Genomic DNA, 136,246 nt, shown 5'->3' on the forward strand with positions numbered 1-136,246 from the left:
AAAACACACATTCACGGAGCACATCATAGAGACGGCAGGAGTCTCAGGAAAAGAAAGAAAAAGAAGAAGAAGAAGAAGAAAGAAGAAGCATATCAAACAGCCGGAGACGAAACAACTGTTAACAAAACTCTTTGCAGGGCAAGCGTGTTTTCTGCATCAGTGTCTCGACAAACTGACAGCAGGCTTAAAGCATCGGAGCGTCACAAATGAATTATATGCTTTATAAATTATTCAGCTAGAAAAAACAGATATGAAGAAAGAAAACGATGTGAGTAACTTAGAAGACAGTCTTCTCTCTTTAAGTAGAAAAATAAATTTAAAGGTAGTTGAGTAAATAAATAGAGCAAATAAATACATGAATGGCTGAATTATATTACACTGAACCTAAGTAGTCGGTGGCTTCTCTCTTCTTCTTTTTTTTGGCATGGTAAAACAAACGTCCCGTATTGATGTCGCTGCTCCTCTTTTGCTTTTTTTAAACATGGATTTCTTTAAATTGCATAGTCAGATGAATCCACACCTCGAAGCCAGGGCAGGGCCGGCGGTAACGCCACGCCTCTCACAGAGCATCTGTCTCGGAAATGGAGAACAAAAGATGGGCAGTGTGAGGGCCGCCATATAAAAAACGTTGCATTCTCTGTAAAAACTGCATGCATGTTATTTGTCGTGTGAGGCGAGCTCTGTCCCGCCCGGCGGCCCGTGGGACTGCAGGGCTGCTCTATTGTCTGTTGCGCCGTTGCAGATGTCAACAGTGTGTGTGTGTGTGTGTGTGCGTGTGTGCGTGTGTGTGTGTGTGTGTGAGTGTGTGTGTGTGTGTGAGGTCTGGATCTGCGGCAGACCGGCAGACAGTCCCTCTCCAGCCAGCAGCCAACCAGCCTGTCAGCAACACTTGCTGTTACTAAGAGCATAATGTTCAGCCTGCTGCGCCTCGCTCGGCGCCGTGGGGGGGTTCGTGGATCCTTCTCGCCGTCCTTTCTACCTTTGATTTTGTTTTTTTGTTTTTTTTTTCTCCTCCGTCCATCGTTTTGAGGCTCTCCTCGAGCCGAGTGGTGCCTTTCAGTCCGGGCAACATGCCAAAGCAAAGAGGGAAGGTTTTACCTATCGGAAAACCTCGGGTGAAACCCTGTTGCATTCTGGGTGAGAGGGGACGGTCGTGTTCGGGGGTCGGGTGAGCCGTAAACGGTGATGTCGCTTCCCAGTCTATACCACAGTGTTGTTGGCGCCCATGGCCTTCTTGTTGCGGATGCTCATGGCGTACTCCCCGCGGCTCGTGCCGTTCTCCTCCTTCCGGAGTGGTTTCCTGCGGAACAGAAAACATTTCCAGTCAGGGCGAAATTCCTGGACAGGAGCGGCGGGGCGCCGCGCTCGCCCTCGCCCTCGGCTAAAGGCCACGCCATTAAACAGAGTTTCTGAGCTGTTAACCTTCAAGCTGATTTGATTTCTGGAGCTGCTCTGGGTGGGCACGCCGCTCTCAGCCATCCTTTCTAATAAGCTCAATGTTCAAAGGTCAATTTTGCAAGGAGACGGGAGGGGAAGATGCATCGCAACACGGGGGGATAAGGCAATTACCTGCTCGGACTGGTAGATGCAATCTTCCCCTCCTAAGTAATGAGTATGTGTGGCTGTCAAAACGACTTGGGAACGGCATCAATGCATAACCTCCTGCGAAATTCCTCCCCAGCTGAAATGCTCGGTCCTTTCTGTGAGCACGGCAAAGAAAGCTGCAACCCCTGATCCCCTCGCTGCTACTTTCCCGTGAAGAGCGGTATCATTCAATGCGGCCCTTTTCATGCGCTCCTTGAAGCCTTTGTGGTTATTATATTTGTCCAGTGTACTGTGGCTTGCGCGCCGACCCCCTCAGCTGCTCTCCCCTGCTCGGGCTTATGTAAGCCGGAGACAGATCTGAATACAGTGAGTACAGTCATTGTCCCGCTCAACACTGTACAGTGCCTTCGCTGGCACACAGGAGCCTTGAGCGACATCTTAGTTCAGAGTCTCCTCGCTCTCGCGCTCTGAAAGCCGGGTCCGCCCGGACGGGCCGCCCTCCGCCCGGGCCGGGCACGGGGCCGGGCGGAGGCGCTGCGGACGGGAGGCCTTTACGGGGTGAAACGAGCCGGGCTGATCCGTCTGCACGGGCATTAATGTGAGAGGCGCCCTGCCTGGCTCCGCTTCGATTCCACCGGGTGGGTTTTGTCTGGGACAGATGGGAGTACGTTAATGACGCCAAGCAGTAAAAATAATTGAACAGTCAACTGCACCCTGGTTTCTCTCAACAATCCAAAACGCATAAAGTTTATTATCTCGGCCGTGTGAGGAACCACAAACAGCCCAGAGTCAACAAGCTGACATTCATAGAAGACAAAAAAAACCTCTTCGAGTTTCTAATTTTAAAGACTATCAATGAAATCTCTCTATATACGTGTGTGTTGCAGAGCGTCCAGGCAGTGTGTGGCTGACTGTAGTTGTGCTGCAGCTCTGAGGCTGTCGTGTGGGCGTGTGATAGTAATTAGAGATTATCGGAGAAGGAGAGGGATTAAACAAGTTCGTCCTACTCTTTCTCATACCCGGTTATATAATGTCTGTGCAGGTGTAATGCGGAGACACACACACACACACACACACACACTGCGGCTGCAGGGTTACTGTCATTTAACACCATTTGTGTAGAAATGTATTTGTAGCATATATTATTTTTTTCTGAATGAACAGTAAAAACACTCTTCTCACTCCCAAACAGCCAACTGGTGGACTTCTGCACGTCAACATTATAGATGTTTAAGAAACAGCAACAAAGAATAAGATATGTGTCTCTAAATTTATATTTTCAACATCAAAACAAACTTTATTAGACGTAATAAAAACCATTTACATTAGTTACCTGATAAAAATGCTCACAGAATGACCTCATCTGATCATTAATTACCTATAAATCTAATAATTGTATAAGTTTTAAGCTGCTCGTGTCCACGTCTGTATTATAAGACACAACAAAATAAGTGAGATAAATGTATTTTGTGCTGATGTACCTTAATATCTCCTGGAAGCCGCCTATAAGATATGTGAAAATATGCGCGGTGCATCGTTGTGCTGAGAAGATTAATTTTGGTCCATTTTTATGAGCAGACTCTTTATCGCGCACTTCATCTCCTGCAGTTTAATTACTGTGCAGAACGATAAGGGAATACCTAGAAAGCCAAACTAAAGCCAGCGAGCTCGCTTCAAAAAGAGACGCTTGAACGACGAAGGACGCCGAAATCACCCTGGAAAAACTCACAACGTCGTCACACATGTTCCAACTCAGGGATCAGGCGGATTTTAAGAGGGCAAAAAACAAAAAGACATAATAAACCAGGTAAGGAGGAAGTGACATTCAACCAGGGCTGGTTTAAGGAAAACATAAAACAACATTTTCAGGAAGGAATCTTCCAGGTTTAGGCTGTGATTTTGCTTTGAGGAGCAAAATGGAAGAAAACTGATTAAAAACATGACAGAGTTCAACAAGTTGTAGACGACGGGATGTGAGATAGTTGCTCGTTTTGTCTGCATGTTGTTTTTAATTGAGTTATTTCTGCTTAATAGCACTGAGCTGCAAACAATGATATATTCATTTTAAAGTGTTCATAAAGCTCCAGGTTTTCATTTCATGCAGATTCTGTTCTTCTTGTGGTTAAAAAGGAATAAAATGCACAAGGTCTACTTAACTTCCATCACAAGCGCGGCAGTTTTCTGTCACTTTATCCAGTTTATGTCACAGAAAATGCTTCCATCTGCTGAATGTTTTAGCTGCTGATCCGACTTTCATTGATTAAAGCAGAATGTAGTGCTTCAGGGTTTGGTCATGGGCGACTCGGTGGGCCAGTGGTTAGCACTGTCACCTCACGGTTCGATCCCGTGTGGAGATTGCATGTTCTTCCTGTCTGTGTGGGTGATCCCCGGGGCGCTCTGGTTTAATCACTGAGAGGAATGAGTGTGTATTAATGATGGTAAGAGGAATATGAGAGTCTGTGGCTGTACGCCGGCTCCATCATCCATCTTCTCTGCGGTTAATTAAAGTGCAGACAGGTGGATGGATGAATATATATTACATTAGTGAAACAATAATTGCGTGTTTTGTGCACCTGCTTCCTTTACTGCGCTATCAGAGCGAACAGAGTGGTTAAAAAAAACAAAGCAAGCAAATCAAAGCGGGACTGGATGATGTATTCATGATGGAGACGCTCACAGGCCGATCAGAGATGTTTGTTTTTCCGGAATCCTGGCAGCGTTTGTCGGAAACATCTCTTGACAGTGTGTCAGTCGAGTGAATTTACAATCAGGGCTTTTTCCTCGCGCCCTCTCTCAATATTAATTCATGAATGCGGAGCTGCCATCTCTATTTGTCAGCCGCCTCTTGCGGCGGCGGCGCCCACGCACTCGGGCCAATCAGACCTCGACACACCTGTTAGGCCGGCGTCTGGCTGCTGTCAGGCTGGAAAACGCTTCCTGTCTGGGCTGTTTGCGGCTGTCAGCCCAGCGCCCGCCACCCCTTCACCTCCTGCACTCATCAGCGCCCCGCCGGAGCCCCCGCCGGCCCCCGAGGGCCCCGGGAGCCCCCGCAGCGCCGCTTCAGCCGGACAGACACGCGCGGGACAAGTTTTGTCTGCCATCAAAATAACTCAAGCCGTCTTGGCGTGGCGGGAATCACAATCAGGACCCGAGAAACAGACACTTCTGTTCAGCCCGACACCGACTCAGCTCAGCCGCCGATCAGCAGACCATCAAAACATCATCACAGCAAAGAGTTATTGATCTATTAATATCTGTCACTGGATGACTCGTCACCATTTCTAAGTAACCCAAATCATGTATCAACACTAAAATATCAGATGTGAAAATCCAGTGTATTAGGAAGTAGATATAAAAAGAAGCAACATATTGAGAGATATTACAGGAAATCTGTATGGGGAAATGGGGAAAACAATGCATAGAGGCATACTGCTGTCTTCACATGTCTAGTATTATACTGAGCTATTCTGGCTGTATTTTCTTCTATAAGTTTAAAAAATTATAAAAATCCACAAAAAGTGGGACGCTGTGTTGAATGTATTTTTTTTTCTTTTAAAGCAAGGCATTGATTTGGAAATCTCATAAACCCTGCTGGAATATCAACATTATGTCTCACACTGCAACTGGAGCATTTCATTAAAGGGTTTTGCATCAATATGAGTTTGGTTATGGAGACACATCTCAGAAAAGTTGGGACGGAGCCACGTCTACCGTCATGTCTGACTCCTGCAGCGACCTCTCACGTCGTGGAGGATGTGAAAACCAAGAAGATTACTGAGGAAGAGTCCCTCTGAAATGCTTCTTATTTATATCCAGTCGTGTTATTGACCTGCTGCCAATCAGTCTGATCAGCTGTCAAACACTCCCTTCAGTTGTTTTTCTTTTAGGCCAATCACCTCTCCAGCATTGCACTGACTCTGTTCCAACAGTCTTGAGATATGTGGCTCTGTACATTTTCCATGAGATGGTAAAGTTTCCTAGTTTTGATGTCTGTTATCTGTAATTTGTGTTCTATTGGGAACAGATTAAGATTTAAAGACATTTGTAAATCCTTGTAGTCTGTTATTATTACTAATTTACGCGGTGTTTAAGAAAACACCAACATATACTCATGTCCAAAGTGGTGAATATTCCTTTGTTGCCACCTTAAATGTGAAGCTAATGGGTTTCGCTAAATCGTCTCCGTTTCCCCACTAACGATGTTTCCTGAAACAAACTGTAAATTTGATGGTAAAACCTTTAACTTTTAATCAAGCGCGGTGTTGAAGTCAGCGTTTCGCTCCAGTTCCAGCCTCTTCCCCCGGCTCTACTTCAAGTTTAGTACTAATGAGCTGATGCTCATGGTAAACATTAGCCTCACTTAGCATCAGCATGTTAGCGCTGCCGCTGTCAGCATGTTCGCTTGCTGAGATCTCTCTTTTACGGAGCTGCCGGTGCGGAAGCCGTTTCGTCATCCTGCAATAAAGCAGTAAAGTATGAACAAAAAGGCGCAATTAATCCCGCGTTTCACTTTTAATTGAATCCTAAGAGTCTGCTCGGGCCTTTACAGTCTCACAGCAGATTAACTGCCGCTGTGTTTTACGGCCAAGGTGTGACTGAGACGATTATTTCTGACTGCCGCATTAAACCGTGACAGGCTTCCAGGTGATAGCGGCGCAGTCTGCGTTTAATGGGGTTATGAGCTCATCGGGGGTCACGCAGGTCAACCCCACGGCTCCAGACAAACGCCATAAACAGCGCCGCCGGGCGATGACTAAGACTTCCAGAGGGACTGCGTCGGCTGGGAGGGGTGGTATGACTAAACACTCCGGGGACCGGCGCTGTCCAGGCAGGACAGATGCTGCTGGCTGCGTCCCCGTGGGAGGGGGCGCTGTCCGGCCTGGAGCTGGAAAACACAGAGCGCCGGGGGGGCTGGTGGCGCCGGGCGCACGCCGCACCGGCAGCAGCTCCAGCAGCAGCGGGGGGATTTGGGATAGACCAAAGTTGTCTCTGAGGGACGGCGGGATGGGAATTCTTCCACCCAGAATAGAAAGTCTGCGGGGAGCAGGCGATGGCGTGCGGTGAAGCTGGAGTTCACTGAATTCTTTATGGAGCTTCTGGAATATATTCCAGCCTTGCTCAGGAGAAGCGGCTCTAACTTCCAGCCATGATATCTGATCTTAGTGTGAGGCCACTGCCAAATCTCTCCATTTCAAGGTGAAAATTGTGCTTTTGATTTCTATTTCACATCTTTTATTCAATATAATTGCCGTTGTAGAAATTACTTTATGAGGTTCACACTTCCAGGTCTTCTGATGATTCCAACATGGCCGTTGGCGTTTCACTCGACCCACTCCTGCTGTCCTCCAGGGGAAAGTTTGCTTCGTGATGAAGCCACACAAAACAACAGCTCCGACCATCACGGATCAGCTGACCTTGTAAAGACGAGCTAATGGAGAAAATTGATACCCTCCCGAAGGAGGTCCGAGGAGGAGAGTCCCGGCAGACCAGCCGACCCAGATTCTGTAACACCCGGAGCCTCGGGCGCTTCCACAGCCCGTTTCAGAGAAACTATGATAACAGCTTAACAGACGACCAGTTAGTCTTTTTTAACTCCCTGCAGCTGGAGGCCGACGGTGGAGGAATTAACAAGAAGCGGTGCTAAACCTGTTGGCTATACTCAGCTTTTTGGGAGTTTCTAACAAATTAAAATATTAAAATATAAAATCAACATCTCCCAGATTTTCTTAATTGCCAACTTCTTCTCCAAGACGTTATTATAGTAGCAGGAGAGACTTCGAAGACTTGTGTGTCTAACTTGATGTTTGGATTAAAGGATTATTTTGTTCATTTTGGTGGTGAATATGATGCTACTTGCTCGGAGGGATGTGGAGGAATATATCTCCACTTCTGTTAAGTCCACGTATATCCCCTTTTATAGTGATTAAAGCTTCCTCACGATGAAACCACATCAATAATCCTATCAGCGGGTCTTTTAAAACCCAGGCGAAATGAGGCTTTACTTACATTTAGCAGAGCGATACACATAATGTTGCCTCGTCTCAAGTGGCAATTTCTGCTGAACGCTCTATTTTTTTTCTCAATAAAACATATTATTGAGATTTGTGGAGAATTTGTGGAGCCTGTAAAATGACAGCGTCACGTGAAGCACTGCAAAACTATTAAACACTAATGGATCTGTATTGGAAACAATACAAAGAAATTGAGATTAAAGTAAAAGAACTGATTTTATTTGAGGGTCAATTTAGCAAAGCTTCCAGTGTTTTGACTGGATTCAGAGGGAATATATATTGCGTCTGCCGCAGTGTTTCTGTCTCAGTCGTTCATACCTGCCACTAGAAGGGCAACAGGTACAAAAGCACCGATCCGTCCAGGTGATCGCTCGTCTGCTCTGCTGCGAAATCCGCCCTGACACGGGTGATCTACGGCCCGCTGGAAGCCGCTCCGGCCCTCATCATTCCTCCCGGGATGTAATCTGCAGTCAGACTGACCACGTCGCTCCGGGCCGCCGCTCGGGGCAGAGCGCCGGGGCCCCAAGCCGACCTCTGCCCGGGCCGTCAATAATAGATGCCCTGCTGTTGACACATGGCAGGTGGCAACACAACACTTCACAGGTTGGATGAATATTTCATATCAAAGCTGTGCAATCACAGCGCACGTTCCTTTTTGAAGTTTGGGGAATGGATCATGGCGAAAAATTGGGACATGTGTTGAGCTGTTTACAATTACTCCAGCCATCTGGAAACGAGAGTCACACACTATGGTTCAAAGAAGGAGTATTAAAAACAGACTGTGGATGTCTGTCGACAGTTTTGATGCTGCCAGTTTAGCAAATTTGAAAATAAAGAGGAGGAGATGAATAATGTGTCACTAAGTCTTGGATTTGAAATCTGTTTTTTTTTAGCATTTTGGATGTTTTGTATAACCCGCTGGACGGGACCAGCTGTGCTGCATTATCCGTCTTTAGACAAGCCTCCCGGAGCGGAGCGTGATTGGGAAAAGCATCTCGCTTCATTAGCGGGTTGCTGTGGGTTTTATTTGTTTTGGCTCCTTGGCCGGCTGACAGCCCGGACTGCAGCATCACGTCTTTTGCTCGGGATGGCACAGCAACACTGAAGCGCAGCGTGTGTCTGAATCCTCTCCTCGCTCCGCTCTGCTCTGCTTCGCACACACCAGCCTCCCCGACGCTCCGGACTCTGAATAGAACTGTATGGAAGTGTGTGTTTTGCTCCTCTTCCTCCTCTCTGCGGTCCCATGTGCTTCTGACAGATGACTGGCAGACAAAGATTATAAAAAAACAGCGAAAGGCCAGGAGGGCTGGGACCTGCAGAGCGAGCCGCTCCGCTGTCTGTGGAGCTCAGGCTCTGGCCCTCGGCCAGCTGATTTTCACTGGGAAAGCCCGGAGCACGGAGGGGCTGGAAGGGCTATATATAACTGTGTTTTTCTCACTGACAGATCCTCTCTCACATTGTTATTGACTAAGATGCTCAATTACTGCCTCTGCTTGCTTTGGTAGACAACACTTTATCTGCCCTTCACGTTGTGTTGTTTCCTCTGCCTTCCTCGCCGGAGCGATGGATCATTAGAGCGTCCGTGACAAATGTTAAAGGAGTCACTATTTCTTTCCTTTTTTTTTCTTTTCTTTTCTTTTCTTTTCTTGGACCGCTGCTCTCCTACTGGCTGGTGACTAATGAATGTCTAATGAGCCCAGTCTGGACCTGTGCATCTTCCTCCCCTCATTCGGAGTGGAGGGCAGCTCGCCGTGGCACTAAAGTCTGCAGTCTCCAGCCCACAGAGCTTCAGGACACGACCTGCTTGCATGTATAAAAGATGTGGCCTGCGACTGAATGACTGCGCAAATTAATTCATAAATAATGACTTGGGTTTGGGGCTAGAGCCTGTATTGCAACAACACTTTCTACCACTGCTGCATTAAAAAAGGTGCCCCTTGGCTACACAGGGGGCTGGAGAATTGCCATAATGAATTCCTGAGCCAACCACCCATTACTTCCGCTGCCTGACTTTGCCTATTTGTTGTTTAAAGAAAGGAGGAATAGAGTTCTGCTGAGGAAAGCCATATCTGGCATGCAGGCTTAATATAGCTCCATAAATATAACAAAGTGTGATACTAAATCTATTTAAATGCATATAAATAAGGCATCGAAGCAGCTGCCTAATTTGGCGCGCGGCGTGTAAATATGCCAACATGATGTATGTACGTATGTAAAGACGCGGCGTGCGCTAATGCGCTGCGCGGGCTCGGCACGCCGCAGACACGGGGTGCGTGCTCGCTAAATGTCTGCCAACATTTACGTGGATGTCAGAGTGCATGTGTGACACCACGCAGCCTGAATGTCACAAAGAGAATTGGGTCTGGTTGTGCTCCAGGCTACAGCCTCACGCAGCCTCTCCTCTAATAAGCCAAATGGGGGGAAATGCTGCAACAGCAGTGTCTTGGGATTCCTCTGCCTCCCTCCTGCTTTTACATTCATGAATCCAGCTGCCACTCTGGTGAGCCTCAGACACTTATGTAAATTAAAAATCAGCACAGTATTGTGAAGTCATGCTGCACTTCCAATAAATTAATTGATAGGTTGAGATGCATCTGCGTGACTCAGGGCACTGGATCCTCCGCCCTGACATTTACAACCCCTCCTATTACCTGACCCCTGACCTCGGCGTGACCCAGAAAGGTGGTGACAGGGTCATCTTAGCCTCCCGCATGACTCTAACACGAAAGAAATAGACTCCCGGCGGGTCGAATTACCTGTGATAAAGCGGCGCGGCGTGCCAGTGACAGATTTCTATTTCAATATGTCATTAGTTTAAAATATTTCAGGGCCACTTGAGAACCGGAATCTCACTTAAATATTATGAGAGCAGAATAAAAATGAGAGGAGCGACATCTGACCTCTTGATGGCCTTGTAGCAGATGATGACGGCTGAGAGGAGGAGGACGACCGAGGCGCAGCCCACCGTTCCCAGCACTATAATGTCCATCTCCATCCACCAGGGCCTCAACAAGGGCACCATGGGCTCCGCCACTGCGAGAGAGGGGGGGAGACAAACACAGCATGTCAACACGAAGCCAGGGGAGAAGTCCCGCCCGACGACTGGAGTCCTGTTCCTGGATGCTCAGTGAGCGGCTCCGCTCTTACACAACGCCACGGAGCGGCACGGAGGTGGTTTTCTTCCCGGCTCGGGGGAGTCGGGATGCGGCCGTGTCCTCGCCCGTTCTGTGGGTCTTAGGTTCAACGTTCAGAGATATCCAAGCCGACACCATGAATCATTTAAGGTCCCGTCAGCCCGTCCTCACACCAGCACTCGTGTCCACACCAATTACCGCTGCAGGAACCGTCCTGCTCGTCTCCACATCAGATCTGTGGAGCAGGACCACTCACCAGGAATGTTGTATAACATTATGTGCATCAGCAACTTCGTGTCTGTAATGCAGAACTTCTCTCCTCTCCCTCTTTTTTTTTTTTTTTTTTTGCAGCAAACTAGGCTCTTCCACCATCCACAAATCAGTTTAGTCATGTGCATATCTAAGCACGCGTCTATCCGCGGACGCACGTTTGTTCCAGCTTCATGCTCCGGAGAAAATACTCCGTCCTGTATATGCAGCGGCACACTCATAACTCCTGCATGTAGTGATGTGTTGTTATGAATGGGAGGAAGGCTCGGCGCCATAGCAACAAATACGCCTTAGTAATGCCGTGGACTATTTTCCAACACAGCACATTCCGACGGAGCAAATAAGAAGGCCCGGCTCTCCCCGGTGCAGCGCACCACCTCATAAGTCACTATGAATTTGAAAGCTCCTCTCAGCCAAACTTCCATTTTAATCCTGCGTTTTGTCACCGGCTGTGGGATTTAATTCAGTCAGTGGTAAGGATCTACTTTATTGTGATAAAGCAGGCTCCTCTAAAGGGGCCTCAGATTTCATTTTTAGCACACGGACGCCAACTTTAAAGTGCTGATTTTCTCATTTTTACAGACTTTTAGGAGCGAGATAAGATCTCAGCCATTGTCCCAGTTTCTCCATGTTATCATGCATATTCATTACGTGTTTAAAGACCACAGTTGAAAGCCACATTTTAGCTCGACGAGCCTTTTGCAAATTGGGCTACAGAAGGAAAATCAACATAATTATGCGTCTCCATAGATTCAATTGAGAACTGCAGGATTTAAATGGATTATTCATGGGAACTCCGCCCTCTGAAAACATTTCGGTGTAAAGTTAGGAAGGAGTAAAAACGAGCCCGCTTATCATATTTATCGAGGCGTGCTGCTGTGTCTGGAGGCGTCAGACCTTGTAGCTGCAGCGCAGAGACTTCTCATGGATTCTTGGTAGTAATTGGGCACTCGAGCCCTCCCTCCATTAGCTTACAGTCAGATGGTCCTGGCAGCATTCATGCAGTGACCTTGACAACCGCCCCAGAAGGGTCTATAACTCTGGCTTCACAGTTCACCCACACGGTGAGTCAGGGGAAAGAGGCAGGTCCATCTGCATTGACCACACTGGGACCGATTGATTAAAGCCCTCCCGCCGCTTGTTGATGGAGCACTTCTCTGTACTCACGGTAGTAGCGGCTCGGGGTGAGTGATTCTAAAGAGCGGCAGTAACAGCGGCGAATGGCTGCATCATCAGCAGAGCCTGTCCCATATTTCAGCGCCGCTGTTCATTAAGGTGCTCGAGACGACGTACAAATCATATCAACTTTCAGCAAGCAGGCCCCGTGATATACGTGTGCCTATCCGTCAGTGGAATCACCATCCGAGAGGAGAAAGTGTGTGTGTGTGTGTGTGTGTGTGTGTGTGTGTGTGTGTGTGTGTGTGTGTGTGTGTGAGGAGGGGAAGAGCTGCCACAACAGGCCGCAGATCAACACAGATATTCGCGCTTTGCTGTATGCAAGCATTAACACACTTCCACACTTACTGCCGCCAGCTCCACTTCAAAACCAAGCTGGAGCTGCGAGGCTGGTTCATTAGCCCATTATCTGGATCAAGTTAAAGCTAATTTAATTAACTCATCTGTGTTTTAATCAGGGGTCCTCCGGGGGGGAAACCCTGCCGCTGAACCACTGAGCCTGGCAGCCCAGCAGGCATGGATTTCACGAGCAGCTGGGTACTCCCCAAGGTCAGGCCCGGCATAAATTAGCCCTGTGTTCAGCTGTCAACATCCTGCTGGCTCCCATCACACGCACAGATGCGCACGTGCAAGACTGCATCCGCTGCACGGGGCGCTCGCACCCAAACCTCAGGGGGGTCCGCGGCGTCGCTTCCGTGGAAACACTTGACGTCAAAACGGTTTGGTCCAAACCGGCCGGCTGCTTGACACCTGCGTCTGGCTGGGACGGGGACTCGGGGGGTGGGGGGGGGGAGACGGGTGAGGGGGCCGGGGGCCTTACCTGTGGTGCCCAGTAGCCGCGGGGGAGGCGGGGGAGGCGGCGGTGGAGGCAGGGGGGGATATCTTCTACAGTGACATGCCAACTGGCACTGTTCACTAACTTTCTCCGCCACAGTCCGTGAGCATGACCTCTGGAGCTGTCCCTTATGGGGAGAGAGAGAGGCAGAGAGAGGGAGAGAGAGAGAGAGAGAGAGAGCGGTATTGAAATGACTGAGGCTCTGTCCTTCAGCGCATTACTCAGAAGTACCATCAGCACAACGCCGCCGCGCTGCACAAATGGAGATGCTTCAACACTCAGCGGCAGGCAGCCTCTTGGATCTCCTCTCAGCCTTCTCTTCACGCCGCCGCTCCGCTGCTGTTGTCACTGGGGCTGCTGTGTGTGTAGTAAATGCAGAATAGTATCACGTCGATGGCTGCAGCCCGCTCCCTGTAAGAAAACCACCCACCAGCAGAGTGGGCAGCAGGCTGCCCCGAGGAGTGTGCGTGGGTGGACTTGGAAACTCAAGCGGATCACATTACACATGAACCCTGGCAACGCTGCGTGCGTGTGAACAACAGCTCACCACTATCTGTAGGCAGCAGCGCGGGGCAGAGGTTAGAATACTCATCACTAACATATGCCTGCTGCAGGGATCCTGGTGGGATAACTCAATGTTGTGATCATAAAAACACAGTTGGCTTCTCCATGTTCCCACTACAAGGGAGCTGACAGTCTGTGCGAGTGTGTGTGTGTAAAAAAAAAAAAAAAAAAAAAAAAAAAAAAATCCTCATGCTTGACAGAAAACTCTGCACATGCATGTCTGCTGGCAGCTTTATTCATCCTGAACGCAGGTGCGTCCTGGAGTGGCACTGACCCAAAACATCTGCTGCAAACACACAGCAGCGAGGTGCGATGCGTGGATTCATGCACCTCAGCGAGCACTCAAGTTCCAGTTAGATCAAAAAAACACACACACACACACAACAACAATGCAATCAGTTCAGCAAAATCCCCTGTCAAGTTGCAGCGGCGCATGCATCGGAAAGTGTGTCTTACCTGGCATGAGAGTAAAAACAGTGAGAGAAGGCAGTGACCGAAGAAAAAAGGCCAGAAACTTAAAGTAAATGGCATTAGATCTTGGACCAGCATTCCTCTGGCGCTGTTCTCGAAGACACTAGGCAGCGTTTCCAACAAATGAATGCAGTATACATAGGCTTGAAGTGTTTGGGAGCGAACCATCCACCCTATCCAGTTCAGCGCCGACGTGTGTGACAGGCGTCTCCAGAAATAGTTTATGCCACAATCATTTTCCTCTTGAAATCCCCTTGTCGATCGCATAGGACAGGCGAGCCGGCGGGAGGAGCAGCGAATCTCGATCATTCACATCTCCAAAGTAGTTTTTTGTTTATCTCTTCCTCTCCTTCTTTCTTTCTTTCTTTCTTCCTCTCCCTCTCCCTCGCCTGGCGCTCGGATAAGCGACCTGAATCACGGCGCTGCTCCGCGCAGTGTGAGGGCGGCGATGGCCCGGACCTTACATCCCTCCCCGGCTGCGAGCAGGAGCGCAAATGGGCCACTCAAGCCATGGAAGTTGAAGGAGGAAAAAAAAAAAAAAAAAAAAAAAAAGAAAAAAGAAAGAAAGAAAGAAAAAAGAAAAAAGAAACCCAGCGCAGAGAGAGAGATCCTCAGGATAATCGCGTGGCAGGATTCCTCGCAATAGCATCACACATCCCTCAACTTATCTGGGCTGAATTACTGTATGGGCGAGTCCGGAGGGCAGATGCATCCCCCCCCCCACCTCCACCCCCACCTCCACCTCCACCTCCACCTCCCCGGAGCCAAAAACACAGCGGCTGTTTTAGCACTTGATGCAGCAGCAGCGGCGGCGGCAGCGGAGCTCACATCAGCTCATCCTGACAGCATCTCCAAAAGTCCCCCCAAAACAGCGAGGGGAGGGCGGGAGGAGGAGGAGAGGAGGAGGAGGAGGAGGAGGAGGAGGAGGAGGAGGAGGAGGGGGCGTCCGTAATGCCAGCCAGCGTTTGTTTGTTTATGTTTGTGCTGGATTTCTTTTTTTTTTTTTTATTCCTATCATCATCCTAGTGAGAGTAGCGTGGAGGCGAGGCTGTTAGAATGAGGCGAATTAAAGTCAAGTGGAGGGGGGGGGGGGGGGGGGGGGGGGGGGGGGGCAAGACGCCCACCGACTGAAAACACGGCCGTGCTCATGTTTGATGCGCTGCGCTGCCCGCGAGAAGAAGAAGAAGAAGAAGAAGAAGAAGAAGAAGAAGAAGAAGAAGAAGAAGAAGAAGAAGAAGAAGAAGAAGAGGCACTCTGCGCTCCTCCAGCGTCCCAAAGTAGGCTGGGATAAACACCACTGATGTAACCTGGCACTTTACCGCCGAGCCCCGCGCGCGCGACACCGCCGACAATTAGAACGTTTTGCTTTTCAACCTGAAACTCACTCGCGCGCGCGCCCCGCTCGTGACTGCGTGCGTGCGCGCCCAGACCGCGAGCCGAGGTACTCCGGGAGAGGTGCCGCTGTGGGGCAGAGAGCGCAGAGAGGAGCCAGACAACAATGAGGAGTTTTTAAGAGCGGAGTTGCATAATGTTGTTGGTGGTCTTCTTCAGCAGGCACAGTTATGAAATGACCCCAGAGCCCACTGTTGTGTGCGTGCGTGCGTGCTGCCAGAGAGCCAACGTGACATGCACGGTGATCGACAGCAGCGAGGAAACCTTTATGCTTGGTAACATAAAAAAAAAAAAAAAAAAGAAAGAAAGAAAACACACAGTCAAAGCAGGAGCCATATTTTTTGGGACTGTGATAAACTGACTAACTTGGCAGTTTACTTTCAGCTGCTCTGAACACTAACCGGTCTGAGCTGCTTTACACCTGCAGTTATCAGTCATAACTTCATTTTTCTAAAGTGTTAAAATGTGTTTCTGCTTTTTAAATGTTTAGAAAGTGGGTTTACTCAGAGTTATGGACACAACAACCACCTGGTCACACAGTGAAGTATCCTTCCATCCCGGAGAGTTGCTCCATCCATCCATCCATCTCAAGTTCTCCACTCTCATGTCTGTTTTTCCACTAAAAAACCCACACGTGCACAGGGAGAACATGCAAACTGTGCACAGATAGGCCCCAAAACTCTGCCCATGAGACGGGAGTCACACCTACAACCCTACTGTTCAGCCCCAGAGCAAGCTACGGTAGTTTAACGTTCACTCCCAGTCATCTGTGCCACTGTGTACACAGACATTTATCTTCCCAAAACCTCTTGAAGAGGTTTATGCTCGAACCCGGAGACGTCGGCTGTGTCTTCTCTGCCGCTGAGCCCCGCGTGTCTCTCTCATCGCTTATTCATGTTTCATAAATCTACAATCCTCCTTTGTATCCATGTGACTTGTCTTGTGTTTGAAAGAACTGCTCGTGGTTTAAATCACAGAAAGTGACAGCCGATTGTGTCGCAGCCTGCTTATTCCAAATAGCACAAATAACATCTAAGCTGACTATTCAAACAACTTTGGATAAAGATCAGTGGATTCAGCTTGGAGCCCTAGAGCTCTTTGTTGTGGCTGTGCGTTTATCACATGTCTTGCCTGTCAAAAAGCTCTTCCCAGGGAGTGATGGGGCGGGCTCGTACAAAGAGCCGAGGATGACTTCTGAAGCTGTGAAGCTGCATGTGCACATACAGTACAATACAGTGCAGCTTTTTTCTTTTTTTAAAGGTACAATGAACCTGGAATTGGCATACACAGTCTGCCCAGAGGTTCAGCCTGTCCATCCTCTGCTCCAGTCTGTCCCGGCATCGATTATCTGACAAGAGCAAAGCACTACATCCTGCTGTTTCCTTCCTGCTCGCTCACCTCATTCCAACAACCAGCAGTCGGCCACAACATACATCACGGCCTTTTAAACTCAGATAAGGAAACCTCTTAATGTAATTACTGTGGTCTTTCGGCAATATTATTCCTGCCAAGGTACTTAATCTGCATCTCTGTAAGGAAACACAACCCCAAAATACCATTTACTTCACTCCCAAAATAGCTCTTAAAACCCTCAGCCGCTGAGGGGATATTAATGTTCAGATTAGCTCAGTGCATTTGTCTTGACAATGTGTGTGTTTGTCCTTTATTGTGTCAGTGTGTTTGTGTATTAATGCACATGTATGCACGCTGGGCTCAGTGGAGGTAGATTGCCATCTAGTGGAGAAGGAGGGCAACACATGACTGTCAGGTGCACCTCAACACATGATGCTTTGTGTAGTGGTTTGCACGCCAGCCTCACAGGGAGGAAACCCCTGGTTTGAGTCCAGATTTAGGGTGTTTCTTCTTGTATGTGGACATTGATGCGAGCTACTATGTGAAACTATAAGTCAATGATTTTTGCATACAAACAGAATTGTCCACCAAAATGTCCCACATTAACATGAATCGGTATGTTTGAGCAGCATCACCTCAACATCCGCAGCAGATGAACGCGGATAAAAGCTCTGGAATAAACCCACATTGTGATACACTCATAAATAACATGAAGAGATGCCTTCTGCTCTGAACCAGCTGAGATTGTTGGGATAAGGTCACACCCACGAGCAGATAAACCCACTGGCTTCATTTCATTTGCAAATGACTGGGATCATCTGCAGCAGACCCTGAAACTTCCTACATTCATCCTCACAAATATCATACAACCAGTAATAAAGGCTCACCGCCCTCACCTTTAGCTGTTTCTTAATATTTATCACTGTAAATACTACTGTCTGCTGCACTATTGGATGAATGTATTGGTTTCTATGTTTTTCATTGTGTTCATCATGAGAACTGTTACATGGCCAAAGAAAATAAACATAAAGCTTGTTATCAAGCATCAGTTGTCTTGAATCATTTGCATGTGTTGTGTATCACATTTGATTTTCCCACTGGTCTCTTTAACTTTGGGAATCATTTGCTCCCATATCATGTGTGCTGGTCCTTCTCTGATATTTCCCCTGTTGTTCTAATTCTCATTTGGCTTTGTTCCATTACAGAGAGCCATTAATTTCTTGAATCTGCGAACTCCGGTGCTATCCTGTAGTTATATAGCTATCAACTTGATTTATGGTGTTGCCTTCTTCATTTTTTTTTTCATTTCCTTTCACCCTTTCTCTTTTTTTAATCTGTCAGTATCTGGTCTGTTGGTTGTATTGCTGTACAGCTTATCCCTCCACAACCCCAGGGATTTATAGGCTGGCAACATTCAGCAGAGGTGATCAAAAAAGTGTTCTTCCTGAAGCAATTCAAGAGAAAAGAAAGTGCTGTTTTTGTCAAACATGTGTGATTGATGGTTTTACTTTTGACAGTTTATGCAGAAGAAATACAAACACAGTGAGATTTCAGTTACGACGAGGCTCCACTGAACCAATTTCTGCCAGTAATGTCAAGAATAAAGTTTGTTTGAGCTGTTCTCATCACATTGCTGACCTGAGCCAACCTCTGCAGAGAGCAGTTTGCATGCAGAGCACTCCGCTGTACATTTTGGGTGCTAAAGGAGCAGTCAGTGTTTGTTTCTGTCTCCCTGTGATGGATTGTCGGTGCACACACACAGGCGGAAATCACCGAGGGGGCAGAGATTTCTGCCACATCCTCCCCATTCAGATAGATAAGTGCCCGTCCAATACATCATGAGCGAAGCCCACAGAACCTGAATCTTAATGAAATCTTCTGTTTATTGACGGCGGATTGTCCAATCCTCCTGCATGCTCAGATAAATTAAATATGTACATATTGAAATGAGTGGAATCTGCCATCCAGATGTCTAAAATGAGAGACAAACACGCCGTCTCCCGCCGCCTATCATTTATGAATGTGCTTCCTCTGTTTCCTTCTCATTCTGCCTCACTTCAAAAGCACAGGAGTGGGGTGACAGGCCCGGGGAGGGGGAGCCCCATTGTTAATTGGCCTTTTCAGATGAACAGAGAGGTGAAGGGAGGAAGAGGAGAGGAGGACAATGAGGTCCCATTGCCTCTCCACAACAAGAGGGCTGCGTCTCCTGAAAAGATGGACCAGCCCGAGCACACATAGACCTGCAGGGGTGTCCTCGCACAACCCCAAAGTCAGTGAATGAGGCAATCAATCATGGAGCCTCCACTTCCCTCAGAATAAATGGTCTGTGGCCTCCAAGTAGACTGCAGATCATTTAAAAAAAAAAAAAAAAAAAAAAAAAAAAAACTCTCTCCCGGTGTAATACTAGTTCAGGGTGTGAGGAATGAGGTATTACTTACCAGACAAACTGTTTCCTCACATCTCATTCCTCTGCTGCTGTGGTTCAGTGGGACGATAGGTGCTCTTTTTTTTTTTTTTTTCCACTTCAATAAGGGGATGAAGCTCAATTAGCATTTCACAAGTCCCATTTTCCTCCTCTATTGCAACCTTCCCCGCGGAGCCCATGCTTTCTCCGGGGGATTGTCCTGTTTTGGGCCCTTGTTGCCGTTGGCAGGGTGACAGTATTCGAGTGTGCAAACTTGTGCTATTGTCCGCAGGCCAGAGGGAGCCATGGAGACCCCATAATATGACACAGGAAAATGTTTGCTGATGGCAATTCTATGGGCTTTGTCCGACTCTTTCTCCTTCATGACGACTCGATTTAAGTCTCTAAATGTTTGACTACAAATGCAGGAGTGCTATCCAGCTCCTTTTCCTTTGTCCCGCGAGGTTTGAATGAGTAATTCAGCCTTTGTGTCGCTCGATTGAGGGGGCAAACAGAAAGACAAGATTCTTGAGCGTTCAAGCCCCTTTCCATGGTTATGCACTCTTTAGATCCCCCCTCACCAAATCCTACAGCTGACATCACTCTCCTGCGGGGAATTTGTGTTTTTTAAAAAAACTCCTCTTCCACCTCTCTGATATTAACATTTTCAAGAGAATTAATGCTCATTGGATGTATGCGCACCTGTTTTTCTCTTTTTTTTTAATGCATGTGGTCTGTGGGCAAAAAAAAATATGGTCGTCTCGGAGAAATATCGCATCCCCTCAGCGGCTTTTTCCAGATCTCCATGACAACAATTTGCAATGGTGAAGAATTTGATACCAGGGCGCTTGGAGGCTGATTGGGGTGCTTTGTGAGGGGCCTGGGGTCGCTGATTGGTTCAAGGGAAGCACCATAACTACAAGGAGTTTATATTCATTCAACTTGTTGAAGTGCTCGTACTGCAGCCTGGAGAGAAGTTTGCACTTGGACCGTGGCTGCAAGGAAACCGCGTTTCATCCAGCAAGTGGTGAGTAAAGGGTTATTCCCTAAAGCGCGCAATTACGCAAAAAGCTGAATGTCTTTTCTCGTTCTTCCCTCAGATCTTGGAGGTGGATTCTAACATGGACTGATTTTTTTTTTTTTTAATAAAAAGTTTTGGCAAAAAAAATGGCTAATGCAGACAGCGAAGTCAAAACTTTGCTCAACTTTGTAAATCTGGCTTCCAGCGACATCAAGGCGGCCCTGGACAAGTCCGCGCCGTGCAGACGCTCCGTGGATCACAGGAAATACCTGCAGAAACAGCTGAAGCGCTTTTCTCAGAAGTACTCCAGAGGTCCCCGGTGCCACACGCACAGGTCTGCGGAGTACAGGTGCTCCAAGCAGCCGGCGGGGGCCGCGCACCAGAGCGCGGACGTGTCGGAGCAGGCCGCCTCCGCCGCGCAGGACGCGCAGGGTGCGGGGGACGCGGTGGAGCAGGTGCCCATGAGAAAGCGCCAGCTCCCGGCCTCCTTCTGGGAGGAACCCAAGCTGATCCAAACCAAGAGGGATCACGCGTTCTTGGGACTGAAGAGGAGCCCCGCGGCTCCGTCCGCGGGCGCCGACAACGAGAAGAGCAGAAGGAGTCACGAGGACGACGCCAAGGCCGCGATGTGCGCGTCCGGTCGGCGCAGCTCTGCGGAGAAGGAGGCTCTGAAACTGGACCTGACCTCCCACCACTGCGTGAGCGTGTGTGGCTGCTGCCCCTTCCAGTTCCACGGACACCAGGTCTTCCACAGCCACATTGTGGTCCCGCACCCGCCCTGCGTGGGGCTGTGGAGCAAGGCAGCAGGGACCGAGACAGAGCGGCCCGAGCATCCCTATGGACCCAAAATTCACACGCACGTCGTGGTCAAACCCATCCCCACCAAGCCCACGGCCCAGTCCCCCATCTTCAGCGTGTTTGGATTCATTTAAACTAATGAACCCGCCACAGGAAGCTGTGAAAGAGGGGGCTCGTGACTTTCTCTTCCTCCTTCAGCGTTTAAAACCCGAGACACTTTCTCAAGCACTTAATGGGATGCTTCATCTATTTTTGTTCTTTAAAGCTAAGGGACTAAATTGCACTTGCTGAATAATTTCATCAGCCTCACTTTCATGCCAGTCTTGTGGCTCCTATCTGAGAATTAACAGTAAGTTTAAAAGCTTCTACTTTTAGTTGTCTACAGAGATTGACTGTTCTTTTTTTGAGTACAAAAAAAAAAAAATCCCCACAAATGAATCCAAACATGCTGTATTGGTTTCTTTTTTTTTTCACCAGTGAGAATCGCCTTTCTTTGTCAAAGTAATGTTTGATGGAGATATTTGAAACAATGACTTTATTTTTAAATAAATGATTCAACTTCTTCAAGGACGTCTTGTGGGGGCTGGATCATTTCACTGGAGGTTTATGTGGCGAAAACATTCAGATTAAAGCACCTCGCTGTCACATCACATATATTATAAACAGATATTTATAGAGGATTTCTTTGCGAGGATCATTTACAGATTGGAGAAGTTCAGATGCAGCTAAAAAAGGAAGCACGGAGAGATAAAATTAGTCACGTCTCAGAGGACTATGGAGCTCGGAGTTCATCCTAAAGTCAGTCAGCCAGACTCAGGTATGTGATCAGCCTCTGCGGCAGCGGCAGGCTGGGGATGGATCTCAGTCTGTCTCTTCCCATCTGGCTTCTGATCCTCAACCGACAGAGGTGCAGCAGCGGGCGTGGAGACACTGTAGAGGAAAAAACACCAAACAGAGGCAGAAGATAAAGTCACTTAAATATGTACTAAGCAAACTTGTGTCCTTTGCATATGTGAGGAAGTGAAAAGGGTTTTTTTTAAAAAGACAGAAGCTGCTGCTTACGTGACTTCCTCTTGACGGAGCGCCATTCGTCGCGCCTGTCCAGGAGCTCGCTGAGCTTGTGGCACAGCTGGACTTGGCCGACGTGCTCCAGCAGCAGGTCCACGGTCGGGCCTGCCCATTCACACATGGCCGCTGACGAGATCCACTCACAAAACTGGAGAAAAAACAAGAGGAAGTCTGCATTATCTGCCAGGAACACACACGCTCAGGCTGCTTTAGAGGGTCGACGCTGCCCTGCTGCACCTGTGTTGCTCTTTCTGCCGGTTCACTGCAGTTTAAATGAAGCATGCTGTCCCTCTGGGAGAGGAGAGTTTGGGCTCCTGCTGAAGCCGGGTGAGGGGCTCCGCCGTAAGTGCAGGTAAAGCAGCTCAGGGCGTCACAGCCGTTTGCCAAAAGGCACTTGAGCAGAGGCAGATTATTCACACAAAGCGCAACGACAGCTGGGAAGGTGGTGGCGATCGACGGGGCCGTGGCGTCGACGTCGGCTCCTTTCTCCAGCAGCAACGCCACGGTGCTGAGGCAGCCGCGGCGCACCGCCATGAGCAGAGGACTGACCGGGTCCAGGCCGGGACTGGCGCCGGCCCTCAGCAGCAGCTCTGCCGTCCTGGTGCCGCCGCTGGCCACGGAGAAGTAGAGGGCCGTGGCGCGTCCGTCGGCATACCCGGCGGAGCGGCTGCCGGCCAGGGTGGCGTTCACGTCTGCACCTGTCTTCAGAAGCACAGCTGCCGCCGCGTGTCTGTCGTGCTGGGCCGCCAGGTGCAGGGGGGTGACCGCGCTGTGCCGGAGCCGGGCCCGGCTCGTCACCGGCACCAGCAGGGACACGATCCTGGACACAGCGGACAGCCTTTAGAGCACGATATGTGTAGCTTCTACAAGAACCCGTGTAAACAAAGGTCTCACAGGACAAGAACAAGCAGTTTGTGAAATCAGCAGAAATAAAAAGCCACAGCTACTAAAACAACAGCAAAGAGTGTTTTATAAATTAACTGTAGAGAACAGTTTACGAGCCGTGTAATCCTCAGTTTGAGCGCTGGAAGCTTTGCGGCTCCAGAAAATGTAAAAAAAGTGGAACGTTTGGTCTTAAAGGAGTGCAGATTGTTGCTTCAGTGCCTTCACTCACTGGTGGTGTCCGTACTGCGCGGCAACGTGCAGAGGCAGCAGGCCCGAGTCCGTGGCTCTGTTGGCATCTGCGTTCTGAGCCAGCAGCAGAGCCACCACTTCCTGGTGACCTTCTTTGCTGGCCTCGTGCAGCGCCGTGACGCCGTCGCACGCCTGCATGTTCACATCTGCACCTGGAAGCAGGTTTTTAAAAGAGGTCAGAAACAGTCGATTCGTTACTATTTTAGGGGTTGTTTGGTGTGTTCAAAGTACCCTTCTCAATCAGGAACCGCAGCGCCCGGGCCCGTCCTCTCTGAGCGGCGACGATCAGAGGCGTGACGCTGTAGGTGTTGGGGGGGTTGATGGAGGCTCTGGCTCTCAGCAGCATGTCGCAGAGGTCGGTGTTGTCTCTGGACACGGCCTCGTGCAGAGCCGTCCAGCCCCGACCGCACCGCTGGTTCACCGTGGCCCCGTACGAGAGGACCAGGCTCGCCATGTCCACGCTCTCCAGCTCACATGCTGCAAACACGCAAACAGCACGCGCTCTCTTCTCCGCCACACCTGATGTTGCGTCTCCTCAATAGCTCCATTGTGTGCGTCTGGTTCCACGGCCCTACCTTTGTACAAAGGGGTGTCTTTGTTGTTGCTGCTGATGTCGGGGTCAGCGCCGGCTTCCAGAAGGCTCCGCACACACGACAAGTGGCGGCCGCACACAGCCAGCAGCAGCGCCGTCTGCTCCTGCAGCGTCCGCTTGTCCACCGAACCTGGATGAGCTGAAAAATCCACATGCAACACCAAGCGGGTGACTCATGTAACATTTAGAAAATCTGTGCATGCAACTCCTCGCTGAGTACATCTCTGAGAGCGGCTCTGTGTCTGGAGCCTCCGGGACTCCGTACCCCTCAGCAGGGCCTTCACACACTCCGCCTGCCCGCTGTAGGCAGCCTCATGCAGGGGCATCCAGCCGTCTTTGTTCTCCTTCAGCAGGCTGTGAGCGGAGGATGAGGCCAGATCGTTAACGGCGTCCAGGTCTCCTCTCCTGATGGCCAGGACCACCGGGTCAGCGTCCCTGGACAGGAGGGGGGGGGGGGGGGACATGTCAACTGACTTCCACCCTGAGCAGAGGCTGCTTCTGCTTGTTTCTAAACCATACTCTCCGTGCTCTTATTTATAGGAGTCATTTCTGCTTATTAAAAGCTCAATGTATGTTTTATATTCCCCTGTTCACACAGAAGACCCTCAGCTGGACCCCCACGCGCTCATACAAACACACACACACACACACGCGCGCGCGCAGCTTCCGCGTCACGGAGCCCCGCAAAACAACAAAGGACTCACTCCGGCTCTGACGTCCCGCCGCTCTCACGCGCTCCCTCTCCTCCGCGCGAGCCGTCCCGCAGCCGCGGCTGGACGCTCACGCGCTTCCGTCCGGCGTGGCGGAACTGGGATAAATAGTCGGAATATGTGAATTTGGTCATTTTGTCTGAGCGGTTTGCGAGCGGCCCGTGTTGTGGGCCCCCCTCGCGTGCGTGCGGTGCGTGCGCGCGGCGCGGCTCAGCTGTGCGCTCTCAGATTATTTCTGGAGCGGCTGTCAGGCGGAGGAGTGACGGTTTATCCTTATATGTCAGAGGAGCGCGGCGCGCAGAGATAAGCTGAGCGGCTGCAGATAAAGACAACCTGCAGCGCCTGATCGCACTGATTATTCACTGCTGTCATGTTTTAATTCTTACAGTAAACAGTTTGATCATTTGTGCTTTTCTGACTTCTTAACCTTATGTTCTGCTATATGTTCTCACTAAATGTTGTGAAAACACACCAATAAAAGACACTTTTCCGTTTCAGTTTTCTGAGAGATGAGCTTCAAATCACGGCTTTTGAAAATACTACAAATATATATATATATATATATATATATATATATATATATATATATATATATATATATATATATATATATATATATATATATATATATATATATATATAAATACTATCAGAACGCTTTAAAATGTCACTTTAATGTCACTTTAATTTGCACATTTTTTTTTTTAATAACTTGAATACAGTTCAAAGTTTCTGTACAGAAAAACAGATGAACACCTCTGTTGGCCTGTAGGCGGCAGTAGTGAGATTAGTTAGTGAGATTAGTTGTTTTTGGTAACTAAAAAAATTGCATGTATTGGTCGTTTTAATGGCTTAAAAAAACAAATTTCCACTGTCATTTCTATAAAAAAGATAGAATGGAAAACATGGCCTTGAAATCTATGTATGTTGAAAGAAAAATGTTCTTTTTACTGAAGTACAGACTTGAGGAATGTTAGAAACCCACAAACAAAACCCAATTCAAAATATTACTCTTCTTCCATTTTTTCACTTGAAAACCAGTAGTGCACTTATAAAACAAGAACAAATATCGCTCAGGGTCCGTAAGCTTGACTCTTGTCCATTTATAACTTCTGGAAAAAGCTCGATCTCATGGTACTGAGACATATTTTGTATTTGTGCATTATCAACACTTATCAGCTTACCTTACCTTAGTATTACCAACAAATGTGATAACAGAAATGATTAATTTACCATCCTTGAATTTGATCTATACTCTCTTCATTGGGACTAAATTTAAACGCATTCATATTTGACTTTTTTTTTCAACAAAAAAATCAAGAGACTGTGGCTCATGTTCTCGATAAAGGATGATAGCTTAACTGTTTCTGTTGCAAAAGTTTTCAGAGCGAGATCTCAAGAGCTAAATGACTGGAAAAAACAAATCAAGTGGCTGAAGTGAAATTGTCGGAGTTTTGTAGCTTTAGGATGCAGTGGTTACAGTTATGTAGCTTAAGGAGTTACTATTTGTAACTGCATGTAAACTGCTGATGGAGGAAGGTGCCGAGGTGCCACTTTGGGTGGGTTCGGCTCTGACTTCAGCAGCTTTTCAAAAAGTTGTGTTTTCCCCCGTTTGCACTGAGATGGAGACAATGTTGTCATCATGAAAGGTCATGAACTTTCACTGCAGTTGTTATTAGTTCATCACAGTGTTGTTTTATGTCTGATAGCCTCACCAAAACAGTGAAATTCAAAGTGCTGTAATTACTAAAAGCAGTCACTTTTCTTGAAATATTTGCAGCTAGCACCTCTTTTCCTCATATGGAGCATCCCGGAGGGCCCATTTTGGCCCGCGGGCCATATGTTTGATGCATAGCCGCTTCAATGTGATCTGGAAGACTTCACCTTTCTGATAAGATCATAAAAAAATGTCATTTTCATGACCATTTACATGCACTTCTGCTTGACATTCTGCCTGCAGTGTTTCCAACCTGTGTCAGAAGAAGCCGGTCTCTGCTGCGAGGAGAACAGAGAGCACACACTCACTCGGTTACTCATGCCCGTGACCTCTGAGTCGCCCTCATTAGCTTCATCTGTCTCACATTGTCGGATGAAAACCACCTCGCGTTGGCTTGTGACTCACTCATCGCATCTCGCCGGTTCACACTTAGCAAGCGGCAGCGTCTCCGCCAGAGGGAGGCGTGTTGTGATTGACAGACACTTCCAACGTGTGGCAGGCGGCCTGCAGACAGTGTATGGATCCGCTGCATGGATTCAAGCACCAGCTGCACTTCCTCTGCCTGCTTTCATGGGTTCCTTTATCACTTCAGCTGAAATAAGCAGCAGTTCCAATGGAAGTTTATTTATTTGAGTGTTTATCAAGCAGCAGGCTCAATAACTGAATGTTTTTGGGCGCTTGATCATCAGTTAAATGAGATTACGCTCTCCCTTTTTGGCTTAAAAGGTTATTCATATTGCACATATAGGCAAATAAAAACACTAAGAACAAAAACTCCCATTGATTTTGATTGTGAGAGATCCTGCCTCTCTGTGTTTGTCCGTCAGAGTCTGGCTTCACTGTGTAATGTTTCCACAACGCCACATCTTTTCACACAGGCGGTCTCGAGGGACTCCAATGTAAAGAAAAAACAAAGTTCAGGACTGCTGCTATATAGGCTCACATAGTAATTATTCTGTTCCTTCCTGTTGTGGGAAACATACACAACGCTGATTACGCCTGACGTTTTGTGATCCAGCTCAATTTTCCATGTTTGCTATACTGTAAAACCAGCAAGTCCTCTGCTTGGTGGTGATGCTGAGGGATTTCTCTTCCTTTCACATTTCATGAAAATATGCTAAACAGGTTAATATACTTTGAATTTATTGTCGTTTTTAGTATGAAAATCTTGTGAGGGGGAAAAAAGGAGAAAACGTTCAGAAGTCTGTTCAAGTTTGCTGAAACCAGACCAACATGTTGGATGCTCCAGTCATCCTAGACTGCAGAGGTGGTTTGCAGTGTTTGTCTCCAAGTTTGGGAGGTCAGGATGTGGCTTCACCTCAGGTGAGATTTCATCTCAATCCAAGACTTTCAGCTGAGAGGTTAAATTACCATTTAATACACTGTAACAACCACATCTTCCTTCTAAAGTAAATCATTTCCATGCAACTCCATCCAGTTTGTTGGCTGTGCTGCTGGACGGAGCGGTGTCGTGTTTTCTCACCTGAGCGAGCTCGCTGTGGCGGCGGCGGCCGGAGTGTGTGGAGCCGGCGAGAACGCAGACAGGCTGTGTTTGACGTCGCTGCTCAGTCTCTGGTAGAGAGACCTGGATCTGCTGGCTGCAGTCATCACACCGGGGGGGGGGGGTTTATCCAACAGCTGTCTGCATCATTATCCAGAGGAGAGGGAGGAAAGAAACACACAATTAACAGCAGCAGTTCAAAAACAGTTCTTTAAAGTACAACACACACACACACACACACACACACGCACCTCATAATACACTCATGAAAAGTGAAATGTGCAGCAGCAGATAGCAGAGTGCTTGAGCTCAGGCATTGAGGCTGGATGCCTTTTAAGGGCATGCTGAACTGTGTTTGGTTCCCCTTGGTTCTGCTGCTCCGAGGCCGATGCTGATGTGTGTAATGTTTCAGTTTGGATCTAATCACCGCTTCGCATCAGGCTGAAGCTACAGTCTGTTTTCAGAGAATGAAATCACTGCACTCCCGTCGGCAACGGCAACACAATCACACACGTGCAAACACAGATAAACAGTAGAGATCCGACTCACGTGCCACAGACTCACCACACGCCGGCCGTTCTCATCCTCACAGAGGCTTCTTTAACATAACAAACGTGCTGACCGCAGGACTCTGCTCTCCTGCTGCATCACTTCCTTCTGTCACATGGCGACGTGTGAAGATGTACTTGAAGATTGCAGCAGTGACAGCTGATTTCTCTTTCGCAATCGCTTCGTCAGACGTGTTTGTGAAATTCTTCCTAAATCTGGACTGGAAGTGGTCTCTGGGTTTTCTCAGAAGCAAACAGGCTGCTTCTGCGTGTCTATTTACAACCGGAGGAACTGGACTGCCGACCTCAGTGTTTCTGAGGAACGCTCCTGTCGAGCTCGAGCTATTTGACAAACAGAAACAAACATGGTTGTTGAAGATATTGCATTCCAGCTGATACTACAAAAGAGTCAGAAAGCATCAACAGATTCAGCTGCTGTATTTCTCTTCTGGTCAGGAGGCACCTTGAGGGCCCCATGCTGGAAATTCACTCCAGTAAATGCCATAACTTTATCTTCCCAGAGTAAAGACTTTCAAACAGCACATAGTAAAACCGGTGCAGTGATCCTCTCCTGGCACGTGTTTCACCTCAGAAAGGTTTTTTTATTCATCAGTTTTAAAGGCTGAAAACTGGACTTAGCAGGACTGTTAGGGATTTCTGCTGAGAGGAAGGTTGGGAAAACTTTTTGCAGTACTTATCAACACAAACTGAACAATCAAGAAAACCAACAAAACCAACAAAGCAAGCAGATTTTATATTTTGTGCGTCAAATATTTGCAGCAGTTTCCCAGAAAACGGCGTAACTGCCTCAACAGCTCTGATTAGATCTAAAATAAAGCTGAGAACCTTTCTGTTTGCTGCTTCCTCTCAGATAAGAATCACTCTTTTGCTCCAATCTTTTTACATTACATTACATTTAGATTTAAAGTCATTTTTTTATTGCCTTAACAGAAAACAATTCCATCGACCTTTTTGTTATTTGTCAAAGTAAAACACTCTGAATTGCATTATTCAGTTTAAAAAAAATTAAAGAAAAAGAAAGTCCTTTTGGGAGGTTCGGGGCATCTCCCATGGTGCATCTTTCCTCCTCCTCTAGTAACAAATGGAATTGCTAACTTTCTAAGCTATGCCATTGCAAATGTTTCTCTGCTTCATTCCGAAATCAAGCAACCGTGCCTACTAATGGCCCCACATAAAAACTACATTGTTTTCAATGTGCTTATGAGTAAAGGTGAAGCTTTTCTGAGATGAAAATGCAAAAAGGATGCAGTTTCACTGGAAGTGTTGTGCAAATGAGGCCTAAGAAACTCAAAAGTGAACCGAAGAGAACGACAATCCTCGTATGTGTATGCATTGTCTGCTTCGTCAGAGTGGGAAGTATCTCAAAGTAAATTCAGTTATATGTCTTGGAAGATATTTGGCTCTTTTTCTTCATGAGTTCATGAGCAATAGTGAAGAAACATTTGCCTTATAGAGATACCATCCAGCTAGTCATATTGGTAGAAATTCAGAATGAACTTTCTGTGTGTTAGAGATGTGTGGAATCATAGGTTAATAATAAGAGTAAAAATGTTTGTTCTGGGTCAGTCCAGTTGAAAACATGCACTTTGTTTCACACTTTGCTCTGGAGAATCGGGGCAGAGTGAGCGCTCTCACTTGCTCCTCATGTCGGGTCTCACACGATCTTTGTCCCTCCGCTTCTCATTCAAGTGGAGAGAATAACCCCGCCCCCTTTTCAGTCACCATGACAACAGGGAAACCATCCCGTCGCGTTCTCCGTTGCCGCGCTCGTGGTTGCTTGGCAACACTGACACAATTCCAGAGACACGTCCGGAGCAGGACGTTCGATCGAGGGAAGGAACTGAGCACCTGAACGCAACATGAGCGCGTCTTATCTTCCTCTCTTGAACAGCAGCCTTCCTCTTCCTCACAGCACAACAAGAAACGTTTTTGTGACACAGTCGGAGGACAGCAGGTAGGCCTGTGCCTTTAAAAAGTCTTTAGATACCGTTTAAAAGTTTGTATCATGTCTTATCGTCGTTGTTTTTCCTGTTTGAATCTAGAAAGGATGGGATCGTCAACCACATATCTCTCAAGGTAAGAGGAATACATTTCCTCTCCGACTGTCTGTGTCTCGTATCTTATATGTTTGTTTTGCATGATTGTCGTCTGTTGATTTTCCGTGGTGCGTTCAGGGCTGCTTTTGCATGCTGTCAAACTGGCAACTTTCCAGTGGGAGAGTGGGAAGTTTGGAGGAACTCAGCAAAACTGATGTAATGTAATCCACATGAGAGATAGTGTCTTCTAGCGATGAATAAACCTTCGTGCAGATACAGTAAACTGAAGTGACAAGACGTCTGCAACATTCTTATGAGATGTTTTTCCTCAGCTGCTCAAATGCACATTTTTATAGAAGGAACTCTGTAAGACTTTCAAAATAAGACAGATTTCCATATGTACTTCTCCAGCGTGTCCTAAACCCAAACTATGGTTTACATGGCATCCGTAAAATTAGACTAAAGAAAAGAGGAGAAAAGTTTCTGAGTCTTTCTTTAATCAATTTGTTTAATAGTGATGACAGTTTACTTGCTGTGTACGAAAACTAGAAATAAAAAAAAAATGTTTTTTTTTAAAGGCACAGAGGAGCTGAAGACCCACAAGACCTGGCCTTTGATTATTGATGCAAAAAACTGCAGCCTGTGTTAAGGAGGCATCTTTATCGATAATTTGGACTTTACAGATGATTAAAACCATGCGTTGATATGGGCGAACATGATCTTTAAAACCATTCAACCCAGATTCCGGAATTTCTTGAGTCAAGTCAACTTTATTTATATAGCACATTTAAAAACCACCAAGGTTGACCAAAGTGTTTAACAGTTCAATATTGGTAAAGTTAAGCCACTTTAGTGAGTTCCCAGCTTTATGAAAACTCCACCATCCTCTTCTCTTATTTTGAAGGACGGGTGTTCAGCAACAGTTCACCAGAAAACATCTTCTAAACTGAAAGAAAGAGGTTAGAATATTAGATGAACAGTCGACATGTCGACAGTTTTACATTATAAGAAGCAGGTATTGTTGTGGGCTGCACTACTTGGTTGATACAAGCAAACAACATCAGTTGGCTTCGACTCTGGCTGTATGGAAGAACCTGAATTAAAATGAGTTCAAACAAGTTTTACAGAACACCACTTATCTTTTCCATCCAGACTTCCAGCAGAGCCCTGGAAGGAGGAGTCAACACTCTACAAAAGACCCTGATTCTGAACAAGCAGGCGGATCTGGACGAGGTGGACAAGCGGCTGGCGCTCAAGCGACAGGAGTTCAAGAGCTGTGTGGAAATTCTCAATCACAGGAGGTCACAGCTGGAAGAAAAGCACAAGCAGGCGAGCTGAGTGATGAGGAAGTGTCTCTGTCTGCCACTGACCTTGGAGCGACACTGTCCTAATAAGGAAGTCCTGTGGTTTTGCATATTTCACCAGACGAAAGAGAGGGTCGCCAAGTTTGAGAAGTTTGTGGCCGAGAATGAGGCGAAGCGACGCCGGGCGCTGCAGAGGTGTGAAGCCACGCGGGAGGAGAACGCTGTGAAACAGAGAGAGATCGAGGACCTGACCGAGCGGCTCAAGCAGCTGGGAGCCAGGTGCAAACTACAAACTACAAACTCATCAGATGGACTGAATTCTTTGTGTTTTCCAACCTGACACCCATCATGTGTTCTTACAGAAAGCAGGTTTTAAAGAGGAGAATGGAAAAGTACAAAATCTATGAAGACTACTTTCTGAAAACTCTGGATTTCTTCCCTGGGAGTGAGTTTCAGTGTGACTGTTGTTTTTCTGAATGTACATCCTGAAGACGCCCCCCTGTCATGTGATGAACTTCGTTTCTCTCAGACTCCCTGGACAGTGGCTCTGAGTCGTTGGTCATGCCCGTCATCCGGCGCCACGAGAGCCTCTCCGTCACCCGGCAGGAGCTGCTGCAGCGTCTGCGGCGGATGGAGGAGCAGGTGGAGCACGGCTACACCCTCCTGCACAGCATGAAGCAGCAGCACAGCACCGAGAAACGGGTCGGCGCCGCATGGGTCCACTGGAACCCCCGTTTTTCCCTCTTCACAGCTCCGCACGTCCTTTTCTCCGTCGCTCAGTTAACAGTGTTTTTCTTCCTTCTTGAGCTGCAGGTGGCCAGAAAGGAGCTGTCCGAACTGCAGAGTGAGTTAGAAACCCTCCGAGAGAGGAACAAGCAGGCGGAGGTGAACCTGCAGAAGGAGCAGGGGCTGTCCAGAGAGAGGGTAAGCTCACTGGATCGAACGTCATCTCAAACATCGCTCAAACGCCGTCTCCCGTCTCAGGTGGAGGAGGAGGGCCGGCTGCTCCTGGCCGTCAGCAACCTGGCGGAGCAGTGCTTCCTGCCCGGATACGGACCGCTGGAGGACATGAGCGTGGTGACCATGATGGACATGGTGAAGGTAACATCCTGACCGATCGGTCGTCCATCCAGGTTCATCAGCGATTGACCAGCCGTGTGTTTCAGGAGTACATTCTGGACAAAGCGGACACGGAGAGGAGAGCCAGGAGGCTGATGGGGGCGGCGTCGGCCATGACGGAGAAGGCCACCAGGAAGGCGTCGGTGAAAAGCCCCGGAAGTAAAACACAAATGAAAAGCTCCAGTAAAGTGAGCAGAAAGAGTGAGACGCTGAGCTGAGGCTGTGGGTCTAACGATGTGTTCAGGGGTAACTGGGAAATGAGAGCGCTCCTTCATGCTTCTGTTGGTCCAGTCTGCCTACAGCAGAAAACAAATCTTTCATGAGGTGGAAAAAGTGCAAAGAAATATGAATCAACCTCACTTAAATCCTGCATGATTATAAGTAAAAGTATTCTGACAATAAGAGTATTCAAAAACTGTGGACCTTTGAGTATTGTTTTGCATCGAAAAAAGCAAGTATTTCAATTTCTGTTACCTGCAAATAAAGCACATTTATCAATAAAATAGATACAATCAAACCCATTTGTTCTTAAAGATTTGAAATTGTAAAAAGTTGTAGAGTCAAAACATTAAAATCAGATTACATATAAGATTAGTAAATGAAGTTATACAGATACCCATAGAAGTCCCTACATTCTGCCTAATTACAGTAACTTTAGTAATTCTAAATAATTCTTTCTGATTTCCCAACTCCTTGAACACACCGTTGGTTAAGTTTAACTAAAGTTGGCAGAAGAACATCCATAACTGATGTTGTCACATGTCAGTGGAGTCATTGTTTTTATGTGTCTGCCAAATGCTGCACTTGACAAAAAAATTTTTTTAGTCATCAGAAGTGTGTATAATGTTGAAATGTGGTCACAATGAAATGATGCTCATTTCCACTCAGTGCTCAGTGATATGTTTCCCGTTTCATTTTGTAAATGAGATTAAAAAAGTTTTTAACCTAAAGTCGAGACTCTTTGAAATGGTTCATTTATTCATTGTGAAATACTTAGTTGCTGCTGCTGGTCATGTGATGCACGTCATGAAATTCATTAAACTGGCTGCTTATTCTAATAAATCACTATATTTGGTCATATATTACTTGTTTGTCAGTAAAAGTAATGGTATAAATAGTTAGCACAGTTTCGGCACAGGAAATAAATAAATGTAAACAAAGAGATTAAGAATCTTAATCTTATAGGATTAAGATTACAAAATATATTAAAACAAATCAATTCAGAAAGACATAAAAAGTAGAATAAACACAATAAAAGCTTTGTTGAAATAAAGGTAAAAGTAATATGTTTTTTTAATCCTACCTATATTTTAGCTGTTATCTTATTTTGAATAAAATCTATGATTATTATATTATTATTATTATTATTATTGTTGTTGTCATTATTATTAATTTTATTATTATTATTGTTGTTGTTGTTAATAATCAATTAAATCGGAATTGATTTCAAGCTACAAACAACAGAAATACTTTGGTAATTCTATCATGGAAAAAAGGAAGGAAAAGAAAAACACACACTGGCCCTTTAACGCAACCACGTGGTTTTACCAAACATCCGGGTTACAAAAAACGGAAACAATGTTGCTCCAGTGTTTTGACGCAGGTGAGTTCGTGACGCCGAGGGTTTCATGTTGCGGTCGCGAGGAGGAAGGTTTGTGCGGGAGGGGGGGGCGAGAGGGGGGCTCCGGCCCGGTGTGGCCGTCATCTGACCGGAGGGGGTCCACAGCGGGGAGGGGGGGGGGGCACAGGGGGGAGGGGGTCCACAGGGGGGAGGAGGGGGGCCCCAGGGGGGCTCTCAGCTGCTCCTCAGCCTGTGTCTCTGTGGCAGATGGAGCCTGAAGGCGGCTGCTGTGTCCACAGCAGAGAGGACATCTCTTCTCTCTTCACGGAGGAAACCAGCAGCAAACACAAAGTATGATGGATCAAACCATTACTGACTCTTAACGTGTATTTTAAACGGCTGTTTTTATTGGGATCATCCAAAAGCAGGGGTGTCAAACGTTCTGGTTCATTTTTTTCTCTGTTGTGGTGAACAGTATATGTGATGAAAATGTGTATATTTTCATTAAAACCAACCAATTACCTATTATTATACTATTATTTTCTTACTTCATAACATAAATCATATTGTACACTTTTCTTGATTTTTTTTTTAAAATGGGAAAATCTGGTTTGAATGTTGGAAATTTAAGGTAAAAAGCAGCTAATATTTTAAACTTTGTTTAGGTAAACAGCAATGGAATAAGAAATAATACACATGTAAGCGGTGTAAAGTAGATTTCAAGCAGAAATGTAGATTTTTTGACAGCATAATAACCAGGCTGACTGGTTTGCAGGAGTTGAGCAGCCAGTTCTGCGCGGTGAGGAGAGTGCGCGGCGATGGGAACTGCTTCTACAGAGCTTTCTGCTTCGCTCACCTGGAGTCCGTCCTCCATAACGCCAGGGCTTTGCAGAGGTGGGTCAGCGCCAGGCTCCGCCGAAGGTCACGCAGCAGGAAACCCTGTCATCGCTTCTCACCGGTGTCATTTTCAGATTGAAGGACAAGATGATCCGGAGCAGCGAGGCTCTGCTCTCGGCTGGGTTTGAAGAAAACTCCTTCAGAGACCATCTGAACACAGTAAACCAGGAGTCTTCTCATTTCTTATCATTAAGGGAGAAAAACTCTATAGATTATGAGATAATATTGTATTTTTCACCAGAATCAGATCGGGTCTCAGTGTTGTGTTCACTGCTCTTCAGAAATTTGAACTTTCAAAATAAAAGCAGTGAGTTGTTGTGGTCCTGAAGGTGCTGAGCGTGGTGGAGCAGTGCCAGGCCCACGAGCAGGACGACGCCCTGCTGAGGCTCTTCAACCAGCAGCCCGCGTCGGACGGCGCGGTGCAGTACCTCAGGCTGCTGACCTCGGCGCACCTGCAGAGCCACGCCCACTTCTTCTGCCACTTCGTGGAGGCGCCGGACCTCCGGGCCTACTGCCGACAGGTCAGAGACGCCGCCGCCGCCGTCCGGTGAGAAGGCCGGAGGACGAAGACGCTCTGTGCTCTGTCCCCCCAGGAGGTGGAGGCCATGGCGATGGAGAGCGACCACGTGGACATCCTGGCGCTGGCGCAGGCGCTGGACGTGTGCGTCCACATCGTGTCCATGGAGGGGGACGAGCGGCAGCTGGCCCACCACGTCATCCCGGAGGGGGCCGAGCCGTCGCTCCACCTGCTCTACCAGACCTCACATTACAACATCCTGTACCCGCGGACGCCGCCGCCGCCGCTCTGACCGCCGGCCGGGAACATGAACTCACTGGGAGGCTTATGGGAACAGCTTTTTATAAAATCTTACAGTTTACAGCAACGAAACATGGAATCTAGAGGAATTAAAATGTTTTTATGAACTCTGCATCACTGCTGCTTGGCTTTCTTCTGCTTCCTCTGCTGAGCTTTAACGCCCTTGTTGAACTTGTGCTTCCTCCTGTCCGCCGACACGCTGGCCAGGGCGCTCTCCTTCTTGGCCAGAGGGACGCCGGGCAGCGGGAGCCTCCCCATCTGCGTGGGGTACCTGGTCTTTAGCATGTGCTTGAAGATGGGCTGAGAGAGCAAGTGCTTCAGATGCTTCTTCATCCCTTTGACCTTCTTCTGCTGCTGCCTGTCGGCGTCCTCGTCCTTTTCTCTTCCTGGACGCACAAAAAACCGTTCAGGTTAACACGATCGAGACGAAGCAGAGGAGGAGTTCCGTCGTCGTCCCCTCACCCAGTAGGAGCTCCTCGTCCAGGTCCACCTCCAGCGCCTCGGCCGCCTGCCTGAACCACGAGTTGTGCTGCTTCTCCCTGCAGTTGAAGTACTCGATCTTCTCGATGCTGCGGGCCAGATTCACCCGCTCCTGAAACGGCCGTCACACGTCAAGCCCCGCCCCCTCCCAGCAGGACCCGGCAGGGGGGGGGGGGGGGTGGGGGCTCCTCACCTCGATGGCCCGCATGCACCTGGTCTCCACGGGGAACGTGGGCAGCTCCTCGTCCTTCCCCAGCGTCTTGTAGATCTTCCTGATGTTGACCACGTCCTGCGGGCCGACCAGCAGCAGGCTGAGCCCCTCCCTGGCGGCTCGGGCTGTTCGGCCGCTGCGGTGGACGTACGTCTCCGACGTTCGAGGAACCTGTGCAAAGGTCATTTTAACGTCAGATTGAACAACGTCAATCTGGAACTTTGGCTTCATCGTCTCAGTTCGGGGTTGGTCTGACTCCAGGAGCCACACTGGGACGTGCAGGATCCAGAAGACGGCTCTCCGAGGGCTCACCTGGTAGTGGATGACGTGCTGGACGTTGGGGATATCCAGACCTCGAGCCGCCACGTCGGTGGTCAGAAGAACACAGCTGTGAACGAGACCAGAAGTCTGGAGAACAGTTCAAATGATTCCCTAAATTCTGCGTCGTTTGTATCTAAATCGAGCCCTGATGATGAGAATCAAGGCGAACTGAAGGACTGAGCAATTTTTCCCCCCCCAAAGTTGAAGCTTCAGACATGACAGGACGCAGTCCGCCAGCTGTGGAACTGCTGTGGTTTAAACTGAAGGAGCAGAGACACGCAAACTGAAGCTCATCTTCTCTCAGCTGCCGGCTGAACCCACCTCTCCATCTGGGCGAAGCGCTCCAGGTTTTTCAGGCGCTGCTTCTGGTGCATGTTGGCGTGCAGCGGCAGCGGCGTGCAGTCCAGGATCACCAGCAGGGAGCAGAGCCTCTTGATGCAGTCGATGCTGTTGGCGAACACCATGGTGCGGCCCGGGTACTGCAGCAGGAAGTAGTAGAGGTAGAAGTCCTTCTCCTCCTTCTGACACTGGATCTGCGTCTCCGTCAGCGTCTCCACCGTGGCCTCCTTCCGGGTCAGGTCGATGACTTTGGGCTTGGACTTGATGCCCACCTTCTCCATGAGCACCTCCAGCTTGCTCCTCTGGTCCACGTTCTTCTTCTGCAGCAGGCGGGACGGCAGGCTGTGGGTCATGGTCAGGGTGGCGGAGAACACGAACATCTGCCGGGCGGGGTTGAAGTGGGTGCTGTTCAGCATCTCCAGCAGACTGTCCAGCTCGGCGAAGTGTCCCCGCTCCACCATGCGGTCGGCTTCGTCGATAACCAGACACCTGGAACACAAACACACGGCAGCTTGGTGGTTTGAACCTGTTTGAAAATGGATTTTGACGTTTTGTTTTCATATCCACTCTGATGATATGAAAACCAGATTATGACCAGTGGGACATGATTTTTTTTTTCTTTTAACAAAAATTAGAAGCAAATCAAATTAGATGATGGAGTTCACGTCTTTGCTGCACTGATCTGGGTGCCTCACCTGAGCTGCTTGAGGCTGAGCAGGTGTGGATGCCTCTCTTTGATCAAATCCCACAGACGTCCCGGCGTGGCGATAACGATCTCCGGCCTGCGCTTCAGCAGCCTCCTCTGCTTCAGCTGAGACATCCCTCCCACCACGATGGCCGTTTTGATCCCTGCACGACAGAACACCGTCACGTCAGTGAGAGCGTTGAGAGATGGTCGGTTCATAACGGCTGACATGGACTCACCTGTGAACTTGGCGATGGCGTCGATGTGGTGCTTGACCTGAACGGCCAGCTCTCTGGTGGGAGTCAGAACCAGTCCGAGGAGAGGCTGACTCTGACCACCGGCGTTTTTCTCCTCAAACTCAAACTCTGCTTTTGTAGAATCCAGCTGCTCGTCCTCGTCGTCTTCCTGCATCTGATCTTTAGTGTCTCCATCCTCTTCCTCTGCAGCCTCCTCCTCCTCCTCTGTGTCTACTGTAGGTTTATTTACAGGTGGCAAATACAAACTCTCCACCTTTTCTGAAGATTCGCTGTCCTTATCAGCTGGTTTTTCTGAATTATTCTTCCACTCCAGGATGCTGTGGATCATGGGAATGCCGAAAGCCAGAGTCTTACCGCTGCCTGCGAAAAGAGGAAGACATGGTGACAAAATGTTGAGAAAATAAAACATGTGAGTGAAACTGAACGACATCTCACCTGTTTCTGCTGCACCCAGGATGTCCATGCGGTCTCTGATGGCGGGAGGCAGGGCCAGGGCTTGAATCGGGGTGGGTGAACCAAACCCCAGACTACTCAGTGCCTTCAGGACAGGAGAGGGGACGAACAGGTCCTTCCACGCACTCACGTCAGCATTCTTATCATCTGAGCCGCCCAGAGCTGCGCTCGTCCAGTTTTTCACTTGTTTTTTGGGAGGCTTTGGCGTTTGATCTGGATTTGATTTTTCATCTACTGGAGACGTCTCCACTGACAAAGGCTCCACAACCGGCTGCTCTTCTGGCTCTGCACTGGTTTCTGCAGGCTGATTTGATTTCTTTTTCTTCTTTTTGTTGTTTTTCTTTTTGGATTTGGCCTTCACATCAGACACTGGGGTTGGATCTGCTGGGGCATCACCATTTACCACCTCATCTTCTCCTCCCTCCTCCACTGGAGCTTCAACCTCCTGCTTTTCCTCTTCAGGTGGCACATTATCTGACTGCTCCCCAGCTACTTTCTTTTTCTTCTTCTTCTTCTTCTTTTTCTTCTTGGCTGGCTCAGCTGTGCTCTCAGTTCCAGCCTCGTCTCCTTCACTGGCTTTTCTTTTCTTTGCTTTCTTCTTTTCCTCCTGTTCCAGGGCTTTTTCGGCTTGGGCTTCAGCTTCTTCGGGGTCAATCAGACGGTAATTTGTCAGCTCTTCAAAACACACCAGCCCCTCCAGACCCTCCTCGGAGAAGAGGCTGGGATCGAGCTCCACTGTTTTCCACCGGCCTTTAATGCTGATGCCCCGTTTGTCTGGCTTCGGCTGCTTGGGGCACACGAAGCGCTTTTTCGCTTTGCCGTTCTTTGTTTTCATTTTTCTGCAGGAAGAAAAACAAAAGTAGCTTGATCAGGACACAATCCAACAGCCGCTAACGCAGAGACGAAGAGGCACGTGTGTTTAACGTGAAGTTAGACAAGAGTGAACTACAAACAACTTATACAAATACATATAAAAACTTATACAACCATAAAGCCACGAATAAAGTTAAAGAACCATAAAACGCCTGTATAAAGGCCAAAAAACAGACGCCTTACCGCGACAAAGTGTCTTAAAAGAATCAAAATAAGCTCCCGTCTAATGACAACCACGCATGAGCACAGGGCGCCGCCATGACAGTTCCGGTCACGTGATTTGAAAAACCAATCCGTTGGGAACGTCGTGACGTAGGCGCCTCCCGCCAGGCACACTTCCGGGTCCATTCGTCTGCAGCGGTTCATTCAAACCTGGTTTGTTTACCGTCAAGATGCCGCAGTGTTGTGTCCCTCAGTGTTTTAATAGATCGGAGACTAAAGGGATCACTCAACTCTCATTCTACCGTTTCCCCGCTGATGATCAAAAGAAGAAGAGATGGCTGAAATTAATCAGGTAAATTGCAATTTGAAGTATCGCCCAAGTTAGCGCATGCTAGCTAATCCAGTGCTAACATTGCAGATGTTGCGTACGAGACAAAGATTGAACTTTTTAGTTCAGTCATCCGGATGCAAACGTGCCATCTAACAACTCCTCAAGCATCGATGGTGTTTTATATTATTACTCATTCCGATCTTGATGAAGAGATGAGATTGAGAGTGTCCGTCTTAGCTTCTGAGTTAGCTTCATGTCAGCTACAGAAGCAGACGATCAACATTATCGTGTGCCTGCTATGATCGAAAACTAGCCTTTGGGACTCCAAGCAAAATCATCCTCTATGAGAATCCGAAGTTAATGCTAATATTCTAAGAGCCTTTTATTTGAAATTAGGGGTGGGACGAGACACAAATTCCACGAGATCGAGACGAGACGAGGCGCACAGACGACGCCATGACTGCATTTACACTTCCTGCCACTAGGTGTGCTGTTAGCATGTTCAACCTTATTTTACACAGACACCACAGAAGAAGGGCGCTGCAGGGACTCTCTGCATGTTGTTAGAAAAAGTGTTGGCCGGCAAGACGTGGTAATATGTTAGATTATGCGATGCACCGTTTTTTCAATAAAAGAGAACAACTGAACGATTGTTTCCGCACATTTTATTTACGTAGTAGCAAAAGCTGTATGACAAGTAGTTTGTGTACTCAAAAGACCAAGATTCCTTGCGGATAGAACATGCGCAGTACAGTATTTCATGTCCCTTTCGACCGGGTTTTTAAATCTGAATATGAGCATACTCGGGTTTTTGCACGTGTTTACATGGCTGTGCGCCATGTAATGTATTATTCCGTCAATATGCCGGTTAAGAAAGGGTTATTGCCTGCATGTAAACATACTCAATATCGTTCAACTCATGGACGAGAAATCTCGCGGCATTTCGATCTCGCGAGATTTCGTGACACGAGATCCCGTCCATCCCTATCAGAAATGCATCTCCTTGTACTAAAATGTGTAACGAACGATTCCTAAACTGTTGTTTCTTAGAACTGTATGTTGTTAAAATAATAGCACTGCAACCCTGTAAAGTATGTTGCAATATTTATGTTTTGCATTAGTTGTTCTGTCTCATACATATGACAGAAATTACTCATCTCAAACAAAGTATATAGTTGGAGGAAATCTGAAATTGAAGTCTTTCATTGCCAGTTATTTCCATGTATTTTTTGTACACATGACTAATACCAATTTTAAAATCTGTCCTCCTTCACAGGCGTGACAACTTCACTCCAAACCACAACGCAAGAGTGTGCAGCTGGCATTTCCCTCAGGGCAAAGCTGCTGGGCCGTCACGGTTTGCTTGGAATGAGGGGAAGCTCTTCCCAGCATGCTTCAGCCCAGAACCCAAACGTAAGAAGAAAGAAATGGTTCCGCTCCCTGCCAGTGGCGAAGATGAGGACTCAGATGACCTTAAACCACACAACACCGACAGTGCGAGCGCCCCGGAGATCCCTCGCACGTCCGCACACACCCTGAGAGCTAGTGTTGTGGTTCTGGAGATAGAAAATGAAATGTTGAGACACGAGAATGAGGCGCTGAAAAAACAATTGGAGAAACAAACACAAAGCTTTTCTTTTTCTCAAATTTCCTCCTGTCCTGAGAAAGTGCAACATTTCACCGGCTTACCCGACGCTGAAACTGTCCTGTTTTTGGAAGCACTCCTTTCAAGGTTTGAGCTAAAATATCATTGTGATTGGATCCCCAGTATGCCCCTAGTAGATCAGCTACTCCTGACCTTAATGAAGCTCAGAATTAATCCTGGCCGCATAGACCTTGCAACCCGATTCAACTGTAGCAAAGCCACAGTGACCAACGTCTTCATCACCGTTGTTTGTGCGCTTTATGACGTCTTGTATGTCGGCATGCTTGAGAATAACATCCCCTCTTTAACCAAAAACGAGACCTCACTACCAGACTGCTTCCGGAACTTTCCTAACTGTAGGATTGTGCTGGATTGCACAGAGGTTGCCACATATAAAACTCTCGTCGGTGTGGCTCCGAATGGAGTGATTACGTTTGTCAGTGACCTGTACGGCGGGAGCACCTCAGACAAGGCAATAACAGAAGACTGCAAAGTCCTCCAACATCTAGAACCCGGGGACATGGTGATGGCAGGCAAGGGCTTCACAGTTCAGGACATTCTGCCTGAAGGTGTTTCACTCATTACCCCGTCCTTCGTTGTTCATGGACAGTTCACAGAGGAAGAAATGAACAAAAACAGACTCATATCCTGTGCTCGGATTCGTGTGGAGCGTGCAATTCAGAGGCTGAAATCTTTTCGCATTCTGAATGTCATTTCGCATCAGTACAGAGAGAACAGGAACAAGATACTGAAAGTGTGTGTCTGTCTTACGAATCTGCAAACGCCAAGTCTGCTTGAAATGGCATGATAGGAATGATTCAGATGTGAAAAAGAAATAAATGCAACCGGAGCGTGAAAAGATCCAAACTGTCAAACTCTCGTGAATACACCATAAATGTGTCTTTTAAGTTGTGATTTTATTAAAAGTGACTGATCCTGTAATGCTGATCTCTCTGTCCAATGCTTTTTTTTTTTTAAATTTTGCTGTGAATTAGTTTTTCCAGTCAGATTGACCCAGAATTTCTCCATTAAATATCTTGGAGAATTAACAAATAAGTGAAATGGATATTTTCAACATCAAAGCAAACATTTTAAGATTAAATAAACAGCGTTGGTTACAGAGCTGTGTGTGTGTGTGTGTGTTTGTCTTTTGTCCTTCAGTCCTGATCCAGATATTGATCCAGTCAGCTGTGCAGATCTTGTTGTTTGTGGCTCCATCCTGATACTCTGCAGCCCAAATTGTCAAAAACTCCAAAGAATAATTGATTTTATAGAAAATGCTGGACGTTCATTTTTAAATACACTTATATAAAGATCTGACAGAAAAACTCCAAATTAAATCCAAATAAGTGTTTATTAAAATTACTTCGACCCTCACGGGCAGAGTTTCACAGAACAAACAAAAACAAAGCAAACAGCTGAAAAGCAGCCCGAGTCCCGTCCGTCTTGGGATCGGGGTCAGTATTTGGTGGGGTCGATCACTCGGCCCATGAACAGCAGGCAGCTCGTGTCCTCGTGGTAGATGAAGAAAAAGAAGGGCCTGTTGACGGTGAAGGTCCTGGGGAGGGAGTAGGGAATGATGCCGATTCTTGTGACGGCGGCCGCCATGGTGCCGGTCTCGTCCACCTCGATCACGGCTTTGTGCAGCACCTGAACGGCGGAGACCAGCCGGCTTCAGCGGGACACCGACGGACACGGTCGATGGATGAACTTACGGAATGAGAGCTGACCTTTGACACCTTCAGGCCGCCGTCCTGACTCAGCCTGCTCAGGTTGGCCGCGTTGGTGAAGACGCTGGAAATGCCCAAGTCTGGCAGGATTTTCTGCAGAGGGTAGGACTGCTCCATCTTGAATTTGGGCATGTTGACCTCCAGCTTTCTGCGGAGGAGAAAACATTTTGCCTCATTATTGAAACATTATTTATTCATTTATTTAAAAAAAAACTGAATGGATGCTTAAAAAATAATAGCTGGTGATGCACTGTTAAAACATCCACTTTTGAGATAATATAATTCAAACATAAATAGATTCTAACACATGAATTTAGATTAATAGGGAATATATGAGCTATGTTTCTTTTTATATTTTATGTTTATTCTCATGTATTACCTTGGATTGAGATCTCTCGCAACAATAAACTAAACTAAAATAAAATAAAATAAAATAAAATTTTCAAAACAAAATATTTTTGCAAAATCTATTTTCAGAAACTAATTGTCAGGTTAATAGAGAGCCAGAGTGAACAATAATATGTGTAGCAGCTGTGATCCTGTCTATAAATTCCATCCCACCCTATGATCCCTTTCATGCCTGCAATATCTTGTTTTTGTTTTTGACAAATCGCTGTCAGAGGATTTGATTTGGACGTTGTCCATTTACCCGTCTGGATGTGTGACTTTCGGCAGCTCTGCTTTACTGTCGCTTCATTACAGGTATTAGATGTGTTTTGTTTGGCGATTCTGATTCCTCACTGAATCGGTTCAGAGGGGATTTAAAGTGGGATCCTCTCTCGTCACACCTGGTAAAATGATGCTCGTTTATGTGAGAAACATGAGGAAATCTGGCGTTTCACCGAAGAGTTGTGTTGAGAGGTCTGACGCCTTCAGATGCGGCTGAGCTCCTACATTTTGCGCAGCTTCTGGATCCAGCTCTGGAACCTCTCGGCGCTGATCTCGTCGTCGATCTCGGTGTAGTCCCGGCCCTTGTTGGGCAGCAGGATGAGCATGGAGACGCCCTCCCGGTACGGCAGCTTCAGGACCTTGGCGCCCAGCGGGACGTCCTCCATGGTGTAGAACTCGTCGTCCAGGAACATCATGGGCACCTGCACTATGTTGTAGTTGTCGATGTGGAAGGGGGCGTTCTGGGTCAGGTTTGGGTCGAAGGGCATCTCCCAGTCTCCTGCAGGACCAGAGGGCACATCTCTCTGTCTCATGACCTTATAATCATACGTACCCGGGGCTACGGCGTCCATACTTACCCTGGAAGAAGATGGTGTTGACCAGCAGCAGCTGCGTGAATTCATCCAGGTCAGAAATCATGTCGGTGACTTTGTCCGCCGTCTGCCGCTTGACGTACTCGTTGATGAAGCTGACGCTGCCCTCCGTGTTGGAAAAGTCCAGGGTTTTGATCTCGGCGTTGAAAAACTTCCTCATGTTGTCCTGGAACTCCTTCTCGATGTTGAAGTGCTGGCGCACGAAGATGGCCGTGCTCTGCTCCAGCTTGAGCGAGCCGTTGCCGCTGATGTTGTGGTGGAGGAGCTGGAAGAGCTGGGGGATGGCCTCGGGCCGCTCGGCCTCCTCCAGCTGCTCCAGGTTCAGCCCCCTCAGGATCTCCTGGCGCGTGTCGCCGGCCGAGGCCATCAGCAGCGCGGTGAAGCCGGCGGAGACGCTCAGCGGCGACAGGAAGATGTTCTTGTCGTGGTAGCTGGCGATCCTCCTGTAAAGGTTCATGGCGAAGTCCATGTTTTTGAGGGAGAGGTCTGAGACGGTGGCGGCGTGAAGAGGAGTCAGGAGGCAGAAGACAGTCAGGAGGACAGAGGATCCCATCTTGGCGTTGAGCAGCAGCATCGCTCGACCCTGCGGAGCGGCGGACGGCGAACAACCTGAAACCCAGAAAACGGTCGGAAAGTCAGAAAAAGCAGCGACGCAGTTGGGATCGTTGTTCCTGAGCTACATTTTACCGCACGTACCTTTCAGCCTGAGCAACCTTGTGTTTGAAAACTCCATCTTTTATTTGGGGAAACAAAGTGCAAGTGTGCTCTGCTTGTTACAGATTAACAGAGAGCGTTAGTCATCAGTGCCCCCTCGTTTCCCCCCTCGGGAAATCCTGATTCAAAACACAAATCAGAGCACAGGATGCTTGCTTTGGAGGGCGAACGCTGTTTTCCAGCGTGGGTTATAATCAGCAGAATAACTTGACTGATGCAGAAAAAAAAGCTTCGGTTTCATATAACATATTTAAATCAACCTACAAATGTTGCTGAACTTCTCAAAACCACATCCAAAAGTCAACAGTCTCATTATAATCGATCAAATCAGCTTCACATCATCATAGAACAGCAGGAGTTTCAGGATTTCAGTTTGAAGGTCAGCAGGATGGACGTGGGGCTTTGCACTGTAACCTCAGTTTGCATGTTCTCCTCCTGCATGAATGAGTTTCAGCGTCAGTCACTGCTCCTCCTGCTGCTGGAAAAACTGAAACCATAAATCCATCCTTGATTTACTGGCTTGTCATGTTGAACTCTGACCTGCCTGCATCTCCAGGAGTAAAACCACGACAAGAAGAGTTTAGTTTCCTGAATATCTGAGGTCCACTCACTGAAATGAGCTTCACTCTAATACACTGTAATGTTTCACTGAAGCAAACGTTTGTAGCACGCCAGAGTTGATTCAAAATCACCTCCATATATTGTGATTTATTGTGCATAAAACTTCAGAATAAAGCTCACTTTGACTTGTACTTTCAAACACATAAAATGTTTCTTTAATAATCCAAAGGGTCTCATGTGTGGAGCAGTGGTTGGTACTCCCACCTGTTCGAGCCGTGTGTGTGTGTGTGTGTGTGTGTGTCTGTGTGTGTGTGTGTGTGTGTGTGTGTGTGCGCCAGCGTTGACAGGATTCAACAGGGCTGAAGACGACAGGAAGGAACGCGGAGGCTCCTTCAGTGTTAGATTTCCATAATATCAGAGATTTTTTAGAAAACTTTACAACAGAGGTAAAGTCACCAAGTTCTTAAAAAAAGAAATTAACATGTGGAGAGGAGAATGAAACAGTGTAATGACCAGTGACCGTCTCAGTTAAAGCAGGAGACAAGAAGCTCTGGGTGGAGGGTGAATTCACTTTAATCCTGAAACACAAATCAATATATTAAAAAGGTGTGTTGTGCTAACATGGAAAAAAAAAAGATGAATTAGTATTTATTGTAAGAATGCAGTCGATGTAAAGTATGTGATGATAAAAAAAAACTACCAACATTTCAAACTCATTTACAAGTGCATTTAAGATAAAAAACAAAAAACAACAGTTCATCCTGCAGAACGAATCAAACTGACGTTTAACGATGTTTGTGGAGGTCAAGTTAAATCTACGCAGAAAAAACTGTAAACAAACTGAGTGCGTTGATCTGGATCAACACGAAACAGCTGCTGTTCAGGAGTCAAACTTTATTTACATTAAACTCTTTCGTGGTGACTTTCAGTTCTAAAAAAATATCAGTTCATTCTCATTTTTCTCTTTAATCTGTTTGGAAGTCACCAATCATCAGATGACTGGCATGACTTCAGCGATCTCAGAGCAGATCAACAGAACGTCACACGGCGGCTCTGATCTTCATCAGAGGTGCAGTTCAACTGGAAGGGGGGATTCTCACTCATTTCAATAACCATTTTAAACCACTCCTGTTTGTTCTGTGACAAATACTGAATAAGAAATCAATAGTGGGCCGACTGGTTGAGTGTTTCAGATCGGGTTGGAATAGTTAACGTTGCACGGATGATGAGCCGTTTAGAAATTGTTCCCTGCTACCTGACAATGTCTTGTGGATGAGCGACGGAAATCTGCATGAGGAAGCGGCGCCCTAACGTCGGCGTGTGGCGGCGGGATTTGGATGCGAGCCGTTCTAACGCGATATGTCTTAATGCCTAACGAAGCGGAGCTCGGTCACACGCTTGAACACAGGAAGCCTTCGCTTGAGAAGATTCAAGTAAAAACCACTAACGCTAATAATCTGCCAGCAATAAATAGCCCAGGAGCGCGAGTGCTGCTGGGAGGAGGATGGGTCGGGGAGCGGGGCGGCGTTCTGGAAGAGCGGGCGTCTGGGTTTACACCACGGTCCACAAACCCATCCGGGGCAGGAGGCGGCTGTGACCGATAAAGCTTTCAGTGTGGTCTCATATGGCTTTCGTAGAACACCCATAACAGAGTGTGTGTGTGTGTGTGTGTGTTCCCTAAAAACAAGTAAACACACAAATTTTCTATGTTACTTCCTTCCAGCAAAAAAAAAAAAAAGAAAGAAAGAAAGAAAAAGAGAGAATAGAAAAAGAGTTTACAATAGAAATCGAAGGCGCCATGGTAAAAAGGCAATAGCAAACTTGGATTAACTGCGTCTTCCGTGCTGTGGTCGCCCTTTTCCCAGCCTGACAGCGTCACCGAGCGCCGCCGTCTCTTCCTCGCCGTTCTCTCCTCTGCAGCCCGTCAGCGAACTAACCGGGGGAAACGCGTCCGCCTTCCGACTGTCCTCGCATGTGCAAAAGGTTAGAAGAGGGAGCAGAAGCTGCCGCCGTCCGGGAGCCGTGGGTCCAGACCGCTGCGTCACAGCGGGAGGAAACCTCTCGCCGCCTCACTGGCTCGGCCGCTGCTGCTGGTTCTCCTTCGAGCTGGGGTTTCCTGGTCCTAAATGGGAAGAAGGTGTGTTCTTCTTAACACATTCAATCACATCCTCAGATTCATTTCGTAGTGCAAACTGTTGATTTCACTCACCTGAGCCGCCTGTTGATTGTGAGTCGTGTTGAGGAATGTTTGGCTGAGCTTGTTGTTGCTGCCTAAACAGAGCAGAATTAAATCTATCGTGTTGGTTTCCGTCTCAAAACAACTGAATATCCTATAAAAGCTTGATTGAGAAGGTGTTTGAGCTCTCTCTGGAGGAGGTGGAGTATTTCGTCCACTGTACAGCATCACAACAAAATCAGGCGCTTCGGTTTAAATTCACTGGGCTCAGCTCACCGGTCGAAGTAGGCTTGTCTCCTCTTCCTCAGCTCCTCGGCTGTCAGAGTCTCGTTCTGACCCTCCCTTTGTCCTCCGGCTGCCTGCCCCCCTGACCGGACATTTCTCACTTCACACTCTGAAGCTCTATTGCTCATCACGGCTCCTGAGACGCAGCAGAAACAAGAAGAAACTCAGTGTTTCTGCCGGATGTCACAGTAACTCTTTGTGAGCGGCTCCTCCTCCACCTTGCATGCTGAGCTGGATGGCCCGGCGGAGGTCGGCCTCCTCATCCTCCACGTCGATGTCCTGTCTGCTGAGTGCCAGCGCCTTCTTCAGCTCTTCATCTTCATCCACGACCTCGTCCTCCACCCCGAAGCCCACCTCGGTCTGACCCAGAGCTGCTGACCTGCTGCTCAGAGGAAACAACACCAGGAGCTCCGTTTAAGACGCGCAAAAGAAAACATATTGGGGTTTTTTCACAGCACAAGCAAACACACACCCTGCGCTCGTCTGAGCCTCCTCCTCTCCGATGAGCCTCGGCCGCTGCTGCTGCTGAACCCTCATGATGGCCAGAATCTGCTCGGCTTCACAGTCAGGGAGGTTTCCACGGATCACAAATATAGAATAACCTGCGGAACATTCAAGGTTGAGAGGCTTTTCTTCCCCTCAGAGAAACATCTCAACACACTGTGAGTAAAAATCCACTTTAAGATACCTTCTTGTTGTAACTGCGCTAGAAAGAGAGCTAGATAGGTGTCCGATATCAGTTCTGGCCCCGTCAGTAGAGAATTCAAGTTAAACCACTGCAGTAAGAACAAAGTGAATTCAGTCCAAGAAGAAGCATTCCGACTTTTCAAGAAGAGAGGGACTCATTTCATACCTGCTGTCCCAGCTTGCGTATAGTGAACCAGTGCTCTTTGTAGTTGCAGATGAAGGCTTTTTCATTTCTGAAACATGAATGTCAGAATCAGCCTCAACTGTCAGTCTGAATATAGATGAACTATCCTGGAAGAAAGGCTAAAAAGGAAAACCCACATTGGATTTATCATCAGGCTTTGGTACTCCCGACTGTTAAAGAGGATCAGCTCCAAGCCCCACACTCGCAGAGCATTGCTAATTACCTAGAAGGAGGAAAAAGAAGTGGAGTCTCATGATTTATAGCTGTTATTTCACAAAGAAGTAGGAAAATATATATCTTACTCACTTGTATTGAGAAGAAGCCGCTGTCGTCCATGTTCCCAGATGGTTGCTGTAAATACATTTAGATGAATTAACATGAACCATCGTTCAGGAACAGCAGCAGTCTTTAAAGAGTCCTCACCTGTAGAAAGGTCCTGTACTCCTCACTGGCCATGCCTCCCTCTGCCATCCTCATCCTTTCCTCTTCATCCAGCTGATGTGCAATGGAGGACAGGTCCACAGGGGTGAAGTACTCACCCTGCAGGAGGTTGTTGAGGCAGTGCTGAGCGCAGAGGGAGCCCTCTTGCTGCAACAAAACAAAACAAACCAAAAAAAAGATTGAATGACAGTTCTCCCAATCTTAGATTATAGGCTGGATTCAACGGTAAACTGATCAGACACACAAACTCACTGTTTTCACTTCATATACAAAACTCTTGTTGGGAAAACTCCACATCTAACGCTACAGTCCCTTTTCAATATTCACAAATCACAGTCTACATTGTAGTAGAGCTAATCATAGCTGCTTTATGCAGAAACAAGTTGTTTCTGTCTTTGGGGATGAAGGATTAACGTCCCACTTTAAGATTAAGATTAAAATGCATCTATGAACCTGTCTAAAGTGGTGACCCGTGCCCAGGTCTACACTGCAAATGAGAAGTGACTCAGCTGACGTACCTGGCATAACAGATTAAGGTGAGTCTCCTATTCCATAAAGTCAGTCAGTCATCAGTCAGGTATATAATAACGGTTCTGCCGTCTGAGTTTGTTGAGTCATGAAAGATAAACTGTGGGAAAACTTTTCAGTTGCTTGTTCTCTAAACGGTTAAAGCGACGAGCAGCGAGCCTCACTGCGCAAACAACACAAACTAGTTTCCTTTCTCCTCTTTGACAACACAAGAACCTGATCGTTAATAAAAAGCCTAAACTGCGCGTCTGCGGCTCTTGAAAACATTTTTGTACTCTCGCTCCGGTCGATAAATAAACTTTTCTCCATGTCTGCTTTAGCAGCTGAGTTAGCATGTTAGCTTTGAGAACAACAAAACAGACACACAGCACTGCGAGTCTGGGAGCAGGCGGCTCCGGCGGGGCGACGAACCGGGCGGCGAGGCGAGTCTAAAGCCGGGCCGGATAAACGCAGAAGCGGGGATAATCTACACGAAATGTTTTGACTCACTTTCTCGTGAAATATGGAATCCATCATGAGAGCTTCTGTCAAACACTGACCTCTGACCTCAAGCCCCGCCCCTTTCTTCTTCTGCTGCTTCTCAGCAGTCAAACAGCAGAAAACAGCTCATATTTTACTTGAGCGCCCCCTGTGGTTGTTATCGTCCAATGTTTTTCAAAGATGATCACAGATTACCATGAACAGAATAGAATAATAGACATTAGAAAATGTCACGCGCCTTATTTAATCCAACTCAGAGGCATTTTTATTTATTTTTTTATTTTTAAAAGAGTGAAGTCGCAGTTCTGTGGTCAGCGTTAGTGAAGTCTTAAAACACATGCAGCACTGATCTGCAATTGAAACATACTGATTAATTTATCTGAAAGATTGGCTTACTGCATTGCTCAAGAAAAGAGGAACACAAGAAGGACATTGTTTTGGAGGTCTCTTTCTCAGTGTTCCTCTCTGCTCTCTGAGTGTTGGCCCTCTTCTGTTGCTGGTGAAGGCCAGCTAATGCAGATGGATGGACTGTCAGTTGTGACCTGAATGTCTGGTTTGGCCCTTTTGTTCTGTTCCACCCATTTCCCCTCCTCTTCTGCGTCCCTGGACTGTTCAAGCAGTTCATTACGCTGATTGGTGTGCTCTCTTGGTTCACTGCGATAAGATAAGATAAGATAAGATAAGATAAGATAAGATAAGATAAGATAAGATAAGATAAGATAAGATAAGATAAGATAAGATAAGATAAGATAAGATAAGATAAGATTTTTTTTTTGGACTCCATCCAGCTAGTTTGCAGATATAAAAACAGAATAAGAAGAAGAACCTGACCTCCTGTTTCAGCTGGCCTGCCATGAGAGCTTGATATTTTTTCTGCCACTCAGCCTTTCTTTCTAGTACATTTGTCCCACGCCGCCTTGGGTTTTTTCACTCCCAGATGTCTCCAGGTTACCAATTTCCAACGCGTTCTCAGTAATTCCGTCTGAGTTTTGCAAAGAACTTCATTTTCTCCATTCAGCTCTCTTTTTCCATCTATCACACCAGAGGTTATTACTGTCCGCCATCATTTTCTCTGCAGTTGACGTCATCTGGGTGACTTTTCCATGCTCTTGGCCAACTGAAAGGTCTTTACAGTCACTTTCCTTGATCCGCAGACCTGAACTTCCACAACCATGTGAAGACAATAATGAAATCAGCTCACTGCCATCTGAGGAATTTTGCCATAGTTAAAGGATTTCTGACCAAAGCAGATTCATAGAAATGTATTTATGCATCTTGTCATGAGGCTGGAAGGGTCAAAACCATATCTATTTTAAGATGCATCTGAGGTCCTTCATTCTTCTGCAGTGTGCTGATAGTCGTCAGCCTGTGGTGGCAAGTTCTAGCTTCAGGCTGAGGGTGATCAACACCAAGAGGCTCAACAACCTCCGTTCTGAACAGTGTCTCTCAGTCCTGTGTGACGTCCTGGTCAGCAGCAGGAGCTCCAGTAAGCAATAAAACTGTTATTTTTTTTCTCCAGACTATTTGCATCACTGAATGTAACACTTTGACATCAGGAATAAAAGATTTACCGGGTGAATGGAATTGCTTTTTAGTGTTTAGCTAATAAATCAAGTTTGTTTAGACATTTAAAAAGCATCCACACACCAGAGGGGGTTGAACCAAACACTTTGGAGACATAATGCCTCATCACAGTATTGATCAACACGGCCACCATATTGGGTGAGGACCTGCTCTTTCTCCTGTGCCTTCAATTCAATTGAGTATATTGATGAAAATAATCATAATTATGTGGTTTGTTTGGTTACAAATGGCAAGAACGGTAGCTACTCTGCAAATATATCCATAACTTCCATGGGGCATGGAGAGGGTTTAGTCGTAAACAACAGCGCCCTCTGGCGGCCCGTGCGGCGTGCAGCGTCACGACAGCCGCGGACCTCCGCTTTAATTTGGCGGAGAGCCGTGTCCTAGCAACGGCTCCTCCTTTACGGCAAATGGAACATGGCGGAGAAAGAGAAATCCCCGGACGGTCTGGAGCTCAGCAAGGTAACGGTTTGCGCTATGTTCGCGGCTCTGCGGCCCCTGACAGCGGCGCGCGGGGGTCGGGGACAGGGCGGAGGAGCGGGGTTCGTCCGTTACTGCTCGCTTTGGCGCCGCGGATAGACGATATCTGACTTACTGTGCTAGCTCGGTTAGCAGGCTAGCCGCTAGCTGCACAACTGGCGTGAAAATGTTAAAATGTCCCTGAAGGAGTTCCGAGTTGCTTTCTTTCTCTCTACAGCCATGACAGGGACTGTCCGACCTCACGCCTGCTTTCATTACACGCTGCAGCGATAGAAAATACGGATTTATTTGTTGAATTATTGCTCTGGTGTCCTGATGATCGTCGCTGCTGAAGCGCTTCTCTCTGAGTTGTTCTGAGCTCAGATGAATCGAATCTTACATTTCAAACTTTTCTCTATAAACATCTGTTCATGGTGTTTACTATGTGAAAGTGGGAACTGTGCTGAGCTCCAAATTGGAATTGGCTCAGAGATGTGGCCTGTCAGGGTGTATGAATCTGAGAATGTCCTTATCTGCTGCTTGATCCCAGCAAACATTTTTATTGATTTGTTTTGACAACCTTTACCTGCTGCAGGTGTGTCTTTCATCTTTCACTTTCGCATTATTATGCTACTGCTGCACGATTCGTTTTTTAGCTTTTCTCCATTGGATGGACTCGTTGATTGAAACATAATTTAAGTTCTCCAACAACATGGACAAACCTCCAAATACTTGCCATCTGCTCCCAGTAGAATAGTGTTTCTCATTCATTTAATCACACTGCAAATATCTTACTGCATTTCTCCATGTCTCAGAACATCTTTGCAAGTGATTAAGCAGAGTTCACTTATATTTACGCTACAATTAGCTCATTTTGCATGTGAATAGATGATGTTGATCTAAACTGATTGATTGATTCTCATTCTAATGCTTGTTCTCTCCAAAACATGTCAGTGTAATTTGATAGGACCGGTCATCACCAGCAAAATCATCTGAACTGTCAAAATGAATGAAGAACATAATAGAATGCCATGAATACCTTAAACCTGACACTGACAGGAGAGAGAGGGTGAGACCAGCGACCAGTGAAGAAGTGAGCTGTGAAACTCCAGTCCTGTATTCTACATATCATTTTTATTTCAATATTCTTTTGGCTTAATGACAAAACTTCTAAACATTTTGGCTGCCAGTGCTCGCACAATGCCAAAAGGATGAAACATTTTGATGGCATTGATCATTTGTTTGAGAAAAAAAATGTAGTCTTGACACCTGAGTCAACAGTTTTGGAAGAGATGTGCTCTTTGACAGGTGAACTGGGGTGTTGAGCTGAACCGTGCAGGCTGTTTTTGATGAGGGAACCAAGAGTGTTGAGGACATGTGGTCTGTTTGGAGGAATGTGTCAAAGCAACTGAGATGAATCTTTTCATTTTTGGTGGCACTAACTGTTTATATGGGAAAGACATTTAGTTTTGAAACATGAGTGAACAGCTTTGGGAGAGAGATGGGCCTCTGCGAGTGTTGTGCTGAACTGTAAAACTGTTTAACCAAAAGATCTTACAATTTTGAGAATGTAAGTTTCTGTTTCAAGAAACAAGTCAAACCAATGGAGAGAAACTGTCATGATAATAGTTATTATTGTAAGGAAAGAGAAGTGTATAAACTATGTATTTTCACCTGTTTTCAGGTGCAGGCCCACTGCCTTCTCTTGATTGATGTGATTTTCTCTCAGAGCACAGATGAAGAAGTGACACCAGCTTCAACAAACATTTGATTAGCAACTTCTCTAAACCTCCTGGCTTCGGCTCAGATCCAAAGTAAAACATCCGAGCCGGTTTTTTCAGTGAAAGTGCCTCACGGGTTACAAAGAGCTCTTCTCCCATCGAGCTCTACTGGAACATCTCTGAAGACACCTGTTGAAATGCACGATAATACCAGTTATTGATGGATCTTTAAAAGCTTTGATTCAACATAAGATGACATGATTAGACATCATAACATTTTAAAGTATGAAACTCACCAAAATTGTACCTTTATCAGTTTGGAAACTTGAAGGATTGTCCTGAAATATATTGACAAAAATTGAATCGATAAAAGAAAAGAGTGATTATTCACATTTATTAAAAAAAGTGTGATCCACTAGATGAAACATTTTAATCGATTGACAGCCCAACTCATTCGATGCCTGTTGGCTGCATTGCTGAAGTTAAAAGCATAACATGAGGAGAAAGAAAGCGGACCACAGTGGAGACTGGTGGACATTTAGAGCAAGAGAAGAACATGCTGCTATTTGGAAGAACTGATATGAAAGAACAAAGGTCACAGATCAGCTCCTGATTACTGGATGTGATTTATTACATATCGTATTTCTGTGATGTCCTGCAGCCCTGGTTTACACTGGTTGTCTGTGGCTGTGGCTTACATTCAGCTTGTTTCAGTTTGGACGGGGTTTAAATTGGTTTTCAGGAGTTTAAATGGGGTTACATTTAGTTTTCTGTAATTTGGACGGGATTTATTTTGTATTTATGGAGTTTTTGTACAGGTTTTAGGTTGGTTTCTTGTAGTTTGAGTGAGGTTTAGATCAGTTTTCCAGAGTTTGGATTGACTTTAAATTGCCTTGTTACACACTACTGAGAACTGTGGAAACTTAACAGATGCTTACTTTTTACAGATGGACCAGCTCTTTACTGCACTTTTTTCTATGTCAGCTGTGTAACTGTTGAAGCTTGCAGTCATAGGGTTAGGTTAGTTTCAATGAAAGTGCCTTGCTGAAGGGCACTGGCTGGTTGTGGGAGGTGCTTTCCCAAAGCAAGGAGGCTAAACATGGTAGTGTGTTACTGTGGGGTGTGTCATGTGTTTTCATAATTCTCTAAATTCCACAGATCTTCCTGAAGGGAAGCCTTGGTCAGTGTTGAGGTGCTGCTGTGGGACATGACAGTTGTTTTTCTCCAATAATCTCTTTGCTCTATTTATTTTTTGATATTTAGTCATGTTCACATTAACTGAGCCACAGTAGAAAACTGCAGCAGCTTAGATTATTTCAGTATTTAGTTTATGTGACATTTGTTTACATAAGTTTTGTGCGATTCGTCCGCCTTTATAAGCTTAAATAAAACTGAAGAAGTGAAAATACAAACGTTTTGTTGTGTTTCGGGGCCTTTTGCATGACAGCAGTGATGATGATAGAAGATAACAGTTTCTCTTGATAAATTCAAAGCTGTTAAAAGAACATGATGAATGGTACAAATGAAATAGATTGTGTTTCCACAGGAATGGCAGGAGGCCGCAGACAGCCGGGCGGAGATCCTCCGCTACCTGAAGGAGCAGGTCCCGCAGATCTTCTGTCAGAAGAAGGAGCTCAGCCCTCAGGAGGAAGAGGAGCTCCTCCAGAGCCGCCTGCTCCACCCTCTGGAGTGCTTCCTGTTCGCTGAGGAGCCTCAGGAGGGGCTGGAGAAGCTCCAGCAGGGCAGCAGCTCCTCCCAGCTCTGCGGACGCGTCTTCAAAGCGGGCGAGACCGTCTACTCCTGCAGGTCTGATCCTCCGCTGTCGACCTCGATAGGTTCAGTCCAGCGCTCATCACAGTAGGCTAAGTGTTAGGAATGAATAGTTAATGAGCCGACGTGATCAGGTTCCTGCAGTGTGCTCTGTGAGAGTTTGCTCATCAGTTTCAAACTGTAAAGCTGCATTTTTAAAGTCGGTATTGATATAAAGTGCTGATCCCATCACTGCATGTCAAGCCTCTCCTGCAGATCGAACGCCCCCTGATTCGAATGTCATTTAAATCCACCATGTTCCATCTCCACCAGGGATTGTGCAATAGACCCCACGTGTGTTCTGTGCATGGACTGCTTCCAGGAGAGTGTGCACAAAGGTCATCGATACAAGGTTGGTGTCCTCATATTTGTTGACTTATGCAGCGGATTCTACTCATCCGGGAATGAACGGCTTCATAAAATCCTGGAGCCCGGTTCCTTCAGAGCCGGGTCCGCTCTCACTGAGACCTTCATTTGTGCTCTTTCATGTTGTGATCGCTCTATAATACTTTCCCACAGCCGAAAGGAAACGGCGTCTGGTTTAATTACTGCTGTGTGTGTCCGTCACTCGCCCTCGGTGACATGCCGTGTGTACGTTCATTTCCAGATGCATGCGTCATCGGGCGGCGGCTTCTGCGACTGTGGAGATGTGGAAGCCTGGAAGATCGGCCCTTATTGCTCCAAACACGACCCGGGGGCAGCCACCGCCATGGTAACGGTGAGTTACGTAACCCGGCGGAAAGAGGGACGTGGGAGGAGCGTGCTTGTCCCGTTCTGTGTCAGTGAACCCCACAATGCTTATTTTCCCATCTTAGCCCTGGAAGCCGCTCTGCTGGCTGCAGCTTCGGCTCCGGAAACAGGAGAGAAAGGCACTTTGTCGACCTGCATCAGCTCAGAGGGAGCGGGGTCTGCGCTCGGTGGCTGTGAGGTTGACTCGAGTGCTAATAGGAGTCGGAAAACATTTGTGGCAAACAGTCATAGTTTTATTTCATATGTCAAATCCAAGTAACCTCAGCTCTCTGCTGCTCAGACTGTAGTATTTGAGGAAGGTTTTGGATTTTAAAAGCTATCTATAATGTGCCTTTGAACCTTTGAGCCATGCGGTGTCGTGTTCAGTGTTGATCTTCTCGGGAGGGCAGCTGGGTTTTCAGTGCCGATCAGTGTTTGAGTTTCCCTCTGATAAGATCCTGCACAGAGGCTGAGGCCTGACAGCTCTGCGCCTGTTTCCATAAGCAGCAGGTGCTTTGATCCGCTCAGACCCCCCCGGTCTCAGCCCGCTCGGCTCCACGCAGCACCTGACCGGCTCAATGTCGCGTCCCGTCAGTAGGCGGCAGCAGTGAGCTGAACCTGTGTACGGTGTTTCCGTCACACAGCTGGACTCGGCCTCGGGTGTTTTCTGGTCCAGTAGAGTCTCGCCTCGTCACTCCGTCTTGCTTCCGCTGAATCTGCTCGTCAGCAGCCATCCGCCTCTGATCGGGATCGTTCTTTTCATGATCTTGTTTAAAAAAAAAAAAAAGAAATAAGAAAAGAAATCATCTGGTGACGTTGAGCCACATCAGTGGCCCGACTCGGCTCCCTTGGAACCGCAGCCGAGTTAAAGTTTGAGTCTGAAGGTGGTCATGACTCTATTTTACTGCTCCGGCCTGCTCTAGATGAAACTGAACTTTTCGTGGCCCCTGAACTGAATGTCCAGAAAGTGAATTCAACCAGCTTTATGGTAAAACTATTTACATAGGTCAGCGTCGACTAGGGCTGAACGACATATCGTTATCATATCGTTATGGCGATATGAACATTCAGGACATTAGTTTCTCAAAATCAACGATATCAAGATTCCCCTGCTTGCCCTGCATGTCAGCTCGCCCGTGCACAGGTCAGGCCAGCCAACCACAAACCTCGTTTCCTGGTTGACAGCTGATGGCAGCCAATGAGAAACATCAGAGGGAGGGGCAGGAGGGAGACGGAGACGCACACTCACATGTGCTACACGCCGCGGAGAGTAAGCAAAACAACAACATGAGTGCTGAAGAGAGGGCGGCTGCAGAATCTGCACAAACGAGTTTGGTGGTAAAGGCAGTGAGTTCTCATAAATAAAACTGCATTTTTTTACATCCTTTTGTACTATGATGTTTTTAATTTTCTGAAAAATGCTTAACTTTCACTGAATCCATTGTACTATATCGTATCGATATCGAGATATCTGGCATGGATATCGAGATATGAAATTTTGCCCATATCGTTCAGCCCTGGCGTCGACCCTCCGTCCAGATTGAGCAGCCTGGTGGCCGATTGAGGCCAGTGCTCCTTATATTTGAACCACCATGCACTATATGGTGAGCTCAGCACACTGGGAAGGCTGGAGCTCACCCGTCAGCAGCCATAACAATCAATCATAGCTATTGTTTCTTTTTTTAAAGCTTATTTTAAGTGTGTTAGCCTTCCTGTGCCTTTAAAGCTGAACTCCCGTCTTACTGGTTGTGTAAACGCTGGTCGAGTCCAGCCGCTGCTCTCACAGAGGGACGTGGCGTAGAGATTGGTGTGTATAAACAGTGTGTGTGTATGTGTGTGTTTTATGTGGGCTTGTGTGTTCGATGTGGGACGTTGGTATGAAGCATTGTGCCTCTGTGGAATGTCTGCTCTCAGGGGAGCTGCTGGGATTTCTATCCAGCCTGTTTTCTGTTAATGCAAATATTTAGACCCGTCACATCCTGCAGCGCTGGTGATCCAGGAAGTGGAGGATTAATAATGGAAACTTATCAGCTGAGCCGCAGTTTGTTTGAAGCAAATTATTTGTGTTGAAGATCTCATTCAGGATTTGTTCACTTCCAGACCTCAGTAGACATGTAAACATGACGCTCCAGCAGTTAGCACAGTGTGAACCTGAACCTGAACCTGAACCGGACCAACCACAATGTATCCAGTTACATTTTTTTCCACATGAAGTGAAAAGACTGTAGAAAGAAAAAAACAAACAGGCACATAGTAGAACCTAGAGGTTATCGGTCTGCTTTGCTGTGGGAGTGTTTCCCGAGTGACGTGTGGGTTGTCCGTCTCCGTGCAGGACGAGAGCGTCCTGGAGCCGCAGCTCTACGACCGCGCCGAGAAGCTCTTCCGGATCCTGCTGCGCTACGTCACGGACTTCTTGGTGTGGGAGGAGACCTTCGAGCTGTCGGCCGAGCTGCAGCCTCGGTACGACCCGTCGGTACGACCCGAACGCGAAGCGATCGGCCCGGGTTCGACGCTGTGCTTCTCCCTCCGTGCAGGACCAAAGACAACGCGTACTACTGCGTGCTGTACAACGACGAGCACCACTCCTACGACCACGTCATCTACACCCTGCAGAGATCGGTCTACTGCGACCAGGTCGAGGCGCAGACACACACCGCTCTGATCGACAAGGAGGTGATTCATCTGTCCAGCTGCCGCCAGTTTCCCTTTGAAGTTAACAAACCTCGTTTGACTCGACCTCATGTGGTTACTGCTCGCAGGGTCGGAGGGCGGTGAAGAGAGGAACCCTTCGCTCCTGCCAGCAGGCTAAAGACCTCATCAGGGTAAAGACCTCCTCTGGTTTTAGACCTATTTAAATGCAAATTTCTGAATGGAGACTGATTTACTGTCACTGCTTTGTGCAGTTCCCCTTTGCTTTTCTGAAGAGAACTTAAAAAAAATGTGTTTGTCCGCTGCTTTCAGTCCAACTCGGAGCACATTTCGCTGCAGCCGCTGCGTGTGGAAATCCTCCATTCTGCCGTGATGGCTCATCAGACCTTCGCGCTGCGCCTCGGATCCTGGTTCCAGAAGATCATCGGCTACTCAGGTGCTGCTCTTCACACTTCAGTGGCCGCTGTGTTAGCCACACCTCGCTAGAACAGGGTCGAACCTCTTGGTATAAGAACTTCCTCAGTCTTTTATCTTTGGGACATAATTTTAAGAAGCCTCTGGAGAACATGCAGACTCCTCCCACCCTCTCCGGTCCAGTTTTCTTGATGCTGTCAGTAGTTGAACAGGTGTGCTTAATGAAGAGGCCAGTGGGGACATTTGCATGTTTTTGCTGTTTCATATTGTGCTGAGTTGTGTGTGTGTGTGTGTGTGTGTGGTGCAGTGGGCTTCAGGCAGGCCTTCTGCCAGGTGGCGCTGGAGCCCAACCCGGACAGAGACCGGCCGTGTCTCATCAGCAGACTCATGCTGCACGATGCCAGGATGTACAAAGGTGAGCGGATGAGTCGTATCAGAGCCGAGTTTGGCCCCTCGTGTGGCTCACGTGGAGAAAACATCCGTTTCCTCTAGGAGCCCGTAAGATCGTGCACGAGCTGATTTTCTGCAGCATGCTGATGGAGACGGAATTCAAGAGGCTTTTTGCGATCGAGTTCACGAAGGTAATCAAACATGAATCATTTAAAACTCTGTGGCCGGATGGATGTCTTCCCCTCCAGGTATAATGCGTGTCTTTGCGTTCTCAGCACTACAAGCAGCTGCAGAAGGACTTCATCAGCGACGACCACGAGAGGAGCATCTCCATCACGGCTCTGTCGGTCCAGATCTTCACCGTCCCCACACTGGTGAGTCACTCCTGCTGTCTGAGAAAGACGTGAACCTCTTGAAAAGAACTGGTCTTAACCGTTTGCGTTTCCCCCCCCTCAGGCCCGGCAGCTGATCGAAGAGGGCAACGTGATCAAGGTCATCGTGGGAACCGTCATGGAGCTGCTGTCTGAACACCTGGATGACAACAACCGCTTCTTCTTCCTGGGCTACAACTCGGACGAGTTCTCGCGCATCCAGGTCATCTTCCACGACCTCAGGTCAGCCTCCGTCCGGCCGGCCTCGCTCTCCGACGCCGACCCCCGTCTGACCCGCGGCTCTCCGTCACCCTCAGGTACATTCTGATCAGTAAGCCCTCGGTGTGGACCCAAGAGCTGCGGGAACAGTTCCTAGAGGGGTTCAGGGTCTTTCTGGGACTCCTCAAATGCATGCAGGTACAAAGTAAGGCCATCAATTAATCCAAATGCTGGACGAACAGCTGTAATAGTGTTTTATCTGTCTGGCAGGGCATGGAGGAGGTGAAGCGGCAGCTCGGCCAGCACATCGCCGTGGAGCCAGAATGGGAAGCCGGCTTCACCCTGCAGATCCAGCTGCGCCACATCCTGGCCATGTTTCAGGACTGGTGCTCGTCTGATGTGAGTTCGCCCTCGCGTTGTGTCCTGCCGCTGTGTTAATGAGGCCAAACTGTAACCCCCACCCCCCACACTGCCGTCCAGGAGGAGATCCTGCTGCTGGCGTTTAAAGAGTGCCACACGGCCCTGCTGCAGTGCAACAACCAGCCCTTCCACAGGGACGCCACCGACTTCTACATGTGCAAGCACATCCTCTACGTCCGTCCGTACAAAGTCTCTCAGGAGCCCGTCAGCATTCACCTGCCCGTTTCCAGGATGCTGGCTGGTGGGAGCTCTGAACAATTCCAGCTCTCTACGTCTGTTTGTAAGCTGTGGACTGATCTGTGTGTTCTTTGATTCGTAGGTCTTTATGTCCTTCTGTGTGGGAATGGGCTGCTCGAACGGCTTGAGAATCCTGTGAGTTACACAAGAAAAACCGTACTTATTAGTCATTTCTAATGTTTGTTTGTATTAAAAGAAGTTTGTAGAGTCAGCCAGTGCCAGACATGATTGCATTCCAGCTAAAATGTAACAACAAGCACATCGGAAAGTGTGGTTTTCTTGTGTGTGTTGCAGGAGAGGTACGACATGATGCTGCTGGCCGAGCCTCCTCTGCGCTGTGTGGTCCTGGCTGCTCAGGTCTCTGCTGAGATGTGGAGAAGAAACGGGCTTTCCATGGTCAGCCAGGTAAAGTGTTGGATGCACGAGATGCTCCTGCGTTTTCCGTATATTCCATATTCTCCCATTTCAAGAGAAAACGTTTGCTTCCTTCGACCAGGTGTATTATTACACGGATGTGAAATGCAGGGAGGAAATGTACGATAAGGACATCCTCATGCTTCAGGTTGGTGTCAGTCGAATGTCCCTCATTTCTCAGCCTGCTCTGTGGAAAAGTGACCCGTCTCTTCATGTTTTGCAGATCGCTGCTTCCAAAATGGAGCCCAACCACTTCCTCATGCTGGTTCTGTTGAGATTCGAGCTCTTTGATTATTTTAATGGGAGCTGTACGAGCAAAGACCAGGTGAGCTCTGAGTTGGTGCCTCTCATGGTTCAGTAAGTCGATGCTGACGTTGCTTTAATAAAGGTGTGTTTGCAGGACGAGCTGGTTCAGTGGAACCGTTTGACTGAAGAGATGCTTTACCTGCTGATCGTCATCGTCGGTAAAGTGTCAATCTTTACTGATCAGCTTTATGTAGTGTCTAATTCAGGGGTTTCAAACATAAAGCCTGTGTTCCAGATCCAGCCTGCAAGAGGCTCCGAACCATCAAAACCAAGCTAATTAAGTCTTTTGAAGAAAATACTGATTTCTTTCAACATATTTCTTACGAGTGCGATCCCTGCTGTGTCTGAAGGTGAGCGTTACGTCCCTGGAGTCAGCCGGGTGACCAAAGAGGACGTGACCATGAGAGAGGTGATCCACCTGCTGTGCATTGAGCCCATGGCTCACAGCAGCCTGGTCCGCGGCCTGCCGGAGAACGTAAGCCCCACAAGGACACGTTTCTGACTCCGAAACACACACTCCGCCGTCCGTCAGTGAGGAGGAAACTGTTACACACCGTCCGTGTTTCTGTTTTACAGGAAAGCCATGAAACAGGCCTGGAGTCTGTCATCGCCAAAGTTGCCACCTTCAAGTCAGTGAAGCCTGAAAACCAGCCTGAGTTTCCTCTGTGCAGGTTTCTGACAGTTCAATGTGTCTTGTAGAAAACCCGGCGTGTCGGGACACGGGCTGTATGAAGTGAAAAAGGAGCGACTGGAAGAATTCAACCCCTTCTTCTACCATTACTCCCGGTCCCAGCACAGCAAGGTAGGAGGGTCCCTGAAGGAACTTCAGCAGCTTCATTCGAGAGCTGATTGTTGCCCTTGTTGCAGGCGGAGGAGTCTCAGAAGAAGAGGAGATCTCAGGAGGGAAACGATAAAGGTGACTGTCGCTGTCTGCTGAGCCGTTTGCTCCTCGGTAATCCGAACTAAAACTGTCCCGGTGGTCTCAGCTCTGCGCCCGCCGCTGCCGCCGGCCTTCCGCCCGCCGTTCTCCAGCATCGTGAACCTGCTGTGCTGCGACATCCTCGTCCACGTGCTGAGACACGTCCTGCAGAGGGCGGCCGAGGACCGGCCCACCTGCTGGACGGAGGCCATGATCCAGAGGGTGAGCGCCGCCTTCCTAATGCGATCCAGCCCCGTGGTTTCCGATGTAACCAGGGAGCTGCGCCCTCTGTTGAACAGGCCTTACACCTGACGGGCCAAGCACTGCTGGAGGAGAAAGCCCAGCTGGAGGACAGCACCGTGGAGGAGGTCGGCTTCGATTTCAGCCTGAAGGCGCGCAGTAAGTGGACGACGTTCAGTCCGATCCGTCTCTGTTTTGCCTCTTCTTCTTGTCGATGATTCTCTGTCCTGCGCTCTCAGCGACGGGTTCAGAACAAGGCAAGTCGCTGTTCCTCCTGCTGTCCAAGATCAAGACCCTGCCTTCCCTTGAAGCTCAGAAAGACATGATTAAATGGGTCCTGCAGGTAGGCTGCTCCGCCCGTCCTCGTTAAACACACCTGTCATTTCTACCGACTGTCCTCATGGTTTTTTTTTCTTGCAGATGTTTGAGATTGTCAAGTGCCTTAGAGAGAAATCCACCCCAACAGCTTCAATGAATATGGAAACCACGAAACCAGAAGAGGTAAAAGGAAAAAGAGAGGAGATCCTGATGAAAACAGACAAGTGCAACACAAAACTACAGATTTTAATCATGATGGAGACCAAAACTATTAGTGCAACAAAAACAATGGATTCCGTTCCGTTTTAATTGATTGTGTTTTGGGTCCAGAGCGCTCAGGACAAAGAGAAAGCTGAGCGGAAACGAAAAGCCGAAGCAGCCAAACTGCACCGGCAGAAGATCATGGCTCAGATGTCGGCCATGCAGAAGAACTTCATCGAGTCCAACAAGATGCTGTACGACAACATGCCCGAGAGCGGGACGCAGGGGGAACCGGCGGCGCGCCCCGAGAGGTGCGTGCAGCGAGCGGCTCGGCTCCGGGGCCCGCAGGGGAAGCAGCGTCCTAAAAACCAGGCGGCGTTTGTTCTTCCAGCAGTGCCAGTGAGCAGCGGGAGCGGCGCGTGGCGGTGGGCCCTCAGCGCGGCTCCACGCCGGCCGACAGGGAGGTGCTGACCTGCATCCTGTGCCAGGAGGAGCAGGAGGTGGCGGCCCAGGCTCCCGCCATGGTCCTGACGGCATGCGTCCAGAGGTCCACGGTGCTGACGCAGTGCCGGGGCAAGATGCCGGCCTGCAAAGCCGACGGTCAGCCGCCAGCCACCCATCACCCATCACCGATAACCGGTCACAGCGAGGGAAACGACTGACTCTCCTTGTTTCACTCGCCTCTTTAAGAGCCAGCAGAGCTGTATCCTCTCTTCATGCCTCCGGACTTGGCGGTGGGGACGCACACCGGCAGCTGTGGACACGTCATGCACGCCACGTGCTGGCAGAAGTAAGCGACAGACACTTTGCCACTACGTATAATGACTATACGCGTGTTCATCAGTGTTAACGTTCATTTTCTTTTTTCTTTTAGATACTTCGAGGCCGTCCAGAATACGACCAGGAACCGGCTCCACGCCGAGCTGATCATCGACCTGGAGAACGGAGAGTATCTGTGTCCTCTGTGCAAGTCTCTGTGCAACACGGTGGTCCCGCTCATCCCGCTGGAACCGCTGACCTTTAACTAGTGAGCCCTTCACACAGACCCTCAGCCAGCCTGGTTACTGTCCCGAGGCTGATAAAACTGTTTCCTGTTTCCTGTCTGCAGTGAAAACGCAGAAATCATCGGGCAGCATCTGACGCTGCCTCGCTGGATCCAGATCCTGTGTGCCAGGGTCAAAGGACTCAAGTCAGTCACTCAGGATAACGGTGAGAAAGGCTGTGCTAGTGTGTGTGGGTGTGTGTGTGTGGGGAAAATGTTCACAAAATTCTAATTTTTTTTCTGGAAGTTGGTGTTAATATGAAATATATAATATTTGATTCACCCTCTTTTTTTTCTTTCTTTTTTTTTAGTTCCTCGTATGTTTGTAATATTTTCCACATCTTGTTCCTGAGTAATAACGTTGACATGTCATCTTCCTTCCAGATTATAACTCGGAGAGCAGTGGAGGTGACGGCCACACCGGGCTGTACGGAGAAGGCCAGCCAGACTTCAGGTCCATTCTGAGCTACGGCGTCCAAGAACCGTGAGAAGAGAATAGCACATTAGTAAGACGTGGACTCCTCGGGGTTAACCGGTCAGCGGTCTGACTCCTCTGCCCTCCTCGTCTCCCGTCAGGAGGAAGTTCTCGGACAGCATCGCGGAGATGCTGGTTGTGTGCGCGGTCACGGTCCACCGGGTGGGGCTGAAGACGGCGCCCAACGAGCTGTGTCCCCGCGTGCCCCTCATGGCCTGGAACACCTGCGCCTTCACCATCCAGGCCATAGGTAGAGCCGGACGCGCCGACGGGTTCTCTCTCGTGTTCGTGCTGCAGGTTTTAAACCGCGTTTGAAAATCTTGACAGAAAACATCCTGCAGGAGGAGGACAAGCCTCTGTTTGGGTCCCTGCAAAACAGACAGGTGAGCCGCCGCCGCCGAGTAAACACTGAATAGTGAAGGTTTGCTGTTGTTGTGACTGAGCTGCTGTTTTCCAGCTGGCAGGTCTGAAGGCCATCGTTCAGTTTTCAGCCTCGCAGCGGCTGAAGAGCTCGCAGGCGGTCATCCAGAGACACTTCGCCGACCTGCTGGGGGGTAAGACGTCCGTCCAGACGCCTCCTGTCGTCCGTCTCCCTCCCGCTCACGTGTGTGACGTCTCTCCTCAGTGTTGCTGCCCGCCGTGAGCAGGAAGAACACGCCGTCCCTGCTGGAGGCGGACTGCTTCCATCTTCTGGTCGGTCCCTCTGTGAAATAAACCACTGATCTTTTTTCGCGTTTTGCTGCTGTGTGTAACGGCTCTGTGTGTGTCGACAGGTGGGGCTGGTGCTGTCCATCCCGTCGCTGTATCAGGAGGAGGCCGTCGACCTGCAGCCGTCCGCTGTCAGCTCCGCCTACAACCACCTGAACATTCTGCAGCTGGTCACCATGGCTCACGTCCTGCAGGTGCTCCTGTCCTCCTCAGGTAAAATCCTCCAGTGTGAGCAGATTCTGGTCCGCTGCTCACTGCGGGCCGTAACGTGGGTTCAATGTGTGCAGATTTCCCAGCCGTGGCGGGCGGCGAGGAGACGGAGGAGGCGAGGGCGGCTGCAGAGCTGTACGCTACAGTGTCACAACACACTGGAAGGTACAGCCGCTTCTGAGTCACGGAACTGAGACAACGAGCCAAACGGCGGATTTAAGAGGCTTTTCTGTCGTTCGCTCGCCAGGCTGATCCCGGAGGTGTGCGGCAGCTCGGTGGCTGAAAGAGTGAGGACGGGAATCGAACCGTTCCTGCGCTGCGCTGCTCTGTTTTTCAATGGCCTTACTGGAGTGCAGCCTCCAGAGGAGCTGTTTGCTTCTGCTGGTGCGTCACCCCGCTGCGCGTTGTGTGTTTATTCCCATAAACGAGGACGCGCGACGACGCCGGAGCTTTGTGTGTTGCAGTTACCTCTCGCGGCCAGACGGAGGCGCTGTGCAGCTATCTGGCTCTCCCCTCCAACGTGTTCCAGCTGTTCCAGGAGCACAGAGACACCGTCGGTCCGCTGCTGCAGAGGTGCTGGACGCTCCGCGGTGTGTCGCCGCTCGGCGCCGAGACGCGCCGCGCTGTAACTGTCCGTTTCCCCACCAGGTGGTGTTCGAGCCCCGCCGTCACCAGAGCCCTGAAGGGCAGAACGCCGGCGCTCAGGTACGGATCGCCCGGCGTCTGTCTCTGATCGAGACGCCGGTGGCTGAACGTGCCTCCGCTCTGCTTCCGCAGGCTCCCCAGGAGACGGAACCGGCTGGTTGACCTTCCCGAGGACTACAGCGCGCTCCTCAATCAGGCCAGCCACTTCCAGTGAGCACATCAGACCCGTGGAGTCCACCGTGTTCGCCGCCGCCGCCCTGACTCCTCCCCCGCTCCCTCTGCCCCCCTCCAGGTGTCCGAAGTCGGCGGACGACGAGAGGAAGCATCCGACGCTGTGCCTGATCTGCGGCGCCATGCTGTGCTCGCAGAGCTCCTGCTGCCTCAGCCAGCTGGACGGCGAGGACGTGGGAGCGTGCACGGCCCACGCCGCCGCCTGCGGCGCCGGAGTGGGCATGTTCCTCCGGTGGGCCGCCGCCTCACGCACTCAGACACACACCTGGACAGAGTGTGTCCAGTGTAACACTGTGGTTCTGCTTACAGGATCAGAGAGTGTGAGATCGTGCTGATGGCCAGTAAGACTCGGGGAAGCACGTATCCGTCTCCTTACCTGGACGACTACGGAGAGACGGATCCTCACCTCGGGTACCGATCTTCCCGCTTCCACCCATTCCAAATCAGAACGAGGCGTGAGGCCGCTCTGACTCCGCTCTGACTCCGCTCCTTCCCTCTCCAGACGGGGCAATCCGCTGCACCTCTGCGCCGAGCGCTACAGGAAGCTGAACCAGCTGTGGCAGCAGCACTGCATCCTGGAGGAGATCGCCCGCAGCCTGGAGGTGGTCAACGTCATGTTCGCCTTCGAGTGGCAGATGTTGTGATGGCCGCCGCGGCCGACTGACAGTTACAGAGCGCCGCCGCATCCAGCGCTCCCCAGAACACACACACACAAAAACACACACACACACACACACACACACACACACACAAGCAATCAAGCTCCCCTGCAATCAGTGGCGCTCCACCCCCCCCTCCCCCCCCAGCTGGGACCGTCATAGATGGAATAAAGAGGAAACCCAACGGAGGCTGATGGATGATGATTAAACCCGAGTCGCCTTGTTTCCATTCGACTGTGCTGCGAGAGCGAGTTCCTCCTCACTGGAATAAAGGCAAACACGGAAAACACACACACACCACGACGTTTCAGTTATCGGCTCCAGAAGGGTCTTCTCAGCGATGCTGTGAATTTTCTGCGTTCTCTCTTCCTGCTAGAAATCAGCATTTCTTTTAAGTTATAGTTTTTCTTTCCCGTGTTTTTTTTTTTTTTTTTTTTTTGGGGGGTGTCACAGATTCTCACATCTATATATTTTTTTGTATTGTTTTGCTCCATAATCATGTAAAAGGTCCTGATAATTGACCCATAACCTGCTGAGCCTTCACTCATTTACAGACACTGATGTAAACTAAAAGAAAGAAAAACACGTATAGAGGATCAAGATTATTTTTAAGATTACTTTGACACGGCTCGAAGTCGTCGTAGGCCGTCATTAAAGCACTTCACTGACCTGCAGAATTATCGATTGTGTTCTATATATCAGCATTTCCAATAAAGTAAACTATACGAAGCCACTTTCTGAGAAGTAATTTTGAGGCCAAAGTGTTTCTCGGATTGACACTGTCTGCTCGTAGTGATTAGAAACCTCATGCAGGGATCTCTGGGCTTCATTCACTTTAACACACGGCAAGGAAAATGCTGCAGTATTCCTTTAAATAAGTGTACATCAAAGAAAATGGCATATCTTTTTAGTTCATTGTTTTCTAAGCTATTTCAGGAAGCTGGCGTGTGATTATACACATGCTTTTTGTTTTTTTTGTTGTGACTCTGCTGCAGATTTTCAGACATGGAATAAAGACAAAAGCCAACAAAGCCACAGATGGTGTGTTTCACTTATTCGAAAGACTGAATCATGAATAGAAAGTGCAGAAGGAGACGAACGGAAAGGTTTGAAAAGGTTTATTGTCCCAGCGGAGAGATGTCTCTTCAAGTGGTGGCAGTGCTGAGGCACATTGAGATTCATTGGAGCTTTAATTCTCTAAAAGCACAGTCTTCAAAGTGTGGGGCAGACCTCCCGTAGGGGGAGCTAGAGAGCTACAAGTAGCAAGGGTCAGGGGTCGTGGACGCCCTTCTCCTCCCTCACTTGGAAAACCTCCGGTCTACAGGATCAGTCATCATTCATGATCTACTGCTTTCTACCTGCGATGCAGCGTCGGCGAGGCGCGCCAGGGAAACGCACGCTCAGGATCTGAAAACGATTCTAAATATTCCAGAATCTAATCGGAAAATATCTACAAACTTCGTGAAACGCCTCAAATTCCTGCTTTTGTTCGGTTTTAGCTGGATTTACTGATCAGTGCAGGTGTAAAGATGCGTTTCTGACCCGTTTCTCTAATGTGTGTTTGTGATGAATGAAGGTGTTGGAGCTGTTCAGGCCACTTGTTGCAAAACCACACGATTCGCAGGCAACAAGAAATGATTTGTAAACAGTACATGACAGTGAAGTGCATAAGTGTGTAGAGAAAAAGATGCTTGTCACCAGAGATGAAGAATGTAGACAGATTCTGGCTCACTTGTGGTTGCATACAAGGCATGGTTAGCAGAATATGTACCCTGTCATTCAGGAGAACAGATCGTCAGCGATAATCCCCTCGGTTTGATTCACGACAACAATGTATCAGGGTCGAGGAAAGCAAATTAGTTCCTGGAAAAATATTCTCTTTGTTCTGCATTTGCAGTCAAGATCATTTTGTGAGAATAAAGACAAACATTTGTTGAGCAAAATCAAAACATTTGAATTAAAAGTACATTTTATCAGCTGAAAATGAAGTTTCATCCTGGTCTAAACTTGATTTCAATATGCAGTTTGCATGTTGTACCTGGGATTCCTTCATTACATTGTGGCTTATAACCACAAGTTAATGACGTGTTGGGTTAATTGATGGCTCCAGTACGTAAAGAAACATTTAAAATATGAAGATTAAAGTCAAACTGAAAAGAACGTTTTAAGATCTCAGTCAAAGTCCTGTCTATTGACGTGACCGTTTCATTACAAATGTGTCAATTATTTGTCCTCTACGCCAAAGCAGCACATCAAAGCAGGACTCTTCAGTTAAAAGCAGCAGGCAGAATCTACAACACTGATATATTATAAACTACAGTATTTAGCTTTACTCATGAAAATTTACACCTAACTTTCTCTGTGTGACTCTTTGATCTCAAAACTTTCAACTTTAAAACTTTAAACCTAAAACTCTTTTCTTAACCGTGACGTGATCCTGATACATTGTTGTGGTTTTAAATTCATTACACACACGTTCATTCTACACCCATTCTTCATGCTTGTCTCTTGACGAAACAAGCAGGATGTGAAAAAGTCTGTGAATAGTGTTGCTGAAAGCCCTGCCTGGTCTTTACAGATGCTCCTCTGAGGTGGTCAGCTGCCCTCGGTTATTTGCTTGGGGGGAACGTTGTCCGGTCCGTACCGAGCTTTGGAGGTGGAGGGAACGTCGATGTTGGGATCCCCGTTGCCGCCTGTGTCTATCTGGTTGTTCTTCCCCAGGTTTTTGATGATGTTCAGGTTGATGCGAGCCGTTTCCATGAAGCTGTTTTCCAGTAGCCAGCCGTCAGACTCAGAGTTGGGGTCTCCCTGTCTCAGCACGTTTTCCAGAGAGGTCTGAAGGTAGCGGACCCCCGTCAACACCGAGAGCTGAAACAGGCAAACAGACATCACTGAAAGATCACAAAGAGATCTGTAAAGAGTGTTAATCGGTAGACTCAGATATTAGTTAATAAAGTCAATGTTTAAATGTTTAATTGTATGAATAGCTTGAGTTACAAAAAGTTCCGGAAAAATACAAAGACCTAAAAAATATAAAAGGCCAGAAAGAAGTTAGAAAGCAACAAAGACTTTAACCTTGAAGGGATCCAGAATGGTTCCCTGAGGTACACCTTTATATATGCTTTCTTCATTTCTTTTTATTTTAAACTAATCAGCCTTTGATAATGCCTTTGTCTGAATTGACCCATCTTTTTTCAAGGGTGCAGTGGACAGTCATGTCGGTGAGCTCCGTGCCGCTGATGGGGGTCAAGGGTCTTGTTCAGGAACCCACAGTGCTAACCTGTCTGCTGTCCCAACTTTCATATGGGAGCAGTTTGGTTCTGTTCCCTTCTCACGGACACTTCAACATGACCGCTCTACCAATCAAATCACAGACAACCCAAAAGATCAAACCCACAAGAAGACTTGTATTGATTAGATTAAAGTCAGACTTATTTTAACTCAGCAGAATGAAGTGTTATGATGGGGCGGATGTGCCTCAGTTGGTCGATACTCCTCGGATCTCCCATTGCACTGGTTCGTCAGCACGCTGGGTGGTTCCTAATGAGCCAGTGTTACCTCGAACAGCCAGGTGATGAGCACTGTGAGGCCGATGGACTGCACGATGTGGGTGTAGTACTCCAGCAGCGCCTGCCGGCAGCCCTTCATCCACAGGTTCAGCTCCTCCGTCTGGTGCTCGTAGTTGAAGTGAGCGGAGTTGTTGGTGATCTGCTGCTGGATGCAGGGTCGCGGCGAGTCGATGTTACAGCAGCTGAAAGGGACGCCGTCCATCAGGTACTTTCCCTCCACGTTACTCCTTAATCGGCTGGATCGTAAAAAATAAAATAAAATAAACAGGCTGTGATGATTCAGTGTAAAGCGACATGAGCTGAGACGTGGTGAGTCTTCAGAGATCAGATACAGAGCGGTTTTCAGACACTCCTGAAGGCACATGTTGAATAAGGGGCAATTTTAGTGGACTCTGATCCATGACTAACAATGGCTTTCTCCATTAATAAGAAGACCTGATAGTCTTTGACTTGTTGTATTCAAATTGTTAGTTTCCTCAAACATCCATCAACTATAACACTGTACTTGTAATATGCAGCAGATGTTTACAACAAACCCTTTGAGTCATGCAAATTTTGCGTATGGGCCTTCGTTTGCTCAATTGTATTGAGATAGGGTGATTTTGGAGACTGATTGAACCCATCAAACTGTTTATGTTCTTCAAACTGATCCTGAGTCATTTATGCTTAAATTTAAAATACAGTCAGATGATACAATCAGGGAAAAGAAAACCGTCAAAATGTTCGAAATTTAGCCCAAAAGCTTTACTGTAGGTGACAGGATGAATGTTGTTTCCATCAGGAAACAGAGCGTCAGTGAAAGAGTGGGCATAAAGTGTCGAAGAAGCATCAACATGAGTGAAATCATCAAAGGTTTTCCAGACATTGTTCACAGCCTCAGGTTTTTAGATTATTTAGATTATATACATATTTACTTGCTTCCTGATATCTCCCAGTTGCTGCCAAATTTTGAACACTTACTCATCAGGTCAACATGAATATTTTAGGAAAAGCTCTTCAGTAATTTCTAGAAATGTTGGACATTAAAGTGAAAGACAGACTTTTTCACAATCAAAACCTCTACAGTTTCAGTAAATGTTAAAGAAATTGCTCGATAGTGAGAGGGATTTCCCTAGAAACTTAAAGAAGATGTGTGAACTGAACGGTGTACTTACTCCATCACCTCCTTGTGGGACATGTCCAGGTAGCGGTTGCTGATCCACTGGATCTGGAACCAGTCCTTATAGCCGCTGTTTCCGCAGCACTGGAACTGGATCTGCAGCATGTCCACCGTGCGCTTCAGGAAGCAGCGCCCCGGCGTGTCCGTGTCCTTGTAGAACTTCATGGCCTCCGTCAGCCCGAGCCTCAGAGCCTCCTCCAGCTCCCCGTGCATGCTGTAGCACATCACGGCCCCCACCAGCACGCAGAAGGTGAAGAAGAAGGTGCAGATGATGTAGGGCAGCATGATCAGCTTCCAGCGCAGGAACTTGGTGGTGTCCACGCAGTCGTAGCAGATCTTGCCGCCCAGGAAGTTGATGGCGCACGCGATGAGGCCCACGGCGATGAGCATGTTGGGCACGTACTGGATGTCTCTCTCGGCCATCAGCTCCCCCCGCTTGTTGATCTCCACTTTGAGGAAGAGGCCCAGGCTGAAGAGGATGACCCCCGTCACCACTGAGATCCAGTTGAGGATCCACAGCACCTGGGCCAACTTGTCCCTCTTGGTTTTGGTGAACTTAACTTTCAGGACTGCCATCTAGTCACGTTGAGGTTTTTTTTCTTTTGAGTCCGGCGAGGGATTAAGGGTGGGACACAGGTAGAGGAGGGGAGAGGAACAGGTTATCCTGGAGGGGGAGCGGGGGGCTGGTTCTGCGGCTCTCTGAAGGTCCTCCTATAAGCAGCTTAGCCTGGTGCTCATGATCAATAGTGTGTGGATGCTGCATCGTCCTGCAGCGTCTCTGTGGACATTTAAAGTAAAGAGTGTGAAAAAGAAACTTGAAAAGAAATTCTACGATGCCTTGATGGTTAAACAGGAGGATTTACACTCTGTTAATATCAGACAGGAGAAGACAAGATCATCGACATACAAGTTTGTTTTAAAAAAATGTAAATAAAACATCTTTCTCTCTCTTTCTATAAAAACAATACTCACCCACTACCGTGAATCAACCAACTTCTAAATGATCACATTCAATAGATGGTATTATCAGCCGACACAGTGGAGCTAAACTCACGCAGTCTGCTGCACTCACCTCGGTGTGGACACGATTCACCGTCAACATCGGCCATCGGTCGTCCCTTATTCCCAGTTCAGAGGCTCGATCACATCCTCAGATTTTTTCCCGGAGGAGACGGGTGGTCGTAGTGACACAGATATCATGAAGGCGGCCACAGTAGCATCGGAGTGAGCCGAGTAGCCAAGTCCTGACCCTCCTCCTAATCCCTCGTAATCATTAATCAGCCCTGGGCCCCACGAGGGATTTGGACCCACCTTCTGCTACCTCCACAAATCTGACCGCGCTGTGAAAGTAACGGCAGCCGGCCTCTGCGTGTGTGTGTGTGTGTGTGTGTGTTTTGATTTGTATCAAAGGTAAAAGTGATTTCCACTTCGTCTATTCTCTCGGTTAAATTCTTAAATGAACTTCAGGTGTAACACCAGCGCTGGTAAAGGAGACATGTTAGTGGGTTAAGACTGGACTGAGAAATGCAGGCTTAGCTTTTCTCAGAAGGAAACTACGGGAATGAATCCATCAGGTGTATTAGGGTCTACTAGGGTCGACCAGGGTCTATCAGGGTCTACCGGGGTCTACTGGGGTGGTGGTGGATCTCACTGATGACTCTTTATAATTCAAATCACTAAGACAGCATAAACGTTTTCACTATTCATCTTTCTTTTGCAGGCTGCGGCCCCGTTGACCCGACATCTCAACACGTAGTTTCAGAAAATTTTCATGTTTACACAGCAACGTTTTGAAAATGGTGTAGTTTTCATGTTGGGCCACTAGTAGGAGCTGTTGGTTTTCTTATGATGAGTTAATTCTTCCTGTGTGTAGCCAAGGTGCACAAAGCGTCTTCATTTTTTGCCATGAATTCCTTGAGCTTTACCACCACGGTGCACGTCTTTGGAAGGGTTAACAGCTAAAGGTGAAAATATTAGAACCTTATATAAGAAAAAGAAAGAAAAAAAGAACAACTCTGCTCTGAATAGCAAAGTTTTCGAGATGATGCTTGAGATGTAAACCAGGATTTTAATGTAAACTCTCAGGATGTCTCTGAAAGAGGACCTGTCATTTCGCTTTACTGGCCTCTTGTGGCGTCTCGGTGGAAGTCTGAGCAGAATGGGACACACCTCTGCGCTCCAGTTACACCTGTCAGCAGGCAGCACACACACTCTTCTCGGTAACAGCGGCAGCCACATGGCGAGAAGCGAACTGGACATCAGAGACTGGGACGCAGCCAAAAATGCCAAATGTCTGAGTTTCAAATTGTAACGAGCCGGGGTGGATTTCCTGCCTCGGTCATTTGAGGAGTTCATTTTCATCTGCTGGTTTGAGCCTATTCTGTTTCCAGTTCCCAGTACATAAACACTCTCCCAGCCACGCTGCAAATCAGCCAATGAAATGTTAACTGAGGGCCAGATTATAGGATTAACATGTACGAAAGTAGCTTGTGTAAGAAGAGAATGTTACCTTAGCCACCAGGCCAGTCAGCAAATCCAGGCAGCAGACAGAGCTCGCCACTGCACAGACCGAGACGGACACTTCAACCACGACCAGCCGGTGAACCGCCATCACTACACCCAGTGAGTACCGAACGCCCAGCAGCGTCTTTAAACAGCTACAGCAACCTGCATGCTGCAATCTGGAAATGCATGAAACCACGTGGAGGAGAGGTTCTTTCAGATTAGGAGTGCAAGTTATTTAACCACTCATTAAGAGACCTTAAGCACATTACATGAACTCTGGTTAAAACATCTGCAGATGGCGCCGGCCTAAATTCTCTGCTCCTTTTCTCTAACGAGCACATCCACATTTCTCTGATAGTGGTTCCTTGATTCCAGCGTCATGCTGGACACCGAGGGTCAGTGGTCGGAGGCTCTGGCCAGTAACAACATCAGATCCATCATCCGCTGGCTGGAGAGTCTCTCAGCTGAAGGTACCGCAGGAAAGGTCATGCTGGCTCCTGTACCGATCCGACACAAGTGAAGGATTCATGGTTTGGTTTTATGATCTATATCTCCAATAAGGTGACGCCCATGTGGAGAAGATTCTGCCTGCGTTCAGCTGCTGGGTTCAGAGGACATCAGAGTTCGCCAAAAAGGAGCTATTAACCTTATGTAAGAATAAATCAGTCACTAAAGCGATCTCTGCGGAGTCTTTCATCCAGGTGGTTTTTATTCTGGGATTTATTCCTTCTCTTTTGGTCTGCTGCATCAGGCTTCAGCCGCTGTCAGGGTCTGTGGATGTTTCTGGACCGGAGCTCTTTCAGCAGGGTGCACGTGCTGCTGCAGAGGCTGAGGAACCTGCTGACGCTGGCTCAGTGGGCTCCACGCCGGCTCTGTTCGGCTCATCTGTGGCACGGTACCAGGAGGGGATAAAGCCTCTGTAACTCTTCACTTCCTGCAGATAACTGCTTCAACGATTCATTCCAGACGTGTCAAAACACACAAAACAGACCGATCGGTTCATCATTCAGTAAAAAGCAGCCGCAGGAAGTGATTGGTGGTGTGTTTCCTGTGTAGGAGTGGGCGTGCCCTGTGTGATCTGCAGAGACTGGTCCCCCTCCTCCGAGGTCTGGCGGGGCTGCTGGACCCGAGCACACAGGACTCTGAAGCAGCACATCTGGCTGGGGCAGCTGGTTCAGTGGTGGGGCATCATGGGACTCCTGCCCAAGCTCCCTGGTACGGCGGTCTTCACATGACCAGAGAGTCGGTAGGAGGAAGCACGGTGATACCTCTGAGTGATGCCTGCTCCTGTCTCGGCCAGAGGCCCAGGAGGTGAAGCGGATCTCCCAGATGTGGAGGGACATGGAGCTCAGCCACCGCAGAGCTCTCCTGGAGTCACATGGGTACAAGTTTAGTTCATAGCTTAGAATTATCCAGCAGTTTCTTTTCTCTCTAAACTTCATTCCCTTCCTTTGCCTTCTGTTCTCTGTCTCGCTCTCAGCAGAGATGAGAGGGAGGAAGGGAGCTTTGGCTCTCTGATACAGGGCATGGTGATGCATCTCAACAGACAGCATGGCTGCATCTGGACGTGTGAGGACGGTGCAGATCAGTGCTATCCTCCGCCGAATCTGCAGGGCCTGCTGAAGCTCGTGCTGCTGCCTCGTATTGACAACGTGTCAGTCCAGGCCATCGTATCCGCTCATTGAGAGCAGCGCTCGGTTCTCGCTCCCGCATGCATATTCAGTCCCAGTTCGATGGTTCTTAACCCTCAGGTTTCAGCTCATGTACTTCATCCAGGATGTGGCAAATTTCCTCCAGTGTAGAGACGACCTTCTGCAGTCGTTCTGCCTGGCCTTCTCCATCCCGTCCAGCTTCTCGCAGCAAATCAAAGCCTTCTGGATGTTTGATCACGGACACATCAAGGTCTGTACGGCAGAGAGGAGCATGTTTTATGTATGAGAGGAGAGACGGCCTCTCAGGACCACGGGGCGGTGGAGCCTTCGGCGTTTCTGCCTCACAGTGAGAAAACCATCCGACCTGGAGGAGCTTTCTGTGCAGAGTTTGCATGTTTTACCAGTGCATGCATAGTTTTGTTACGATTTTTGTTTTTTTGTTGTTGAATGATGCCAATGCTCATCATGAAAAAAGGATGCAAAGCTTTTTCACGTATTTGAACATATAATCCTCAAATCTAATTAGAACGTTCCAAATTTGCCACTTTCTTGTACATTTGCTTAGAAAATAGTTCTTCTTTTAAAAATTTGGACACTTTAATTGTTTTTAAAAGTAAATAATTTTGCATCCATCCATTCTACCTTCCATTCTCCATCATCAATCATCCACCAATCCATCCATCCATCCATTTCCCGATCAAACTGTGGTGTTGTGTTTCCTGTGGACCACATTCAGGCCTCGATGGACGTCCTCCTGAGTCCGCGGTCCGCCGTTCCCAGCCTCTCATGGCAGCATCGCTGCATCGTTCTCTCCCTCCTGAAGAGGAAACAGCCTCGGGTTGCATTAAAGTACCTCCAGTGGACCAGGCCGACAATACAGACCCCTGAAGACGCCAAGCTCTGTGCTGACGTCTGTCTCCAGAGCAGGTACAGCTCGTCATGCAACGCAGATCTGTTAAAAACCTTCAGGACTGGTTCTGACCTGTTAATCGATCGCCAGCAGCTGTGTCTCTGAAGCCTGGGCTCTGCTGAAGAAAGGCCACTCAGAAAGTCAAGACATGGTCCTGTACTTCATCCAGGCCTGTGAGGGGTTGAGTTTGTGTGCAGAAGCTTTAAAGTACATCCCTGCTGGACACAACGTGAGTGAAACACACATCCGGTGTACAGACGGACAAAATGCAACCGAGGAACGGACGCTGTCAAAAATCTCTTTCAGGGTAACAAAAACTACACAGTGGAGACCGAAGAGCTGCTGCAGAGGAGGAACGGTGAGAGAAAAGAAGGAGCTTCTAATGAAATAATGAGGTTTATTGTTGTGACGGCCTCATTAAACCTTCATTTCATGATAATTGTTTTTAAGTGTTTGTTACCTTGAATGCACTCTCAGTTAAACGTGCACATAAACCTGGGGGGTCTGAATGCTGATGCAGGTTATTCAGTCATAGTGTCATGGTCGCCTCTCTCAGGAAGGCCTTATGGCCTTATGGGTGACACCTCTGGTGTAGATGATGTCTTACAAACATTTTTTTTTTTCATTCATGTCAACAGATTAGCGAAATGAGGACGTATAGGACCTTGAGAAGTGCGATTCCTTCCCTGTGAGTTTGGAGGACACAGTGGAAGAGAGGAGTAATTGATTGTGACTCGTTTCCCCAGACTGCGGCGCAGAGAAGCCGCCCCGTCCACTGTCTGCCAGCCTGTATCAGGCTCAGACAGCCGGGGCGCTGTCCTCAGACGACCTTGTCAGACTGGTGAGGAGGGCCGTGATGGAAGTGAGAGAGCCACGTCCCGGGACGAGGTACGGAGCGCAAGTCATCAAGGAGGCGGCTAAATGTGGACGGAGCGTGCTAAATTACCCCCTGTCCTCGGAGACGTGAGAGTGGTGTGCTTGTTTCCAGCGGGGTGGTGTGGCCGCGGCTCGCCGAGGAAAAACCACACAGCAGAGAGGTTTCTCTGTCCGCCCAGGCGCTGCGCCATCTGTCCATCAGCCCGCCTCCCATGGACACGGCGGAGGAACCGCACACGCCCGGCCCGGAGGACCAGCCGCCTGCCATTCACCATGTATCTGCGGTGGAGTTATCAGTGATGACAGGGTGTGTCGGGCAGAGGATTCACCCTCTCTTCTGTGTCTCAGCTGCAGCTGCACCCCGGCAGGCCGGAGCTCCTGTCCTCCTCTGAGGACCTGAGGTCCGTGTCGGCCTCGTCCCTCACCTCAGCCTCGTCCCCGACCCTGCTGAAGAGGGGCCACTCCTACGTCTACGAGAGAACCCTGACCCTGCAGAGGATTTCCTCTCTGCTCACCGATGGAGAGAACCAGAGCAGTGAGGGGGAGGAGGAGGAGGAGGAGGAGGAGGAGGAGGAGGAGGAGGAGGAGGAGGAGGTGGAGGAGGAGGAGGAGGGGAGCGACACCCCTCCTTCCACTGATGGCTCCTTGGACCGCGATGAGCGATCGCAGACACCAGATGACGCTACAGACTCAGTCAGAGACGACCAGGTCAAGATCCTGCTCTCAACAGAGGGTGAGACTCTTCCTGGCACAGCGGGGAGGAAATCACGTCTCCAACGGCAACGAGGAAACAAAACCTGCATCTGTGTCCACAAATAGAAGGATGCTCAGCATTAGCACACGTCTTAACACCATTTAAAGCATTTAAGTATTTAAAACGGTCCATTAACTGACCCATCTTAAATGCATGCTTTTGGACTGTGTGACTGAACACATGAACACATATAAAAAACATGCAAACTCCACACAGAGATCCCCCTGAATCTGGCCTCAAGCCAGGAAACGTATCCAATCGTGAAGATTTATCAGCTGTTTACTCTGAAAATGTGTTTGACGTGATGAAAAATTAAAAGTTGGATAAAAAACTGTGTCAGAAAGGATTTCTATTCTTGCTCTGCTGCACTTTTAACCACTCTGGTAATTGGTTCTAAAACAGGGGTGTCAAACATAAGGCCTGTGGGCCAAAAGCAGCAAGCAAGCAGCTCTAATCCGGCCAGATTTCAAAGAAAGCATTGACTATTTTTGATTATGTCTTAAGAGTAGTGGACACAGCACAACCCAAGACTGAGAGCTGAGATACACACATGCACATATATAATCAGTATATCTACATTAATTTCTTCATAAATTCAATTAAATGGTCTCTTTTTCTCGGGAGTCGATTGTGGACTCCTGTCTCAGCTGGATTTCCTTCTATGTTTACCTCATGAATAGTAAGAGCTTATTAAGAAACTGACCGGAGTTTGTTTGTCTTTCTGGCGGGGGGGTAGAGACTGTTTTCCCGGGAGGAGATCAGTTCAGCTTTCAGTTACTTTCATCAGAACCGTCCACTGATGAAAGCGTCCCAAACACAAGGTCAGATTTCCTGAGCTTCATCGCGTCCCTCGATGACAACCATCTTTAAAAACTGTTTAATATCCGCTTTCTTTGCTCCAGTTTCAGGGTGAATGTCCAGCCGGCAGACAGCCAGTCAGAGCCGGACGTCTCTCTTCCTGACGGCGGTGAGCGCTCTGCTGGCTGAATGTTGATGAATGGATGAGTGGACGTTTATGTCCCTCTGCGGATGGTTTTATGCAGGAGGATCAGTGTCGGCGGTCCAGGAGCTTCACACAGACTGGATCACTTCACAAATCTTCAGCTCCACGTCTGACTGTGCGCCTGAAAGAAAAGTTCAGCAGGTAGCGACTCGAAAAGAGAGAATTACTGGAGATCAGTTTCTTATTTCAGACTCATATTCTTCCTCTTGTGTGCTCAGAAAGTTCGCGAGCTTCACAGACAGGAGAAGCTGTCCTCCATTGACGAACCCTCTGAGGCCCCCGACCCCCGGCAGAGCCCGGAGGAGCCCCCGCCCAGGCCGGGGGACCCGGAGAGCTGCCTCCTCTCCTCCGTCTTCCCCACCCTGCTGCAGATCACCAGCATCACCGGTGAGGGCGTCTCCGAGTCCGGACCGAAGAGGGACCAGCACAGCCGGCTGGATGGCTGGGCGAGGCCGAGCGCCACAGGAGCCTCGCCAGGTGGGGCAGGATCACACCGGTTTTGGCCCTCAGACCTTATGTTTGACACCCCTGCTTTAAATGTGTGTGTGTGTTTTCCAGCTGATCTGTCCATCTGAACCGTCATGAGGACAAAACTGTATTGACGATGAAAGGATGAATGAACAGTGCAGGAAAGAAGCATCGATAAGACTCTGCGAGTGAGCGTAGCACAGGTCTGGAGAGGTGTTTTCCTGCAGCGGCTCTCAGCCTAATGACATGTCAGAGGCGCTGTTTTGCTCTGCGGGGTGCAGGATGCAGGTACAGGCCCCCGAGGCGGGGGGCCCGGCTGCCTGCGGGGGGAGGATGGGGGAGAAAGTCAAGTGTCAGAGGACGGTTCCTTTAACCTTGCTGCAGCGGTCAGTCATCCATAAAACAGCCTCGTCTCCTCCATGCTGCCTGTGGGGGGGGGGGGGGGGGGGGGGGGGGGGGGGGGGGCTGCAGGAGCACCGCCCTCCATCTGCTGGGCCTCGGGGGTCGCGGGCCTGTTGCCCCACACTGATGCCCCCGCCGCGTCCCTGAGTCAGGGGGTTAAACTGCAGGTTGCATAAGATTGGAAGCAGCGAGCTGCAGCTCGGTTCCAGAGAGGATCAAGGCTGTTTTCTCGTTTCATTTCCAGACAACAGGAGGTCCTCGTTCGTCTCCGGCCAGCCGTACAGCTACGGCCACTTCCTGGACTTTAACGCGAAGCTGAAAGGAGAGCAGAGGGATGTGAAACAGGTAAACTGATTGATCTGTGGAGCTTTGCTCCCAGAGAGGGGATGGAGGAAGCGGCCAGCAGGGGTCAGTGTTGTTCCACTTCAGAGGCTTGATGGAGCTTCAATGATGTCATGTTTAGTCCCACAGGAGTTTACCTCATCACAACCCAGCAGGTGCTCTCTGTCCTCCATCCCTCCACCCCCCCCCCCCCCCCCACCCCACCCCTCCCACCCTGACGTCATCCTCCCACAGCAGGCTGCATCAGTTCTATTCTTTTCTGGAGCGCAGGCTGAATTATACATGATGAGTCTCTCTGTGTTTCTTTGTTGGACACGAAGCGTTTCACCTGTTCTTTGTGTTTCGGGGTTCTTCCTAAACAGTCTAACGTCACAGTGAGGATATGACGCGGTAATTGTTTTACTGAGGTTCCACCGGCTAATTGCTTGATTGGGTTTTAGTGGCCTAATTATTTTGTACAGAATTGGGAACCATATGGAGTTTGGCAGGTGAAACATCATTAGGCCCGTGTTAATTTATGATGATTATAGCCGAGCGTGCCTGAGCAGGCCGTACTGTACACGCTGTAGACGCTCTTCCATTCATTACCTGGCCGTCTTGGTTTCAGGGGGCTGTTTCACGACGAGGGTTGTTAGTGTTATTTAATTGCTAACATGGGCTAGGGGGGAAAAAAATAACAAATTTGTGGGATTGACTTAATGGGATTCATTCCACATGTGCGAAAATGACTAAAACACAGATTCTTAATGATTGAATGGTCAAAGTCTGGATGTTAAACATTGTTTCTCGTCTCGTTGTTCAGAGACTCCGAAAATCTAGTTTTTTTTCTTCGTGATCGTTCACATATACTCTGCACTAAGACATAGAAAAACTTTAAAAAAATGTAAAATGAAAGGTTATTTACGGCATCATTTTGCTGGTCCAGACCACTGGACCTGCTGGACCACTGTCCTATGGTATATGTGTCTCTGATTTTTGTTCAAATAATGAAGTCTGCCTGTGCAGATGATTCAGAGCAGAAGAAGTGCTGGCAGGATGTGCTAACTGGCAGATTAATGTGTGAAAATGAGTGTAAGACAAACCCTCGACGACGAAATCAAACCAGCATCTACTCTGGGTTAAATTCGCCGAGGATAATAAAGTCAGGATATTAAACGTGGCTATTAGTGCAGAGTGAGAGTTTTGATGTCGTCCCACATGATCTGAATGTTTATGAGGATTATTGGCACCGTTATGAGGGAGACCCTCTCTCTGCGGCGGAGCCAAAGTCATCAGTCAAGTCGTTACTGGGAGATCATGTTGGAGAAGAAATGAGGAAATTAAAAACCACCTCCTTTACTGTCTTTATTAAAATACCAATATTTGCACAGTGAGAGGTGGGGAGCGCTTGTGTTGCATGTTGAAACGCTGGAGATTGGACGGGAGACGAATGGCCTCTATTAGGAGCATTTAATCAGCGGCTGGCCCAGTGTTCCCAGTCCGCCGCGCCCCCCCGGGGAAAGATTAATGGCTACAGGATATTTCATCAGGCCCTCCACATCACTGGCCAGGATATGAGGCTGTAATTGTGTCTGTTTGTGTCGCAGGCGGAGCAGGAGGAGGCGGCGGGCTGGAGCGTCTCGGGGAAGGCCTCGCAGGGAGCCATCAGGACGGGGAGGGCGGCGTCCAGACGGGGGAAGCGACTGAAGAGGACATGAGTCGGCCTGTTAGCGCCGCCCAGGCATTTCTCACAGACAGTGTGACGATTTAGAAACGTTTCTGTTTTCCTTTTCCGCTTGTGCGAAGGACAGCAGCTCAGCCACACCCTCCTGCACTGTAACGCCACGCCTCAAATAAACCTGATCAATACGGAGTCATCACAGAGGGGCTTTTATTTAGCAGGACACAGACTGCTGCTAATGTCCACTAACGATGAAAATACCTTCTCTTCTGGACTGTCAGTCACATCTGTTGAAAGAGGGATCATTAAGAAGAAAAATAAAACATATTCTGAGGGTGAAACTACATGTTTCCATCAGTCAACTTGCTCCTTTGAGCCCAGGATCAGCCCTCATCGGTTTCTTTTCTCCAGTCCGTCACAACATTCTCACACACTTTGAGCTCGTTCTGAGGTGTATTGTGTCGTGTTTTTTCTTTTTAGAGACATTTTTCTTGCTCTGTCTGTCACTGACAGCATTAAAGGAGGTTTTTCAGTATTCTGTAGCAGCTTTCTGTTGTCATGCAGTGACATCTAGTGGACAAAGATGGTATATTTTCATATAGGTCAGATGAATATTATATATTGTTGGTAGTTATTTCTTCACCTTGCTGTTTTTTTAAAATTGAATTATGTCTTCTTATTCATACGACTCCACTTTTCTCCACTGCTGACATTAATATCGGTTTTGGGAAAGCGGACGTCCGTTCCTGCCGTTCACTTCTTGATAAATGATCCCATATTTTTCCTTGAGTGCTTCAACAATGTTCAATCCAGCTGAGGGTTTGGAGCCCATGACTGCATGAACACCTGTAAATGACTTTTCCACAGAAAATCTGAAGCACTTTTTTTTAATGTTTTGAATGAATTTCTTTGCAACATAAAGGTGTTATTTGAAGTGTCTGTCACTTCTCAGGCTGGAGGGATTTCTGCCGCTTTCAGAAATCCACCCTCACAGTTTGGCTCGAAGCTGATTTGATTTTTCTGCCTCGCCTGCTGTGATGGCCTGTTTAGTTCTCAATCTGATTGCTTTCAAAATTTCTGCTGCTCTTACTGAAAGGGAGAAATGGCTGTTACACTGTGAAACTGCAATTAATGTGTATTGTTTGTATTTATTAATACTTTTCAATGTCATCCTGCTGACGGCCTGTTCAACCCTTGAGATGAAGCCTGACATGTTGAAAACGAACCTGCAGGATGAATTCTACTGATTATTTGGAGAGTAACTAAGTATACTCAGTTGCTCGCTCTTCAATCAAATAATCTCATTTGCTGCCTTCGGTCTGAATTTTATGCAGAAACGTTGGACTTCCTGTTTTACTATGTTCATTTTGTGGCTGGAGGAGAATTTTTTACACAATAGATTACACATAAAGTAAACCTTTAGGAACACAACGGGATGCATAATTGAAGAAAACAAAGTGTGTGTTTGTGTGCATCAGCACCCACTAGTGGACCAACATGAAAACTAACGGACATTTTTCCGCGTTAACACGAAACAAAAAATATGTTTTCTCTTGAAGCGTATCTGTGTTTCAAACATCTGACTGGTTTCCTTTTCTTTTTCATTCTTTTCTTTATTCAACTGATCTTAACACAAATAAAAAAAGTCAAAGAAATGAAAGCTAATGAAGCACAACTGCTGGATTTTAACCATTGTGATTTCCTGCATCAATTTAAGGAAAACAGTTTGGGTTTCTGACACCAGAAAGGACACATTTTTCAGATGTAACTGATGTAACATGAATTCGTCTGTTTACATCGAACTGAACCAGCAGTGAAACGTTCCATGATGTTGTTTTACAATCTCCAGGTCAACAGTACGGCGCCGCATGTCGATGCATGTTGATGCATGTCGATGCATGTCGATGCAACTGAAGCATAAATGCAGCACATTTGAGATTCATTGAGGTTGTCCTTGAAAATGATTCTTCACTTTAGATTCCTCGCCGGTCGCCTCCACTTGGCGAAAAGAAAAAAGGATGTTTGCTTTGCTGCCATTGGAGCTCATGAAAAATGGATGACCTCCCAGAGCCTCCTCCTGCCCATCGCGGCCCGCATTTGCACAGAGCCCAGGGATTGCATTTGGGTTAGCATCCTCCGCCCGCCTGCCCCCCTCCCACTGTGGCCTGCTGGAGGAGGTGGGGGTGAATAACTTAACACATATTTCAGTTTGACACACTTCTGCGCGGGGTCTCCCCTGGGCGCCCCGTCCTCGAGCCCACACATGCTGTATTATTTAGAAGAGGGCTGTGGAGTGGTGGTGCGGTGGCCGCTGAGCCTCAGGAAGCCTTGCTCAAGGACCTTCCACGTGCAGGAGCGGCGGCGGCGGCGGCGGCGGCTCACGTTCGGCCTATACAGGACATGAGCGAGTTAGCATTGTTAATGTTCACTGAATATTTCAGCGGACATGTTTCTGGTGCAGAGCGTTGCTTGAGAGCGCCGCGGCGGTGGAGGGAGTGAAGGAGCAAAGAGATTCATCAGAGGGAAACGCCATCCGTCATGTTCACAGGGGGAAAAGATGTGCTGCTGAAAAAGCAGGAAGTGGACATCAAGCATGGCTAACAATGGCTAATGATGCTAACAGCACACACACACCTAAAGGTAATCTGAGAGCTGATATGATCATGGAGATGTGTGTGTGTGTGTGTGTGTGTGTGTTGCGGTGCTGTAAAATGACACATAAATCATGGCGCAGAAAACTGCAGTTTGCATGATGGATACAAATCGCTGGAAAGATCCCCGATAAATACTTGTCTTCACAAGATGAAGAACATCTCAGAGAGAGAGAAAAAGCAGGATTATTAAAATTTCTTCAGTAAAGAGACGACAGATTTAAGATTTACAGTATTTACTGATAGAATGCCTGAACAGGGTTTCCTGAGGACCTTGGATGAAGGGGGGTGGAGGGGTGCAGGCGTGCGGTTGTCCGCCGGGGGGCGCTGTGAGCAGCGCTCCGGAGGAGCGGGGACACCTTGTCCAGCTCAGCAGATGGACTCAGCGGAGCGTGTCAGATGGCTGTGACAGCTACCTGCCCTTCCTTAAGGACTGTCACCATGGATAAACACACCATTACTCTAATCTGGGACAGTGCTGAGCGTGTGTGTGTGTGTGTGCGTGTGTGTGTGTGTGTGTGTGTGTGTGTGTGTGTGAGAGAGAGAGAGAGAGAGAGAGAGAGAGTAAATAAAGTAAATAAATCATGAATCAAGCACAAAATCGTGTTTTAAAGACTCAACACAGACTTCATTTATTTGTTTATTTATTTATGAGGCAGAATAAATATCCAAGGACAAAGATCATTTCCATATAGGGAAGATAAAACACCAGTTTAAAGCATTAAATTTAAGAGCTCCTTAAAAAAAAAAAAAAACCATGAAAACATTACAGTGAATATTTTGAATTATTCATTTTAACAAAAAATAGTTTCTTGGGACAAAAGTGATTTTCTGTCTCGAATGAAGTTATTCTATCAATAAATAGTAACAGAAACAAACATGATATAAAACATACTTGTTGATTTAAATTGAAAGTTACATTTACATTATATGCAGGGCTAGATAAGAGCTGAATAGAGAGGAAACAGTTAAAAAAACAGAAAATTTTATTAAATATGGTGCCTTGAGGTTCATAAAGTGCTGATTTTTATACAAAGCAGAGAAGTTATATATAAAACAGATCATGAGATGTACCTCTTCTTCACTATTCAGCTGTTTGTTTTCCCAGCTGGGAGACTTTCTTTAATCTTTCAGGATTTTTATTGTAAATCAACAGTTTTTGCCTGATGTCAGTGATAAATGCATTCAAAATACATTTATACATATAATTAGGCTGCATTCTGTTGTGAATGAACTTTTAGTTTGCGTGATAATCAGGGCCTTTCAGAAGGTAGAAGGTGCAAACTTTGTTCAGATCGTCCCTTAAAACCACCTGAAGCAACGTGAACTTTAGAAAACTCTCTTCAGTCTCATTTGTGTTGGAGACGAACAGGTTAGTGCTGACGTTTAGATCAGTCCCTTTCTGTGTAAAAACACATCATTTTCACTGGATCTGCAGGTTTCTTCCTGTTTAAAGGGAGATTCTCCATTCTGTTTGCTTTTTTCAAACTGAGACACTCCCAAAAACATGATGACAACTGCTGCAGCGTCTCAGAGCCTGTCGTGTTCTACTAACACCCAAAGCTTTCTGCTCTCAGAGGTAAAAGGTTTGCAGATTCATCAGAGGTCAGTCGGCGCTGTGGCAGAAAGTCAGAGAGATCAGACAAATCCAGGTCTGATTGTCATGGCTGCACCTCACCTGTAATCAGGTGTGTTTAATGTGCTTTCTGGGCTGAACAGACTCTCAGAGGCTCACTTCCACAGGCGTTTGCTTTTTCTGCCCAGTTTCATTTTTTCCTTCTTAACTGGAGAATTTCCAGTGCAGCAAAGTGAAATAATGAGTGAAACATATGTACTTTAGTTCATTTACCTATTTCAAAGCCTACCTTTAACATGTTTAGATATAATTTGTTACATTCCACCTCTGCCTGGCTGTAAATGTGAGTGTGTGTGATCGACTGAAGACCTGTCCAGTGGATCCAGCAACCCCAGCAAATAGAAGTCAAGGCCCTTAACACACTTTTACATCCTTAAATGCATGTTTTTTTTGTTTAGTTTAGTTTTGTTTTAAAGCGACACTAAGGAACTTTCAGTTTTCGTTGATTTTGGCGGCGCCAGTGGACAAAAGCGGTAGTGTTTTGCCTGACAGAATACTACAGTTCCCATGAGGACTAGCGCGTGGCGTCATAAATTGCTGCTCCCGGTGGCGTGCTGTCGGACTGAACTCGCCTTCATTTGTTTCCAGTGGCTGTGTGAAGGACGGACAGCGACGAGGTCATGAATCTAATGGTGGCTAAACGATGTTATATCATGATGTGACGCATGCCGTAAAGCAGTCCGCACATTTGGAGTTTTTTAGCGTGCAGGGTTCCTACCACCCTCCTCACAGCTGCTCAGTCCAAGTGAAAGCAATACTGACGCCCTCAGGCCGTGACAGAGGGGTCATTCAACTAGTTGTAAGTCGATGTATCATCACAAAAGATATTAAAAAGTTTTATTAAGGTTGAAAAGTTCCTTAGTGTCGCTTTAAGTTTGGGAACACACTGAAGCACCAGAAGAAAACCACAGAACAAAAAAATCCTGAAATGATGCTTGAGCTGTTCATGTTGGATTTCTCTCTATATTTGAACACAAAATGCCTTAAGACAGTTATATTTGTAGAAATAAAACACATGTAAATATTGCCTTTAAAATGACAGTGTAACTCCAAAGCAGCACTGTGTGCAGACTTCAGAAGAATACAGGATTTATAGTGATCATTCTATGGAATAGAACAGAAAAGAACAGAACAGTTAGTTTCCACGGGGCTGCTGGGTGACTGTCTGTGGAGAGGGGGGCTCCGTGTCGTCGGCTGGATGGAGATAAGATGGAGCTCCTGCCGCCCCCGAGGCCTCCGCCTGCTCATTAACTTGCATCAGAGCATCCTCGGATGCTGCGCCTCCTCCGCGCCGCTCCGGCCGCACTGCGCATGCGCACTGCCTCCAGGACGCCGACAGCGGAGCCGAGCCGAGCAGCGGGGGGAAAAATGGCCCTGGATAATTTGATTTTCGCCCAGTGCATCCTGTATTTCCTCGCCTTCGTGTTCGGCTTCATCGCCGTGGTGCCCCTGTCGGAGAACACGGAGGACTTCGGCGGGAAATGCCTGCTGTTCACGCGCGGCATGTGGCAGAACGAGAACATCACGGTGTCGAAGCAGCGCTTCATCGTGGAGGAGTGGGGACCCGAGTCCTCCTGCAGCTTCATCACCTTCGTGGGCATCGCGTCGCTCATCCTGTCCGCCGTGCAGGCGTGGAGGCTGCTCTTCTTCCTCTGCAAGGGACACGACGAGTGGGTTTCATTGAAATGCTTTTTTCCCCCCTTCCTCTTTTCCGCCGCTTCCTGCGCGTCTCCCACGCCCTGATGCTTGACGCCTGCTTCTGCCTCTCTGCTCCGCCCGCAGCTCCATCTTCAACGCCTTCCTCAACCTGCTGATCAGCTCGCTGGTGGTCTTCACGGTCTTCCTCTCCAGCACCATCGTCAGCGTGGGGTTCAACCTGTGGTGCGACGCCATCACCGAGGGGGGGACCATGCCCAGCAGGTGAGACAGCGTGGAGACAGAGTCCAGCCGGGAGGACGTCCCTCCTGACGTCTCCGTGTCTTCTGTCCCCTGCAGCTGTGAGGACCTGCAGGACACCGACCTGGAGCTCGGCGTCAACAACTCGGCGTTCTACGATCAGTTTGCTATAGCTCAGGTAGGACAGGGCCGTCCATCAACCCAACCCTAACTCACACACACACACACACACACACACACACACACACACACACACAAACACACACACACACACACACACACACAGTCTTGTATTTCTATCCTTGTGGGGACCGTCCATTGACTCCCATTCATGTCTAGCCCCTAACCCTGACCCTTACCCTAACCCTAACCCACACCACAACAAAGCCTAACCCTAAAGAAATGTTTTTGCACTTTTACTTTTTTCAGTAACAACAACATGGTCAAGAAAACACTGTTTCTCCTACTTAGGACCGGAAAAAGGTCCCCACAAGGCACGTCGTTCCACGTTTTGCTATCCTTGTGGGGACATTTGGCCCCGACAAGGATAGAAATACAAGAACACACACACACACACACACACACACACACACACACACACACACACACACACACACACACAGGCGCGCGTTCACACAGGTCAGATGTTGGAGTTGGTGGAGAAATGTATGAATCATATTGAAGCATTTCAGCAAATAAATGTGAATCAGATTAAGAAGGAAAGAAAAATGGATCAAGAGTGTCCAACATAAGGCCTGTGAGACAATAACCGGCCCACAAGAGGCTCCAATCGGACCAAACCGCCAAGTAAAGGGTAAAAATTATGGAGGAAACATTGAATTTTTGAACACATTTCCTAAGAGTAGCAGAGAGAGCAACACTGAGACCTGAGCCGAGATGTTAGCATGAAAGTTAGCTATGTTGTCTGTAAAAAAACACCCATAATGCAACAGCGATAAGAAAAGCTTCCTGCATATTTCAGTTTTTCACCTGAAGCTTTCATTAAAATTGAGATTGTCATCATTTTTTGATGTGTTAAATGCTTGGTTTTGTGAAAATATAGACATTTTCATCACATATGTCATCTATATACTGTATATATCATCTTTTTTTTAACCTGTCCTGTCCAGCATGGAACAGCAGAATGGAGGTTCTGGCTGCTGGAAGGTTCCACACAGATTTGCTCTTCCAAGAGGAGCTGATAAGCATAAAGCTCCTCTTGTTAGCTTGTTTTCTTACTTTATTTTATTTATTTTGAGTGCTGATACATGATATTGCTGGACCTGACAGGGGGACAGAAAGACAGGAAGAGAGACAGAGAGAGAAGGAAACAAGTGAACAAAACAAGCAAGCCGGCCAGATTGGAGCCTCTTGCAGGCCGGTTTTGGCCCACGAGCCTTATGTTTCGCAGCCCTGCCTTAAACTCAAGACGGATTCACGCCTCTCATGAGTCTTTAGTGATCTCTGTTTTTTTTTTTTTTTTTTATTTATCTTCTGAGATGTCTTTTGGTTTTTGAAGGATTTCAATAATCTTATATTTAGTTCTTCTGTCAGAGGAGTTTATTGGTGATTTGAAGTTTTTTTGCAGGGCCAGACAAAACACTTCTGATGTCTCATGAAAGTAGGAATATTGTTATGGCCGCCATGATGCTTGCTCTCTTTCTGAATGATGATTATGCTGAACGCAGTTTTCTTGTTTTACACCAATGCTGTCCTCTTATGGAGTTTTGGTTTTACAACGCGAGTCTTCCTCCAAGTCTGTGCTCTGACAGACGTTTTAAACATGAAAATATGAAGAAATACAGACATATTTGATGCTATTTGCAAATGATAATGTAAACGAATTGTAGTTTGAAGGGAGAGGCGACAATTTTAAAACATTTCACTGGAATTCAGTGACAAATTTACCCAAATTTAAAATAGGAAAATACGTATTTGTCAATTTTACATGTTCAATAGATTTACTGGGACTGAAATAGCATCTGAGGATGTCAAAACATTAAAAAAATATATAGAATCTTGAAATATTCTTCCATAATTCACCCAGGTTTAAGTTTATTTAGGCTTACAGTATTTAAGAAAGGCTTAAAAGGAAACATATTAGTAAAGAACCTGAAGAATGTTGACATTCTGTAATGCAGAAATATAACATTGTATAAATTGCTGTCTTATCTAAAGCTTATCTGAATATAAACTTTAATTTTCTTAGAAATATACCCTGTTGTGTCATTGAGATTGCAATTTATTTTATTATAGATTTAATACGAATCTGATTTTCTGGGACACATTTCATCCTGAGTCTTGTTCAGTTCAGTTCAGAGGGAAACAGATAACTGTGAGACTCTGACGGTGGGACTGTTGTGAACGCTCCTCTTGCAGTTCGGCCTGTGGGCCGCCTGGCTCACCTGGCTGGGCATCGCCGTCATGGCCTTCCTCAAGGTCTACCACAACTACCGGCAAGAGGACCTGCTGGACACCCTGATCCACGAGAAGGACCTGCTGCTGGGCCGCTCCTCGCGCCGCGGCTCCGACCTCAAGACCGGCCTGATCTAGACGAGCGGACGACGCGCGCACACACACACACGCACACACACACACACACACACACACGTTCACACGTAACCGTACGCTCCTCCTGCCTGTGTAGACAATCACCATCAATTGGCCCGATCTCCTATTGACGACGGATCCGATCAAACGGACGTTCAGTTGATTCCCCCCCTCAGAAGAAGAAAACCGGCGTCTAATCTCTCAGTACTTCTGCTTTATTAGGTTCAATCCTCCAGCCAGACTTTGACAGTATTAAAGGTATTCCGTAGATATATTTACTCTCAGTTTGAGTCTAAAGTATATTTAGTGACACAGTATTCTTAGTTTGATCTGAAGAGCCGATCATCTTGTGTTGGTGAAACTCTTGCATGGATCTAATGCATGACAAATTAATAGGGTGATATTTAGATGTAAAGGGATGCTTTCTTCTTCTTCTTCTTCTTCTTTTTTTTTTAAACACTAATAAATGTGTTCCTGAGGTTTTTAGTTTATGTTTCTGTCCTGGTAGGCTGAAGTGACAGTTCTCTGCATGCTGCAGCCAAGTAGACCGACGTGCGCTCTCGCTGTGCAATTCACACATTTATCAGCAGCTACCGAAAGGTGTTTCACAGGCGATCAATCGCAGCCCGGGGCGCCCGTGCGTTTGGCAGCCAGTCCGAAAATGCTTTTAGCATTAGATGTGTGTGTGAGGTGAAATCAGCGGATTCTCTCTTGTGCCATATAGTATCTCAGGCTTCCTCGACTCACTGTATAGGCTACAGAACCAATATACTGTATTACTGTGACCACAGACACTCCAGCGTACCTGCATGCATCGCTTCCCCCCCCCCCCCCCCCCCCCCCCCCCCCCGCGCTCACACAGGAAGCAGGCCGTCTGTTTGACTTCGATAGGCAATGACAGTTTTATTTTGAAACAGGTGAAATCATTGAAACGGTAGAAACGAAGGAAGAAAGACAGAAAGAGAAAGGAAACCCTCCGTAAAGGCACTTCTTCCAAAGTGACCGTAGATGATCTGGACGGCGGCGAGAAGCGGCTCTGAGCTCCGTGTGCACGTACAGTCGACCGGGTGTGGATTTTATTGCTAATGACGGTTTATTTTGACAGTACAGAGTCACTTCCTGTGAGCTCCACCCCCGACCCGGCGCGCCTCATTTCCCTGAAACCTGTGATATAAACTTCTGTGTTTTAATGGAAACCGTGTGGATGTGTGTTATTGCTCGCGGTGAGAGGATCTCTGCGCCCTTTGACCCCATGTAGTCCGGTGGTTTTCAAAGTGTGGAGCGCGCGTCCTCCGGGGGGCGCCGCAGAGCTGACGCGGCACCATTTTAACTGTCGATCACTTGTTGAGGATTGAAACGTTAACGTGTGAAATCTGTAAAAGAAGAAGAAAATCAAGCGTGGGAGAAGCTGCAGCAGACCCACACTCGGAAAACCACGGACTCGTCTCTGCTGTGTGACTTTTAACTGCTTCATTTGATAAAGGGACTTATACAACATCTGCCTCTGCTCTGTGTCTCTTCTTGGCCTCAAACAGATATTCTGGAGGTGATTTCAGTTGAATCCACACTCTTCCCGACTCTCCTTCATTCACACTGTGAATCTGACATCACAATTAAAACCTGGCTTGTTGGAAATAGAAGGTAACAAAAGAAGTCTTTAGAAAATTAAGAATAAATAATAAAAGTAGGATCGTTGCTCAGATACAGAGGGACACAGGACTCTGAGGGTCTTTTGGTTGGATTCGAAGAGGAAACGTGTTCCTCCACTTTGAGTGTTATTCTCTCTGATGACGGTTAATATTGTGCGGCGGCCTTCGTCCGGGGCGGGAATGAGACGAGAGTCGTCCTCCAGTCCGGGTTCCGCCCCGCCGTTCCTCCCATAAGGAGCAGCCACGTCTCTCCGGTGTGCAGCGTGCCGATCAAAGCCTCTAACGGAACATCTCTACATTCATTTATGTGCAGTTACAAGGCTAAATACTGTGATAGTCCTTAGAGTATTGATCCATATATACACATTCAGCCGTGTGTGATGTCTGATATACACAGATCACGTTCAGTTACAAAATTAAAAAAAGAAAAACCAAAAGAGGAGGAGCATTCCATGGAAACATCCGCTCACAGAGTCACGTGACCGAGGAGAGTGTGTGAGCGCTATATGTGGGCGTCGACATCGCAGGTGTGCAAAACATCAGTTCGGGTTAAACGTGTGGCGGCACGCCCGCCGCTCTCGGTACGTTATATACAAACAGACGAGGAAGCTACATATTTCTGGGATTACAGGATTTCCCTCCGTCACTGCGGCGGCGGCGGCGGCGCCACAGACAGCGGACAGGGCCGTGCCCGAGGGCCGAGGTGTCCGTGGGGCTAAAAGACGAAGAAGGGGGGCGGGGGTATAAATAAAAGAGGCTCCATGTCTCCCCCTGTGGTCAGTCCGTGTCACTGCATGGTCAGCCAGATCCAGCAGCCCCACAGCAGCTGCTTCATGTGCAGCAGGTAGACGGCCAGCGCCGCCTCCAGCTCCTCGCACGCCCGCTGCGGCCGCCGCCGGTCCGTGCAGTACATGGCCACGCCCAGGAAGGACATGAGCAGGAAGAGGCAGGTGAAGAGGGCCAGGTGGGGGCGGGACGGCGTCGTCTCATACGCTGCAAGATTTAGAAAGAAAACCCCCCAAAAAAAACACTTTTTGATGAGTTTGACCTGTAAACGCTGCGTAGCTTAAAGCACAAATCTCTCCCTCGTGTTTGACTCTGACCTCCTTTCGCCCTATTTATAGTGGAGAAATCATCACACTGTGATTTTTTTTTTGTGTGAAACACTTAAAAACGGCGTGACGGTAAAAAAAAGCAAAACATTTCTGGAAGCTTCTCTGCAATTAGGTGGACGGGACAGACTTCCTGCTGCCGAGCAGTGCAGCGCCGCAGACGGCCCATCATGCATATTAAAGCCGTGATTCCATCAGACGGACTTACCGTCTGAAAAGTCACAGTAAGGAACGTCTGTGAAGCCGACAGAAAGAGGCCAGTCAGTCAATCAGAGGCGACCTCTGATGTTCAGCAGCTGCTGCTGCTCCTCTCTCTGAACACACTCCCCCGCCTCATTCACATGCAGCACTAATCACACTGTAAACCACTCGCTCGTGTTTGGACCTCTCTCCGCTTTACATTATTTTTTTAAATAGTTCAGAATCCCCAGAGGAAAACAGTTTATGATGCGGCTTCTCTATGAGTTTGGATTTTGAAATCGTAAACGGCTGTTACACACGGAGGGACAGCAATCGTTAAAAATAAACAATTGAATTCAGAAGTGAAGTTGATGCTGATTGAAATCAACTTTTCAAACTGAATGGAAAGTGAATTTAATGAACGGAGGAAGCTTCAGAGCATAACAGTTAAACTGAGAACTGTGATGGTTGTGGAGTTGTGTGATGGCAGCACTGATAAATACTTAATTTGACCATTTTCCTGGTAATCTAGCTGACTTCAGCCGCAGTTCATCCCTCCGCGCTGCCAAGATGTTTCGTTGGAGGACAGGATGTGATATGTGGTAGAGTATTTTATAAATGATCAGGATAAATTATGAATCATTGTTAGTAGTGTGCCTGAGAGAGACCAGACCTGCAGCCCTCTCTCCTGGTTCCTGGCCTGCTGTCTTACCGTGCACTGTGGTCTCCGGCTCCCTGAATCGGACTCTCCGCTCGCCTTTCCGTCTGTGGACGGGCTCCGAGTCGGACCGGTTGGGGCTGGGCCTCTTGAGGATGGAGGTGGGGACTTTCCCGTTGGTCACCTGCATCAGGTACAAACCGGACTGATCACGCTCGTCCCGCCTGGAGAGGAACCAGCCGGACGCCCGGTCCGTGCCCTACCTTGGGTCTCAGGGCGTCCTCCTGCTGGTGGGGGCCGTCCTTTCGGTGGCGTACCTCCGAGTGCTTCTCCCGGTGGGAGTGAGGAAGACAGTTGACGGAGTCTCTGAGGGACTCTGCAGCAGCGAAGCGTTTGGACAGCGCCGACACACACTGACCCAGAGAGTCTGGCGAGAGAGACCAGAGCGTGAGGACACGTCCAGAGCCGTCTGCCCCCCGGCGCCCTGAGGGTTTGCCCCAGCATGAAGTTCCCCGTCTTCCCCAGCGTCTTCGCACTGAGTATTGATTCTGAATGATTCTGCTGACACTCATGAAACCTAACGCCAGCTGCTCCCAACGCAGCGCTAAGAGAGGAGGCCTCCGACAACACACACTCTTTATTTGCTGTGTCACATGTTGCCCTTTTGCCTACTGAATGTTTTTCTTGTCAACAGAGCCCGAGGACTGATTCTGGCTCAGGACGAACTGCTGGCTGTTTCAGAGTTTGGTATTTACAGCTTCTGCAGCTCAGAGGGAAATATTTGCAGTAAAAACTGTGCAGTAGAAACTGTTTTCTATGAAAGTACAGGTTGAGGTTGAACTATTCTTGTCCAGTTTTATGAATCCAGAATCTAATCTAGAAAAATAGTGAAGACAGAAACAGGAGCGCTTGATAAAGGAAGGTGGCAGAGGCGTCTCAGGGTGGAGGTTATCTGGCAGCACGGCAGCTTTAAACTCTGAAGAATTGTTTGTGTTGAAATGTCTTTGGCAGAGAGGATTCCTCTGTGTACATTACAAAACGACGGATTACGTAAAAAGCATTCCCAGACTGTTCAAAGCAAACAGATCCACCTGTCCACGTGACAGTGTTTCCCAAAACACGGCTCCGATCAGGGCCGGGCAGGCCGTGACGAACTAACACTGATTTACTATGACAAGATCCAGGAAAATAAGCGTTACAATATGAAGATGAAGGTGTCTTCCAGTGAAAACAATTTAGACAAGTGAAGTGAAGCTGCTGCGTTCCGTTTATGATGCGATTGATCATTTCTGCGATTTGCTGCTGCGTTTGAGGCCGGGGCAGTCTGCATCGGCTGTAAAGATCTTCCTCTCTGCGGTCCGCGCTCCCGTATCGTGGCTGCAGCCTCGTGTTCGGCATCGTTGCCTCGGGAAGCTGACTCAACAACAATGCCCGTTTTCACGTCGGAGCGGCAGCGCTCGCAGAAAATGCAGAGTTCACCACCGGGCCGAGAGCGGCTCGCTGCAAGCCAAGCATGCAACAAAACCCTGGCCTCAAACTGTCACCGAGACACTTCCTGCTTTTACCGCTCTGCAGAACGCCGCCGCCGCGTCCAGCACGGCTGCCGGTCTTTACTAATTCAACGTTTTTGTGGCCTGACATGATAAGAGAAGAGCCGTGAAGCAGAGGCTCCTGGGATCAACACGCCGGGGCCGGGAGGTCTCCACCCGCACGTGTTCACAGCAGTAAATGACAGACTGCACACACACTGCGCCTCCGGCTAACGAGCCACACACACACACACACACACTCAGCCTCCATTTCACGCCGTTGCATCAGACGGGCACAGCGGCTTCCAGCCGTCCAGGTGGTTGTTTACCTGAGTATTCCGTCTTGCCGATCTCGGCGTAGACTGTTGCCATGAGCTCCAGGCTCCGGGCTGTGATTGGATGGTCGTTGCCGAAGGCCCTCTGGTGAATCTTTGTAGCCTGAAAAGTGCAGTCCAGTGGTTTCATGTTGGGCTTCACAAAAAAAAAACAAAATGCCAGCAGAGACGAGCGTGCACGTACCTTACCGCTGTATTCTAGGGCAAGATGAGGTCTGAGGAGGAAAAGAGAGAAGTTAAAACATGTGCAGTCTGTCTGAAATATTAATGAGCAACAAGGAATCAACACACGGAATCTGTTCATCTTGAAAACTGCTAATTTTCACAGTAGAATTTCAGAAAACTAAGCAGTTGAAGCCTTTTTCGTTTTCTACATCCCCACTAGAAAACCGTCTGTGTGTCGGACAGAAACAAAACGCCGTGGAGCTGCAGCTCAGAGTCTCAGTGCATCATGTGATCCTCATGTTAGATTTGTCTCGAGGTCTGACGTCCTTCCTGGTTCAGCCGGAGCGGTAGAGATTTAGGAGCCTTGCTCAAGGACCCACGGCAGTGACACGTCAGCTGCTTTCATAACCTCCAGATTCACGTTTCTCAGCTCATCTGGCGACTAAGAATCAAGACACACCCTCCCTATTTCACGTCATACCAACCGAAGAAACAACATTAATTGAGAAACGACAAAATGAGCAAACAGAGAAAATACGGATGGAGGAAAAAACTTCAGATGGTGTTTGTAGCATGGAAGCAAACTTTAACGTCTGTTTCTGATGTGAAATGATCATTATCAGCGCAGATTACGGGTTATTGCCACCCGTCGTTACGCAGCGTGATCAGATACACACTGATTCATATCTCACTTTTTTTTCACCCAGGAAACGGATCATGGCTCACCCAAGTTATTTAACAGAGTGAGCTTCACTCTTATCGCCTTTGAGGCTTTACCGGGCGATTCAGGCCCCGTTTACACGACGTTTCAGATGAAAATTCGAGTGAAAATGGAGCATTTTCTGGAGGTTTTAGGGAAAACAGGTCAACCAGGATGTTTACGGCACATCGTCCTCATTCATCACAGCACGGTACGGAGATGAGAGCAAAGCTTGAGGTGAAGCATCACTCTCAGTGTGTGGAGAAGTTTAGCGTGACAAATCTGAACACGTGCAGTGATTGGACAGCCGGACAGCTGGACGTCAGGCGCCTGGAAACCTCTTCCTGCCAGCCCCGCTGCCCCCCCCCGTCTGTCCTCCGGGGTGAGTTAGTGAGGGCACGGCGCTCACGGCTTGGTTTTCCGTCCCGTGCCGCCCCGCCCGGACCCGCCGCTCCTCTCTTCGGTGCTAAGCGGGCTGAATGTGTTCCACCGGAGAGCCGCCAGCTGTTTCTGTCATATCTGCCGTCGAACGGCGGCCAAGGACGCCGGGCCCCCTTCACACCCTCACGTGTGCCCATGGATGTAGAGCAGGGCCTGTTCAGTGCGACAGATGTCAGCTCCGCTCATCCAGAGCAGCACTTCCTTTCAATTAGTAATAGCCAGGTGTCGGCTTGCTCTGCTCCAGAAGGTCCTTCGCGGAGGACATTTGATCGGCACAGAAAAGCCCAAAAGACTTCCGACGGCTTTCCTGCCCCGAGGACGGAGGCTCTCTCAGACAAATGTTCAGCTTCTCTTCAGTCTGTTCCGTTGTGGATTTCTTCAGTCTGAACCAGAGCAGAACCAACTGCATCTGCACAGTCGGCCCCGTCTCACTGAAGTTTAACCACTGTGCGCTCCGTGCGTCCGCGAAGCAGGCCGAGGGCCGCGCACGCCCCTCCCACCCTCCGTCACCCTCTCCGGCAATCAGGTTAAATGGCCTAATCCCAACAATGACAACAGAGGCCCGGAGAGCGGGCGCTCGCCGCGGCCTGACAAAGTAGCCCTGCAACAGGAGACCGCAGATCCAGTTAAGGCGTTCCTCCTGTGACACTCAGATAGAGTGTGGTGTCCCTTTTCTCCAGCTTCTGTTGGGGAAATTCAACTCGGAGTCGGGGTTTATCGAGTGCAAGAAATTTCCACTGGGGGCTGTGAGTGTGTGTGTGTGTGTGTGTGTGTGTGTGTGTGCGCAGGGGGACGGGAGGCGCCGCGCGCTCGGCCAGATTCACATATTTCGCAAAGTGTGTTTATAGAAACGTCTGAGAAGAGAGTGAAGTGTTAGCACAAGCGGAGATAAAAGCGAATATTTCCTTTAAGTGGGCATCGAAACGGCAAGACATCGATTTAACTGTCAGCGAAGCATTCGTTCTGAGATCAGGACTAATGAGGCGAGCTGAGGGTTTCTCTTGATGAACAGGTGAGCCTGAAGCCGCAGCTGCTGCTTGTGTAATAAACTGGTAAAAGAAGCAAATTACAAATACACTATTTGCTGTTTCACCTCAGTCAGCACCGATTTATCGCCACCCGAGAGGCAGAATGCAGCCAAACATACATTTACATGCATACAGTATGGCGTGGGTGATAGAGCAAGCCGGTGAAGGGAATTTATTTAACCATAAATCCTCTGATGATGGTCCCACCGAGCCTTTAAACCGGCAGAACATGAAACACCCCATTAATTACCGCGCAGGACACGGTTTTACCTACTGTTTGCTCATGATGCAGAGCTGCGCCAGCCGCTCCAGGTGCTGCGCCTGCGAGGCCTGCTCCGACAGCTCCTCGGGGGTGGTCCATCCCGCCGAGCCCAGCGTGGCCTCCTCCTGAGGGCCTGCCACACACACACACGGCATGGAGTCACGGTCAGAGGCGCGCTCCGTCCGCCCGACGCTCCACCTGCCTGAGCCGCAGCCGAGTGGGGAGCCGAGGGCGAGAGCGAGCAGAGATAAGGGAGTCAAACAACAAGCTCGCCACACCCACCGGCGCTCTGAGACGGCAACAAAACCACAAACAGCATGTACTCTACACACACTGAGTACACTCCAGAGGGGAAGACTTTGGCTCGTGATGCAAACCAAATGCAAATATTCACCCAGTACACTACAAGTCCCACTAAATAACTACTCTGTCCTGAGTCTGGGGAAGAAGCCGGCTGGAAAGGCAGCCGCTGGGGAGGAGAGGGAAGCGCGTGAGCAGCAGCTCGGCCCCGGAGGAGTCCGGCGTTGGGCCCGAGCGAGTGCTGAATCAGGGGCCGGGCGCTCGCCGGTGACACCGGGCTCCTAATGAGAACGAGTGGCCATTTGTCTTGGAGCGAGTCCGTCCCCGGTCCCCTCCGCAGTGCTGCCTCAGCAGCAGACGGAGGGGACGAGGCAGACGTCTGGAGCGGCCGGCCGGTGATGGATGAGAGGCCGAGCCGCATCAGGCTCCAGCAGGAACTCCGTAAACAGAGATGGAGTCCAGCAGAACCAGACGCCAGCTCACATTAGGACAGATGCTGAGAGGAGCCGATTCCTGGACTGGCATGTTTAAAACCTAGAAGTCCAGTCCTTCAGTTGTGTTGTCAAACACAGAGTGTAGAACATACTGTTCATACTATTCTAAAACAAACAAGACATTTCTCTGCTCGGTTTGGTTTTAAATGTTCCCACAGTGAAATAAAGTCAGACCTCAAAGCGCCTTTATGGGTGAAAACACTCAATATGAAGCTATTTCAAGGAACAGGGCTCATCTGAACTGTGAGCAAACAATAACTTTCACATCATTAAAACATTCATGCTGACTTAGGCTCACATTCAAGAGTGAAATCAGTTGATTAAATATGTTCTGCTCTCTCTTAAAGAAGGTAAAACCAAGCCGAAAGTCAGAGTTCGGGCCGTTCATTCGCCCTCAGATCCCCCGGGTATTGACGGACGGCGTGAGGTTAGAGGTATACTTGCCGGCGCTCCCCTGAAGAGCCGTGAGCTCGATCAATGCCACCTCGTAGAACATCTTCTCGGCCTGAATGAACTGCAGCGCCTTCCCATCTGTTTATATGGGTGAAGGATCAGGATCGGCTGTCAGCGGGATTAGTCAGATGCCACGCCGCTCACGTTTAACTGTACTCAAACAGAGAGTGAGTAACCCACAGCCCTGTGTGTGTGTGTCACTGTGTTTTTCTAGTTTTGTGTGTGTTTCACACACTTTTTCTTCATCGATCGGATTACAGATCATATCTCCGTTACTTCATATTCCTGCCCAGGTTGTACCTATTCCGTCTCTTTTTTCTCTGATTGCTCCGAGCGGCTCTGTGTTTTGTTTCCGTGAAAAGAGTCTCTATTTAAAACACTCTATAAATAGCCTCCTTTGTGGAAGCATTCTGATCACTTCAGTGTTGGTCCCACTGTCAACCGACACCGCCGATTCTTGTCAGGTGCATTCAAAGACCAATGAGACGGAGGAGGCTTAAAATAAACTCAGTCCGGCCTGTTTCGATGTCCTACTTAACTCAGATTCCATGCAGGGTGTTTTCACGTTTCCTCTCGGCTGTGATGATACTATTATACATCGATGTGATGGAAAATAAAGCAACCTTTATGATGAAAACAGAAGTTTAACTTCTGTTTTCCTTGAAATGTGATCCTCAGCAAAAAGAAAACCAGTTCATGAATAGAAATATAAACTATAGAGCATCTTTAAACTCAGTTATTGCTACAGCATGAACCTGAGTGAGAGTCGGGAGCTTTGTGTTTCAAAAAAGTTCCACGTTTACACGGCAACATTTCGAAAACGATGTCGCTTCACTCAGAAACTCTGTTAACGGCCGTGGTGTGCATACGAAGCCGTGCACCGATCCTCCAGCCTGCCAGGGAACGGCTCGACCTGAACCCGACTCCTCCGCCTGACGCAACCTGCTTCACGCTGTCTTACAACAAGGCATCTGCGGTAGTTCCGGCATGTTCCAGGTGACAGGAGAGATCAAATCAGCGGCGTCCAGACCGGCAAACAGGTTTGCTGAGGTCGGTGATTTAGATTGGGCGGTGATAGCCACGGGGTCAGAGGTTATGATAGGCTACGGGGGTTAACATCGGTCAATAGCTACAGCAAGGTCAGTGCAGAGGTTTTCTGCTGTGGTGCAATACGAGGTTAAAATGTCGATATTTTCACAAAATAATGACTAAAATCTCAACATGAAGCCAATTTTCATAAAGCCTTTTGGTTCAAACTAAAGTCAAATGTATTCTGCATGTTTTTAGAAACTCAACATGACAGCCTGGCTTTGAGGCTAATGCTAGTTAGCTTACAATGATCTCAGCGCGTCAGTGTTGTTTTGCGTCTGCGACTTTCAAGAAATTTGTTCAAAAATCAATGTTTTCTTTGAAATATTGTTTCCAGTTCCGGTTTTGGCTCAAAGGTCTTCTGTTTGACAACCCTGATCTTTAGAACACACACACTGAGCCTGGGTTCGTTGAGGTAACTGTTCTAGACGAGCTTCGTAGAAACAGGGAGGGCTCTCGGAAGTCGTCGGTCTGTAGTTAGACTTTCTGCTCACTACTCACTCACTGTGACTTGACTAATGAATAATTGCACTCTGTCCTCTTTTCTCTGATAGTGTTACTTTCTCGTCCAGTCAGTCGGTGAAGCCGTTACGCTGCATGTTTTCCATGTTTTACTCCGATGCTCTTGCTTCTCGGCTCGGTGGTTATTTTCCCGGCTGCATGACTGCGACTGTTGTTGCCTTTTGCCGTTCCGTCCTGGATCTCTGTGTTTCACTTTATCAGCTACTTTTAGTGACAACTGGGGACGCGGTAGCAAAAAACCCTCACCTTTATTAAAAGGTTTTTACTTTATTGAAGGTGTTCATGATTCTGGAAAGTGATTTCATGGGTTTGTTTGACATCTCTGATATTGCTGAATACAGTGATGTGCAGCTGTAGATGGCTGAGGTACAAAGATCTTTTAATGATCCATTTTCAGAGGTTCTGAGCAGTGTTGTCCTGTTAGTGGACACCCAAAACACAACTAAAACGTTTTGTTTTCACTTGAAAATATTGTGATTGTACTGTTTACTTGAAGAGAATTTCTAAGAATTTACAAGTATGAAAGCAGCAACATAATAAATGTGGGATAGCGTCTCTATTTTTGTGTTAAATTGTTTTGAAGCACTCTCGATCTGTGGCTGGGGGTGTTTTGCTCCTGCCTTCAGCTCCTGGGAGTGTCTGGACCGCCGGGGAATAAGAGAGTGAGCCGTGTGTGAGGGAGGACGAGGGAGGCGGCGATCACGAAAGGTCACAGCACTACTCCTACCTGCTATTTTTAGCCCGCCCCGACCACAACAATGCAACAACAAGGCCCTCAGACAATCCCCTCCGGAGAGGCTGCGCACACACAGAGCTGTAATCGAACTTCACTCACAGACACATCCACTCTCACGTGCCACATGACTCCAGAACGCACTGGAATAACCTCCTGAAGACGGACGCAAATAACTCTGGCCGGCAGGAAACTGGGCTCCGCTGAGTGGAGCATTTAAAAACAAACCCATGTGATGCCGCTGCATCACTTTTAACACCACATGAGAATGTGAAGACAGTGCAGGACTTCCTTTTCACTGAAGATCAAAGTCTGCATGTGTGGGTTGTTGCGCTTTCCAAGAAACACATATCAGTGAGCACTCCGAAGCCAAAAGAGCTTTTGGCGATGAGTAAAGGTCACTGTCAGATGCCGCCAGCGCTGATAACAATACATCAGGCCTTAAGCGGCCAGCGCGCTGCCAATACCTCGATCCGCCTCACCTAATACAATACATCCGTCTGGACCGCTTTGTGTACTTTGCTGTGAATGGGCGAGTTTCGCTCTGCCTCTTCACGGCGCACGGGGTTAGATTACGAGACGACAGCGCGGGATCCTGCCAGTTCTGCTCAGAATGTGTGTGAACCTCTTGAGTTCCCACATCCTGCGCCCAGCATGGCCGACCTCTGGCCTCCGTCTCCCCGGAGGACTCTTAATGCACCAGCTCCACGATGCCGGAGGAAATATTGTTTGCATTTTTTAAGACTCTCGAAGTGGAAAAGGAATGTGTGTGGGTTTTTTTTTCAGAGTTTAGTCTGAAGCCACTTTCGAGGACGGCGGTGATTCTCCGTCTTCCAACGCAAACGGTACTGACCATAAGGCAATGTGTCCTTGGGAAGGACACGAACAGCGAACTGATCCCAGCGGGGCGGTCAGTGTCTGTGTGTCAATGGGTGAATGTGACAGAGTCAAACACTTCACGCCACTAAAGTGGAGGAGTGTGTGAGAGCAGGATCTCTGACAGCGGCGCTGGAGGTTCGTCTAGAATCTCAACATAAAGCTAATTTCAATGATCCAAAATACAGTGAAATGAATAAGAAACTTCTAAAACTAGAACATGAACTCCTCCTGACAGCGTGGCTCTGAGGCTAAAGCTAGTTTGCTAGCCTTACTGGCCTCTCAGTGTTGTGTTGTGTCCACTGCTCGTGATAAATTTGTTAAAAACTTAACCACATATGGAGTGTTTTCCCCCCACAGTACTGCAGTCATTACTCATTAGAGTGGAGCTCATAAAAGAAGTGCAGAACCTGCTGGATGAGGACAACTGCTTGGAAAAAGACCAGCCGGACAAAATGGAGGCTCAGCTGTTATTTCTCACATTTCCTAACTGGCCGAAACTGGATTGAGAAGGTTTGAGACCACTGACGACGCTCTAGAAATTTGCTTTAACAGTAAAAGTTAAACGATGTAACTCTGCTGAAAAACCACGATCCGGCAGGACACGGCCACATGACTATTAATGAGCTCATGTAAGAGTTCCCGCCATGTCAAAAGATTTGACCCCGCTCTTAAGTAGATAACTTTTCATGCCGAGGGGGGCCGGACCGCGGCGCCTATCGATGAGGCCGGGCTCAGCAAATCGACCTATTTTGGAAAAAGGACAGTGAGAGGCGGATCTCTGCTGAGGTAGATAACCTGAGCTGGCAAGTTAAGTGTTGGAGTGTCTCAGTGACGGGGGAGAGGAGCCGCGGAGGTAATATATCCCGAAACGCAACACCTCGCCATTATCTCCCCGTCCTATACAGCCATGGTTTATAGGAGCGGCCAAGTGGCCGTGCAGTGGCCCGTCGGCGCAGATACAGGTTAATTAGTGCTCTTCCACTCTGTTGTGCAGAGATAAGAGCCTACAAATCCTCTTAAGAGACACACACACACACACACACACACACACACACAGCCTGGGCTGCACACCCAACATGTGGCACTCAGGGACAGACGTGTTATTCTGAGGACGGCGTCTCGTCCCGCCACTTCACACTGCTCTCTGGAAAGGGGACACATCCGCCTTTGTGCTGGAATCTGCAATGCCTGCCTCCTCTCACAATCCTTCACACCCAGCCAAATGCTAGCTCCACAGTTAGCTCCGGACAAGGAAACCGTGTCTGAATCCCGGGTTTTGTCAGGAAAGGATACAATTCTTTTCAGTGATGAAGAGTTCTGCGATCTGTGAAGCAGAGAGAAAACAAACCAGGGGACATGGTTAGGCAGTGAATAATACATCTCCAGCATCCTCCCCGCTGTATTTAAGCATGATGTGACGAGCTGTCAAAACAAGCGATCCCGCTCTCCGCGGGGCTCGGCGGTCTGCTCAGCGTCACGCCGGAACGCTGCAAACTTCTGGAGCAGAGGCTGTGTGTTGACGTCACGGCCGTTCTTTCACTACTAGAGATTCAGAATGATCCGGCCCAGTCGATGGGCCTATGTGTGTGTGTGTGTGTAATCCCGGTGACACACGGCCATAACATAATGCCCCCAGAAATAGCCGCACACAATAGAGCCGTCATGCGCCGGACGCTACGCCGGCAGTGAGGCTGTTACTGTATCTCAGCGCGGCTTCCTGAACCTGGATGAGCAGCAGGAGCGTCGTCTCTCCGACAGCGCCGGACGTCCACAGCTCCACATGATGGACTGGCCTGTCAGATTTGACATTGGTGTTGAAGATATCAAGGTTGAATGTGTGCTGTGAGGCGATCTGTGACACCCGGACGGAGCGGGTGACACTGGAGAGTGTGTGCCGCTGTTCAGACAACATGAGGCTGCAGATTTCATGGACGCATGTGCTGAGTTTGTGTGAAATAAAAAGAAACAGCAGGAGCACAAAGCATGTGTGAGAATGTGTGTGTGTGTGTGAGAGAGTGTGTGTGTGAGCGCAATCCCCAGCTGGCTCACCTGGTGTAAGCAGTTGGGCAGAGAGGTGAAGCTCTGCACATGGGTCAGTCCCAGCAGGCAGCTGAGGAAGCAGTGGAGGGCGGCCTGGTACTCCCCCTGCTGCTGGAGCTGCTGTCCCAGCTCAAACAGGCCCTCCCTCCCCCCGTTCAGCATCCCCAGTCCCAGCCCGAGTCGACGCCGCCTCCCATCAGAGCTCCGCCGGCCGAGGACAGTCCTTCCTCCCTCCGAAGCACCACAGGTAGAGAGGAGCAGCCACGGAGTGACAGGGTGAAGGATGCAGCGGCTCACCAGAGCTCCTCTCAGCCTCGCTCTGAGCTCAGCAAGTCAAGGACAGGTGGCGAGGAGCAGGCTGAGGGAGCGCCGGCGACTCACACAGAACAGACCCATTCCCCTCCCTCCTCCTGGGCTGCACCAGGAAAGGAGGACAGAGGAAGTCGGAGCGTGCTTCCTCTGTGAGTGGCAGAGCCGTGGACCAATCCCGGCTCGGATCACACACGGCAGCTCCCTGCCTCTCCCTCCAATCCCCACGCAGGGAGTGAGCAGAGATGTATGTTTGATGATGGAAACAGAGTGGCACATGCTCCGCCGAGCAAATCCAAACAAACCAAACAACCAGATGCACGATTCATCTCGCAAATGAACCCCTGGTCTCAGCGGCTGTTCATCACAGCGCATTACATTACGCTGATTTACAGTCCCTGAATCTGACTGCCCCACGCATGATTTATAAATGAGGAATGCATAAGAATTTTTAATGCTACGTAAGCATGCTTCACTCTACCACAGTGCGCACAAGCTTTGGTGTATCTTGTAAGAAAGCCAGAGCACAGTCATATAAAATAACCATTTTACTGTGTGAGAGAGAGAACACACACTATCCAAGCAAAGACAACAAATATTTCTGGAAGAGGAGCACCTCTGGATGGCTTCCCTTCACACTCAGCTAACCAGCGTTAACGTGGGGCAAACCTGCGGAAGGAGGAGACGGGAGGAGATACGACCGCGGCGCCGGATGCGGGGATGATCCAGAGGATCCTGAATGAGCCTTGACTGTGAGAGCTGCACTCTCAGCCACCCGTGCTGCTTCTGGACGCAGGCCTGGTGGCCGTAATGGATGGGATAACACAAAGCAAATGGCCAGAGTCGGTCTGCATTAGCGTCCGGAGCACCTAGCTAAGCCGGAGGGGATTTTAATGGTGGAGAACGCCGGTGGAGGGGAGATCAGAGGGCATTAAAGTTGCACTTGCAGGTTAGGGAGCTGTGAAGAGGCTCGTTGTAGAGGAACAGCATCCCGCTGTGAGACCTGATTATGCTGATGCGCGCTACCTTCGCCCCTTCATCCAGAGGCCGGCGCGGAACAGACAGGTAATTGTGCTCGCTTTAGCCCGTTGTCGATGGACTGGCGTCGGGATGCGGCGGGACAGTAAGCAACGCTGCTGATGTGATTGAGTTGGAGGGCGGCTGGCTGGGTCGCAGCGCTCCACCTTAATTGAAAAAGTGCGGGCTCCGTCTCCTCATTACGGCCTGTCAGGCTGAGGAGGCACACTCAGCCGTGAGGCGGCGGCGCCGCGCGTCCTCCTCCTCCTCATGCTAACAACATGTGACAACTGTGCAACAGGAAACCCAGCGAGGCGGGAAGGTGGAACACTTACCCATAAATGAGAAGAGCTGGTTTCACACCGCCATGAACAAAAACCTGCGAAGTCTAAAGTTTGAAATTTATTCTCAAGTGAAACCACCTCTGTGAGGGCTGGAGCCAATCCCAGCAGGCAGAGGGAACACACACCTACACCCGTTTATGCATCTCAGTGTTTCGTTTACGCTGCAACGTCTTCAAAATCACGCCGGTTTACTCGACAGCTTTGCTCAGGGCCACTGAAAATGGCTCCCAATGTGGAACTTTTCGAAAACACTCAGTTGTTGTGTAGATGGCCGAAAACAGCACTTAACGCTGTGGGCCTGTCTCCTTGTAGACATGTAAAAAGCTGCACACCACAGCCGTAGTAAATATTCTAAACACCCCATTATAACTCTCTGGTGTTAAAAAAAACAATCACTTCAAAGCATTTCAATATTTTCCCTATAAAGGGTTGAGAACATAAAAAAAAACGTTATAAGAATCTCTTAAAGTGTCTCATAGTGTTTTTAACTGTTGTGCCAGAGACCACTAAGAGATCCTGGTTCTGACAGGCAGATTTCAGTTTGAGTGTGAGATCAACCCAGAGTAACTCCAGGAGTGAGGTGGTGTGCAAATAAAAGTTCTGCCTTCGTCAGACCTGGTTTGCACAAGGCCGGTCTGATGGAAATGAGATTAAGACGATGTTTGCTTGCGTTCGTGATGCAGTGAAAGGATGAGTCGATGATGTGATGGAGCTGGACGCCACCAAACATATCCAAGCAAATAAATTAATAAATGACAATTGGTCACCAAGTCATAACTATGAGAGAAACAATGCAGCAGAGCAGCACAAATCTTCAACACTGCTGAATTTGTACAGGCCCACTGACTTCACACAGTGTGTGTCATTTATCACGTCTGTCAATAATCAGTGTTTCCTGTTACTAGAACAGCTTCCACACTTGTATGTGCACAACATGTTTGCACAAATTCTTATAGACCAGACCTTTACAGATGAGCCTCTGTGAGAGAGAAGCACCGCGTCGCGTCACCACAGTGGTTTTCACACTCATCTCACTGCGAGGAGACTCCAGTTTAAATCTTTGAGCCTTTCTGTGTGGAATTTGCATCTTCTCCCTGTGTGGGTTTTCACTCGGTGCTCTGGCTTCTTTCCAAAAACACGCCTGCTATGGTGACAATTACCCCTTTCCCACTGGAACTAGCGGGTCGACCCGTATCTGCGACCCGCTAACAATCGCCTTTTTAGACACCTTTCCCACCGCCTGCAGACCCGCGTCTCACCGCCTGCTGGCGAGGCGCGTCGCTGCGTTTTCCGGCACTGATGGTGTCCCACGTTGATGACATCATCAGCGCGATGGAGCAAAACGAAAGTAAACAATGCAGTGGAAAACAGTCCCTGTTACCTGTAGACGAATCTCCTCTTCCCCACGGATCAGGGGAGGCTCTCTGGTCTCGCTATCTTGCCAGTGCTGGGTCATCTTGACGAAGGAAATCTCACACTGTGTCTAGAAACAACAACTAACGCGCTAACTTAGCTGCGCTGCGTCGACGTCATCATGTATGTTCCCGGATGTGTCCCTCCCACTAAAAGCCGGTAGAAAGCTGACCCGGGAATTTACCGGGTCGATTGCAGGGTGAACGACCCGGGTCGAAATCCCGGGTCAAACCTTTTCCCACTGCCATGACTTAGCGGGTTTAAACGGGTTTTTTGGCCAGTTGGAAAGGCGTATGACTCTAAATGACCCTAAGCTGTACGAGTGTGTGCAACTTTTAAGGTTGAGGTTTCAGGGTTCAGAGAGAACATTTCCTGTTTCGTTGAAACTAATCGTACTTTACTTGTCCCTTTGGGGAAAATGATTTTTTTCTGCATTGTTTTACTTCATCTCTAGGATGTGGTGAGAAAGCCAAATTCCAGAGGTGATGGGGATCAAGGGTCACCCACTACGATGACATGTCCACCATGGGAATCGAACCGGGGAACTTTCCATCAAATGTCAGCAAAACTACATGTCATATTCAGACAACAATCACTAAAAGTCATCAGTTTTCTGATGAAAACATTCACAGCATGTAGTGGTTGGAATGAGAGAGCAGGATTAGAGAACCTTTTGAAGATAACTAGTGGAACTTTTAGCTTAACGACAGTTTTTTTCTAGTTAGGTTTTACTTTTAGTGGTTAGTTTTTAATTTTAATAGTTAATTTTTAGTCTTAGTATTTAGTTTGTACAACACTAGCAGCTTAAACACATTTAATCCAACTTTGGACCGAATTTGGAAGAGTCGGATGTCGCTCATTAGTTTAGCTGCTACTCCGAGCCGTGCTCCGTGCTACATGCTACATGCTAACGGGTTTCGGGGCTCACACACCAGCGATGCTGTGTGCTAAACGGGATTAAAGTATGACTGATAAGGTCATTAATAGTGAGCTCAGTCCCTCGGTCTGCAGAATGCAGGTAGACGCTTCGCTCTGCGTTATCTTTACTGTAAACGCCGTCACATACCGGATCCTTCAACGCTGTTGGAGGAGTGTGTAGTGTCGAAGCAGTGGCTACATGGAGGTGGTTCACAGCAACGCACATCTCTAATTCTATTTCAAATAAAAAAAAAAAAAATTTAACTGTGCTTTTTTTTTTTTTTTTTAACACTGAGCCTTAAATTCACAAAAAAGTCTTGAAACGTTCTCCAGCAGCTCGTCAGTGCTGAAAGGTGAACTGGGCCCCAGTGGGAGGGATCCAGCTAAACTGTGTAAACTTGTTTCACTTGTGTAAACAGACAAAAAGTACTGTGCGGATTCAATTAGGCTGCTTCTGCTTACTTTGGCTTAAAGCCACAAAATGCCAAACGGCGACAGACGAGAGGAAAGCACATGTCGGTAATGTCATTAGGAACAACTGCTGGAACAAGACAAACATCTGCTGTGAGTACTGTGTTACAGTAGATGCTAAACAGTGGTGAAAACGTGCATTTTTATAAATTTAAAATAATGATTTTGAGGATGTATCTTCAGGCCGTCCATCACTTGTTCACAACAACTTTCCTCACATGAGCTGGAGATCATTTTGACAGAGATATTGACGGATGCTCAGTATTCTAAACAACACGGATGGAAATCTACCTGTAATTGGAATATTGACCGCCCGTCCGGTGGAGTTGCTCGACAAATACATCAGTATGATCGGTAAACACACGTTCCCAGTGAAGCGCAGTGGGGCTAATGTAAATGAACGGCGAGCTGGGCCTGCACTAGAAAGCCGGGTGAAATAAAACGATGCCACTTCCAGATATAAATCCAACTTCAGCCGGTTATTACAACGCTGTAAACCTCAATGCGCTGAATTAGTGCTACCGCTTTCTGTAATGCACATTTACAGTGTTGTGGAGCCGGTGTAAATATCACAGGGCCCCACACTACATAAATAAATACAAGATAATTGCGAAACGCTGGTGTGAATTATCAGCAGCATGTTTGCCTCACGTCTCAATCACCGAATAAACACTGAGCACCAAGTCTGCAAAGGAACACTGCTTCTCTTGCGTCCTCCTGTCATTTCTCGGCACTGCGCATGGCCCTACATCAGCATATACTATTTATATTTCCTGCATTGTGCACATACAGCCACTCTGTGTGATTTTGCAGTGGCCTGGAGGTCTCTGGTCTGCTGCGTTTTTCTCACTGCGAGCGACAGCAGCTGCACTCTGGGCTGCAGGACGCCACGTCCAGCGATGTGAGAACAAGGCCGAGGCAGCAGAAGTTCACGAAAAACATCCCGTGCAACGTGAAACTTATGTTTTTTTTTTAAGGTGTTAGAGCCTGTCGTGTGTTCAGATCTTCCTCTCTCCTGCCGCTGCGGCTGCAGCCCTGGAAGATTCAGGCTCTGGCAGTTTAATAGGCCCGGTCCTGACACCCCCAGCTACTGAAAGGCACTTTATGACCTCCATGTAATCAGCAGTAAATGCTGCCGCCATCTGTCTCTTTTTACTCAATTATCTGACCCAGTGACTTTTACTGACAAACACTGTCCAGGTAAACACAGTAACGCAAATCTCCCGGCTGAGATTATGACACGTCCGTACATCATCCCACTCCGCATCATTTCTTTTCCATCAGCTCTCATTCCGCCAGTGTTTTCTAGTAAAAAATTCATCCTTCAGGTGGAGGCAGGCATTTCTCTGAGCTGTTATGACCAAACACTGGAGGCATTATGACTACAACCCTCATTACGGAGCCTTGTACAAAGGTCATGTTGAGCACAGGCAGAGGGAAACTGATGAACTTCACTCAAAACTTCCCAGAAAACACAAAATTAGCTGGTCTGTAGTGCTCCATCTTCTTTTTGTTAGCTGTCTCTGAGTGTTCAAATCAATTCATCAGGAATATCTGATTAAAAGAAAAGTGTCAGCTCTCACCTCTGCTGAGCTCTTTATCTTTTAGTCGTGCTCCCCCTAGTGGACACTCTGGGAGTTCCTGATCCTGATCAGAGGAAATGAATGAGGGACTTCAGAGGAGCAAAGACAAAACTTCCATCACATCTTTTCAGTGTTAATAGACTCTCGTGTGTCTAAAGCATTGGAAAAGTGCTTTTATTTTCAGCTGAGAGGCTGAAGAAAGATTAATTCATTCTGGATTAATTCATTCTGGATTAATCTTTCTTCAGCACTCTCAGCAAGCTTTTACATCATGGGTGTCAAACATGAGGACCGTGGGCCAAAACCAGCCCCAAGAGGCTCCAATTAGTCCCACCATACCACCAAGAAAGTGTTAAAAATTTTAAAGAAAGCATTGATTTTCCTGTTTTTCCAGCAGAGCCTCAGCAGGTGAGAGTATGGACGTATACGTACGACATGCATTTCTGCGAACCTCATCAATAAAAGCTGCGCTTCATGCTTCATGGATGCCGATTTTCCTCGCTCTGCAAATCTACATTCGTAATTTCTGGTTGACCTTCAGCAGACCAGTCGGGGGCGAGCACAGAGCTGCACGTGGCTCAGGTCCGCCCTGCACCGCGCTCACGGGATGAACGGATGAACGGATGATTATCGTCAGGTCAAAGCTTTTTGGAAATAACGGGGGAGACGAACACTTCAGTCAAGGTAGCATGACATGAAAATATGGTGCAACACAAGAAAAATGTAAATAAGAGAAGAGAATAATAAAAATAATAAAACTGAGTCATTCGACTGTTGTTTTCAATCTGTAATGTTCACGAACATGTCGTGGTTTGTTTGGAGGAAACAGGAGGACTGGAGGAAGGTTAAAGATGCGTTCACTTTCCCAGCAGAGGGTTAAATTAGGAGGTGAACAAGTAATGTCCTGAAAGAGTTGCTCGCAGGTAGGGGCTGGTATGAAGACATCTGACAGAAAAAAACCCAACAAAAAACGTAGCTTTGTTGTTCCTGTGTGGGAGGTAAACGAAGAGACAACAGCAAGTGTCAGAACGGTGGATTTATTTCTTAATAAAGTGATGTGACATTTCTCCGGTGAGGGCCACATGTGACAGTCTCTCAGCTGTGACTGCTGGCTGTTTGAGGCTGTCACCAGCTCCCACTCTTCCTGCCGGCTCAAAGTCTGCCATCCATCACAGATATGAGCGTCGGCCTCCTCAGAGCTCTCCGGGTTCCTGCTTTTGTCTCGACTCCTCCAGACGCGGCGTGATGTCTGAGGAATGAGACGGCGGATCAGCACCCACCGCTTACTCACGCTAACTGAGATACGATGAAGCAGACGGCCGGGATCGCCGCCACGCCTCATTAGCATCGAGTCCTAGCGGCCGCACGGTGAGACTGAAGTGCAGACCAGACGCCGGCGGCCTCGCTCTGACTGTAACGGCGTTTCTGCTCGTTTCATCATCTCCTCTCTCCTGCGTTTCTCTTCCATCTGTGTTTTCCTACAGGTGTGGGTCACTCCGTCCAAGTGAGTCTGGACGATGTCCCTCTTTCCAGGTGACTGATGGGGAAAATAACTAAGAGGTCTGAGAGGCTTTCATAAGTAGTTATGCTCGTACAGCACATGCAGACCCTGAACAGTCTGACGATCGTCTAACACAGCGGCGTCAAACACGGAGCCACTTTAACCCTCACAACCGAACGCAAAGCCCTGGAGTTTACCTCTAACCGAACTGTAATCACAGAAACTGATCTCGATAGGACGCATCTTTGGCCCGACCAGCGCAGAGTCTCCCAGTTTTTGGCAGTAAGTGAGATTAATTCTAGACTTGCTCTGACCTCCAGCTCAGCTGCTCCCTTCCTGAACGCTCACTCTACCTTTGCCCTCTCCCCAACTTCAGAAACATCACTGATGTGAAAATGTTTTTTATGACACGCCCTAAAGGGGCCTCGGTGTTTGTCCCCTCGGTGTTATGAGTCCCCGGTGTGTTTTCTCTATTAATCCACTGAAATGTCACTGCAAGGACACGACGTGCTGCTTTATTAACGCGGCCGCCGCTCTGCAGACGTATAGAAGTCACTTCCTTCAGCTGCACAATACGCTTTGACTGCACGGTGTGTTTTTTTTGGCCACCATCCAAATCAGACGGTCATTGTCTTTTTTCTTTTACATTTCGATTTTTATTTTAATTTTATGTGAATAATGTGCTATTAATATGGTGAAATCACTAACACAGTTACAGTTACTGTGGCTCCATCTTGATATTTTAGTGACGGATGGCTGCAGAGCTGCTGTCTCTCTCCATCCTGCTCCCTGTGTTTTGTGTGGCTTCAGTGTTAATATGCCTGGAAATGTATTAACAGCCCTGAAATGAACATAAACCTCTCGAGGCAAGCGACGCTGTGGATCTGCAGGAATTGGACTCCCTCCAAGTCATAATGCATTAATTAAACTGTATACATACAAATATTAGTCTGTAACGTTTGGAACAGCGGCTCTTGATGCGGTTATTCATGCACCACTGTACCAAAACAAATAACAAACGGCTGTGAAACCAGTCGGCACATCAATCGACTTCTAATTATGACTGTCTCCGGAAAATAAGTCCCGATCTGTCGCTTTCCTGTTTACGTCAGCGCTACTTCAGACGCTGTTAAACGCTCCCCGCTTGTTAACAGTTACTGAACACCGATCAGATGAGCCGTATATCCTCAGTCCTGCCTCTAAAAAAAGACCCAAGGTGTATTTGGAGGAAGGCAGAGGAAATCACTTTTCTCCTGCACGATTGATCGCATGATGATAAACAGAGAAGCGCTAAAAGAAAGGGTTAAGCACATTTCCTGACCAACAAATACGACCACGTCACGGTCAATCAACCACTGATTCAGACTTCCGAGACGCACGCCTCCCTTTATGGTAACTGGATTGAGAGTGTGCGTGTGTGTGTGTGTGTGTGTGTGTGTGTGTGTGTGTGTTTGTGTGTGTGTGGTTATTATAATGGAGGGCCAGAGAAGGCCAGTGACCACCAGGGAGTGACCACACACAGTAAATGTTTATGTGTCATTATTCGTCCTCCAAGAGAAGCGCTCCACTTTTATTCTCAGACTCCACTTTATGGCGGTCCATTCAAACCTGGGATAAGAGGCATTTAAATTTAATTGGTTGGAAAATTTGGTCATTTTGTTTTTGGTGGCAAACCGCGGCTACTGTACACACTTCGTTCCCGGGGATTTTTGAGCAGTTTTACATGCGAGTGGGTTTGCAGAGAAATTGGCTCATCACTCAATAGAGCCGTGAGATTTCTGCTGATGACGTTTCCATTAACAACAGGCTATAATATGTTTATAGATCCGTGTTTTCTTGGCCCTTTAATTTCTCCCTCTGCAACACAGTTTCCAGCAGCTGCATGGGCGTGAAGAGGCAGGACTTTATAGATTGTCCGGGGCGTGGATCTATAGGCAGTAAATCGTGCTGACAAAGCGTGGCGAGGCGGCTGACGGAGAAAGTGTCGACTGACGGAAACACGCAGAGCTTAATTAAAGCAGGAAACACATAAAGATTTTGAACATCTTAAGCAATTTTTTTTTAATCTCTTCTAGAGTCCACACATAAAGATAAAAAGTCAGGCGTTGACCAGTTTTGATTGTTGTGTGTATGCTGTGCTGCGGTGGGAATGTCGGAACACACCACACACACAAACACACACACACACACACACACACACACACACACACACACACACACACACACACACACACACACACACACACACACACGTCCTCCAAGCTAAAAACCTCGCGTGATCGAACGAGATCTGAAATACCACAGCCCCCGCTGCTTTCCTGCACCAGGAGCGGCGGTGAAGCTGCCAAAGTATGACGGCGCAAACTCGCCCAAATTCAACATTTACGATCTTCGGCCCCGACCCATTTTGGAGCCGACTGTCAGGACAAATTCACTCCAGAGGTAGACGTCATGCGTTCGTTAAAAACGATGTAAGTTGTGTCGCCACCACATTTTCTAACATTTTGGACGAAAAAGGCAGTTTAGATATCGGCCTGCAGTTCTTAAGATCATGTCGGTCCAAGTGAGGTTTCTTAAGTTTTGGTTCTACGACTGAATGCTTGAAGGTGGGAGGAAACACACCAGAAGAGAGCGACAAGTGGAACATTTTGGTCACCCATGGTCCGACTGAGTCAAAAACACTCACAAAGAGCTTAGAAGGTAACACGTCTACAGGAGCCATCAGTGCTGAGATGTTGTCAAGACACACAGGGGTAAACGAGGACCAGACATGTAAAGGCGGTTTGACAAGACCTGGACTGCACAGGGAAGGGGCTGGGATTTTTGTCTTTTATGTCTCTGATTTTATCAACAAAGAAGGTTGGAAAGTCATTGCTGTCAGCCGTACAGTGCACAGGAGCAGCCAGCGAAGCAGGAACAACACTTTGGGATTTTTCTTATTTGCTGTTACCAAAGCAGCAAAGCACCTGGATCTTGCCTCCTTAATGGTTTTATTTAAGGAGGATATTAAGTGGTTTCAGTAATGATCCTCTTTTCTACCTGTGTAGAGGCAGGCTGAGGTTCAGGCGGAATAATCAGTTCAAAAAACAGGATTTGTTCGCAATAGAGCGAGCATTCAGGAGACCAATAGGACGACCTGGTGATGACGTCGCTGCTCTCTGCTGTGTCCAGACAGAGAAAAACTTGTGAAATATTTCAACAAGTTTAAATGATATTGGAAAGCTAGAACATCGGCGGAAAATGTCACCAGAAGTAAGAAAAAATAAGGAAAGGAATCACGGCGTGTGAGGAGCGGTACCACAGCTCACAGATAAATCCTGTGGAATAAATCATTTGATGTACTAATTAAGAGATTTTCATAGAACAGGACCGGGATGAGGTCAAGGCGGAAACTAATTTCCTCAATATATGGAGAAACAAGATGAAAATCACTAATTGCAGCGTTGGAAGCCAGACTTCCTCTTTTTCAGCCGCTGTGGGATTAACAGGCGGACTCTGCCACATGTTGGCCATTCACCGTAAACATATGATTTAATTCTCCAAGGCAGGTCTGCTCATGGACACTAATCCAGTTTGTGCAGAATGAATGATGTGTTGTTTCATGAGAGAAAAAAAAAAGAATCAGAAGAGAATCAGAATCAAATAAGCCTTCATTGCCATTACAAGTCAGTTAAATGTATTGTTTTTAGAGCGTTTTAAAGAGAACAATAAAATGCATAAAACACAATTGCACAGCGTACAACAGTTACTTAGTGGACAATTACAAAAACTCATCTGTGTTTTCTGATCACAGTACAGTTGGATGCCTTTTAAAACATCAGAGATGAAAACTTTCAGATTAAAACACTCAGTAGACAACAATATAATACAATGTTACCCCAAAAATATGTAAAGATGTAAAACAACCAATAACACTATGCGACACACATTTTGTTCTGAGATGGAAAATACATTTTCCTCCCTGTTTGACCTGGATGGATCAGAGATATATGTGGTCATTATGATGTTCAGACGTTAACTTTGTGTCTTTGGTGGTGAAAATAACAGACTTTTAGGACAAAATGTCAATTTCCACAGCTTTCGGTTTACTAAGTAGGTGAATAAAGACAACAAATGAAATTACAGACATTTGCTTTCATTTCTGAACGACAACTCACAACTTAGAATTGACTCACGACCTAACCAGATGTTATTATAATCATAGTGATGTTAGACCAGAGCGTGCCAGACGGGGCTTACATGACCTTTTCCACACGAACTTTAGAAATGAAAGGACAGTCAAAGTTTAAAGGGCAAAACTAGTGTTTTCAGATCAGTTTTAGCACAAACAACCAGTTATAAACATATTCAACCCAGAAACAGAGAAAAATTTAAATTTTGTAATGTAATATAATGTAATGTAACAGAATGTAGTGTAACACCAACTAATACGGTTCAAATTTTGGTTATTTTAAATTTAATGAAATCCAACAATACAAAAAAAAAAAAATCAACAATGAATGAACATGAGGCGTATACCATCCATCCACTATACCTATTACTGATGAAAGAAATTGAGAATTTTCAAAAAGTCATTTGTTTTCAAGACATGCAGCCCTGTTTTGTTTATTTATGACATAATTGGTTGAAGTTATTATATTTTCAAAGGAATTTTTTGTAATTGAACTTCAATAATGTATCAAGTTAGTACATATTTAAGAGTGCTTATTATAAATTCATGCTCTATATGCAACAATATGTGAAGGCTTCACTTTGTGTTGAACCACCTCCATTATACTGTCAGTTCGCTATATCAGCGAGTAGCTGAAGGTTAGTCTTCGTACCTGTACCGTCCTTTAAAGGCGTGCTATTGCTGCATTCCTGTTATACATGCCAAGTAAAACAGCTTGCAATACGAGCCCTGCGATGGCGCTGTGATCAGGAGAAGTAACCTCGGAACGGACACGGGCGGGATGGTGCAGTTCTCTCCCGCCGGAGCCGCCGCATCCTGCCGGTGATGATTACACCGCCGTAATGGTGTTGGCCACCGGGAGCCCAGAGCTGCAGCTCCGTGAACTGTTTATTTACGGAGTCATCAACCTCTGGACAATTTCATCATGGGAAATAAACAACCAGGGTCACGTCCTTCACTGGTGAAATATGTCAACTCGTCGGCGAGGCCCCCGCGTTAATAAAACACTCTGGCACAGAGACATAAAACTCAAATATTAGGTGCACACTCACACACAAACACATTCTAACAAGGTTCGGACCGTTTGGCTCCGCTTTGGCTCAAATCTGGAAAAATAACACGACGTGACGCCGGGTTTTCACAACGCACGTCTGAAGTGACACATTTATCATAACGTCGATCTGAAAATGTGGTTTTAAATGGAAATCTTCACAGACAATAGTCACTTTACATATAAATTCGTCTGTCCATCTTCTGTACATGTTGTCAGCCCAGCACAAGACAGGCACAAAACAACCTCAAACACATGTCTTTGGATTGTGGGAGGAAACTGAAATGAACTGGTCGGGTTTTTCCCTGGAACGTTATCTTGAGATGACATGTTGGAAACAAAATTGAACTGAACTGAACTGAATCCCGTCCGGACCTCAGACCTCTAAAGTTGCGCTTCCGGTGGCTCCCAACGCCGTTTTCATGTGAACAGACACGGTATAGAAAATTAACGTTTTGTGCTTTCATTTTAAAAAAACAAAACAAAAATCAACTTAATGCCTTTGCACGACTTCAATAGTAAGTGGGATGTGAAACAGATATATGCAAACCATCACAATAAATGCCACTGATGTGCCTGTTCACTTCCTGAAGCTTCTACTTTCAAAGTAAGAGCAGCAGCTCTCAGCTGTCAGCAAATATTCATCCACAAGTCATTCTGGATACTCTGCTCAGGAAGGATTTTAGACTCATAACAAGTAAGAAATCTCAAAATTAAGGTTGTTTCTAATGAAAACATTCTGAAACCGACGCTCATTCACACTGAAATGTCAGAAACACTACAGATCGAGCAGTCAGCCTGTCGGGCCACTAGTGGGAGCTGTTGATTGTTTATGAAATGGAACCAGACATGCGCGTGAGTAGAGAACAACATGCTTTAAACATTGAAAATGCCCGGTACTGACATTCAAATGGAGAGACGATGAAGTCGGGCTGCCGCTGCCGGTGATTTTCAATGATAAAAACGCCAGAAACTTCTGTTTTCCCCGTTTCCACGGAAACAAAGTCATTTCCAGTGATTCCTTGTCATGTAAGTTGACACCCAAAATGCAAATCACCTGAAATTGTTCTAAACAGGCCAAAAATCCAGTGAAATGGAAAAGAAAAAAAAAAAAACCCACGACACCAAAATCCCGACATCGCAATTAACGAGAACGCCGGAGCAGCATCCTGCATGCAGCTCACATGGCTGCTGCGTCAAATTATCCAGTGCAAAGTGTTTTTCCGGTGTTCAGCAGCGTGTTGAGTAAACATGGTGGTCTGAATGTTATCAGAGCTGTAATAGCAGGTGAGAGTGTTTCCTCCCCCCCCCCCCCCACTCCCCCGCCTCCCCCACCACTGCACCCTGCGATGCATGAATAAGGAGATGGATTAAAATAAAATTTGAGCGTAATTGCTCGTCGCCGAAATGAATCAGGGCGTTTATTCAAAAGGGAACGACGGGAACGATGGGCACGCCGATTTATGGCACATCTCCAGGTTTTTGTGGGGATAATTGAGTTGAATCTGAGCCTCCCTCCCTCCCCCCTGCACCAACACACCTTTTTGAAAATGGCGTTTTAACAGTTTTCATCTGGCCGTGAGGCCCGTAAACCACGCCCGACGAGGGCGCGGCGCGGGGGTCGGCCGCTCTCCGGGGAAATCTAGTAGTTTGTTTGGCAGGAAACAGGAGGCGTAAACAAATGGAGGGCGGCGGAGGATTTACAGCTTCCCGGTGCCAACGTCTCCGAGGTGGGACAATCCCACCTGCTCGCTCATGGCTCATTCTGACAGTCAGAACTGACCCGAGAGTCGGCGCGAACACACGGCGCTGAGCCGAAATCCGCTCGCAGAGCGGGATGATCGCCACAGTACTGCATTCAGAACACGTGGAAAGTCTGTTTCTTTCGTGGGATTTCTGTGACTTTCTCTCAGAATGAATGTTAAACTGTTGCCTTTTATGCATACTCACACAGAGCCAATTAAAAAACTGTCTTGCAGGAGAACTAATCAAGCTTTTATCACACGGGGATCCCCACAGCTGCTAACAGTATTATCAAATTAAGAAAAGCATTATCTGATGGCACAGATTCCAGCTCAGTGACTGCAGGTGTTTATTCCTCCACAATCTGAAGACCCTTCATGAGACAAGCTACCATATACAGGACTGTCTCAGAAAATTAGAATATTGTGATAAAGTTCTTTATTTTCTGAAATGCAATTAAAAAAACAAAAATGTCATACATTCTGGATTCATTACAAATCAACTGAGATATTTCAAGCCTTTTATTATTTTAATATTGCTGATTATGGCTTACAGCTTAAGAAAACTCAAAAATCCTATCTCAAAATATTAGAATATTTTCTCAAACCAAGTAAAAAAACAAAATTATAACAGCAAAACAAAATCAAACATTTGAAAATGTCCATTAATGCACTCAGTACTTGGTTGGGAATCCTTTTGCACGAATTACTGCCTCAATGCGGCGTGGCATGGAGGCAGTCAGCCTGTGGCATTGCTGAGGTGTTATGGATGCCCAGGATGCTTCAATAGCGGCCTTTAACTCATTTGCATTGTTGGGTCTGGTGTCTTTCAGCTTCTTCTTGACAATACCCCACAAATTCTCAACGGGGTTCAGGTCAGGGGAATTGGCGGGCCAATGGAGGACAGTAATGCCATGGTCAGTACACCAGTTACTGGTGGTTTTGGCACTGTGGGCAGGTGCCAGATCATGCTGGAAAATGAAATCATCATCTCCATAGAGCTTTTCAGCAGAAGGAAGCATGTAGTGCTCTAAAATCTCTTGGTCCACAGCTGCATTGACTCTGGACTTGATGAGACACAGTGGACCAACACCAGCAGCTGACATGGCCCCAAACCATCGCTGACTGTGGGAACTTCACACTGGATTTCAAGCAACTTGGATTTTGCTCCTCTCCAGCCTTTCTCCAGACTCTGGCGCCTTGACTTCCAAATGAAATACAAAACTTGCTTTGGTCTGAAAAGAGGACTTTGGACCACTCTCCAACTGTCCAGTGCTTCTTTTCCACAGCCCAAGTCAGACGCTTTTTCCGTTGTCTTGAGTTCAGAAGTGGCTTGACCGTGGGAATACGGCTATTGTAGCCCATTTCCCGGACACGTCTGTGAACAGTGGCTTTTGATACCTGGACTCCAGCTTCAGTCCACTGTCTTTGAAGCTCCCCCAAATTCTGGAAGCGGCTCTTCTTCACAGTGCTGTTAAGCCTGCGGTCATCTCTCTTGGTTGTGCAGCGTTTCCTGCCACATTTCTCCCTTCCAACAGACTTTTTGTGAATGTGCTTTGAAACTGCACTCTGTGAACAGCCTGCTCTTTGAGAAATGTCTTTTTGTGTCTCACCCTCCTGATGGAGGGTGTCAGTGATGGTCCTCTGGACAGCAGTCAGATCAGCAGTCTTCCCCATACTTGTGATTTAGTTTACTGAACCAAGCTGAGTGTTTTTCAAGGCTCAGGAAAGACTTGCAGGTGTTTCAAGTTATTTAGACGATTCAAGTGATTAGTTAAATAGCCTACTAGTATACTTTTTCATGATATTCTAATATTTTGAGATAGGATTTTTGAGTTTTCTTAAGCTGTAAGCCATAATCAGCTATATTAAAATAATAAAAGGCTTGAAATATTTCAGTTGATTTGTAATGAATCCAGAATGTATGACATTTTTGTTTTTTTAATTGCATTTCAGAAAATAAAGAACTTTATCACAATATTCTAATTTTCTGAGACAGTCCTGTATATGGTCACTTAAAGCTTTTACTTTTTTCTTTATAACTAATAATCATGAAGTAGTAACAGAACACTACATTTTTCTGATAAAAACATCTTTTTGACACATCTATTGTGAAAAAGCATCATTATGGTCAGTTTTACACCTTCCAGTGTATTCTTTTTTATTACATACTGTATATTTTATATGTTAAAAAGAATGCCTTGGAAGGTGTATATATATTATATTAATAAAATATTTCAGTTTTTTATTATTGACTCTAAACAAATCACAAAATCAAAGAAAATTAGCTTCTAATATTCTCTAACAACCAAAAAAAAAAAAAAAAAGGTCATCTAGAGGGTTAATGCTCACTGATCAGCTGAATAATTGTTACCATGAATATCTTCTGTTATCTGATAGTGATTGTGAAGTATTAGGCAGAAAACTGACTCTTTGTGTTTTGTGTCGATCTGCCTGATCAGAGTTGGCTTCGGCCAACGGCGCCGCCATACAAGCAGCTGTTGTACTTATACAATAGCAAACAGTGTAACAAACAGTGTTTCTGAACAGGACTGCCAACCCCAGCTTTAAACTTACCCATCGAAAAACCTACTCAAGTAAAGTAAAAAAGTAGTTTATTCAAATGTTACTTCGAATGGAGGTCACGCCTCCTATAACAGATCCAATCCAACTCTAGTTGTTCTTGCTCTTGAACTTTTCATCCACATCCTTCGTTTCAGGACCATAAGGCAGTGGTCCCCAGACTTTTTTGCACCGTGCAGCAAATTTAAACATTATTTTTCAAGGATGGTAGTAAAAACGAATTAACGAGGGCTTGACAATGCATGAACAAAAAACCGATGGAGTTAAGCGCACATTAAAGACATGCTGATGGAAGTCAACCATTTTTTAGAATAAAACTCAGTACTAAGTAATGGAAATTCAATTCTGTTTTCACAATAAAACTTTTTATTCTCTATTTGTTCTGGTACCAAATGATCCACAGTCCACGGCCCGGTCCACGGCCCGGTGGTTGGGAACCCCAGTCATAAGGGACGAGCACATGAGGACAAATTTACATTTAATTACAAATTTACTATCAGGACACACCTCCACTGTGCTCCTCAGCGTCATCTCTCCCCTCCTCTTCATTCTCTTATGTCTTTCTGAACTTGTAAATAAACGAATCCTTCGGGTGTAAACTTTATTCAGATCATCACAACATTTTTCCAGCACAATAACTTTCACTAATTCTGAATTCTGATTATTTTTCTTCACCTCAAACATTCCACTGCAACTCAAGGCCTCTGGAAATACAATTAAAAAACAATGAACACACTGACCGCTGATATAAGAAGTAAAATAAAATATCCTGCAACGCCAAATAATCCCACATTAAACGGTGAAGCTCTGGTTCGTTTTATTGTACACCTTGATAGATTTGCTGAGGGAAGGATGCGTCTTAGTGCAGAGCGACTCTCCAGACGGCCTCTGTTCGTAGCATCGATCCTCTCGGGTCAACATCTTTAGTTATACCTCCCATATGGTGCAAAACATCGAACGCCGGGCAACATGGCCGCAGACCGTACGAAGTGCATTATGTTGCACATTACATTAGTATGCAACCACTGATGCATTTACTTTTTTATTGCGCCTTCCCTTGACGATAAAGTGGGGTTATTGTGATAGTAAGGCAGTGTTTTACTGTGAGCTAATAAAAAGCAAAATTCATCTGCAAACGCTTGACAGTTTTCCCCTCCAGGAGAAGAGGATGGGGATACTGTAAAAAAAAAAAAAAAAAAATCCATGATAATTATCTTGCAATATTGGTTTTATTACTGGAGGATGTATCACAACCACATGCTGCTTTCTGGTTTAATTCCGCTGCCTGTGTGCAGCATCGCAGAGGGGGATGCAGTGAGGGCGGGCTGAAGTAACAAAGTGGAGAGGAGGGCCTGGTTCCTCCTCCAGCCGCCTCACGCCGATCCACAAGCGCACGATGCTCTCATCTCCTTTCACCTTCCCACACAGGACTGAGAGGTTTAAACAAAACCCAGACCCACTGTGCTCTCCGGTGTGCGTCTCACACTGCGTCTAACGCCGGTGAGTCACAGAGGGAATCATATCCGAGGCCACATGAGGTTCACCAGAGCCAAACATCCATCTTTCAAGTCACTTCCTGCTCACGACCCACTGCTAACATGTGCTTGTTTCCTTTGTGTGGAGAGCGGCATCGTGTCTGATCCCAGCCCTCTGAAAGGCGCTCGGTTCACACAGCTTGCTCTCAGATATCCCTCCGTTTCACTTCAACAGTTATAATTTGCATGTAAATCTTTTCTTTGTCTCATTCAAGCCCCGTGTCGTTTTCAAGAACCAGAATCCACGCTTGTGGAAAAGAACAAAAAGAATCCAGCGTTCTGCTCCTGATGGCGATTCCATTTTAAAATTCAATTTGCAGCAACTGCAAAGGGTTAACTCCGCAGTGCAGCGCGCAGCCCTGCCTTGCTAAAAGCCGTCTGGCGGCGCGGTTCGGCGGGGCGGTGCGTCCGTCATGATTGCGTCTGGGGTCAGAGGAGGCCGGCGATGAAGCCGGAGTGAGAGGAGCCCATTACTGCAGAGTCCCCGACAGCAGTGACAAACGGAATGGCTTTTCAGAGAACTGGGCCGCTCTCGCGTCTGGCTGGCGTGCGGCGGCGGCGGCGGCGGGCGGCGGGGGGAGACGGAGAGGAAGTGGGCAGCTCAACAGGCTCGGGGAAGATGGAATGATATGAGAGCAAGGTGTAATTTCCTGGGAGTCCCCCAGAGAATCCCGGCCCGCAGATGGGAATTGCCGCAAATTGTAGATGCCACACTGGAGTCTGGATACTCGATGACACACGGCAAAAAGCAGATCTCCTCCTCTTTTTTTTCTTCCCCCACCGAGGGAGTAATTGTCTCCTGCTGCAGCTACAGAGGCTGAAGCGCTAAAATGGGGCAAATAAAACAAATCTAATTGCAAATACGTTCGGTTATTCGCCTTCAGGGCATCAGGAAGAAAGGAAAAAGGAGAAAGTCCACCTGCTGTGCAGCACCCAGTTCTGCTGCCGCCGCACCTGTTGGGTTAATAGCATTTTGTGACATTTAGAGAGCGCGGCGGTGCATCCGATCAGCTGCATTAAACTGGCATTATTAAATTCATCAGAGGCTTTTCCAGGCCTGAAGAGGGCAGACGAGTCTACTTCTGCACACGCAGAGTCTTTATCAAACCCACAGAGCGCTGCTCCGGGATGCAGCGGGAAAACCTGGTCATTCAGAGCTCATCGACGCAACGGTAACACTAATACAATCTGTTTCCACCCATTATGAAGCGCCCATCTCCATTCTTCATTCCCTTTAATCGCCGGCTTTATGACGGACCCAGAATCCAGCATCTGCCCTGCAATTTGTCAACATTTATTTAGAAAATGGAAACGTGCAGCTTGACACTGACGCCACACTGCATAATGCAGTAACGGCGTTGTATTTAAACATACAGAGCTTGGCAAACACACTCTTATCAGATCTATTAGTTCCACCAGTGTAACGGTGACAACAGCGCGACGACTGCCCGGCAGGCAACAGCAATCAGGCGAAATAGAAGTGTATTTCTCTGTGATGTGAGCCATAAAAGGCATCCATCCAAAGAAGTGTGTGTGTGTGTGTGTGTGTTTGTGTGTGTGTGTTCACGCTGAGGCACATAGCTGGAGAGCAGAGAAAACACCTGTCTCCTTATCTTTATGATGCTGCGGTGCTGGCGCTCGCCTGGCCGAGGCGTTTACTACTGCAGGACTTCCCCTCACACACACACACACGCACACACACCCTTTGTTTTTTTAGAGCAGGGGAGTTAAGACCGGCCGCCACATACATGAACATCGACAGTGTTTAAATATGCAGGGAAACATCCACTGTGTGTAATTATGTTAATAGAACAGTAAAATCTGATCTATTGGTCATTTCGTGGTTATTTTTCACGCAACGGAAACAGAAAGAAAGTCAGATTTTTATTGTGAGGTTGCTGCCGTCCAATGGGAGCGATGAACTGCGAGAATCCACCGCTCATAAAGAACAAATTCTGCTGATGACAAAGAATCTAATAAGGCGATTGGACGTCTCAGGAAATCCAACAGACTCCTTCATTAGGGAACTTGCTGGAAGCAGCAAAAACACGAAAGGCCCATCAGTGAGGAAGAAATCTGCTCCTAAATTGAGGGAGACAAGCTCCTTAACTTAACTTATGGAATGGTCCTCTCACGGAAAATGCATGTTAAGATTAAAACAGTGGAATGTAATCTCCGCCACACTTTCTCCACTGTAATCACATGTCCGTGTTGCTGAACGCGGCGGCGAGGGCCAGATGGATGCCTGCGCTGTGTGGTCACCCGCTCCATCGCTCTCACTGTAATAGTCCATAAAAATCTGGTGTAATCATCTCTCTTAGTGCGGCCATGTTGCAGTGTCTTTGATAAACAATGGCGTGACTCACGCAAGATGATCCGTCTCAGGACTCTGCGGCGAGATCGCCCGGTCCCAGACAAAGTAATGGCGGCGGCTGCCGCTCCGTCCTCCCGCTCGCCGTGGAAATGAAAATGAATCAGGGCAAAAGATAAAAGCCTGACAAGCCCCACAGTCAATCCTTCAGTTTAACAGCCGGAGAATTCACTACTCAACAAATGAAAGTGGGCTGCTGGGAGGAGGGGAATAGCATTATTGTGGAAAAATAAAACCAAGCTGAGCAGTTTAATGTGTGCCTTTGTTGTCGCTCTGCACTTTCTCAGCAAAACCGAGCCGTGGAAAGCGGCGTCCTCCTCCTCGGGCCTTCCTCGGAGAGGGCGCATTTGACTGAATAAACTGCCCTGGCTCTGAGAAGCCTGCTGCCTTCTCTCTGAGGGGGCGTCTCTGCATTCTGCTCCGCCCGGCGGTGATGCAGTGACTTATAATCGGTAAGTAAGTCCAGCATCAGCATTTCGCGGCGGACGCGTTGCCGTCTCCTGGGCCGCTGACCTAATGGCTGGAGCTGGCAATGAGACGACTCATCCATCAACGTGACGGGAGCCCGCCGCCCCCCCGTCGCACACCTTCACACACCTCTCCGAGCGGCGGCGGCGAGCTCCAGGTGAGTCGGTTCTCGTGGACCGGCTGTAAAGTGTCCCGTCGACGCGGACAGACGGCTACCATGCAGCCGGCGTCCTCCTCCTCTCAGGAATTCATCTCCGCAGATCTGATGGCGGGCTCCGGCGTGGAGGAGGTGCAGATTGAGCCCCGCGGACGCCGCCTGCACACTGATGTGATACACACTGATACGGCCGCCATTGATTTTCAGCTCTGAAACTTGGAATGAGGCGCGAGGTGAGTAGATGAAAGGAGACGAGAGATGAAGAGATGAAGACGGGGATAATGAGCATGACGGTGCAGAAATCCACCACTCTGTCATCTGCATACCTGCAGAGCTGCAGCTGCAGCGGACAGAAGATAAAGGAAACTGCAACATCTTCGCTCATCATTTGATTTCAGTTCAGTCTGATAGATCACATCGTGCCCATTAGTCATCTCATGGCAGTTTTTGCATTGAAATTAAAGGTCTGGAGTCAGAGGAAAAATGGTGCCAGGGAGCTTTAGAGGGAATAAATCAGCAGGATTAATTTACTTTTTGCCAAGAAATCACAATAAAACAATAAATTAATATATTAAAACACACTTTTCCAGAAATGAAGTTATTGTAGGACCTCACAGTGGCGCAGCACATTAGACTCACAGGTTAGATTCTGGACTTGGAGGACTTTTGTGAGGAATTTGCATGTTCCTCCTGAGCACCACAGACATGCATTTCAGGTTAATTTGTGACTCTAAGACGCCGTTTACTTGAAAACAATGAAAAGTGTAGCATCGATCGAAAACGTTGCCGTGTGAAAGCGACTCCACTCGATCCGCGGCGGTGTAAACGAGGTGAAATCACCTCGTGACGGGACAGAAGGACCTTAATAAAATCCTTCACAGATCCTCGGAGAGTTTAAATGTGGAGGCCGGATAAGCGCTGATCACGTCGTCAGTGTGTCTGCGGAGCGGCGCGGCTCATTAGCAGCCTCTCGCCGGCGCCGGCGCCGGCCTCGTGCCGGTGATTGTGGGGGAAGACACCGAGCGGCTCGCAGAGACAACAGGAGGATTAATAGGGAGCCGGCATGGCTGCTGATATGAAGTTCAAACAGACAGATGACTGGATTCCTCCCCCACAGGAGCCCTTAATGACACACATTAAAAATAATTAACAAAGAATAAACAGTCCGTCTGAAATCGGCCCTCCTTAAAGCCAACACGTCCCTGATTACTTTAGACATCGTTTACTGTCATCCTGCATTGACTAGTAAAAGTATTTAATTAAACTTTACACTCTAAGACTTAAATAGTCAAGTGAATTTATAGTTTATCGGCTCTGCAAAGCCTTAAATTCCACACAGCACAAATTAATGGTTGTTTATGTAATGTGGCTTCATAACTTTTATGGAGTGGACAAATGTAATAAAGACTAAAGAAGGATGTTTAGGAGTAAACATGCACAGCGTCACGTAATTGTTCATCCTAAATTGTTGCATTAACGAGGCTTTACTTTGCTTAAGGGACTTTTAACACTAAACCCGATGTTCTGTGTTTTGCATACATATTTGTTTTTCGCTTGGATTTAATCCAGAAGGTGGTTGAAGAAGAAACTGCTGACCGGTGTGAGAGCCGAGCTTCATGTTTAATTTCATTAGGCACATCTTGTTAGCAAAGATTTAACGGCTCCCCTAATGCAATAAACAATATATTACATTTTAGATTGCGCGACACTCCAGCCGTGAATTATGGGAGTGATGTCGGGGACGACGGCTCCAGTCACTTGTTGCGTTCTTCCTCCAATTAACGGTGAGAATTAGGAGCAGTGTGAGGGCGCTAATAGGATTTCCAGGTCCTGCATACACCCACGGATGAAATCTGAATGCTAAATGAGTTGAGGAGAGTCAGAAACGAGACCTGCCTGTTGTCATTTCACAGAGGAGGACTACTTAAAAGAAGGAGAAGAAGTGGAGAGTAACAGGAGGAGGTGGGATTATGGGGGTGATTTGTGTGACTCCCGCCATCGTATAATTCACAGGCCGCCGGGGAGCGTTAGCTGGAGTTACATGTCCGGTGGGCAGCGGCTTCTCTCAGATCCCACACTGGGTATGAATGTCAGAGGCATCTGTCTGCGGGGGGGAATGGGTGGGATGGAAACCAGAGAGGGCTGTGCCCCCCCCCCCCCCCCCCCCCCCCTCCACCCCTCCACGTCCCAAAAGACAGGATGTATTGGCAGTGGCAAGCTGCAGACCCCCTCAGATAATTAAAAGTGAGGTATAAATCAGTGTGTAAGCAGTAATCACACGGGCTCCTGCCAGCTCCCCACAACCACCATAAATCTGCGGGAAAACAAAGCTCCGGCGCGAACAAAGCCCCTGCAGTCCCCATTGATCCGGGCTCGGATATGCATTTCATAGAAGCCGCGGAGAAGTCACACATCTGGAGGAGGGAGGATCCGGTTCACATCAGGGGCGGTCTCTATGTGTCGCGCTGAACGCTTCTGTATGAGAACAATCTCAGGGCGAGTGCCGCCGTTATCGTCCCGCCCTGTAATAGTTTCTATCTTTATTGTTGAGAGGAAAAAAAAAAAAAAAAAAAAAAAGGAAGATGGCGCCGCTCCATTTGACATTTTGACAGGAAGGAGTAAAAAGCCCAATGAAGGCCGTTAGCCTTGAACACGGGCGGGAAGGTGGTAACGGAACAATACGCCAACTGCTCTATTGATCTGTAAGAAGGAAAAATGTGAATAGTGTGAGACGTGAAAGGACGTTATTGATCCGTCCTGAAATCATGCTGATTAAAGTCTGAGTGCAGCGCGAGCTCAATAGCGGTCCGGCGACGGACGCATCCTGATAAGGTCAGAGCGACGTGTTGACGGTGCCTGATTTACCCTGTGGAGAGAACGGCGCCAAACATAAGGCCCGCGGGCCAAAACGGGGCCGCAAAAGGGCTCGAATCGGCCGAATGAATCTGACGCAACGCGACGCAAGTGGTTTCAGAGGCAGTAAATCACATCGAAGGCTGCAGATTCATCAAGATCAGATCAGCTACACACTCAGCGTCACGTCGGCAACCGCTTCCCTCAGGTGGATCAGTATTCAAAATAAAGAAGAAGAAATGACTGCAACCTCTCATTTGTTTGAAGGAGTAACTGCGCTCTTCATTTCACTCTCACACACACACACACACACACCGGCAGAGTGTGTAGAGCGTAGAAGTCACCACCCCAAGACATGCCGACAACATGAAAGATCACATGAGATGAGCGCAGCGTTGCTTTGTTCTTTAATATCAGCTCGTTACTGCAGGAGAGCCGGGGACACGGACCTGCAGGGTCGGGATCAAAGCAGGTCTCCAGTGTTGAGCCGTCAACTGTAAAACACTGCGCCCGAGGACTTACACCAGCTCAAAGTGAAGAAAGGACCCCCGTCCCCCCCCCCCCCGCCCCCCTGCCCCCCCACACACTGCAATCAAGTCAAGATGGAAAACTTAACACTACAAAGTCTTATGAAATGAATGTTAAAGGCTGCAAACAACACGGCTGAAAATGAAGCGCAGGTATATCTAAGAAAAACATAAAAGAAGAGGCCGTTTTAACAGGATATAAAGCACATAATTAAACCCATTACTTCATGAACCACATAATCTTAGCTGAAGCATTTAGCAAAGCCGGGTTTTATTGCATCTAAATAGCGAAAATTACACAAAAACTTCCCATCTAAGACCACTGGGCGAGGAGGCAGAGACGGATTATGGCATGTCTGAGCTATCAGAACAAACATGTTGTGCACTTATCCTCCCACTAATCTGCAGGGATCAGAGCTTGTTACCGAGATTACCTGCTAATCAGCACAAAAAGCACAAGTGGATCCAGCAGACAATGATATTTCTCGGTGGTGTGTGTGTCGGGGCCCCCCTGTGATCAATAAGGTTGTAAGCATGTGCTTAAATCACGGAGCTCTCTGTTCCTGGGTAAACATCCGCATGAATGGGAAAGACAGATATAGTATAGTCAGTGTTTTTCCAGTCAGGCCTACGATTTTAAACAATAATGACTTTTTAATGTGGACCTGTGATTACATTGTCACGGTGAAATACGATTCCTCTTGACTGCATTGGAAATGAGAGCCTAAACGTGAATTACTACGGAAGCATAGATTACAGCGGTGCAGCAGGTGAGGCAATCTTCATAAATTCAAATCTAATCTTAACAGAGCCGGCAGTGCTGGCCAGAGGAGACGGACTTCGGTGAAGGGAGGCCGGGCCGCAGGAGGAAACGTCCACGTCCAGGGTTCTCAAGATAAGTCGAAAGCACAGAGTCAGAACATAAAACGAGATCCGACTCCGGAGCAGGAGGGAGAGCAGAGGCTGAGTTTGAAGAACCGTTTGCACAACCTTTCAAGACAAAACATCGGTTTTAAGTTTTTGTTTCAGAAAAGATTCGCATTTACACGACAACAGCAAATGTAATTTTCATGTTGGACCACTAGATGGTGGTGTTGTTTGAACAGAGAACAATATGCTGTAGACATAAAAGGGATGTATCATGCTTTTTTAGCTAGTCCAAACCCTAGAAATGGCATTAACATGGTAATAGTTTATTTTTGGCACTAAGGAAAAGTCATATTGTGTTAAATAAAAGACTTTCTGGGGCTAATTCTGAAACCTCGAAGAGAAAACGCTCCATTTCACTGAAAATCCCGCCTCTCCCCCTGTGGACTTTGACTGACAGCGTACTTCAACCAATCAGCGCTTCAGAACAAATACGTCATGCGTTAGCTTCTCTAAGGGTTAGCTTTAGCTCTTTAGCTCTAGCTTCTCTACACGCAAAGACACGCGAAAACATCTTTTCCTGTTAGAAACTCACCGAGCGCAGACCCTTCAGACTCTTGCTCCTGCTTGACTGTTGCTTTCAGACGATGGTTAAAGTTTATCTCCGTAATCAGAGATACAAAAAGCCGCAACGCTGATTGCCGAGGGCCTGCAGGAGGGGAGGGGAGGGGAGGGGAGGGGAGGGCATCTTCTCCTATTGACGTCAATATGGGTTAACAGAACGTTTTCACGGGTGCGGGAGGGGCTGCCTGTCTGAGCAGCAGAAACACGAGGAAAGCTCAAACACACAGGCATGAAGGAAGAAAATGCTTTGGGGTGTTTTTGATGATTACTTGATTATATAACAAGGTTAAAACATACAAAAAGTGAATTTTGCATGATACTACTCCTTTAACAATGGGAGCATGGATAGACGATGAAGGTTGATCGCTGTTCTGGACTGGAAGTCATGACACTCTGGTGGGTAACGTTATTATTCATCTACTTTTCATAAAGTTGCGTTTTCCCTTGTTTCTATGGAGATGGATTAAGACCCAAGTTCCTCCCTGGGAGCAGTTTTCAAAAAGCTGTTTTCAGTGACTCCAAGCACTGCTGCCTTGTCCACTAACACCCGAAAGACAACAAAAATTTGGTGTTTTGACTTGTTTTTGTGTAAACGGGGCAAAAATCCCATTTAGTTTGACAAATTAAAAATGTTTCCAGTTAATTTGCCATCACGAGGTTGAAAATGAAGGTGTTGAATAAAGTTAAGGACATATGAGGTATGTGAGGAGCGATTCAAAATCTTTAGAAATGCTTCAAAATAGGTTTACAAAATGCAAATTTTTTTGCAGTGAAAGTTTAGAAACGAGCTCGCTCCCTTCACAGATAAGTCATATCCATCTTTATTTATTGACAACACCACACACTTAGTGTTTTTACTCTGATTTCAGCAGTAAAGCAGCCTGAATCAGGGTAAACTCTCCATATCAGCGGCTTCCCTGGTTCTAGCTCTCTGTCCGTCTTGTCGGCGCCCCGGCGGCTCCTCGGCTCGGCGACTGTAATGCAGCCGTCACTTCACACCGTCCGGTTCATTCTCACCTCGGCAGCACCGATCGATACACAAACAAAGTCCGGCGAACACGACTCCTCTCCCCTCTGCTTTTCAATTACAGCGGGTCAGAGCCACGCAGGGAGCACACTCCAGGAGTGTTATTAACTTTTAAAGCTCTCCGCAGCCTCAGTAAGTCCAGCGATCGGAGGAAGCTTCCTGTGTGGTGAACCGTCCGACTTCACCTCGTCACTGAGCCGCCCCGAGTCTTCAGTCTGCACCGACTTCACTCCATTGTTCAAACACTCGTTTAGCTTCTCACTGAGGACTTCCTGAGAGGTTTTAATTTAATAAGGACTTCATGGATTCACGCTGCAGTTTGCTGTTGCATTACACCAAAGTACAGTTTGAAAGGTCTTCTGGTCATCCATGATGCTTTGATGTGTCTGCTTTAGATCAGACATGTGTGGGAGGACACACACATGCTGCTAGAATATTAAAGTCTGTTGAATTTATGGGTGGAGAAAAATGAAAACTGTTGTTTTTTTAAGAAGATGCTTTTTATGAAATATCAGCTACATCATTATTAATAGCTTCCCTATGGTTTTGCACTTAATTTCTTTGTATAATATTAATTTATTTCTGAACAAAGAGCAGGGAATGTGGGCGTTTATCCAGTCGAAGTGGGATGCAGACGTTTTGTGGGTTCTTCCACCATCAGGCTGCTGAAATATCAAGGAAAGCCTCATGTTAAAACCACCTACAGTTTACTGTCATGACCGAGTTTCATGATTCCCTCCAAAAACTTTAAAAATGTGTTTTATAAATGACCAGTGCTTTAACCTCCACACACCTCAGAGGAGACACCGGCATTCCCCGGGCCCCAGGGAAATGCCCGGGGATGATGATGACGAAGATAATCATCATCGTCATCGTCATCGCCGTTCATTGAAATAAATATCTTGTTTGTATCATCATAATAATAATAAATAATACTGTAATTATTAGACTGATATAACATTGTATCATCATCACATCTTTATAATCTAATTTTTTTTACTTTATTATAGTCAAGGACGGCTGGTATCAATGGGCTAGCAGGGCTGAGCCCTCCCAGCACAAAAAGACAGCTAATACAAAAAAGATGAGAAAATTATTTTTTAAATAACTTACAAGAGATTGTTTTAAGTTGAGATGAATCCAAAGGTAGCAACAGCACCAATCAGTCAAAAGAAAAACATAGAATATCTCTAAATGGGCTGATTTTTTCCAGCCCAGCAGATACATTCATTTGGTTCTTGTAAGTGATTGACAGGTGTCATGTCCCGCCCCCCCGTGGTTTACTGAGCATTTTGGGCTAGCTTCAGTCAGCCCACTGCCACCGACTTTTGACCAACAGCAGTGAATTAACGCAGCAGGGCTGCTATTGGTGCCAGAGTTGGGAAGGAGGGAGAAAAAGTTCAGCTATGGCGGCGTCAGCATGAACCAGGTGGACTATTTGCTTTGGATAATCCATTTATTTGGACTGATTGAATGCTCTTCGAGACGGACTTCATTCAAAAATTACCAGACTTCATCGACATGGTGATAACCTGTTTGCATCCCAGAAAGGCGTCGATGTGAGCTTCTTTTCAGATAAGGTAGGCCCATGTGGACCTGTTAAAGTGACACTAAGGAACTTTTCAACCTCAATAAAACATTTTAATATCTTTTGTGATGATACATCAACTTATAACTAGTTGAATGACCCTCTGTCACGGGCTGAGGGCGTCAGTATTGCTTTCACTTGGACTGAGCAGCTGTGAGGAGGGTGGTAGGAACCCTGCACACTAAAAAACTCCAAATGTACGGACTGCTTTACGGCATGCGTCACATCATGATAGAACATTGTTTAGCCACCATTAGATTCATGACCTCGTCGCTATCCGTCCTTCACACAGCCGCTGGAAACAAATGTAGGCGAGTTCAGTCCAACAGCACGCCACCGGGAGCAGCATT

General features: G+C 47.6%; 13 protein-coding genes across 20 annotated transcripts; 6 read left to right on the forward strand and 7 right to left on the reverse strand.

The window, feature by feature from the left end:
• Positions 1–1,180: 1,180 nt before the first annotated feature.
• On the reverse strand, positions 1,181–14,338 carry prima1 (proline rich membrane anchor 1). The gene is made up of 4 exons (XM_030117119.1): positions 13,992–14,338; positions 12,957–13,098; positions 10,457–10,589; positions 1,181–1,300 (listed from the first exon to the last, which is right to left on the reverse strand). Exons 1-4 carry the CDS (start codon positions 14,313–14,315, stop codon positions 1,201–1,203), a joined length of 699 nt encoding a protein of 232 aa, XP_029972979.1. The 5' UTR covers positions 14,316–14,338; the 3' UTR covers positions 1,181–1,200.
• Positions 14,339–20,300: 5,962 nt separating this feature from the next.
• LOC115406862 (protein FAM181A-like) lies at positions 20,301–21,162 on the forward strand. Its single transcript, XM_030117118.1, has one exon. The coding sequence runs from the start codon at positions 20,323–20,325 to the stop codon at positions 21,106–21,108; it is 786 nt and encodes a 261-aa protein (XP_029972978.1). The 5' UTR covers positions 20,301–20,322; the 3' UTR covers positions 21,109–21,162.
• A 351-nt stretch (positions 21,163–21,513) lies between these two features.
• On the reverse strand, positions 21,514–28,393 carry LOC115406861 (ankyrin repeat and SOCS box protein 2-like). Of its 3 annotated transcripts, none has more exons than XM_030117117.1 (9): positions 28,261–28,393; positions 27,679–27,837; positions 24,034–24,203; positions 23,752–23,907; positions 23,408–23,653; positions 23,157–23,328; positions 22,280–22,862; positions 22,037–22,190; positions 21,514–21,904 (listed from the first exon to the last, which is right to left on the reverse strand). In XM_030117117.1, the coding sequence occupies exons 2-9, from the start codon at positions 27,801–27,803 to the stop codon at positions 21,774–21,776; spliced, it is 1,737 nt and encodes a 578-aa protein (XP_029972977.1). In that variant the 5' UTR covers positions 27,804–27,837; positions 28,261–28,393; the 3' UTR covers positions 21,514–21,773. The 3 variants fall into 3 exon arrangements, with proteins under 3 accessions (XP_029972977.1, XP_029972976.1, XP_029972975.1); XM_030117116.1 differs by having other exon boundaries at positions 28,246–28,334; XM_030117115.1 differs by lacking the exons at positions 27,679–27,837; positions 28,261–28,393 and adding an exon at positions 24,473–24,708.
• Positions 28,394–30,086: 1,693 nt separating this feature from the next.
• On the forward strand, positions 30,087–33,405 carry ccdc197 (coiled-coil domain containing 197). Its single transcript, XM_030117168.1, has 9 exons — positions 30,087–30,219; positions 30,308–30,341; positions 31,454–31,630; positions 31,727–31,884; positions 31,968–32,050; positions 32,135–32,307; positions 32,419–32,529; positions 32,590–32,706; positions 32,772–33,405. The coding sequence occupies exons 1-9, from the start codon at positions 30,125–30,127 to the stop codon at positions 32,940–32,942; spliced, it is 1,119 nt and encodes a 372-aa protein (XP_029973028.1). The 5' UTR covers positions 30,087–30,124; the 3' UTR covers positions 32,943–33,405.
• Positions 33,406–34,281: 876 nt separating this feature from the next.
• LOC115406935 (ubiquitin thioesterase OTUB2-like) lies at positions 34,282–36,111 on the forward strand. Of its 3 annotated transcripts, none has more exons than XM_030117216.1 (6): positions 34,282–34,326; positions 34,539–34,636; positions 35,061–35,179; positions 35,257–35,341; positions 35,512–35,703; positions 35,776–36,111. In XM_030117216.1, coding segments are annotated over exons 1-6 (711 nt in total). In that variant the 5' UTR covers positions 34,282–34,325; the 3' UTR covers positions 35,992–36,111. The 3 variants fall into 3 exon arrangements, with proteins under 3 accessions (XP_029973076.1, XP_029973079.1, XP_029973078.1); XM_030117219.1 differs by having other exon boundaries at positions 34,294–34,327; positions 34,553–34,636; XM_030117218.1 differs by having other exon boundaries at positions 34,323–34,375; positions 34,553–34,636.
• ddx24 (DEAD (Asp-Glu-Ala-Asp) box helicase 24) lies at positions 36,080–39,901 on the reverse strand. Its single transcript, XM_030117214.1, has 9 exons — positions 39,804–39,901; positions 38,728–39,585; positions 38,275–38,652; positions 38,046–38,199; positions 37,333–37,839; positions 37,003–37,078; positions 36,673–36,861; positions 36,462–36,591; positions 36,080–36,385 (listed from the first exon to the last, which is right to left on the reverse strand). Exons 2-9 carry the CDS (start codon positions 39,578–39,580, stop codon positions 36,114–36,116), a joined length of 2,559 nt encoding a protein of 852 aa, XP_029973074.1. The 5' UTR covers positions 39,581–39,585; positions 39,804–39,901; the 3' UTR covers positions 36,080–36,113.
• LOC115406934 (uncharacterized) lies at positions 39,636–42,755 on the forward strand. Its single transcript, XM_030117215.1, has 2 exons — positions 39,636–40,132; positions 41,388–42,755. The coding sequence occupies exons 1-2, from the start codon at positions 40,011–40,013 to the stop codon at positions 42,562–42,564; spliced, it is 1,299 nt and encodes a 432-aa protein (XP_029973075.1). The 5' UTR covers positions 39,636–40,010; the 3' UTR covers positions 42,565–42,755.
• A 459-nt stretch (positions 42,756–43,214) lies between these two features.
• serpina10b (serpin peptidase inhibitor, clade A (alpha-1 antiproteinase, antitrypsin), member 10b) lies at positions 43,215–45,481 on the reverse strand. Its single transcript, XM_030117452.1, has 5 exons — positions 45,445–45,481; positions 44,734–45,357; positions 44,381–44,654; positions 43,487–43,634; positions 43,215–43,406 (listed from the first exon to the last, which is right to left on the reverse strand). The coding sequence occupies exons 1-5, from the start codon at positions 45,479–45,481 to the stop codon at positions 43,215–43,217; spliced, it is 1,275 nt and encodes a 424-aa protein (XP_029973312.1).
• A 1,104-nt stretch (positions 45,482–46,585) lies between these two features.
• atxn3 (ataxin 3) lies at positions 46,586–50,894 on the reverse strand. The gene is made up of 11 exons (XM_030117543.1): positions 50,814–50,894; positions 49,779–49,943; positions 49,662–49,706; positions 49,493–49,578; positions 49,338–49,404; positions 49,173–49,260; positions 48,957–49,086; positions 48,703–48,866; positions 48,476–48,620; positions 48,233–48,294; positions 46,586–48,145 (listed from the first exon to the last, which is right to left on the reverse strand). Exons 1-11 carry the CDS (start codon positions 50,838–50,840, stop codon positions 48,093–48,095), a joined length of 1,032 nt encoding a protein of 343 aa, XP_029973403.1. The 5' UTR covers positions 50,841–50,894; the 3' UTR covers positions 46,586–48,092.
• A 1,910-nt stretch (positions 50,895–52,804) lies between these two features.
• ubr1 (ubiquitin protein ligase E3 component n-recognin 1) lies at positions 52,805–69,211 on the forward strand. 2 transcript variants are annotated; one of them, XM_030116687.1, is made up of 47 exons: positions 52,805–52,850; positions 56,115–56,374; positions 56,651–56,729; positions 56,985–57,095; positions 59,439–59,566; positions 59,641–59,779; positions 59,866–59,928; positions 60,068–60,191; positions 60,477–60,584; positions 60,662–60,750; positions 60,835–60,933; positions 61,016–61,173; positions 61,248–61,347; positions 61,420–61,548; positions 61,630–61,810; positions 61,889–61,941; positions 62,101–62,211; positions 62,303–62,368; positions 62,444–62,545; positions 62,621–62,684; positions 62,877–63,001; positions 63,103–63,155; positions 63,226–63,328; positions 63,394–63,442; positions 63,513–63,667; positions 63,745–63,844; positions 63,925–64,028; positions 64,106–64,186; positions 64,334–64,515; positions 64,599–64,804; positions 64,895–64,994; positions 65,079–65,231; positions 65,313–65,413; positions 65,631–65,730; positions 65,823–65,971; positions 66,049–66,104; positions 66,179–66,275; positions 66,347–66,414; positions 66,495–66,642; positions 66,717–66,804; positions 66,887–67,023; positions 67,104–67,212; positions 67,288–67,344; positions 67,417–67,494; positions 67,577–67,747; positions 67,825–67,926; positions 68,018–69,211. In XM_030116687.1, exons 1-47 carry the CDS (start codon positions 52,806–52,808, stop codon positions 68,157–68,159), a joined length of 5,223 nt encoding a protein of 1,740 aa, XP_029972547.1. In that variant the 5' UTR covers position 52,805; the 3' UTR covers positions 68,160–69,211. The 2 variants fall into 2 exon arrangements, with proteins under 2 accessions (XP_029972547.1, XP_029972546.1); XM_030116686.1 differs by having other exon boundaries at positions 52,806–52,850; positions 64,596–64,804.
• A 1,558-nt stretch (positions 69,212–70,769) lies between these two features.
• Positions 70,770–88,134, reverse strand: prph2la (peripherin 2-like a). Of its 2 annotated transcripts, XM_030116689.1 has the most exons (5): positions 88,125–88,134; positions 78,023–78,030; positions 72,898–73,680; positions 71,733–71,979; positions 70,770–71,042 (listed from the first exon to the last, which is right to left on the reverse strand). In XM_030116689.1, the coding sequence occupies exons 3-5, from the start codon at positions 73,476–73,478 to the stop codon at positions 70,770–70,772; spliced, it is 1,101 nt and encodes a 366-aa protein (XP_029972549.1). In that variant the 5' UTR covers positions 73,479–73,680; positions 78,023–78,030; positions 88,125–88,134. The 2 variants fall into 2 exon arrangements, with proteins under 2 accessions (XP_029972549.1, XP_029972548.1); XM_030116688.1 differs by lacking the exons at positions 78,023–78,030; positions 88,125–88,134 and having other exon boundaries at positions 72,898–73,714.
• Positions 88,135–89,063: 929 nt separating this feature from the next.
• Positions 89,064–92,666, forward strand: tmem179ab (transmembrane protein 179a, genome duplicate B). Its single transcript, XM_030117124.1, has 4 exons — positions 89,064–89,431; positions 89,544–89,681; positions 89,757–89,835; positions 92,037–92,666. The coding sequence occupies exons 1-4, from the start codon at positions 89,073–89,075 to the stop codon at positions 92,208–92,210; spliced, it is 750 nt and encodes a 249-aa protein (XP_029972984.1). The 5' UTR covers positions 89,064–89,072; the 3' UTR covers positions 92,211–92,666.
• Positions 92,667–93,084: 418 nt separating this feature from the next.
• On the reverse strand, positions 93,085–107,173 carry c19h14orf180 (chromosome 19 C14orf180 homolog). 2 transcript variants are annotated; one of them, XM_030117122.1, is made up of 9 exons: positions 106,786–107,173; positions 106,030–106,060; positions 101,505–101,591; positions 100,279–100,399; positions 97,855–97,885; positions 97,665–97,773; positions 96,070–96,233; positions 95,861–95,990; positions 93,085–94,849 (listed from the first exon to the last, which is right to left on the reverse strand). In XM_030117122.1, exons 1-9 carry the CDS (start codon positions 106,936–106,938, stop codon positions 94,644–94,646), a joined length of 1,032 nt encoding a protein of 343 aa, XP_029972982.1. In that variant the 5' UTR covers positions 106,939–107,173; the 3' UTR covers positions 93,085–94,643. The 2 variants fall into 2 exon arrangements, with proteins under 2 accessions (XP_029972982.1, XP_029972983.1); XM_030117123.1 differs by lacking the exons at positions 101,505–101,591; positions 106,030–106,060; positions 106,786–107,173 and adding an exon at positions 100,549–100,600.
• Positions 107,174–136,246: the final 29,073 nt, after the last annotated feature.

This window comes from Salarias fasciatus, chromosome 19 (assembly GCF_902148845.1).
Source record: "Salarias fasciatus chromosome 19, fSalaFa1.1, whole genome shotgun sequence".
In the NCBI taxonomy this organism is placed as follows: Eukaryota; Metazoa; Chordata; class Actinopteri; order Blenniiformes; family Blenniidae; genus Salarias; species Salarias fasciatus.

What these genes read in the sequence shown, in the direction of transcription:
- ccdc197 (XM_030117168.1), top strand. Translation starts at nt 30,125, where the DNA reads ATGAGCGCGTCTTATCTTCCTCTCTTGAACAGCAGCCTTCCTCTTCCT. An exon ending in ACACAGTCGGAGGACAGCAG is followed by an intron (nt 30,220 to 30,307) that starts GTAGGCCTGTGC and finishes GTTTGAATCTAG; the next exon opens with AAAGGATGGGATCGTCAACC. An exon ending in CTCAAGCAGCTGGGAGCCAG is followed by an intron (nt 31,885 to 31,967) that starts GTGCAAACTACA and finishes GTGTTCTTACAG; the next exon opens with AAAGCAGGTTTTAAAGAGGA.
- tmem179ab (XM_030117124.1), top strand. Translation starts at nt 89,073, where the DNA reads ATGCGCACTGCCTCCAGGACGCCGACAGCGGAGCCGAGCCGAGCAGCG. An exon ending in CTCTGCAAGGGACACGACGA is followed by an intron (nt 89,432 to 89,543) that starts GTGGGTTTCATT and finishes CTCCGCCCGCAG; the next exon opens with CTCCATCTTCAACGCCTTCC. An exon ending in GGGGGGACCATGCCCAGCAG is followed by an intron (nt 89,682 to 89,756) that starts GTGAGACAGCGT and finishes TGTCCCCTGCAG; the next exon opens with CTGTGAGGACCTGCAGGACA.
- atxn3 (XM_030117543.1), bottom strand. Translation starts at nt 50,840, where the DNA reads ATGATGGATTCCATATTTCACGAGAAA. An exon ending in AGTACAGGACCTTTCTACAG is followed by an intron (nt 49,707 to 49,778) that starts GTGAGGACTCTT and finishes ATGTATTTACAG; the next exon opens with CAACCATCTGGGAACATGGA. An exon ending in CATCCAGCTCAGCATGCAAG is followed by an intron (nt 48,621 to 48,702) that starts GTGGAGGAGGAG and finishes GCTGCGTCTCAG; the next exon opens with GAGCCGTGATGAGCAATAGA.
- LOC115406862 (XM_030117118.1), top strand. Translation starts at nt 20,323, where the DNA reads ATGGCTAATGCAGACAGCGAAGTCAAAACTTTGCTCAACTTTGTAAAT.
- ddx24 (XM_030117214.1), bottom strand. Translation starts at nt 39,580, where the DNA reads ATGAAAACAAAGAACGGCAAAGCGAAAAAGCGCTTCGTGTGCCCCAAG. An exon ending in CCTGGGTGCAGCAGAAACAG is followed by an intron (nt 38,653 to 38,727) that starts GTGAGATGTCGT and finishes CTCTTTTCGCAG; the next exon opens with GCAGCGGTAAGACTCTGGCT. An exon ending in AGCACGTCATCCACTACCAG is followed by an intron (nt 36,862 to 37,002) that starts GTGAGCCCTCGG and finishes ACCTTTGCACAG; the next exon opens with GTTCCTCGAACGTCGGAGAC.
- ubr1 (XM_030116686.1), top strand. Translation starts at nt 52,806, where the DNA reads ATGGCGGAGAAAGAGAAATCCCCGGACGGTCTGGAGCTCAGCAAG. An exon ending in AGGCTAAAGACCTCATCAGG is followed by an intron (nt 59,929 to 60,067) that starts GTAAAGACCTCC and finishes CGCTGCTTTCAG; the next exon opens with TCCAACTCGGAGCACATTTC. An exon ending in GGAGCTGTTTGCTTCTGCTG is followed by an intron (nt 67,024 to 67,103) that starts GTGCGTCACCCC and finishes TGTGTGTTGCAG; the next exon opens with TTACCTCTCGCGGCCAGACG.
- prima1 (XM_030117119.1), bottom strand. Translation starts at nt 14,315, where the DNA reads ATGATCGAGATTCGCTGCTCCTCCCGCCGGCTCGCCTGTCCTATGCGA. An exon ending in TGTTTTTACTCTCATGCCAG is followed by an intron (nt 13,099 to 13,991) that starts GTAAGACACACT and finishes TCTCCCCATAAG; the next exon opens with GGACAGCTCCAGAGGTCATG. An exon ending in TGCTACAAGGCCATCAAGAG is followed by an intron (nt 1,301 to 10,456) that starts GTCAGATGTCGC and finishes TCTGTTCCGCAG; the next exon opens with GAAACCACTCCGGAAGGAGG.
- prph2la (XM_030116689.1), bottom strand. Translation starts at nt 73,478, where the DNA reads ATGGCAGTCCTGAAAGTTAAGTTCACCAAAACCAAGAGGGACAAGTTG. An exon ending in TCCCACAAGGAGGTGATGGA is followed by an intron (nt 71,980 to 72,897) that starts GTAAGTACACCG and finishes TTTACGATCCAG; the next exon opens with CCGATTAAGGAGTAACGTGG. An exon ending in TCATCACCTGGCTGTTCGAG is followed by an intron (nt 71,043 to 71,732) that starts GTAACACTGGCT and finishes TGCCTGTTTCAG; the next exon opens with CTCTCGGTGTTGACGGGGGT.
- c19h14orf180 (XM_030117122.1), bottom strand. Translation starts at nt 106,938, where the DNA reads ATGCTGAACGGGGGGAGGGAGGGCCTGTTTGAGCTGGGACAGCAGCTC. An exon ending in CTTCATCACTGAAAAGAATT is followed by an intron (nt 101,592 to 106,029) that starts GTATCCTTTCCT and finishes CCATATAAACAG; the next exon opens with ATGGGAAGGCGCTGCAGTTC. An exon ending in CTCTGCATCATGAGCAAACA is followed by an intron (nt 97,886 to 100,278) that starts GTAGGTAAAACC and finishes TTTCCTCCTCAG; the next exon opens with ACCTCATCTTGCCCTAGAAT.
- LOC115406934 (XM_030117215.1), top strand. Translation starts at nt 40,011, where the DNA reads ATGCCGCAGTGTTGTGTCCCTCAGTGTTTTAATAGATCGGAGACTAAA. An exon ending in AGATGGCTGAAATTAATCAG is followed by an intron (nt 40,133 to 41,387) that starts GTAAATTGCAAT and finishes CCTCCTTCACAG; the next exon opens with GCGTGACAACTTCACTCCAA.
- serpina10b (XM_030117452.1), bottom strand. Translation starts at nt 45,481, where the DNA reads ATGGAGTTTTCAAACACAAGGTTGCTCAGGCTGAAAG. An exon ending in AAGGTTGCTCAGGCTGAAAG is followed by an intron (nt 45,358 to 45,444) that starts GTACGTGCGGTA and finishes TCTGGGTTTCAG; the next exon opens with GTTGTTCGCCGTCCGCCGCT. An exon ending in ATCCAGAAGCTGCGCAAAAT is followed by an intron (nt 43,635 to 44,380) that starts GTAGGAGCTCAG and finishes TCTCCTCCGCAG; the next exon opens with AAAGCTGGAGGTCAACATGC.
- LOC115406861 (XM_030117115.1), bottom strand. Translation starts at nt 24,612, where the DNA reads ATGACCAAATTCACATATTCCGACTATTTATCCCAGTTCCGCCACGCC. An exon ending in GCGCAGTACGGACACCACCA is followed by an intron (nt 22,863 to 23,156) that starts GTGAGTGAAGGC and finishes CGCTGTGTCCAG; the next exon opens with GATCGTGTCCCTGCTGGTGC. An exon ending in CTCCGTCAAGAGGAAGTCAC is followed by an intron (nt 21,905 to 22,036) that starts GTAAGCAGCAGC and finishes TTTCCTCTACAG; the next exon opens with TGTCTCCACGCCCGCTGCTG.
- LOC115406935 (XM_030117216.1), top strand. An exon ending in AACGCCAGGGCTTTGCAGAG is followed by an intron (nt 35,180 to 35,256) that starts GTGGGTCAGCGC and finishes TGTCATTTTCAG; the next exon opens with ATTGAAGGACAAGATGATCC. An exon ending in TCCGGGCCTACTGCCGACAG is followed by an intron (nt 35,704 to 35,775) that starts GTCAGAGACGCC and finishes CTGTCCCCCCAG; the next exon opens with GAGGTGGAGGCCATGGCGAT.